The sequence below is a fragment of the Lithobates pipiens genome, unplaced genomic scaffold, assembly GCF_037356315.1.
Source record: "Lithobates pipiens isolate NorthernLeopardFrog02 unplaced genomic scaffold, aLitPip1_a1.2 Scaffold_1, whole genome shotgun sequence".
NCBI lineage: Eukaryota > Metazoa > Chordata > Amphibia > Anura > Ranidae > Lithobates > Lithobates pipiens.
This window is the reverse complement of record NW_027507685.1, coordinates 132,594,654-132,738,832: the sequence shown is the minus strand read 5'-3', so window position 1 is coordinate 132,738,832 and position 144,179 is coordinate 132,594,654. Positions and strand designations below refer to the sequence as shown.

General features: G+C 45.3%; 1 protein-coding gene across 2 annotated transcripts; it reads right to left on the bottom strand.

The window, feature by feature from the left end:
- Positions 1-39,376: 39,376 nt before the first annotated feature.
- On the bottom strand, positions 39,377-123,090 carry RABL6 (RAB, member RAS oncogene family like 6). Of its 2 annotated transcripts, XM_077477001.1 has the most exons (17): positions 122,969-123,090; positions 120,586-121,058; positions 104,908-105,042; positions 102,083-102,130; positions 89,560-89,615; positions 89,133-89,224; positions 86,816-86,956; positions 83,063-83,168; positions 77,648-77,751; positions 73,456-73,781; positions 70,304-70,457; positions 67,706-67,756; positions 55,751-55,948; positions 50,858-51,077; positions 48,327-48,492; positions 44,384-44,439; positions 39,377-43,011 (listed from the first exon to the last, which is right to left on the bottom strand). In XM_077477001.1, the coding sequence occupies exons 2-17, from the start codon at positions 120,713-120,715 to the stop codon at positions 42,817-42,819; spliced, it is 2,178 nt and encodes a 725-aa protein (XP_077333127.1). In that variant the 5' UTR covers positions 120,716-121,058; positions 122,969-123,090; the 3' UTR covers positions 39,377-42,816. The 2 variants fall into 2 exon arrangements, with proteins under 2 accessions (XP_077333127.1, XP_077333136.1); XM_077477010.1 differs by lacking the exon at positions 67,706-67,756.
- Positions 123,091-144,179: the final 21,089 nt, after the last annotated feature.

The following is a 144,179-nucleotide window of genomic DNA, read 5'->3' as shown; positions in this document are numbered from 1 at the left end:
GTCCAGCATATTTGCTCATTAGTGCCCTGCAGGTGCCACAGCTGACTGATAATTATGAAACCACTCCCATTAGACCCAGTCAGAACAGAGGCACAGGCAAACACACAGGGATTTCTTCTGAATAACAAAAGGTAGGAATCTGCAACAAAGGTTGTTATAGTCCTTGCAATGTATATAGATCACCCAATGTACAGTTATGCAAAGAAACTCATCTTCTGTACTTTAGTCAGAGTGAAACATGATTGCTGATTGGCTCTTATGGATTACTGCACTTTGCACATTTCTTTATGCCTCATTAATGTCTCCACATGAACCACTCTTGAACAAATTCAAGGCAAGCTCCGGTCTAGAAGTAAACACACAAACATCAGGTTATGTTGGGCTGAACAAACACCAACAGCTTGGTAGTCATGACTCAATGTACCTAAACACCACCGATGATTTACATTAATGGTTACAGATGATCTATTTTCCTGCCTCCTTTAAATAGCTTGCAGGCTTCTAGGCATGACCTAATGGCTCTAGGATTTCATGTAACCTCCTCCACTCCTGCATTATGTGTATTTGCAATTTCTTTCTGTACCAAACCACTCAAATTCTCACTAGTCTCCTGAGCCGTATGCCCAAAAAATAAATCTTAGGTTCCAGCTGCAAATTAAGCTGCTTCGGAAGAGCCAACATCATGTTGCAATGGAAGGGAAAGGGGAGCAATTTTACTGGCAGTGACATTGAACTCATTCAACACTTCTGCTCTACAATTAGCTATGTAGAGAACTAGCCTTGGAAATGCCCATCTTTTTCTGGTGCAGCCCAGTCTGAGATCCATTACTCTTCAGTGGGTTGCCATGGATGAACTGCCTCTATGTGGTGCAGCTGGTAAGCTCAGATTGATTTTGTCCAAAAGATCTAAATGGCAGGATCAAGACTACCCCATATTTGTGGCCACAATACATAAGCTGTAAATCCTGGTACACACAATGAGAATATTGGACGAATGATTGCCTGTTTTTTTTTTTTTTTGCATGCTAGTCTCATACGTAAAATTAAGAGGTTACTCAACGTACAAAAATTCTCGTATGACAGAATACAACTTTACAAGCGTAGTTGTGCTTTTCCGATATTTTGTGGATGAAAAGTGTACTGATTAAATGAAAATCGTACGATCGGGAATCGTATGAAAATTTTTTGTGTTTGTCCCTTTGGATAATATCGGATAAACTGTAGTGATTGTCTCTTAAAAGATGTGTACTAACGTTCAGATTATCATATGATCGCTTCAAAATTTTCATCTAATTTTCTGATTGTGTGTACTAGGCTTAAGGGTCAACCACTTTAACGCTCAAGTAGAATCTAGTTGTCCTACACATGCAAACAAAATCAAAATGCTAAGAGTATTATGTGGCCACTCTTCCCTCCCCACCAGGGCTGGACTGGGACAAAAATTTGGCCCTGGACTTCATCCAGACCGGCCCACTTTAATTTTGCAAACACGCAAAAAACAGTATATAAACTGTATGCAATTGCGCAAAAAAGCCCCTAGAGAGCCCCCCTTACATCAGGGTCCCCAGAGAGCCCCTCCTTACATTTGGGTCCCCAGAGAGTCCCCCACTTACATCGGGGTCCCCAGAGAGCCTCCCCTTACATCAGGGTCCCCATATAGCCTTCCCCTTACATCAGGGTCCCCAGAGAGCCCCTCTTACATCAGAGTCCCCAGACATCATCCGCCTTACATCAGGGTCCCTAGACAGCCAACCCCTTACATCCGGGTCCCCACAGAGCCCCCCCTTACATCCGGGGTCCACAGAGAGCTTCTCTCTTATATCAGGTTCCCCAGAGAGCCCCTGGCTTACATCAGGGTCCCCAGAGAGCCCCTCCTTACATCAGGGTCACCAGAAAGAGGGCAAGTAGTGGGCCGAGACCCTGTGGTTGGGGACTCCTGGACTGACTTGGGGCTATGGGCCCCAGATTCGGGGCTATAGCCCCAAAAGTCCCCCCCCAGCAATGCCACTGGCTGTCACTGAAACCGGCCCACTGAGCCATCGGCCCACCAAGAAACTCCCTATAGTCCCTATGGCCAGTACATGCCTGCTCCCCACAGCTTTTAATAGTCACCATAGCTGTCAACAGCGGGGTGGCCATAGGCATCCTTTAAGTGTGCAATGGCAGATCATAGCATGTGTTCAGTGGTCAGTGTCTAAAAAGTGTCACATGGCAAGGCTGGGATGAGACATAGGAAGAAAAGACACCCGCCTCAGGCATCATACTAAAGAAAGGTGTCCTCTCCTCCCTGCCCTGCCTGGCTATCTCCTACACTGTGCAGGCCGGAGCTGTCAAACTGACAGGACAGACTGGAAGGCATGGGATGGCTTACTACATATGGTGAACTTGTCTAAAAGCCTGGAGATTCTGGATTAGAATAAACAATTTTACATATTCTCTTACCCAGATGAACCTTACCAAGCCTCCATCTGAATGATAAACACATGTAGCAGAACAATGTCCGGGCACTCTGGAAGGCTGATATAATTTATTTTTATAGCAGCCAGAATTGGCAGATCATTGAAGACACCTTCTATCGCTTTCGAATTAGTAAAAGCTAAACTTTTCTGGATAATGACTAATTAAAAATGACCTGCAATACTAAATTATAGGCTGGAGACCTTCAGGGGTGTCTTGGAACTCTGGATACAATATGTTTTAGGTGCACAGGAGAATGAGTAAGCAGTTGACCCTTCAGGATGGAAACCCCTTTCCTGACCCTTAACCAACTCTCTCCTTGACTCCACACCCATCTTTCTCTCCAACCCCTCCCTTATCTTTACATATAATGCGGTCAACAACAATAGAAATCATTGAAAACAAAAATGCTAATACCAATGAAGGGCATTCAAATGTCCTCATAAAAGAGCAAAATTGCAGAATTAAGTTTGAGCTACTACAGTTCCCAGATGGAAGAACACATTTTGGGGATGGCAGTATTAATAGAACCTGGTTGTGTTTTATCATACTATGACTAAACTGTGCTGTAAGACCTGCCCAACATCACTAGTGGTTTGCCATAGGCCGAATGGTGGCAACCCCAGGCTTGGTGTAAAGTGACTGTCATTAGTATCCTTTGCACCAGCCTGTCCAGCATATGTCCAGTTGTGGAAGCTCCATACCTCTTGGCTCAGAGGAGAGCACACGTTGGCATCACCTTGGGGACCAGAGGACTTTGTCCTGGCACGACTCACAGTAATTTCATTGCGATAAATGCTTGTTTTTTTGTCTTCAACAGACAATAAGAAGGTTCCTGTATTAGTAAAGGCGTGCACAGACACTGCCAGACTGCCAGGCTGCAAATCTGCATGTTACTACACAGATTTCTGAACATGACAAGGTGCAAAAACACTGAATAAATTTCAATGACAGCATCTTACATAAAAAAAAGAAAAGAAGTACTAAAAAAAAAAAAAAAATCTTTGCACTAAACTATAAAGGGGGGCTTGGCTGAAAAAAAAAGGAGTATTGTGGAAGGATAATGAGGAGCCAAAGGTTAGGCATCTCCATCTTACCGCTCTCCATATGTTCTGTTCTCCTTCCAAATTTGGCTTTTAAACCATCAGACAGCCCACAACTTGGTCCCTATCCAAGGGGAGGATTCGGGTTGCCTAGGTTTTGGCTGGCAATTTGTGACAGAAGAAATTTAGAGAGGTGCACAACACAATGTCACCCTCCTTTTAATTGTTCCTTGATCTGTGTCTAGCACTGGCTATCTATGAAAGTGGAATAAGAACCCCAGAGATCTTTGGTATAACCCACAAAATATTGGGGCTCCACTTGTATAACATTTGCAGATATATGTGTGAGCCACGCACTACTCTTTGCTACATGCATATTTCCGTGGTTAGAAATTGATCAAGTAACTTAAAGCATACCTAAACATAAAACAAAACTAATATACTGTATATTGCAGTTGACAGGCCCAAGGGTATAGATAGATATTTTGGGATGTCCATCCAATCACCTGTGTTTAGATGGTAAAAACAGGACTGCATTATGGGTCACCGGCCCTTTGTTTTCTGTTAAAAATCTGAATGTATAACCTACATAATCATAATAAATAAGATTAGAATAACAGAAGTGTGTACATTTTGCTGTGAAAAGGTAAATGTAGCACCCCTTTAGTGCCTGTCATGTGATCATCACATGGTCTTTGCCAGAGATTCTTGAAGGACTGATGTCAAGGTAGAGTTGATCAGGCAGTGGCTCTGTTTGGAAAGTAATCCTTCCTTTTAAGAATGCCCAGGCCATGGTCACATTACTGTACTGGTCCCAAATATATCTTGTTACATCAAAATTATTCACGTTACTGGATGCCAAGTGTAACAAACCCAGTGTTTATTTATTCTTCCTTTATTCCTAATTAATAAGTAATCACAATCAGCTATACAGGCAGTCCCTTGCAAACATCCAACTTACATTCGACTCATACTTAAGAATGGAGGCAGCGCAACGTCACACTGGTCCCAGAGACTGCCGGGTGGCCATCTTACTGCTCACCGCATGCTGCCACCTACTGCCTGACGGACCTGTCAGCAATCCCACATCACTGCATGGCCAGTTAACCCTTCCCTATTCTATCCAAAACTTAGTGGTTGTAAATGCACAAGGTTTTTTATCTTCATGCATTCTATTCATGAAGGTGAAAAAACCTTCTGTGTACAGCAGCCCCCCTAATAGTTACCTAAGCCCCCTCTTGATCCAGTGATGTCCACAAGGTATTTGCCTCTCGCACTCTTGATTGGCTTTTGGCCATTGGCTCCCACTGCTGTCTATCACAGCCAGTGAGCCAATCAGGTGACAGAGGGGGTGGGGCTGAGCTATGGCTCTGTGTCTGAATGGACACACAGAGCCATGGCTCGGGAGCGCACCTGCTTGGGTGCCCCTAGAGCAAGCTGCAGAAGGGAGGAGCCAGGAGCGCCGGCATGGGATCCGAGAAGGTCTGCTCTGCTGCTCTGTGCAAAACCAAAAAAGCAGAGCAGGTAAGTATAACATGTTTGTATTTTTAGAAAAACAAATAACCAACCATGCTTTAATATCACTTTAAAAATATATTTTTTGGGCTAGAATTACAGAAATGTACCCATTCTAACTTACATAAAAATTAAGCTTAAAACGGAAGTCAGCCCAGGAAAAAAAAAATAATTCAAATAATTAAAAGCCAGCAGCTACACATACTCCAGCGTCTGGCTTTTAATAATAGGACACTTACCTGTCCTGGAGTCCAGTGATGCCGGCACCGCAGCTGATGTTCCCATCAGCTGTCGGGTGCTGCCGCCGCCATTGCAGGTGAGGGAACTCGGCAGTGTAGCCTTACAGCTTCACACCGGAAACCCTACTGTGCATGTGTGAAGCCTCGCTCCTCTCTCCTACTGGCCCAGCGATAGGAGGAGGAGGAAGCCCCGCGGTAACGTCATGGGCCGAATCGCGGACTCACGTAAGTGGGAACAGGATACCTGTCAAAGATAGGTATCCTGTCCCCCCTCCCCCCCCCCCAAAAAAAAGGTGCCAATTGTGGCACCCGAGGAGGAGTGGAGACAAATCAGCGGAAGTTCCACTTTTGGGGGGAACTCCGCTTTAAGAACAAACCTACAGAACCTATCTTGTTCATAACCTGGGGACTGCCTGTATAGAAGTCTGCTAAAGTAGATCTGAATCATATGAAGCAAAGTAACCATGTTGTAGAGTTGAAGGAAACAATGTAGACATCTTGATCCTAAGTTGTTACCGCTGGTGAGAATTTAGAACATTGGCAGCTATGGCACTTTCTATTTAAATCTCAAGCAGCATTGGGCTCAGAGATAAAGGCACTTCTCTGTGCCTGAACACTGCGTATAGCTATTCAAAATAGGTGCAACAGGGAAGGGCTGGGCTGGGGGGGCATGTGCCCCCAGGGCCAGTAGTAAAAACATATGTTGGGATGATAGCCTAGTGCAGGGTCTCTCTTGTGTGTGTGTGTGTGTGTGTGTGTGTGTGTGTGTGTGTGTGTGTGTATAATATACGAGTGCACACCCCGCGGCGGCTCGCTCCCTCTGTGATTCTACACAGCGGGAGCTGATCAGTGGGCACCGCGGCCCATTGTCTGCTGGCACCCGCTGCTGATCGTTCATGTAAACAAGGCATATCGCCGTTCTGTCAGTAGGGAAGGCATTGATTCTGTTTTCCTGCAGAGCAGGAACAAGGATCAATGCCTTCGCCTAGTAAAAGCACCTTCCACACAGTTAGAAAAGTGTCAATAATACAATAACAGTGCATATTTTTAGCAATGATCACTGTATTAGTGCCACTGGTCCCCAAAAAGTGTCCGGACTGTCCGCCACAATATTGCTGTTTCGCTATAAGTCGCTGATCACCGCTATTACTAGTAAAGAAATAAAAATAAAATAAATAAAAATATCCCATAGTTTTTAGGTGCTATAACGTTTGCGCAAACCAATCAATATACGCTTATTGGGATTATTTTACCAAAAATATGTAGCAGAATATAAATTGGCCTAAACTGATGAAAAAATTTGCTTTTTTCATTTTTTTATTTGGCATGTTTTATAGCAGTAGCAGAAAGTAAAAAAAAAATATTCAAAATTGGAGGTATTTTTTTTTGTTTATTACGCAAAAGTAGTGATTAAACACCCCCAAAAGAAAGCTCTATTTGTGGGGGAAAAAAAAGGACATAAATTTAATTTGGGTACAGTGTCACACGACCGCGCTATTGTCAGTTAAAATAACGCAGTGACATACAGAAAAAAATGGCCTGGTCATGATAGGGTGTAAATCTCCCGGAGGGCAAGTGGTTAAATCCATATAACTGAATGAAAAAATGTAAATGATTAAAAAAGTTTTTTTTTTTTTTTTTTTTTTTTTTTATAATTAGCATGATATGATTTAGAACAGGGGTGTTCAACCTTCTGACCTTCCTGAGCCACATTGGAAGAAGAGGAATGGTCTTGGGCCACACATAAAACACACTAAAGCCCCATACACACTATCAGATTTTCTGCTGATTTTTTTTCCTTCAGATTTACCAAAACCATATAATATCAGGAGCTTCAATGTGTTTGCAATCAGGCAGGCCCTTGCACTACATGGTTTTGGTAAATCTGAATATATAAATCAGCAGAAAATCTGATAGTGTGTATGGGGCCTTACAGTAGGGATGAGCAGAAAAAGTTGGGCAGATCACAAGTTAACGTTCAATGATGTACCTATCTGCCGCATGCCCCTGATTAAGAAAATCTGAGAAAAAAAAACAGTAAATCAAAGCAAAGACATTTCAAATAAACTTGAGCCCATCAGAGTCTCCTTCTGGGTCACCCCTGACCTCAAAGTCCCCATCAGAGTTCCCCCTTACATCTGAGTCCCCTTAAATGAGAGTCCCCATCAGAGTCCATCTTACATCAGAGGGCCAGATAAGATCTAGCAGGGGGCCGGATTTAGCGGGGGGGGGGGCAGCAACTTGGTGACCCCTGGCCATTGACGCATATCGGCCATTTTATAGCTACACGTTCCCCATTCAGATCTGCAATCACTGCATCTGATAGAGGGGAATCTTTCAACACCAACTGCTTTTGCTGCTCTGGATATCATGTGAATGAATGTTGAGAGCTGTAAAGGAAGATGTTCTCGGGTCCCAAGGTCATGACCACCCAGCTTTTACCCTATGGCAATTACCCTAAGGCCATGACCACTCAGCTTTTACTCTAGGACCATGAGCGCTCAGCTTTTATCCTAAGCCCATGAACGCTCAGCTTTTACCCTAAGTTCATGACCGCCCAGCTTTTACCCCAAGCTCATGACCGCCCAGCTTTTACCCCAAGGTCATGACCACCCAGCTTTTACCCTAAGGCCACGACCACCCAGCTTTTACCCTAACTCCTGGCAAACCTCTGATGTTGCAACTTAGAGGCAAGGGCTCCTCCTTGACTCCGACGTATTATAGGACACAGTCACAGGAAGCATAGAAAGACATCCCAGGGCTCTCTGCTGCACTGTATCCAAAATGAGGTCTGGTAAGCTGGACTGCATTTTTGCTGAAAGGAGGGTTTTCTTTCCAGGTGGAAGGGGTGCTCATATTTTCCAGGAGGTTGCTTTGGAGTGGGGGGGGGGGGGGGTATTGGTTATTGATTTGGGGAGATAGGTTGCTTTAGATAATGGAGAAGTAGGGGTTTGTTTGTGGGAAGGGGGGGGGGTTTGCTTTGGAGGGAAATCATTTTGCTGTTTGTGGGAGGAGAAGGTGTAGATTTTTTCTTCTGAGGGGATATTACATTTTTGTTTGGTGGGGGAGATTTGTGCTTGCTGGGGGGGGGGGGGGGGCAGAAGAGCATGCAACATACAGCACAGTTTACAGAGCTTAGAGGTCAAAAGAATGCAATGACCCCTGACTGCCTTACTATGCAAGCTGTGCTGTATGGTAAATAACCCTTATTGTTATATGTTTAATGGCCACTCCATTAGGCTGCATGCGATCTATGAATGGAGACAAAAATTCCATTCATCTGCCTGTCATCCATTCACACATTCACAGAACACTTTCATACAGGGAAGCTATAGTACAGCTTCTATGAATGGAGGAAGGGGGCAGAAAGGGCGAGTATAGGCGGCACACTTGATGAGTTCATATGACAGTTCACTCTGGAATATTACTGCTGTGGGAAGAGGGGAGGGGATTACAAAAACTGGAGATTTCAACTAAGACCTCAGCCAACAGCACAAGGGTCACTTCTCATTGACTGTAAGCATGATCCCTTGTGCTGATTTTTTTTAAAAAAAGCTTCTTGGCTAAACTTAGGTTTACAGCCTCTCTCTTGGCTGCACCAACATTACTATGCATACTGCATCATGTTTCTCCTTGCACAGCCCAAGATGCTCCAGGTCTCCCACACTCCTAACAACATTCCTGGATCTGTCTCTACCATAAAACAATTCTTGTGTTTGCCCCCAGGCCAAAGGCGGACTACATGTAAAAACACCAGTGATGAAGCAAAATGTCCCTGGAAATAATGTAAACAGTTGTCAAGGGTTCCACTACACTACTAAATCAATGAAGCCTCATGTACTGTTCTGTCCAGTCATCCTGATACGAGCAGTGCTCAGGGCTCTGTTAAAGAGTACCTGTCATGTAGCAAATCACAACTAACTACTGACATTTTAGAACTGAAGGACGATGAGAGCTTTGAACCTTAGAAAGACAATTCTATATCATATGTATATTATCAATTTTCAAACTGTCTACTCAATTTGTCACCTAATCTATCATATACAGTTGTGCTCATAAGTTTACATACCCTGGCAGAATTTATGATTTTTTTGGCCATTTTTCAGAGAATATGAATAACACAAAAACTTTTCTTTCACTCATGGTTAGTGTTTGGCTGAAGCCATTTATTATCAATCATCTGTGTTTACTCTTTTTAAATCATAATGACAACAGAAACTACCCAAATGACCCTGATCAAAAGTTAACATACCCCAGTTCTTAATGCCATGTATTGCCCCCTTTAATATCAATGACAGCTTGTAGTCTTTTGTGGTATTTGTGGATGAGGCTCTTTATCTTCTCAGATGGTAAAGCTGCCCATTCCTCTTGGCAAAAAGCCTCCAGTTCCTGTAAATTCTTGGGCTGTCTTGCATGAACTGCACATTTGAAATCTCCCCAGAGTGGCCCAATGATATTGAGGTCAGGAGACTGAGATGGCCACTCCGGAACCTTCACTTTATTTTGCTGTAGCCAATGACAGGTCAACTTGGTCTTGTGTTTTGGATCATTTTCATGTTGGAATGTCCAAGTACGTCCCACGTGCAGCTTCCTGGCTGATGAATGCAAATGTTCCTCCAGTATTTTTTGATAACATACTGCATTCATCTTACCATAAATTTTGACCAAATTTCCTATGCCTTTATAGCTCACACTTCCCCAAAACATCAGTGATCCACCTCCGTGTTTCATAGTAGGAATTGTGTATCTTTCATCATAGGCCTTGTTGACTCCTCTCCAAATGTAGCATTTATGGTTGTGGCCAAAAAGCTCCATTTTGGTCTCTTCACTCCAAATGACTTTGTGTCAGAAGGTTCGAGGCTTGTCTCTGGGCTGTTTGGCATAGTGTAAGTGGGATAATTTGTGGTATTTGTGTAGTAATGGCTTTCTTCTGGTGACTCAACCATGCAGCCCATCTTTCTTCAAGTGCATCCTTATCGTGCATCTTGAAACAGCCACAGGACTAAATACAGGACTCTCTGAAAATACCACATGTTTTCAGAGAGTCCTGTATTTCATCTGAAGTTATTTGTGGGTTTTTCTTTGCATCCCAAACAATTTTCCTTGCAGTCGTGACTGCACTGGATGAAAGATGCAAGGGTCTGTCAGAAGTCCAGAAACAAATTGACTTTTTATACACACACACACCAATTACAAGCAAACAGATCACAGGTGAGGATGGTTACCTTTGTAAAAGCAAATCAAACCCCTTTGTGTCAACTTTTGTGCATGTTATCAGGCCAAAATCACCAGGGTATGTAAACTTTTCATCATGGTCATTTGGGTAGTTTCTGTTTTCATTATGATTCAAAAAGAGTAAACACAGTTGATTGATAATAAATGGCTTTTGCCAAACACTAACCATGAGTGAAAGAAATGTTTTTGTGTTATCATTCATATTCTCTGAAAAATGGCCAAGAAATCATAAATTCTGCCAGGGTATGTAAACTTATGAGCACAACTGTAGATATTAGCTCCATATGGTAACAATAGCCAATGTCAACCTACAGCAAAACTCAATCTAGACAGACATACAGTTTATGTAAGTACTCAAATTATGTCTTTTTTTTTTACCTTCCTTTTACTTCCTACATGGCAGCACAAAGACTGGAAGGGAAGGGTCACCACTATGAGCCAAAAAGGACTCCATATCTTTAATTTCTTTATACAGACCTGTCAGTCTAACACAGAGGGCATACTCACAGGAGAAAAGAGCACAGGTTGACTTTATCAATGTGCTGCTTCCATCCATCATTCAATCATCAGCTGGGGGCAGGTCAGTGACCAAGCTGTAATGCTTACATGCAAGTTGTCACCAGAACTGGCTAAATAGGATTACAAATAGGGATTAGAAACAACTGACATATGTATTTCAGCTTTAAATCTTCCAATAGACCTAAAGCTGGTCATCCACCATACAATTTTCTTATTAAATTTTCTATAGATTTACCTTCAACTATGTAGGGCAAGAACCTGCCTGCATACAAAGTGTTTAGGTTTGACCTCCTATTATATGTTTTTAGTAAATCTAAAGAAGAGTTGTACAAGAAAATTTTATAATGTATGGCCAGCCTAAGATCCCATAGATACTATACAGCTTTTGTTGTCTGATTTCCTTTAGATTTACCAAAATCATGCAAGGGCCTGCCTGATTGCATACAAATTTAAACGCTTAAGGTTTGACCTCATATTATATGGTTTTGGTAAAAATTAAGGAAAAAAAATGTACATAAAATTGTATAGTGTGTATCCAGCTTAAGCCCTTGTACACACGGTCGGACATTCTGACGGAAAATCTCCGATCGGACTGTGTTGTCGGATAATCCGACCATGTGTGGGCTTCATCTAACTTTTTCCATCGGAATGTCCGACCAACAAAGTTTTAAGGCTGGATATAAACATTTTCCGACAACATGATCTGATCGAACTTTGTCCGATCGTTTGTAGTGAATTTCCGATCGGACAAAGTGCCACGCATGCTCAGATCAAATTCCTAGACCAAAGCTATTGGCTACTAGCCTGAACGTATTCCCCTCGTAACTAAATAACGTCATCACGTTACAAACAATCGGATTTTCCGACAACTTTGTCCGACCGTGTGTATGCAACACCAGTTTAGGACAAAATCTGACGGATTTTGTTGTCGGAATGTCTGACCGTGTGTACAAGGGCTTAGACTTCGCTTACCAAATATGTGGCCAATTCCTCAGTCCTACAGAGACTGCTATGCAGGGGCAGACTGAACAGTATGTAAAAATCTGTGTTTTTAAAAAAAAAACAAGATAATAGCTGCCTCGCCTCTCCAGTACCTTTTCAGTGTGTGTATGTGTATTCTGTGTGTGTATACCGTGTGTGTATATTGTGTGTCTGTGTGTCTGTGTGTGTATAATCTATTGCCTGGGGGCCCCATAATCTCCTATTGCCCGAGGTCCCCATAATCTTCTCCTATTGCCTGGGGGCCCCATGAGTTGTCAGTCTGCCTCTGCTGCTATGCATTATGACCCCTCTACCATAAAAATAGTATGTCTGCAAAACGGACATGAATGAGTACCGCATTCGGATAATGGGATTACTGCATGTCATCCAATTACTGGAAGATAGGGATTACATACAAAAATTGTACAATGGAAAAAGTTTGGAAAATTCCAAGAGAAGTGGTTCTGGCCAGTCTGTTGGAAGTTTAATGATTTTTTTTTTTTTTACAAATGATCAACTCAGCATTGTGTGTTTCTTAAAACCATAATCTCATATTATCCAATACTTCTGAAGTGCCACTTTGCAAAAGTAACTATAAATATATACGATTAGCATCCTGGGTATATAATAATAATTAAAAAAAAAACTAATTATGAAGAATATGTCTTCCTCATTTGAATGAATCCCTACACTTTCCTTTCCCTTTTTTTCATATTTTTTGAAAGAATACATTAAAAGATTTCTTGATATTGTACTTTGAGACAAATTTTCAAAGGAAACATTTAAAAAGCATAATACTGCATAATCCAGTAAATAAATGTGCCTTGTTTCATAGCTTTCCTGTCAATAATCGTAAAATACTGGCATTTTTGGTTGATGGTAGTGATATCTAGAATTACTACAGGAGGTTAAAAATTTATATGCAACTGGTCCAATAAAAATAAATAAATCAAAAATTATATATATATATATATATATATATATATATATATATATATATATTTATATATTTATATATATATGTATATTAAAAATACTCAATTTTATCAGAGAACTGTAAACAAAATGTATATATATATCTGACTTTACCGAAAAAAATGATTGGTGAGGGGCACTTTGTTGCATCGATCTGTAGCAATGTCTCAGAAATACAGTGATCCCCTACATCATCCATCGTACCATATGCTTTAGGTCAGTTTGTAAAAACGCTCCTAGAAATTGACCTGACAGCTTGAGTCTACCACATACAAGAAGAAGCCTCTTGCATCCAGTCCAAGGTAAAAGCCAGGGACATTTCCAGGGACAGATCTTTAAAGCCTCGGCTTGTCCTCCAGCTCTCAGCTGACAGCTGGCAACTATGCCATCGCCTTGCCGCAGCAGTTTGCCGAAGGATGAAAGCCGGGGACAGATGAAGTCATTAAACATGGCTGCACACACCTCAGGAAAGGATATGACATGGATCCCGGTGTTTCCCTCATGTGATCAGTCTGATCTCCGGCTCCTGATCTGCAGCAGCTAATAAGCTCCTTATCCTACGAGATCATTAGTCAGGGTTAATCCTCATGTGAGTTCACCCCTCCTCCCCCCCTGCAGCATGGATGGGGAGAGGGATGGTGTGGTACCCAGGATGTAGGATGCTGGATGCTGAGCTGTCCTAGAGCCTGGACCAAGGATGCACAATTCACCAAGAGCCTGCAGAATCCTACAAGGCTGCATGCACAATGTGGTGTGACTCTGCAGCTTGATTGCAGATCTGTAGCTGGATTTCAGGATGCTGGATCACCCCCCACCCTGGACTCAGGATGCTGGATCACCCCCCACCCTGGATGCAGGATGTTGCATTAGCCTGGACTCAGGATGCTGGATCACCCCCCACCCTGGACTCAGGATGCTGGATCACCCCCCACCCTGGACTCAGGATGCTGGATCACCCCCCACCCTGGACTCAGGATGCTGGATCACCCCCCACCCTGGACCCAGGATGCTGGATCACCCCCCACCCTGGATGCAGGATGTTGCATTAGCCTGGACTCAGGATGCTGGATCACCCCCCACCCTGGACTCAGGATGCTGGATCACCCCCCACCCTGGACCCAGGATGCTGGATCAACCCCAATCCTGGACCAAGGATGTAGCATTAGCCTGGACTCAGGATGCTGGATCACCCCCGAGATGCTGCACTAGCCCCTCTGCAGGATGCTATTACCTCTCTCCAGTGTAGGTGACACTGGTGCAGCAGACAATTCCCTCCATCTGCCCCCTTATCTCCCCACCCTCATCTACACCTCTCCATCCACAGCCCCCCCCCCCCCCCCCAAGCATTACACTGATGGTGTTCCCCGCTATGTTGCATTCCCCTGGCCCAGGAGCCCCCCCAGGTACCTGTTATACTCACTGATGTCTTCTTAGAAGAAGATTCGACTTTCAGCCTCCGCAGCGCCCCTAGTGGCCGCCGAGCGCACAGCTTTTTTTTAAAGGGCCAGCCAGGAACATCAAGGCAAGGACGATGTGATTAGGAGCTGGCAATGAGGGATTTATGAGGCTGAACAGAGGTGGGGGCAGGGCACAGGCTCCTTAGATTTGCTGCCCTCAGTTGCCCCCTGTAGAAAACATCCAGGGATATAAGGGTGGCCCTTACAATCTGATGGAACCATCCTTCCCAGAATCAGATCTATGAATTATCAAAGAGACACACAATGGGGGGATTTACTAAAATCGCAGAGTGCAAAATCTGGTGCAGCATAGAAACCAATCAACTTCCAAGTTTTAGCCACCGTTCACACCGGTGCGGCTTGTCATGCGATTTACAGGCCCAAATAGCATTAAAAATCGCACCCTATTGTTGGTGATGGAACTGTTCAAATTGGTGCAACGCCGACTTTGCGGTGCCGCACTGATTTGAAAAAAGTTCCTGGGCTATTTCTTGCAATTTGAGGTGCTACTTGCACAGAAATCTGTGCATGAATTTGCTCTAGTGGTGGCCCGTAATGCAGGATGCAGGGGTGCTGCCCTCCCCTATCCAATGCATTTGGCCCCCTAATCTACATGCAGGGAAGCGAACTTGTGGATTTATTTTTATTTTTTAACCACTTCAGCCCCGGACCATTTTGCTGGCCAAAGACCAGACCACTTTTTGCGATTCGGCACTGCGTCGCTTTAACTGACAATTGCGCGGTCATGCGACGTAGCTCCCAAACAAAATTGACGTCCTTTTTTCCCACAAATAGAGCTTTCTTTTGGTGGTATTTGATCACCCCTGCGGTTTTTATTTTTTTGCGCTATAAACAAAAATAGAGCGCCAATTTTGCAAAAAAAGCATTATTTTTTACTTTTTGTTATAATAAATATCCCCCAAAAATATATAAAAAAGCATTTTTTTCCCCTCAGTTTAGGCCGATACGTACTCTTCTACATATTTTTGGTAAAAAAAATCGCAATAAGCGATTTATTGATTGGTTTGCGCAAAAGTTATAACGTTTACAACATAGGGGATCGTTTTATGGCATTTTTATTAATAATTTTTTTTTTTACTAGTAATGGCGGTGATCAGCGATTTTTTTATTGTGACTGCGACATTATGGCGGACACATCGGACATTTTTGACACATTTTTGGGACCATTGACATTTATACAGCAGTCACTGCTATATAAATGCAGTGATCCCTGTGTAAATGGTGTTCCTAGGGGTGTGTTACTAACTGTTGGGGGCTGGGCTTTCATTTAGTGAACACTGATCTCTACTCCAATCACATGTAGCAGAGATCAGCGTCACTAGTTACTAAAAAAAAACAGGGAGATGCTGCTTACAACGGCATCTCTCCGTTCAGCCACCCCCGTGAGACGATCGCGGGTACGCCAGCGACGATCGAGTCAGCGGGACCCGCGACCGGACTCACAGAGGTCCCGACCAGCACGCAAGCGTGCCGCCGGCGGCACGCTCGCAATGGCAGGGCGGCATTAAAGATTGGACGTACCTGTACGCCAATATGCCTGCCCGTGCCATTCTGCCGACATACATCAGCGTGCGCTGGTCGTGAACTGGTTAAGCAGGTGATTAGAGCCAGAGGCTTTAATAGGCTTCAAAAAAGAGTGGGCTTAATATCTGCTACTGTCTTCCTGATTCTCCTCCCAGCCAACCAGGAAGTGGGTCCTGAGACCCGTCACCAATTGGCTAATAGGAGAAGCAATCCTATTGGCCGCCTAGGAGAAGGAGGGAGGAGGAAGGGGGAAGCCGCTGCCTAGAGGAAACGCTGCCCACGACCTACATGGGGTAAGTGGTGACCTACCGGGGGGGTTCTTGCGGGTGACCCGACCGACTGGAGGGGAGGGGGTGGACGTGGGTGCATTGTTTTCCACCCCCCAGAAAATATGCCAACACTGAATCACACTGGTCTGTGGCTTAAAAATCGTGCAATTTCAAGTGAATTTGCACAATTTCAATGCCACATTCAGTGTGAACTTATTGTCAAAGCTTAATGCCCCAGTTTCAGTAAACCTCCCCAAATAAAACCAATCAATTTCTGATCTGGACAGAAAATATGATAAATAAAATAAGTAAATATGATCATTAAAGCTGAACTTTTGGTATGGCTATAATTGCATAAATACATTGGGCCAGCTTGAATCAATGTAAGTAAACACATTCCATATGTGTGGGACCGCTGTGGAAGCAGAGAATCACTGTAGTAGTCGGATGTTTCCTGATATCCCCACTCGTCATTCTGGTAGTAGTAGATGTAATACCCCCCTCCCCCCAAGCTGACAATGCTGCTGTCCAAAAGAGCCCCTTTATCCAATGTGGAGACACCCTAAAACAGGAGGTGAGTTACTGGCAGGATCACCAGGAGAAATCGGAGAGAAAAACGCCTAAAGAAAACTAATGCAGCCACCATATCTAATGATTGGTAAACTGAAATATATTCAATTTTTGGCCTCAGACCCTGTTTTTTTTTCTTTTTTTTTAAAACTAGTTGCGGCCCTCCGTCTGGGGTGCACAGCGTGGCAATCGCAGCCGCAACGTTTTGCTAGGATTCTACGCAACCCCGATCTCTGTAAAGAGTTGCTCATGGCTCTTTAACCATGTGATCGGCTGTGTCCAATCACACACGGAGATGCCAGTAGTCGGCGCTCCCTGCCTCACACTGACAGAGTGTGTGGCGAGGAGAGTTGATCAGCGGCATCTCCTCACAGAAGACATCTACATATGTAATCAGGGCACTGATCATCAGTGCCCTGATTAAAATAGCGACACCAGTGCCACAAATCGTGTGCCAGTGATGAGTGCCCACCACCAGTGCCAGCAATCAGTGTCCACCACTGCCCACAAGTGCCACCAATCAGTCTGTGCTGGCTATCAGTCCCGCCTATCAGTGCTGCCCATCACTGCTCATCAGTGTCGCCCATCAATGCCCATCAGTGCGACATATTGGTGCCTCATCAGTGCCACCTAATCAGTGCCCATAAGTGCCGCCTCATCAGTGCCCATAAGTGCCACCTCATCAATGCCCACCAGTTCAGCCTATCAGTGCAGATCAGTGAGGGAGAAAAATTACTTAATTACAAAAATTACTGACAGAAACTAAGTAAAAAAAAGTTTTTTTAAAATTTTTTGGTCTTTTATGTTTTTTTACTTTAGCATGACTGCACAATTTTCATTCAAAGTGCGACAGCGCTGAAAGCTGAAAAATGGCCTGGGCAGGAAGGGGGTGTAAGTGCCCTGTAGGCAATTGGTTAAAGCGATTGTAAGGTGTTTTTTTTTTTTTTTTCAAATAACAAACATGTCATATTTTCCTCCACTGTGCAGCTCGTTTTGCATTGTGGCCCCGTTTCTCGTCTTCTGGGGTCCTCCCCACATCAGATAACCCTCTAGGAGAAGCGCTCTCCCGAGGGGGGTTACCTTGCAGGTGCGCTCCTAAGTACAGCATTCGGCATCCGTAGCCGCTGAATGTATGACTCGGCCCTGCCCCCTGGCACCCGCGTCATTGGATTTGATTGACTGCAGCATGATCCAATGGCTGCGCTGCTATCAATCTATCCAATCAAGAGCCGAGAACCCTGAGCAGAGAGACAGTGAATCCCCGCCGGGTCAAGTTCCAGGGCTTGAGTAAGTTAAACAGGGGGGGGGGGGGTCTGGGGGGCTGGTCACTTCCAGGTGTTTTTTCCCCTTAATGCATAGGATACATTGAGGTGAAAAAACACAAAGGTTTACAACCCCTTTATATAGAAATCAAAAAACATGTCTTTACCTACTGTACATTTTGCACAGAGCAGCCCTGATCCTCTTTTTCTGGGGTGCCCCGCTGGCGCTCCCCTTTATCGGGTGCCCCCACCGAAAAACTCTTTTCCTGGGGGCACCCGTGCGGGTTCGCTCCGAAGTCCCGCTGCTGTGGTCACTCACACTAACTTGGTCCCACACCCTGCTCCCTTGTCACTTGATTTGATTGACAGCAGTGGGAGCAAATGACTCCTGCTGCTATCAATCTGTCCAATGAGGAGAGAACCAGCAGCTGGAGCCACTGGACTCATGCACATCGCTGGATCGAATCAGGCTCAGGTAAGAAAAAGGGGGGAGCCTGGGGGGAGCTGCAGCACAGAAGGTTTGTCATCTTGAGGCTTTACAACCACTTTAATATCACTTTAGGTAATTATTGTAATACTAGAAGATATCCTATACTCAGTGGCAGCTGGTGTTTTTTTTTTTTTTGAGGGGGGGGGGACGGCAAACAACCTTCCCCCCGGGCAGCCGACGGTACTTAACCAGCCCCTCCCCCAGGTCAGTTAGTGAGTGATGGGTGGCGAGTTGTGGGTCAGGCAGCGCATGACAAGTGGCGAGCTGTAGGTCAAGCAGTGGCTCCTGTGTCCTCTCCTAGATCACAGCGGCTTCTGCCATGCATCTCTTCTCTCCTCCTGCTAAGCGTCCAATAGGATTGCCTGTCCTTTCCGTCAATCAGGTGACGGGTCTCAGACCCGCTTCCTAATTGGCCAGGAAGAGGATCAGTGTGGCGATAATGAATATTAATTCGCTATTGTCACATAACTGGGTGGGCTTTGGGTGCAGTGCTCTGGAGAACAAATGCAGTCACCCTCGAACAGGAAGTCCGATCGCAGCAACAGAAAAAAAGGATTTGGAGGAGGCTGGGAGCAATAGAATGGACTTACTCGAATACATTTTCTTTAATCTCGACTTAAGTATCACTTTAAGGGAAAGTGGTTGGACTGCGTCTGAATAAAAATATAAAGCGGTATTCCCGTGCTAACCCAATAAATGCTGCAAACACAGAAATGGCGTATCCAAAGCCAAAAAAAAATAAAAAATAAAAATGGGGATGGTGCTGCACTGTTATAAGACTAAATAGGTGATGCCAACATCACTTCCAAATTTCCTGATGAAGTTACATGGGCGCGACGCTACACATTGGGACAGACAGGCACACCGGAAGTGATGTCGGCGTACAAGCTCGAAGCAAGCAGATTATATGTTTTTTACCCTGCATGTTTATGTGAGTACAACAGCGTTTGAAAAACGTACCATTTGTTTTTACAATATTACACTATCTGGGACCCTTTTTCTTCTATAGATCATACGGGTAAGCCCAGGAGGGACATCCAGAACATACACTTGTGCCAAAGAAGCTTCTCTAATATATTTACCCCATGGGAATCATCTACCAGGAAAATAAAGTGCCCTAGAGGAAATTATTGGCATCCATTTACAGAAGCCCATAGCCAGATTGATTTTATTGCCCAGGATCTGCAATATTATCTTCTTATACTGTTACCATACAGCTGTAAGTTGAGAGGCCACCCTGCATTGGTTTTATTCTGCAGAGTGATAAAGGAAACACATCACTTCACTCACTCCCTTTTTAGGGTTGAAAATGTGTTTATTGTCAATTTTACAAATATCACAAAGAACAACATAAAAGTTACAACTTAGTGACAACCATTAGTAAACTTAGGTAATGAGTCAACCTGATGGCTATCACCCATAGCTTGACTCCCACTAACAAACAATGCATTATAAGGGTTGACAACTGTCATCTGTGGCGAGGAGTAGTTATGGCCGGAGAGCCTTGTTGCTCAAGATAAAACTATATGGGGGAATAGTTAGAAAAAAGAAAGGGGAAACCAAATCAAAGGGTGCAGTAACCCAAGTAAGGGCGTAGATAGAGTGAGAGAGGGAAGTAAAGAAGGGGGAAAAGGATCATTGAGGAGAAAGAGAGCCGCTGGGGTAGGGTTGCCACCTTTTCTTCAAGTCAAACCCAAACACTTTTGCGGCGCACAGAAATTTATTTTTATAGTATAAACTATACATATATTTTGCTACTAAATAATATTTCTAATCATATGAAGTTAATAACAAGAGTCCCCCTTTACATCAGAGTCCACAGAGTTCCCCTTTTACATCTGAACTCAGAGTTCCGTTTCACTGTAAGGGGGGACTCTGCAGACTCTGATGTAAGGGAGAACTCTGGAGACTCTTAAGATAAGGGATGCTCTGGGAATACTGAGGGTGTACACTGAGAACCCTGTAAAGGGGAACTCTGATGTAAGGGGTGCTCTGAGAACCCTGATTTACCTTAGTGTACTCACAGGCAAGAGAGAGAAGGGGAAGACTTCAGTCACAGACGGATGGATGGATGGATGGATGGTGAGCTCACTCACCCCTTGGCAGTCAACACCTCTCATCCAGATGGATCTGAGGCTGCTGGACTTCACATTTCTGAGGCACAGTGCCAGGGATTGGAGTGTGGGCAGACAAAGAAAGGTGGGAGGAAGAGGTGCAGTTCGAGCCCTCTCTCCTCTGCCCTCTGTATGTGTTGGGGGGGTGGGGGTTGTTAGTGTTGGCTTTGGGCAGTGTGAAAGAATGTAACAGACACTCTCAGCTTAGACGACTGCAGTCAGTAACCCTAGTCATAGTCCAGTCTAAATAATGTGTCTGGGTTTCAGACAGTCCAAAACCTGGACACATGATTCCAAACCCGAACTGTCCGGGTGAATCCTGGACAGGTGGCAACCCTACGCTAGGGATACACTCGTAGAGAGAGGTAGATAGTCAACAGAGGGTGGGACACCAGTGGATAGACACCTCAACACTCCCTATGGTTACACTCACTCCCTTTTTAATATTGTCAGCACTGTCACCCAGGACTCTATTTGTATGACCAACTACACCATTGTCACTTTATACAGTATCTCAGAAAAGTGAGTACACCCCTCACATTTTTGTAAATATTTTATTCTATCTTTTCATGTGACAACACTGAAGAAATGACACTTTGCCACAATGTAAAGTAGTGAGTGTACAGCTTGTATAACAGTGTCAGTTTGCTGTCCCCTCAAATTAACTCAACACAGTTTAAAGGGGTTGTAAATGTTTTTTCACCTTAATGCATTCTATGCATTAAGGTGAAAAAACATCTGACAGTCCCGGCGCCCCCAGCCCCCCCGTTTTACTTACCTCACCCCTCGAAAGTCCCGCGCTCGCCCCCGACGTCCTTTCCACCGTTCAGCCTGGCCGCTAATTGGCTGGAGTGGATGGATGGAAAGCAGTGCAGCCATTGGCTCGCGCTGCTGTCAATCACATCCACTGACGCGGAGCGCACGGGGGGCGGGGCCGTGTGATACAGTGAGCGGCTATAGCCGCCGGCTGTATCACGGGAGCGCGCCCACAGATGCTTCTTACCATGCGAGGGAGCTCGCATGAACGTGAGAAGCATCTGAGGGAGGAAGCCGAGACAGCCGCCAAGGGACCCCAGAAGAGCAGGTTCGGGGCCACTATGTGCCAAACGAGCTGCACAGTGGAGGGAAGTATAACATGTTTGTTATTTTTTTTTTTTTTTTAATTCTCTTTACAATGCCTTTAATGTCTAAACCGCTGGCAACAAAAGTGAGTATACCCCTAAGTGAAAATGTCTAAATTGGGCCCAATTAGCCATTTTCCCTCCTCTGTGTCATGTGACTCGCTAGTGTTACACAATCTCAGGTGTGAATGGGGAGCAGGTGTGTTAAATTTGGTGTTATCGCTCTCACTCTCTCATACTGGTCTCTGGAAGTTCAACGTTGCACCTCATGGCAAAGACGTCTCTGAGGATCCGAAATAGAAATAGACATATGAGTGCTGCCAACATTGCTGCAGAGGTTAAAGGGGTGGGGAGTCAGCCTGTCAGTGCTCAGACCATACGCCACACACTGCATCAAATTGGTCTGCATTGCTGTTGTCCCAGAAGGAAGCCTCTTGTAGATGATTCACAAGAAAGCCTGCAAACAGTTTGTTGAAGACAAGCAGACTAAGGACCATATCATGTGGTCTGATGAGATCAAGATGAACTTATTTGGTTCAGATGGTGTCAAGCGTTTGTAGTAGCAACCAGGTGAGGCGTACAAAGAAAAAAGTGACTTGTCTACAGTCAAGCATGGTGGTGGGAGTGTTATGGTCTGGGGCTGCATGAGTGCTGCTGTCACTGGAGAGCTACAGTTCATTGAGGGAACCATGAATGCCAACATATACTGTGACATACTGAAGCAGAGCATGATCCCCTCGCTTCAGAGACTGGGCCGAAGGGCAGTATTCTAACATGATAACGATCTCAAACACACCTCCAAGACGACCACTGCCTTGCTAAAGAAGCTGAGGGTAAAGGTGATGGACTGGCCAAGCATGTCTCCAGACCTAAACAATATTGAGCATCTGTGGGGCATCCTCAAAAGGAAGGTGGAGGAGAGCAAGGTCTCCAACATCCACCAGCTCCATGATGTCGTCATTGAGGAGTGGAAGAGGACTCCACTGGCAACCTGTGAAGCTCTGGTGAACTCCAGTAACCCCGTTGGCAGTGCCGGAAAATAATGGTGGCCACACAAAATATTTACACTTTGGGCCCAATTTGGACATTTTCACTTAGGGGTGTACTCACTTTTGTTTCCAGTGGTTCTGACATTAATGGCTGTGTGTTGAGTTATTTTGAGGGGACAGCAAATTTACACTGTTATACAAGTTGTACACTCACTACTTTACATTGTAGTAAAGTGTAATTTCTTCAGTGTCGTCACATGAAAAGATATAATAAAATATTTACAAAAATGTGAGGGATGTACTCACTTTTGTCAGATACTGTTTGAATTCTTTATTGATTCACTTGATTTGATTTAATATGATTTGTTTTACACTATGAACAATTACTTATTTATCTACTAATTGGATCACCTATTTACTCTTATAACAGCGCAGCACCATCCCCATTTTACACTGCATCTGAATAGATTATATGCACTTGTGTTGCTTTGACTATGCTTGCACCTTTGGTATTATGGAAGCAGGTGCATTGCCCAGAATGTGTTATTTAGCTGCGATTTGCATGCTATTGTGCTTCTGGATCAATACATTGACATGTGATGTGTAAGTGACATCTAGTTATACGGATACCCCCATACAGCCGGAGCTTGCCTTTGACACTCTCCAGACCCAGGCTGTGGGGGATCGGGTCTCTGCTAATGTGTGACAGCTCAAGATTGTGTAATGACTTGCTGGCACTGTATTGTGTTTACCGGGAGTCCAGGCAACGGCAGGCCTGGGCTTGTAAGCTGGAGCTGTATGGCTCACACTGTACATGGCCACTGCGGGCAGTTTTCATATACCATCCAGTACAAATATTTGATAAATGTGACAACATTCTGGCAGTTTCCCTTCATCCGCCGCAGATTTATACTTAAAGCTGGACTCCGGGCAAACAGAAATACACAGATGATACTCAGGAAAAATAAATATTGTTGCGCTGCCAAACCACATGAGTGCATCCCATATTTTCAATTTTTTTAATAAAATACGGTTTTACACTATAGGTGCCCCCCTTCTGTCATTTTTTTTCTCCCCATTCATGGAGGATCTGCCTAAAGGCAGCTGACTTTGGAATAAACCATTTAGGGGCCTTTATTCCCCACAAAGCGCAAGTGACCGCTTCATGTGGGGCACCTCTGTCTGAACACTGAGTATTGGAGCACAGTTTATTTATCAGTAAGACCGACTTTTTTTTCTTGATATTTTACCGTAAAGGTCGAGGAAACGCAACATTTCAGTAAAAGATACACTAAAGTGAATTTTAGGGCAAACAACACAATAAACTACCCAAATGTTTGGTAAAAAATGAAAGACGAGGTTGCACAGAGTAAATAGATTCCCAATATGTCAAATCTTAAATTTGTGTACGCCCATGAAATGGCAACATATTTCTGTACCCCATATTTTATATAGGCAATGCTTCAAAAGCCCCTATAGGTCATTAGTTTGGTATTACGGAGGATATCTTATTCTAGAATTACTGCTCTCAATGCGGTATGTGCGGCAAAATGTAACATGTGTATCGCAATCAACGTTTTCAGACATGTAGGCACCCCCCCGCCCCATGTACGTTAGTACATGCATATATGTGGGGGCCCTCAAAAACCTTTTGGGGGGATTTAATGTGCTTGGGTGTAACTTTTTATTTATTTTTTCATCGCATAGGGGTATGCGATACATAGAGCATAGTCCCCTATGAAATGAATTTTTGTTGACAGGTTCTGTTTAATGAGACATGCAGGATCTAAAAGACCCTGCATGATCTCCCAATGCTCCACTGAATGTATTGCAAAGCAGATGGCATTGCAAATCATCCCTTCCTGACTATGCTAGCCGGTGTTCTGGCAGATAGTGTCCTGCCATCATATAGTGTCCGTCCTGTACTGCGCATGCGCAGTACGGGGCAGAAGAAGCTTCGGAAAATCTCCGAAGCTGAACGGCGTGAGTGGAGGTGGTAGCCCCACCATCCAAGCGGACATAGGGTTGGGAAAATTAGAGGGCCCCTAGCGGGCGAGCTTCGCTCGCCACGCTTCGGGCTCGGCCTCACTGCGCTCGGCTCTTTTTTATTCCTACTCTATGTCCACTTGGATGGTGAAGCTAGAACCTGGACGGCGCCGTTCATCCTCGGCTATTTTCAGAATCTGTGTTGCTGTGTACTGCGCATGCGCAGTACACAGCGGACACTATCTGATGGGGGACCTTATATGATGGGACACCGGCTAAAATGACAGGGTGACCCGGACGTGACATCGTACACGTCGCTTTCCAGGTCACAGCAAGAAGGGGAGGATGTGTGTCTGCTGTTCTCCCTCCTCTGCCATGTCAGCCCCGGGCCCACAGATGGGCAAGCAGAGCCCGGAAAACATAGCGGGAGTGCTGGTACCAGGGAGTGTGTAAGCAATCGGGTGGCAGTACAGTGCCCAAATGCTTCCACCTGACCCGACCTGCCTGTCGGTGTTACACACAATTCGGTGGCTGCAGCCCCTGGATTGTGTGTAAACCCTCCACACCCCCCTGGTGTTAGGTCCATACAACATATGGACCTGGCAGGGAAAGGGTTGAAAAAAACCTCATACAGAGGAGGAGCACAGCTATTCTGCTCAAAGGACATGCAGGGAGAGAGGTGAGCTGAGGGAGGAACATCAGTTTGGGGTGGTAAGCTGAGCACAATACCTGGCAAAGTTTAATGCCAGGAGGAAAGTTTATGTGGAAATATGTGAAGGGTTGGAATAGCAGCGAGTGTGTGTTGGAGCCCCTGCAGAGTTTGCAGCCCCCCAAGCTAACATACATCTCCTAAGCAGGAACATATCACTATCTCCCCAAGTATTCTGTCCAGATAATGTGCAGGTAATTTATGACCTTTCCGTTTAAACCTGTGTTATCCAAACTCTGTTCAATGAAAAGTGTAAACTCACCACATAAACACTCTATATACAAAATAAATTCCTCAAAAAAGTTCAGAATGTAATGTTCACATTTGCATGGAAGCACAATTGAATGAATGCTGATTATTGAGAGAATCACCATATTTATGTTTATTGAGGATTGTTTTTTTTTATGTACTAACAGTTAAGCTTCATACACACAATACGAAAATTGGATGAAAAATACCACTTTTGAAGCATTCGTGCAATGAGCGTATAATTTTTTATTTTTTTTTGGTGGGCGAGTGGATCTTGGGTGCGGAGTTCCCACACTTTTTTCCCCAGGACTTGACCCCTGCACGTAATGCATACGTGCGGCGGCAAAAGGGATGGGCCTTACCGCCTGCAAACCGCATACGTGTCCATGGAACACTGGAGTTCTAGTGGTAAGAGCACCACTCACTGCATGCTCGCAGCATCGAGCAGTCATGGCTCCTTGTCTCTAGAATGATTGAGAGTTGGTGAGACCGGTTCCTGATCAAGCAACCACTGTGACAGCCCAATACAGTCCCCCCCCCAGCCTATAGACCCTGTTAAAGGGAATTCCCGGGAAAGGGGTTGGAGGTGCAGGCTCTGGAACAGTATCTCGCTCTCCTTTTCAGAAATGCCCCATACAAGCGTGGGCTCATGGGGTGTCCTAACATCTGCTATAGACTCTGTAGATGTAGGGTCAGTGACAGGTTTGTGTGACGACCATAGCAGCAATTATATAGGTTACATCATTATTTAATAGGAAACCGATGTGTCTAATTACACCACGCACAGCCCCCGGCTAATTAGACACTTCCAGAAACTCTCATCTTGTTCCTGGCCCTAGAGTGAAGCCGCTCAGAGCTATTGAATCAGCCCTTGTCGGGGGCTCAGTGGAATTGTCGATATTGTATAAAAACTAGTATTTTCCTGCAAAACTAAATTTAGAGCCAGTGGAAGGAGGGGTGTTCCCAGACCGAGAGAGAATCCAATGTTTCCATAGCAACAGGTTCCTCCAGGCTGCCGCACAAATACATGAAGCAAACCATGCCTATTTATGAGGACAATCCTAGAGCATGGGGTCCCGACCAAGAGCGCCAAGGTGTCACCAGGCGGTAGAGAGACTCCATTTTAGTTCAGGGCAGAGCTACGGAGCAAAGGATGCTGGGACACGTCCTTCACACCTGCATTTTGTAACATGGTTAATTAGGAGTAATGCTGTGTAAAAAAATCTTTTAGATGACTCACTATAGTTAATAAGCAGAACAACCCATAAAGATAATCGGTTTTCTGCCATGTTATACATTAGGTGGATATGTTTTTTTTTTTTTTTTTCCAAATATAGTTTTATTAATTTTATCGGTACACAGAACAGAAAAGAAAAAACAAACAATCTGGTGTCCATATCAGATAGGTAACAGAGATTGGTGAAAACAGGTGCGCAGCACCGGTGGAAGACAAAATCCAGTTCAGATCGAAGATCAATGGTTGCCCGAGGGCGCGGTGAAATGCACGGATGTATATTAAAAGTAGCCACTTTGATAACCATCCTCCATACATATATAAGTGACCACAACCATATATCACCACTGCGCAATGTAAAATACGTGAACTGGAATCACCAGAGAGAACAAAGAGTATGGATAGTCTGAAAATAAAGAAGGAGAAGCAATAAGTAGAGACAGGGATTGGGGGATGGAGGGGGGAAGAGGGAAAGGGAGGGGAGGAAGGGGTAACGGGCAGACAAATCTGTAGAGGCAGGTCGCAGGGTCTCTAGGCTTAATAGTAGAGCCCCCGGGTAACGTACACTATTTAACATGTCAGGCGTCAAATAAGGGTCTCCCTGCATCTGAATACTTGAATAGGTTCCAACGGGTCCATATCTGAAGATACGTCTCACGTTTATCCGCTGCTGTCAAAATCAAGTCCTCCATTTTATTGATTTCTTCAACTTTTCTCAGCCATAATGCCACCGTAGGTGGGTTTTGCTGTTTCCACATGAGGGGAACGCAGGCCTTGGCCGCGTTCACCAAATGTCGTAGAATAGATTTTTTATAGGTCTTGAGCGACATGGTAGAGACATGTAGCAGGAAGAAGGCGGGATCGTCAGGTATCACGAATTCCGTGAAGTCCTGAGATATAGTGCGTACCGAGTGCCAAAATGTTAGCAGCTTGGGGCAGTTCCAAAAAATATGGAGCAATGTCCCCTTATCCGTGCCACATCGCCAGCACCGATCTGAGGTCTCCGGGAACATGGCACGGAGTCTGCTGGGAGTCAAGTACCATCTCATCAAAACCTTATAATTCGTTTCTTGTGTCTTTGAACAAATGGAAGACTTGAGAGACAGGTGTATCATCCTGTGGACCTGCCCTGCGTCAAAAGTACGTTGGAGGTCTACGCCCCATTTCTCAATGCAAGTCAGTTCAGGTTGGACCGGGGGTGTATTAAGAAGGGTATATGCCCCAGATAAGATCCGGGGAAGTGGTTCCCTGCCCGAGCAGTAATCCTCAAATGTAGTAAGGGGTCTACAGTATTGATGTGGGTCATGTAAAGAGTGTAGGAAGTGATGCAGTTGTGCCGCCGGCCAGAAGGGCACGCGGAAGGGACCTGCAGAATCTGTCAACTCTGTAATAGATGGCCATCTATTTCCTAGGACAAAATTAGATGCGGCTGTGATGTCGGACTCCCGTAGGTTCCGGAAGTGTATGGATGACATGCCCGGAGGGAATTTAGGGTTGCCTAGAATGGGCGTTAGGGGCGAGGTCGTGGACGTCTGCCGTACACTCAACACTGCCTGTCTGCTTTTTCTCAGTGAGTTTCCTATTAAAGGGTGTGATTTTAAGGACTGTGGCAAGTCTTCCCAACACCATAGTGCTCTATTCAAGGGGACAGGGGATTGTTCCTGTTCGATCTGCGCCCACAGTTTTAGATTACCATGACGCTGCCAGTCAATGACTCTTCCCAGATGTACTGCCAGGTAATACCTCCTCACATCTGGGATCGCAAGCCCGCCGTAGTGCTTCGGTAACGTTAACTGTGACCGTGGTATACGGGTTTTCTTGCCGGCCCAGACAAAGCGCATGAACAGTGCCTGTACCCGCTGAAAAAATACCGTCGGTATATTGACCGGCAGCGCCTGGAATAAGTAGAGATATTTCGGGAGGATGCACATCTTTAACAAGTTGCACCTCCCAAACCAGGAGTGCAAGTTCGTTTGCCATTTGTTCAACAAGATCTTAGTTTCCGCGAGTAGAGGGGGGAAATTTAAGTCATAGAGATGGGATAAATCAGGTGATAGTTTAGTGCCCAAATAGGTTAACGCTACTGATGTCCACCTAAAGCGGAAGTTCGTTCGGAGCACCTGTATCATGTTAGATGGGAGGGCTATTCCCATTGCTTCCGACTTCTGAAAATGAATCTTCATGTTAGATAGGCGGCCAAATATCTCAAATTGTTTAAGTAGATTAAGGAGGGAAACCGACGGATTTACCAGAGAAAAGAGGAGATCATCCGCATATGCGGAGATCTTATGTTGTAGGTGGATATGGTTTGAGTTTCGAGTGATCCTGTGCTTTATCCATGTAGCTATCCAATAAAGCTGAACGCCAGGAATTACACGAAAAACACCCTGCACTGTGAGGTTTAAAGATCCATTAAGATTAGGGCAGCATTTCTAACCCTTTTTTCAGTCACAAAACCCTTTAAGGCAGTGATTGTCAATTTATAAGCTAAAGGGGGCCTCAAATGCGGGCTCTGACATCACCAAAGGGCCACACACATGGGCGTCCGCAGAACTTTTTCCAAGGGGGGGCATCATTTCAAGGCCACTCATGCTCCGCCCCTTTTCGACAATCTCATGAAAAACTTTACACTGGTAATACATATGTGTTATATAACAGATAATTAATCTTCACTTTGTATTGGAAGTGACTCTGGCGGCTGTGTTCCATGCCCATATAGCCTAGAGAATGTACATCTTTTTACATTGCAATACATCTGTTGTGGCCATATTTTGATCTCATACTGTCACTGTATAGACTGTTTTCATCAAGATAAAAATATGGCAACAACAGATGTATTGCAATGTAAAAAGATGTACATTCTCTAGGCTATATGTGCATGGTACGCAGCCACCTGAGTAACCTTGCGGACGCCCATGCTTTCAAAAACCAGCCCTGGAAAAAATTTCATACCAGCCTCACAGCATTATTATACCAGCCCAACAGCATTATTATACCAGCCCAACAGCATAACGTCATTATTTTCTGGTTCACGAAAGGGAAAAACCATACATTTTAAAGCACCTTTGATGAAGAGAGTATTAGATATAGATATGAAATCACATAGGGCTTATATATATATATATATATATATATATATATATATATATTCAAATTCCAGTTAATAGTGGTAAGTGATCAATCATCAAGGGGGACCCCAGAAACTCAGAACGTGGGGGGGAACCACCTTCTTCAGAAAGAATACTCTAAGGTAAGGGGGGTGGGTTACTAATATAAGGAGGAAACCCTTTATGTCAGTGCCCCTTACATTATCGTATTCACTCCCCCCTTACATCAGTGACCCTCGACTGGCCTGGCGGTGCTTTCACTGACCTCCTCTCAGGTGCACTGTGCAGGGCTCAGTCAGTCGGCTCCAGCTTGGAGGTTTTATCCTATAGTCTCCTATCCACAGTCCACACAAGTCTGACTTCTCCCATGACCCCCATCCCAGCGGTGCTCCCACTTTTGACTCCTCTCCAGACTCCCTCAGAGACTTCAGACATGCTACAGGAGATGGACAGAGACTGCAGACTTGATGCAAGAGCTCAATGCAGCCTCACCAGGGCCCATCAAATTCAGCCTCACTGTGCCAACCAAATGCAGCCTCACTGTGCCCATCAAATGCAGCCTCACTGTGCCCACCAAATGCAGCCTCACTGTGCCCTTCAAATGCAGCCTCACTGTGCCCTTCAAATGCAGCCTCACTGTGTCCATCAAATGCAACTTTACTGTGCCGTGAATGCAGTCTCACTGTGCACATCATTGCAGCCCCTCCTGTGCCCCATGTCCCAGTCTGCAGTCCCTGTCTGTGGGAAGGTGTGTTGTTTATGCTCGGTACAGTACCTTGCATGCCAGCAGGATATCCATGACGGCCAGCAGCAGGCAGGGTCTGTTCTCGTTTTGGATGGGGACGGTGCTCCTTCCAGAGGATTTGTCTGCTGTGAGATGGAGTGGTCCCTGGCCACCTGCACCTTCAGCCGTCCTCATTTTCTGGCCCCAGTCAGCCTGCCCTCTGGTCCTGGGGAAGTGTAGAGCACTGAGTGGGAGTTGGAGAGAAGGGGGAGCAAAGAGTACTGGCGGGGTTGGAGAACACATGGGTGGGGGCAAAGAGTGAGGGGGAGTGGAGATCACAGGGGTGGGGAGCGGAGAGCACTTGGGGGGAACTTGAGAGCACTGGGGGGGGCAACAAGAACAGGGGTAGAGAGCACGGTAGGCTGAGAGCACTGGGGGGGCTAAGAGTGTGGGGTGGTGAAGAGCACTGGGGGGGGGGGGGCACAAAGAGCAGGGGTGAGTGGAGAGCAATGGGGGGGGGGAGCTTGAGAGCACCAGTGGGGGCCAGAAAGAACAGGGGTGGAAAGCACGGGGGACTGGAGAGCACTATGGGGGGTGGAGAGCACATGGGTGGGCGCAAAATGCAGGGGGAGAGGAGAGTACAGGGGTGGGGAGTGGAGGGTGCTAAGGGGGAGCCAAAAAGAACAGGGGTGGAGAGCACGGAGGGTAGAGAGCACTGGGGGGGGGGGGCTGGAGAGCACGGAGGGTAGAGAGCACTGGGGGGGGGGCTGGAGAGTGCGGTGGTGGAGGAGAGCACTGGGGGGGCAGGAGAGTGCGGTGGTGGAGGAGAGCACTGGGGGGGGTAGGAGAGTGCGGTGGTGGAGGAGAGGAGCACTGGGGGGGGCAGGAGAGTGCGGTGGTGGAGGAGAGCACTGGGGGGGGCAGGAGAGTGCAGTGGTGGAAGAGAGCACTGGGGGGGGGCAGGAGAGTGCGGTGGTGGAAGAGAGCACGGGGGGGGGCAGGAGAGTGCGGTGGTGGAAGAGAGCACGGGGGGGGGGGGGGGCAGGAGAGTGCGGTGGTGGAAGAGAGCACGGGGGGGGCAGGAGAGTGCGGTGGTGGAGGAGAGCACTAGGGGGGCAGGAGAGTGCGGTGGTGGAGGAGAGCACTGGGGGGGGCAGGAGAGTGCGGTGGTGGAGGAGAGCACTAGGGGGGGCAGGAGAGTGCGGTGGTGGAGGAGAGCACTAGGGGGGGCAGGAGAGTGCGGTGGTGGAGGAGAGCACTAGGGGGGGCAGGAGAGTGCGGTGGTGGAAGAGAGCACGGGGGGGGGGCAGGAGAGTGCGGTGGTGGAGGAGAGCACTGGGGGGGCAGGAGAGTGCGGTGGTGGAGGAGAGCACTGGGGGGGGCAGGAGAGTGCGGTGGTGGAAGAGAGCACGGGGGGGCAGGAGAGTGCGGTGGTGGAAGAGAGCACGGGGGGGCAGGAGAGTGCGGTGGTGGAAGAGAGCACGGGGGGGCAGGAGAGTGCGGTGGTGGAAGAGAGCACGGGGGGGGGGGCAGGAGAGTGCGGTGGTGGAGGAGAGCACTGGGGGGGGGGGGGGCAGGAGAGTGCGGTGGTGGAGGAGAGCACTGGGGGGGGCAGGAGAGTGCGGTGGTGGAGGAGAGCACTGGGGGGGGGCAGGAGAGTGCGGTGGTGGAGGAGAGCACTAGGGGGGGCAGGAGAGTGCGGTGGTGGAGGAGAGCACTAGGGGGGGCAGGAGAGTGCGGTGGTGGAAGAGAGCACGGGGGGGGGCAGGAGAGTGCGGTGGTGGAAGAGAGCACGGGGGGGGGCAGGAGAGTGCGGTGGTGGAGGAGAGCACTGGGGGGGCAGGAGAGTGCGGTGGTGGAGGAGAGCACTGGGGGGGGCAGGAGAGTGCGGTGGTGGAGGAGAGCACTGGGGGGGGGGGGGGGGCAGGAGAGTGCGGTGGTGGAGGAGAGCACTGGGGGGGGCAGGAGAGTGCGGTGGTGGAGGAGAGCACTGGGGGGGGGGCAGGAGAGTGCGGTGGTGGAGGAGAGCACTAGGGGGGGCAGGAGAGTGCAGTGGTGGAGGAGAGCACTAGGGGGGGCAGGAGAGTGCGGTGGTGGAAGAGAGCACGGGGGGGGGCAGGAGACTGCGGTGGTGGAGGAGAGCACTGGGGGGGCAGGAGAGTGCGGTGGTGGAGGAGAGCACTGGGGGGGGCAGGAGAGTGCGGTGGTGGAGGAGAGCACTAGGGCGGGCAGGAGAGTGCAGTGGTGGAAGAGAGCAGGGGGGGGCAGGAGAGTGCGGTGGTGGAAGAGAGCACGGGGGGGCAGGAGAGTGCGGTGGTGGAGGAGAGCACTGGGGGGGGGGCAGGAGAGTGCGGTGGTGGAGGAGAGCACTGGGGGAGGCAGGAGAGTGCGGTGGTGGAGGAGAGCACTGGGGGGGGGGTCAGGAGAGTGTGGTGGTGGAGGAGAGCACGGGGGTCAGGAGAGTGCGGTGGTGGAAGAGAAGAGCAGGGGGGGGGGTCAGGAGAGTGCGGTGGTGGAAGAGAAGAGCGGGGGGGGGGGGCAGGAGAGTGCGGTGGTGGAGGAGAGCACTGCAGCCCCCCTCCCCCCCTCGATCCTCCTATCCAGGCACTGTAGCATGGATGGGCATCTACTCCTGTGTATCACAGCGCTGGATGGCTGTGTTCGGCGGCCGCTCTGTAACACAGTCCCGCCCCCCCCAGACCGGCTCATGTGATAGGCGGAGCGTTGATTCTCTCTACTATCACACGAGATGGTCTGGGGGGGGGCGGGACTGTGTTACAGAGCGGCCGCCGAACACAGCCATCCAGCGCTGTGATACACAGGAGAGAGCGGACTCAGAAAAAAAAAATAGTGCAGCATGGCGGCGGCGGCGGCAGTGGCAACACCTTGGGGATTCCGGGGGGGGGCACTTGACCCCCCTTGCCCCCTGCTGCGGACGCCCATGGCCACACATAAAATTCAATATTTGTACTTGACAGAACTGATGGAAACAGCAGACCTAATAGAGAAATTGAGGGTCAGAGAATGTGGACATGCTAAATTTTTTTTGCTAAGAAATAAAACACGCCAACTCAACCACGGCCCTCCACCAATTGGCAAATCTATAATCAACTGCAAAAAACACACAAGAGGACACAATGCCTTGCGCATTACCACCATAAAATGTATTCAATTCTACTGTAAATAACAAACACAAAAGATCAGCTCGGAGGAAGGGGACTTGACCCCTGAAATGCGTTAGCTTTTCCCATCTGATGTTTTTGCACTGGGACTTACCGCCCAAGGCTGGAGCACATGACTTACAAGGTTGATGATCTTTTGTGTTTGTGAGTATCCATTTATTTGGAATTTAGTAAATTTTATGGTGATAATGCACAAGGAGTTGTACCCTCCTGTGAGTATTTTATGCTACATTTTTGGCTGGGGATATGCTACAGCAGTCAATATGAAATGGGGAACCGGTTACCTGACGCTAGTACAGTTACAGTTCCAGTTCCAGTTCGGTTAATGCTATTAACCGAATTAATGTTCCTACTACAGGCTGCCGAGGTCTGGGGGCTGCACAACATATACTGAATGCAGCCCCTAGGCCACAGGTTGTGCCTCAGGGCTTTAAGGGATAATTTACACTGGTGGCCATCATTACCACCCCCTCAAAAAAATAAAAATAAAAAAATTATCAGGGGTAGATGACTTTTCAGAAGCATTTGGGGTTTGGAGGTAATATGTCGTCTCCTGGATGCCCGGGTTTAACCCATTGAGAACATGAATTACACATGCTTTGCAGAGGGGGGGGGGGGGGTGGGGCGGGTAGAGGTACAGTCCTGTTCACTTGAATGTATCACAACTGGCAGTGGTGGTGCCAAACACAACCTATGCTATAACGTTTACTGCGCCAAACCAAAATTGCAGTGGTGTATACAAAACCGGTAAAAGTATGCAAAAGCTTGAAGCACCCCGACCTAAAACATATGAATTGTAACTGTATTGTCTGCCCTCATGTGGTAAAGCGTTGCGCAAACTGTTGGCGCTATATAAACCCTGCATTATACTATTAATAATGCTCCATCAGCGAGAAACCTGCTCCTTGTATGATGCACACAACCACTTTATTTTGTCAGGCACACCCATTAGGAAACCATGGGGGTTATTTACGAAAGGCAAATCCACTTTGCACTACAAGTGCAAAGTGAACTTGAAATTACACTGAAAGTGCAGTCGCTATAAATCTGAGTGGTAGAGCTGAAATGAGGGGAAGCTCTGCTGATTTTATCATCCAATCACGTGCAAGCCAAAATGCTGTTTTTTATTTTCCTTGCATGTCCCCCTCAGATCTACAGTGACTGCACTTCCAAGTGCAATTTTAAGTGCACTTTGCCTTTCATAAATTACCCCCCCATATGTTGAAACCAATTAGCTATTAAGGTGGACATAAAGGCAAAACTTAATTAACTCTAAACCTACATTATACGTCTGATTTATCCAGCCCTGTAAAAAAAAAAAAAAAAAAATCACTATACTTATCTGTTCTGCAGCTGCTCTGATCCAGTCCCAGTCTGAGCTGTCAGTGTGCAGGGGAGGCAGCCGACAACGAAAGCCCCCTAGTAAGTCTATGGGTGATATCACTTCCCAGCTGTTGTCGGCTTTCTCCTGCACACAGCATCCACCGCTTGAGACTGGACCGGAGCAGCTGCAAAACAAGGAAGTATAGATTATTTTTTTACAGGGGTAGATAGATAAGGCTCAGGATGTGGGTGAGAGTAGGTTTAGCGTTGGGTTTTGCCTTTACTTCCACTTTAAACGTGTAGCTAGACTGAGCTACTAAGAACTGGCATGCAGCAGCTGTAGCCTCAGTTACCTCAATATTTTACCTGAAGCCCATTTTTGAAAAGACCAAAATTTTTGTTTTCTGCCCCATGCTTGGACTACTGGCCTTGGATTCACTACCTGGAGAATCACTGATCTGGAAAAAGGATGTAGGGCTGGACTGCAAACATCACTAGGTTCATGCATGTTCCAGGGCAATAGATTCTTGGGTAGGGCAGTCAGGATCATGATGAGCAGCACTTATAAGTCTATCTTCAAAGGCTCACTTTACTGTATAATTCTTTCCTGAAAGAAATATGGGGGCATCTTCTGAAAATATTTGCAAATAGGTGTTATGAAGAACCTCTGGCTTCCATACTTCTCTGACCCTGCAGGAAAGGCGGTAGTCATTATCTGTTTATTTGTTCAGGCTCAAAGCATTGAAGCCAGAGGATCAGCATTAAATCTGGACTGCTAGCATTTACAGAAAATGATGTTGACAATAGCACTCTCCTTCAAGAACACAAATTCTGTAGTTCGTGTAAAGCGTGTTGATTTGATGTTCACATTTTTACTTTTTTGTTCTTCCAAATTTGAATTATTGCATTTAATTATCATATTTACCCATCTTAGAAATGCTGCTCAAGGCTCTCTCCAGTGCTAGATGAAGGCCTAGGCCAGTGATGGCAAACCCTGGCACCCTAGATATTTGGAACTATATTGCCAAGTGCATGAGCATCATGGGAAATGTAGTACCAAAACATCTGGAGTGCCAACGTTCACCATCACTGGCCTAGGCTGTTGGTCATATAATCTCTGGTGGGAGGGTTCCTAATCATAGGCATGCACAGGGCTTTCCTCTCCCCCTGGCTGCTGTGGGGGAAGGGGCTAATCAATATGACATTTACCAGCCCCTCCCTTTTCTAAATTAACACACTTACTGTGTTCAGTCATAACTGAAGTATAGGAAACTGTTTCCTATGCTTCAGTTTGTGAGTGAACAAGAAGCCGCTCTGCACAGAGCACTTCCCATTCATTTATTGTCCAGTGCAGCCGAGACTGCAAAGAAAGGCATGTGTGTTTGAGCTTTGTGGGTGCATACCCTAATGCAATAGACTGTGGTCAATAGTAGGCGTAGTGCCCCTATTAGTAGGAGGAATAGTATCCAATCATAGTTATCGGTGGAAGAAATGGTGCCCTACTTTTGGCGTCAGTAGGAGGAATAGTGCCCTAAGGGCCGGATAAAGGTTAGAAAAGGGCCACATCTGGCCCCCAGGCTGCAGTTTGGAGACCCCTGCTTTAAAGCATTTCTGAGAGGTATCTTCATTACTGAAGGCACAGGTATTAAATCTAAAATAAGTGCACTAAAGGAGCAGGTGGAGCAAATGGTGAGCCAGCTCGAGGCACGGTTTATTGATAGTCCTAGCGATCTAACAGGTAGACCTGGCTGGCCGCACACAAGGCAGTTGATCGTATTACCAGAGCAGTAGCTGATATAGAATTTTCAATAGACTTGCTTTTTACGATGAGGGGGAACAGACAGGCCAATTACTTGCAAAAAATTTGTGAAGTCTTCTCAGATCTCCCCCTATATTGGTTCTCTACGCACAAACAGGGAAGGATGGTGAACACTCCTAGTGAAATCATGCAGGAGCTGGTGGAATATTATTTAGATCTCGAACAGTCTCATGTGGGCTACTCAGAGGTGGAATTGCAGACCTACCTACAGGCCGCTGAGCTGCCCCGCCTCTCCGCACCCCCATTAAAATAGAGGAATTGCAAGAGGCGATTGGCCTCTCCCCTAATTCCAAGGCCCCAGGGTATGATGGCCTCCCGATAGAAATTTATAAACAATAAGGGGGATCCATTCTATCCCATCTCCTTAGAGTACTTAATTCAGCTAGAGAAAGTCAGTGCCTGCCAGTATTTATGACTAGATCCAATATTGTGCTTATACTGAAACCATAGGAAAGGACCCGCTGGACCCGGGTTCGTATAGACCAATATCCCTTTTACAAAGTGATAATAAAATCCTAGCCAAGGTTCTAGCCTTGAGACCCAATAAAGTTATCTCCTCCATTATTCACCCAGACCAGTCTGATTTCATCCCCCAAAAATCAACTGCCATAAATCTCCACAGACTTTTTCTTAACATGCAAGCCCAACCAGATAATGTGGGGGATAGGGCCCTGTTGTCATTGGATGCCCTTAAGGCTTTCGACAGCAATGCCTCTGGACAGTTATGGGCAAGTTCAGATTTAGGGGCATGTTTTTGTCCTGGGTCTGGCTGCTTTATGACTCCCCACAGGCAGTTACCCCTTCGGTCTTCACAGGGGTACCAGGACAGGGCTGCCCACTGTCCCCATTACTATTTGCCATCGCGGAAAAAGCAGTGGTTTTATACATGGGGACTTCATGAAAAACTCATGCTCTATGCCAGTGATGGCAAACCTTGGCACCCCAGATGTTTTGAAACTACATTTCCCATGATGCGCATGCACTCTGCAGTGTAGTTGAGCATCATGGGAAATGTTCCAAAATATCTGGAGTGCCGAGGTTCGCCATCACTGCTCTATGCCGTGATAATAGATGCAGGACCCGATAGCCAGGACCCTGCGCTACACAAAGTGCCAGTGACCTAGACCTTTAAATATCTGGGGGTATACATTACCCTGAGACACAAGATTATATACCCCTCAATCTATCACCCTTATTAGGTTGCATTCACGATAGAATTCAAGTTTGATCAAGATTAAAAAATGGCCCTGGTAGGTTAATTAAACCTTCACATCTTCTCTATATATTGCATAATACCCCAATAGAGGTCCCCTTTTAATATTTTGCATGATCAACTCCATCTTTAGGTCCTTCCTATGGCATGACAACCCCCCAAGACTTAAGCTGGAGCAATTACAGCAACCCAAAGACGCGGGAGGCCTGGCCCTACCTAACCCGTGGATTTACTACGTAGCAGCCCAACTACAACATATTGCTCAGGCCATGTCTCTGCCGCAAGGAGAGGTGGGGGCAAACTCCAAAACAGATCCCATCAAGGCCCTTATGTGCCAAGTAAGGAGGGTTAATGATGTAGCAGAGGGACTGGAGGCCTTAGCCTATGTGAAATCCAATAAGAAGTTCCCTAAATTTACTCTGCTCCAAAAGATATGGAACAAAGCCAGACACCTGCAGTCTGGTCAAAGGCTTTGCCAAATACAGCCCAATTTGGGACAATGGTTACTATCCGGAATTTCAATCCTTCACATGTGGGGCTCAGTGGAGGAAACACGGAGTCACACACCTGAACCTTTTTGTGGCAGGCAAATTGAGCTCTTTTTCTGACATGCGGGACCGATTTAGACTCCCACAGACTATGTACTTCTACCATATGCAGCTACAAAATGCTGTTAGGGCTCAATCCAGTGAGACTCCATGGGTGCTATCCCCAACCCCCATATTCTACTATATGGAGGAGGTGTTCTGTTTTAAGGGCTTTAACTCTAGCTGTTATTCAATGTTGTTGTCGGTATTCCTGGCGGGATTCCCTTTGGGGCGGTGAACAAGTGGGCCCTGTAGGGTAACGTGTTGAAGGTGCATAATGAAGCTACCATGTTGAGTGCTTATGTAAAGTGATAAGAATACCGACTGTACACTGTAAATTGTTGAATCTGGAATCTATGGCATGTTTGTAATTTAATTTCTTTAATAACAAATTTTTAGAGTAAAAACAAAAACAAAAAAACAGATCATAGAATAGTAAGAAGAAAGACACCAGACATTACACACAATGTATTTCATTTATTTTGCACATTGCTCAATGACATACAGTTGCTTTGACACCCAGGACAGCTCTAGACTGTGGATGCCAAAGCTATCAAAAGATGAACAAAATGGCTACCTTGACTCGATCCATAATTGCACCATGCCAAATCGCAACCACGGATCAACCCCTGGGACCAAACAAACTTAACTTTTTATGAAAATAGAACTCTCCTTTTCCACTGAGATCAATGTTATGTTCGAAATTCTGCATCAAGAACATTGTGAAAGAGAATACACACTTATACAGTCACCTGCCACCAACACCAGGGCCTGAAACTTGTCTGAAGGAGAACAGTCTGTGCTGCCAAAAGTGATCCATCACAGGAAGGATCCAGTTGCTAGGGACAACACAGACATTTTCCTACCAGACCCTCCGACATAGGTTGCCCACTGTGCATTGCCAAGAGGTTTTGTTTCTCATGCTGGGTCAATAAGACAGCATCAACTTCAATTGATAAAAAGCCTGTAAACACAGCAGTATGATAGGGGAACAACTGTCCAAAATGAACATAAAGAAGTGTAAAGAAGTCTCTAAAAAAGGCAGAAGATATAGGAAAACTCTAGCCAGCTACAATAGGAAAAACATTTAGGAATTGTTTAAAGAATGTGTAATACAGGTACACCTGTCCCCTCCTCCCCCATTGTAGAACATAAAGAAGGTTTCAACACTTTCAAAGCCCGCCGTTCTGCCGACTCCATTTCACTACCCCACCTTCTGCTTGCTTTTTGCACAACTAAGGTATGCCCAACCCAAAGTCTGTCTTGTCTTTGCCCGTTTAAGTGCCCTTTCTTCCTGCCCATCAGCTTAAGAGCCACGTACACACGTGGCTCTTACATGGGAGCCACATGGGAGCTCCTTTTCTCCTTGTACATGTCAACAGTAATGCAAAAGCAGTTTAGGAGTTAAAACTCAGGGAATAAGCTCCTATGAAGGAACTCTAGTTAAACACAGGGGTTGATTTATTAAAACCGGCTTTTAAGCAGAGCTGCACCAGATTTTGCACTCTCCAGTTTTAGCAAATTAACCACTAAGAATATTCCCAATGTAAGCAGAATCACTTGAAATCCTGCTGCATTCGCCTAAGCCTTCACAAAGTGGCCACTCCCACTGCAAGACCAACTTTAACTTTCAGTTGGTGTGCAACATTTCAGACTAATTGTTATATGTCCCTGGAAGAGTTTGAGCAGGGACGTGATAATGGCCTGCATTACCTACAGTAAAACAAAATTAAGGTGCTTCCTGCACACAAGTCATTGCTCGAGAAGCTGAAAAAGACTTCTAGTAGCTGAAGGCAAAACAAAGAGAAGTAGTAATGTGTGCCTCATACCTCTGTGATGGTGCCATAACGAGCGTGAAATCTATTTAAAAAAATGAGCTATAGTCCATCCCCTAATTCTGATATCCACAAGTGAGCAGTTTGGTCATTCTTCACATATCTCCTGAATAGTAAGGGATGTAAAACCACAGACTGGCTGCAGCTTTTACAGATGGGCAGTGGCTACTATAACTGGCTGAAAATACTTAATTTTCACAGCTCTTTAACAGAGGATGTGACAGCAAAGACAAATATGGAAAATTCTATTAACTAAGGAATACCAGACTTCAGCAGTTTTGGAATGTTGGCCATTCTCCATAGACTCAAGCTGAAACGTGGATTACGGCTGAGTGGATTATGCCTTTAAATAGACTAATCTAATTTAAGTGGTTAAAAAGTCTCTAGTTTCTTTACCTTCATGCATTGTATACATGAAGGTAAAAAACTTCTGTGTGCAGCAGCACCCCCCCCCAGCCCCCCTAATACTTACCTGAGCCCCACCCTGATCCAGCGATGTGCACGAGAGCGGCGGCTCACCTTAATCTCTCCTCCCCATTGGCTGCCACTACTGTCAATCACAGCCAGCGAGCCAATGAGAAGAGAGATGGGGTGTTAATGACCACACAGAGAAGCGGCACAGGAGGTTACTATGGGCGCAGGAGAGCCAGCGTCAGACCTGAGAAGAAGATCAGTGCTACTCTGTGCAAAACCACTGCACAGAGCAGGTAAGTATGACATGTTTGTTTTTAAACCAAGCCTTTAATATCACTTTAAGGCCAGGAGGATGCCCTGCTTGTGGGCCAATAAGGGGCTATCATCTACTATGAGCTGGGTTAAGAACAAGCAATGGTGGTAGTTTTAGATGGGAGAAAGACAATACCAAAAGGCTAAGGGAACTGGAATGAGCTTACAAATTTCAGACAACCGTAATGAACTTAAAAATTCTGGAAATGTTGTGGTTCTAAAAATTTAAATTTGGTCACCAGTAAAAGTATCACTTCAAACGCACATGAGGTGAAAACAGTCAAATGTAACAAGGGACAAACAACCACAGGACTGCACCACAAAAACAAAAATCGAGAGAAGGAAAAAAAAAAACAAAAAAAAAAAACACAAACACAAAACCTTATAATTCAATGGCTATCCCACTCCATTGTGAATTAAAACAAAAAAAAAAAAACAAACACCAATAACTCTCTGCCTCCCCCCCTTGAAATCTTCATCCAACTGGGAAGAGTCTGGAAATATTGGTGGCAGATAAAAATGTCTGCCCTTGATGTCAAGAAGAGTTAACGAGTACCGTCTGCAGAATGATTCAGTCTCCGGATTTAAATGCACTTCCCTGGTGAAAAGAACAAAAATAAAATAAAAAAGTAACACCTAAATTAGGGAACGTAGGAGAACTGAGGCCTTTAAAAGAAAGGAGTGACCTACAGAAGCAAACTTGTTGCAATAAAAACTAATGTCAATTGTGGATATGCTGTGGTCAGACACATGCTGGTAAAAGTGACTTCGGCCCTTCCGAGGACCACCAAAGCTTAGAACTATTCAGAACCAGGCAAGTTCACTAGTGAGACCGCAGTGTTACATGGAAGTGCAAAGAGTTTTCAAGCAGCATGTAGTATAGTGCAGAACGGCCAATGTTGTGTTTTTGGTTTTTAAAAGTATATGATCACGGACAACCAACCATTGAATCCCATTAATAATCTCTGCTCCCACTGGTGCCAACCATTACAGATCCAGTTCTCATTGGTTTTGTCCATGAGAAGAAAGAATAAGGTCTTTTTGAGTGGGCAATAAAAATTGGTTCCTCCTGAGTGTGACTGCCACTCGAGCGTACACGGTCTCCTCATTAGCCGAGCTCTAGGTGAGGTGATATGATCCATGGAAGAGGAAGATGAGGAGAAGATGAAGCAGTCTGGTTGATAAAATGGTTTTTCTCCACCTATTAACGCTCATACTCCCCACTGGGGGTGCCATCATACAAAAGAACAAGGTTGTGCTTGCTCTAGAATAAGTATGTGGTGAGGGAGGCAGAGGATCAGGATCCATGAAGGAGCATGAGCACACATCTTGATGGACCACCTAGAGCTCCTCGTATTCCCCACCTGAGCGTGGCAGACTTGGAGCTGCTCCACCAAGAAAGGCCTCCAGTTCATCAAAGTCATCTTTTTCCTTTGTCTTCTTAGATTTTTTCTTTTTCTCCTCTTTCCCCTCTTCTTTGTCTTTGCTTTTCTTGTGTTTACTCTTTTTCTTGCCAGATTTTTCCTCTTCTGGAGCCTGGTAGTAAAAAAATAAATACATAAATAAAAAAAAATGTTTTATTAGCAAAAGACTTGCTCCCCATGGTAATAAGTATAAAGAGCAATTTCAATCATCATCAAAAAAAAAAAAAAAAAAAAAAAAAAAAGAGAATCCATAGATAAATGAATTGCAATTAGCCAATTATACATTTGAAACACAAAACTGAATCTGTTTAAATTCTGCTCCAAATAGTTGTAGTTCAAAAAAACTGTACCAGACACCGCAGCCAAGTCCTGCACTGCACAAGACCACTGCAGTTGAACATAACCTGGTCTAGGACCCATTCCGGCCTTTGATTGGGTAAGCCATTCAAAGCAGCAGCACAGCGATAAGATTACCACTCTGTGCTCTTCTCTAGCAGACAGAGTTGTGTCTTCATGTAGCACAGGAGTCTCCAAACTTTCAGAACAAAGGGACTTTGAGGTGGCCAGACTGTGGCCAGTGGGAATAGAAAATGCCCCAGTCTCAATGGGGTTAAAGAATACCCCATCACTGGTATCTATGTGAGCAATATTGCTCATCATTGGGAGGAATCAATCATTAGTCCAATCATTAGTGTAAAAAAAAAAAAAAGGCCCTGAAGTTGGTGTCAGTGGGAAGAAGTGTCCCCATCATTGGTGTCAGTGGCAAGAATAGTGCCCCACTGTTGGTGTCACTTTTAGTAATAGTGCCCTGTTCGTATCAGTGACAGGAATTATGCCCCATTGTTGGTGTAGAAGGAATAATGCCCTGTATCAGTGGGAGGAATAATGTCCCAAGGGCCTGATAAATGCAAACAAAGGGCCACAGTTTGGAGACCACTGCTGTACAGTCCTAATTAGCTCACCCCTGCTCTTATATATTTTGTACAAATATATATATATATATATATATATATATATATATGGTAGCAGTCTGAGACTTGGCCAAAAGTGGGTCCGAAACTGTGGGCCCATTCTACCCAACAGCTTAGCCCAAATATTCACTCTCCTCGAAATGTTATATGTCCAAATCTATTTCTGTACAGCCTAACTAAATAAACCACAGACATTTTTCCACCAGACTATGATTTACACGACTTTCAATAATGTTATGCTAAACAAGCACACAGGGATACATCCTGCCACTATATTTCTGAAAATGGAGGGCTACATTTGGATGCAATTTATAGAATGAAATCTGCTTAGTCTAAATCAGAGTGGCAGGTCAGTAGAAGTTGATGACAGGTCTCAGTGATGGCAGCTTGTTAACTGTCTGCAGTCTTCCATAACAGTGACAAGAATCCCAGTAAGTGAAGGCAGCAAGCTGCTCCAGAGACATCATGATTTAATCAGAATGAATGCTCTATTTCATTATCAGGTTATATCACCTCTTTGCTCTTCTTCTTCTTTTTCTTTTTCTCTTTGCTTGTCTTACTTTCTTTATCTAGGAGAGAAGATTCAGACATGGATCAGCTCTCCACTATATATTTACTGTACATATACACACACAAAATCTTTGTCATTTATTAAAATGTTCACTTGTACAACCATTTTTTTCCAAAGCTCTATGTCATGGATATGCAATATTATGCATGCAGTGGACCTCCAGCTGTTGCAGAACTACAAGTCCCACGAGGCACAGCAAGACTGACAGCCACGAGCATGACACTCAGAGGCAGAGGCATGATAGGACTTTTAGTTTTGCAACAGCTGGAGGACTGCTAATTGCACATTCCTGCTCTATGTGATCGCTAGATTGCAGCACCCTTTGTCTTATTGAAACGGTTTGAGCTTTCTGATAAAGGATGAGTCACAGCTGCGGTGACTCACTGTCACAGAGTATTGTAAACCTCCTAAAGCAGGGGTCGGCAACTCCCGTCACGTGTGCCAGACATGGCATGCAGCTGTCTTTATGATGGCACGCAAGCCAAGTATTGCTGTCTGCCGTGGCATGCAATCCCTGCCTCCACCATGGATTCCTGGTTAAGCCACCCCCACTGGCTTTGCCCGAGTCCCAGGATGAAAGCACGTGTGCAATTGCCGATTCCAATCCCCACCTCCCCATTGATTCCCTGGGCAGCCGCACTCATTGGCTGTGCCAGAGTCCTAGGGTAGCAGCGTGTGTGCAGTTGCCAGACACCTGCAGTAGCTGGTTCCAATCCTCGTCTCCTCAATTGATGCCCAGCTGGGTCCGTGAAAATAGCACCTGTGGCTCTACTCGCCCCAGGTATCGGCAGGACTACTATAAGGGAGAGGCAATTACTGAAGTCCTGTGGCACCTGGAAGCTGGGACAAACTGTGAAGGAGGGGCAACTGCCCTCTCCAGTAGCTGGCGTGTGTAAGCCTTTTGTCTGCTGTCATTTTTTGGATTTGGTACTAGCTGGCTTGGCTTTTTGCTTATGTTTTTTTTCCAATCTTTTCAGTCTGAATCCATGAGGTTTGGTTTGTTTTCTTTTGATGTCTGTTGGTTTTGGGTATGTGGCTAAGAATGCAGGTGGACAGGGTTGGCTGGCACTATATTGTTTCATAAATGGGGTGTTTTGACTTTGCAAGTTTGGTGGCTGGGGTGTGGGCAAATATGTTGCGGGGTGTGTATGTATGTACAAAAATGTTGTACGTGCAAGTGCATGTTTTATGTGTTGGTGTATATGTGGTTGCAGTGTGTGCAGGGGTGGGTTTGTATACACAAACAAATGTGTCGATATGGATGGTGGTGTGGGTGTTGTGTGATAGTGCAGACGGTCATGGATGGGGTTATGTGTATGTGGATGTTTTTGCGTTGGTGATTGGGTGTGGGTTTGTATGTGAGGGATGCATGTGCGCGCATGCATGTATGTATGTATGTATGTATGTATGTATGTATGTATGTATGGGTGGGTGGGTGGTTTGGACATGGTCGGGATTATGTGGTTATTATGGGTGGTGGAGGATGGGGCATTTGAGATACTGCTGGGTTGGATAGAAGGTAGGATATGCATGGTAAAGTTATAGTTTGATGAGTGAGATTATTTGGGGGGGGGGTTATGGTTGCATGCGGTACATGGTCCAAGTATAATGGAGTTTTAGGGGGACATTGGGGAACCTGATGTAATGCAGGCAACTCTGGCTACCCCGATGTAACGTGGAGATACTCTGGGGGACCTCAATTTAATGGGGGGCTCTGGGGACCCTGATGTGTGATGGGGAGACTCTGGGAAACATGTTATGGGGGAAATTCTTGGGACCCTGATGCAAGGTGGAGGGGACACTTAGGTCCCTGGTGTGGGGGAGGGGACTCTTGGGACCCTGATGTAAAGAGGGGACCCTGTTATAAGGGAGAAAAACAAGATATTTGGGGGGCACACCGTAAAAGATGCATTAAAGATGGTGCAGCCATAAGACCACACAACAGAACAAAATATAGTGCACACATGCAAAAAAGACATTTACCTCCTGCAAGGCTATTAAAAACATGATCAAAAAATATGGGGATTTGGTCACACCATATTGCTATATGGTGCTTAAGCCCACGTACTGCGACAAAGTACACCATGATTAGTGGGTCCTACGCAATCTATAGACTAGGAGATCCTGCTTCTCTGAACCATGGGAGCTATACTCCTCTATATGGGAGAACATGAGGTCTCCACCTATGACACAGGTGGACACTAATGAGAGGCACTGATGAGGGAGTGGGGTGCTTTTGTCACAGTAAGTGGGCTTAAGCACCATATAGCAATATGGTGTGACCAAATCCCCATATTTTTTGATAATTTTTTTTTTTGGAAATGTCTAGGTGTTTCAAATAGCCTTGCAGGAGGTAAATGTCTTTATTGCATGTGTGCGCTGTAATATTTTGTTTTGTTGTGTGGTCTTATGGCTGCACCATCTTTAATGCATCTTTTAAGGTGTGCCCCCCAAATATCTTGTTTGTCTATTGTATGGATTCTGACCAAATCCTTTTGGATAGCAATATGGTGTGATCAAATCCCCATAATGTTTTTTTGAAAATGTCTAGGTTTTTAATAGCCTTGCAGGAGGTAAATGTATTTTTTGCATGTGTGCGCTGCAATATATTGTTTTCTCTGGGGATTCTGATGTAAAGGGAAGAACTCTAGGGACCCTGATGTACGAAGGAGAGGACATCTGATGCGGGGGGGGATAATTTTGGAAACCCCGATATAAAAGCTTAGTCTGTGTTTTCTAAAAGTAGTAGTTCGTGAAGATGCAGGAATAGGGATGATCTGAGGATGGAAGGTCCAGGAATAGGGGTGGATCTAAGATGTGAAAGTCTGGAAATTTGGGTGATTTGAGGTGTGGAGGTGCAGGAATTGGGGTGATCTCAGGTGTGAATGTTCAAGAAATTGGGACTGATCTAATGTGTATAGGTGCAGGAATTGGGGTGATCTGCAGAAGTCCTTGGCTGGCATATTTATTTCAACCTTATAGTACATGCCTTGCAGCACACATCTTTTGAAGCAAGGGTAAGTTATCATTAATCTTTGGAATTGCAATGTTAATTTTTTACTATTATTCAAGTAATTGTTTCTTTTTGGTCATTGAGAGTGTGAAGTTGACTTATTTTTTTGTTTATTTTTTAACCGGCACTCTCAATTTTCATAAAAAAAAAAAAAAAAAGTTTGACATACTATGCTAAAAAGGTTGCCTTCCCCTGGCCTAAAGCCTGGTACACAAGCTGAATGTCAGCGGATTCAATAGAAACTAGCCGACATTTGGCCTGTGATTATGGCAACCAGGTCAGCTTCTGTCAAAGGCTCATGACCAAAAAAGGTCTGCCAAGGGCTAAGATCGCTGTCCCCGTCAGAACACAATAGGTGAGATTGGTGTACCAACATCAGATTGTTAGTACAGCAGCTCTGATCTGAGCTATCAGGTTTGTTTTTTTCAACCCAATGTGGTGTGTACCAGGCTTAAAGGCTAAGTTCACCTTTCACGACACATTACACCCATATTCAGAGTAACATGTAGCATGTTACAAATGGACCGGCCCCTGCACCTGCCTGATCTGACAGCTATAGGGGATCATCTATGAGCATTGTGGTAAGTCATTGAAGAGTCCTGTCACAATGTATCAGCTTGCTCATACGAGGTACGAGCAAGCGATACACTGACAGATTTGCAATAGATCTGCTGATCTCTGGTGTAATGCTTTACATGCTCCTGCAACAAAATAATGAATGCACTTTTTTTACATGCAAAATAAAGTGCACTTATTATTTTTTTTTGACTTAACTTCTTTAGGCCAAATGAAATGTTTGTGGCACTTTATGCGGTCAGTAAGAATAAATGAAGGGCATGCATAATGCAAGAAGCATGCAGCTTCCATCTCACCTTCCTCGCTGTCCTTAGGCTCTTTGTCCTCAAACCCTAAACCAAACAGATCATCTTCTCTCAGTTTAAAAGCGACTGTTGGAGGCTTTACTGGCTCAGGAGGACGAGAGGACACGGTCTCTTCATTGGAGCTGTCTGACATGTTATTCAGCACTGGGAATGAATCCTGAAGAAATACACAAAATGCCAATAATCAAACCTCTTTCTTTTCAATATCAAAGCTGAACAGAGATATACGAGATGCAAATTTACCTTACATCTGTATTTATTTAGTCACAAATATATAGATTTTTTTTTTCCTGTTGTAAAACTAGTGCAAGTATCTCGATTTCACATGATATCAGCCTCTTGCAATTCACTGTATTTATTTTATTACAGGTACTTAGAGCGCCATCAATTTATGCAGCGCTTTACATATTATACATTCAACATCAGTCCCTGCCCTCAAGGAGCTTACAATCTAAGGTCCCTTACTCACATTCATATACACATACTAGAGCCAATTTACACATTGCGACAGACTGGGAGAGAGAGACACAAGATTGGAAGCCAATCATATGTGCTGCATACAAATGTAATTGACAAGGTAGTTGTTACCTTTTGTATCACTTGCCCCTCTCTTTATTTGTGATGGAGCTGTTCCATTTCCCTTTATATTGTAACGCATTGCACAAATTGTTGGGCACTATATAAGCGCCTGTTCACAGATAAACGTGCATTAAAATGCTCAAAAAACAGATGTGCATTGCCTGCTACTGATGTGTGTTGACGTGCATGTTTACGCACAATAAATTGCTATGTATTTTGCAGGTTACTTCCTCTGACATCACACCCGTTTCCAATTTGTGGAATGAGAGGAGTAGGGAGGGAGGGAAAAATAAAGAGGAAGATGAAGACATTTTTATTTTGGAGAGGCATTGGCAAACAGGATGTTCAGCACTTACAATTTTATTGAACCGATTGTTCAAGCATATACCAAACGTCGCATGATGTAGCATTCCATGATTTTCTATCGCACTCACAAGCGAACGCCCTTCATCAGATCAGAAGGATACATCATGTGACGGTTTGCATAGGCTTGAACAATCGGTTCAATAAAATTTTATGTGAAAAGTGAAATAGTGCCAAACTATGGTGCTTAAAATTCTCCACAGGTAACGCTTTAAATGCCTTAAAGAGGAAGTAAACCCTGGTGGGTTTTTCTTCCCTGCAAAGTAAAGGCATAATGTGCTAGTATGCATTGCATACTACACTAACCGGCAAATGAAGCATGTGTCCTCCCCGCTGCAGGTGGGGCTTGTTATGAGGGCACCCGAGCCAAGTCACAGCTCTGTATGTCCATTCAGACACCGAGTCCCGACCCCTCTCTCCCCTTAATGGCTAACTGACCTTGATTGATAGCCGCAGGAGCCAATGGCGCCGCTGCTGTCCCAGGCAATCAGGAGGAGAGTCCCAGATTGCCAAGACACTCATGGACAGAGAGGGACCTCAAGTTAGTAATAAAGGGGTGCTGGGAGGGCTGCTACACACAAGGTTTATTATCGCAATGCATAGAATGCATTAAGATAAAACAAACCTTCTGTCTTTACAACTCCTTTAAGTTAACGCTGAAAATCTTTTCACAATGGCATCTGAAAATCAGTGGGATATATTAGGCAGCAAGTAAACATGTTGTCCCTGAAGCTGATGTGTTAAAAGCAGCAAAAACAGGCATTGCAGTTTGTTGGTTATGGGGCCGCGTAGCTGCAGGCCGGTCAGGGTGCCCATACTGACCTGTGTCCACATCCGCAAGTGTCTACAGTAGTCATCAGAACTGGACCACTGAGCAATAGAAGAAGGTGACCCGGTCTGATGAAACTTTTTTTTATGGTATCATGGGATATGTAGTCCTTGGCAACCAAAAGTAAACCAAATGAATAAGCAAAGAAGAAGCTTCAAAGCATGCAGGGAATACAGAAAATTGTGGAAAGAGACAAGCAGACAGGCAGCACTCACAATATAAAAGGAGATTTTTCAAGTAAGATTATAATGGTATGTCAAATAAAACTATTGTTTGTATTGCTATTACAATGCTGATAAAATTAGAATGTACGCTGTGACAGATCTTGTTTAAAGCTGAAAGCTAAACCAACAGAAATATGAAGGCTGCCTACCATACTGGGGGAAAATTATGCTAGAAGCCTCAACATTCCACATTTGTAACTACCTCCTGAATGTGACGGCGATCTTCTGACTTCAAATGTACAACCCAGCCCAAGTATGCAGCCTGTAAAGTCTAAACATTTGGTCTGCATACTTCTGTGCCAGTCACTCAGTAAGAACTAAACCTACTGAATCTGTGGCAACCAATCATTTTCAGACCAAATCACCAATGCCCCCTCCCCCCGCCCTGCCCCCCTCAATACATTGCAATAAAACAAAAGGGTGTTTAAATTATTACAGTTAGTTTGCTTAAGAAAGCAAAGATGGATGATGAAAAGCAGAGATGGACCCTTGGAAGCAGTGGTTTAGCCATTCTGGCTCCATCTCACCTGAGACTTGGGCACATGGTTTGAATCTTCACTATCAAAATCTGGGTCATCCATAACAAAGGAAAGCATTTGTGTAGCGATCGGACCCTCTTGGTCACTGTCCGAATCCTCTTGGACCTTGACTTTTGCTTTCTTGGATTTGCTAGATGCTGGTATAAGGGTGGGGCCTGGGACTGGTTTCTCGGGGTGAGTCTGAGGTGCTGAGACTTTAGAGGGTTTCCTGAAATATAAAAGAATTGCATAATGACCAAGTGGCATAACAATGGAGCTGAATTATTTTAGACAAAAAGAAAAAAAAAAAAGTTGCGGAGATGGACAAAAATCGCCCCCCAAGGATATGGAATGCGGACTCCCCCATTGGAGATTTTCGGGCTCTCATCTCATTGTACCCTTGGCCCCTTTTGGACTTTGTGCATATGGGGGGTAATGAACTGGATTAAGATGGCCGTTTGCTGTTTTTGGGAGAATTAGAGACCTAAATACTAGCTCGTTTGTACTCTGCTCCTGTGGTTTTCAAACCTATAGGTCTGCTTGTGTACTGGTTATTGAAGTATGTACCTCCAACTTACTTGATAGCATTTGTCACAGATCTTCGTTTTTTTTTCTCCTTGTTTGGTGACTTTATTTAATCAACCCCACTACCGTATAGGAACAGTTACTGTTGCATTTTAGATTTCTTTGTGAAGTGGTACTATATTTGGAATTTCTCCATTGTGCACACATTGTGTATGCATACATACACACACATACATACAGAGAGACATTTTTAGGACGTTGATTCCAAGCCATTATAGTTTCCCTTTAATATAAATGGTTGTCCAGCTAATGTGCATGTGGAATAAATGTAGAATTCTGGATTGCTTTAAGAGATCATTACTGCCATTTCCTGTGTCCAGTGAAGATTTAAGAGCTGACAAGATGTTGGTGCAGTAGTACAAGATATTACCAGCTGGCAGGACAAAATGCAGCAATAAATTCTGTTAGTGAATTACTATGATCAATACTGTACTACAATAAAGAATGCAGCTCAAAAGGTTGCCCTAAAGAGACCTGCAGTCAATGCAGTAGGTTATGCTCTCTGTATCCTGAGAGTTATTACTCCTCGATAGTGGCTGTGGATAGGAAGGGATGTACAGATGCCTTTCACTGCAGAAGAGAAGGAAAAGCCATTCTGCAGAATAACACTACAACAAATCAATGAAACGTCAAAAGTATACTGTACAATATTTTGAAGGAGTTTCTCCATAGCGGAAAACCTTTACTGTTTACAGATAAGTTGTTTCCTGAAGCATGAACAAGCTGTCTCTTAAAATGACAATAATTGCCTTCCACTTCCAGTTCAACATACATTCCCAGAATATGCAAGTTGCAGAAAATGAAGCTGGGTAACAAGATGATACAGTGAAGGAAAAAAGTATTTGATCCCCTGCTGATTTTGTATGTTTGCTATTGACAAAGAAACAATCAGTCTATCATGTTAATGGTAATGGTATTTTATCAGTGAGAGACAGAACAACAAAAATGTCAGGAAAAAAAATAAATTAAAAAAAAAGTTAGAAATTGATTTGCATTTTAATGAGTGAAATAAGTATTTGAACCCTTTGCAAAACATCACTTTGTACTTGGTGCCAAAACCCTTGTTGGGGGGTCACAGAGGTCAGACGTTTCTTGTCGTTGGCCACCAGGTTTGCACACATCTCAGGAGGGATTTTATCACACTCCTCGTTGCAGATCCTCTCCAAGTCATTACGGTTTCAAGGCAGGCGTTTGGTAACTCGAACCTTCAAATCCCTCCATATATTTTGTAAGGGTTTAAGGTCTGGAGACCGGCTAGGCCTCTCCAGGACCGTAATGTGCTTCTTTTTGAGCCACACCTTTGTTCATGGCTGTGTGTTTGGGGTCATTGTCATGCTGGAATACCCATCCACGATCTATTTTCAATGCCCTCGCTGAAGGAAGGAGGTTCTCATCCAAGATTTGACAGTACAATGCCCTGTCCATCGTCCCTTTGATACAGTGCAGTTGTCCTGTCCCCTTAGCAGAAAAATGCATCCAAAGCATAATGTTTCCACCTCCATGTTTGACGGTGGAATGGTGTTCGGGTCATAGGCAGTATTCCTCCTCCTCCAAACACATTGCGTTGATGCCAAAGAGCTTGAATTTGATTTCATCTGACCACAACACTTTCACCCAGTTCGCCTCTGAATCAGATGTTAAATAGCAAACTTCGGACGGGCCTGTACATGTGATTACTTGAGCAGGGGGACCATGTGAGCGCTGCAGGATTTCAGTCCTTCACTGTGTAGTGTTACCAATTGTTTTCTTGGTGACTATGGTCCCAGCTGTCTTGAGATCATTGACAAGATTCTCCAGTGTAGTTCTGAGTCGATGCCTCACTGTTCTCATGATCAATGAAACTCCACAAGGCAAGATCTTGCATGGACCCACAGATCGATGGCAAGATTGACAGTTTTGTGTTTCTTCCATTTGCACCAACTGTTGTCACCCTCTCACCAAGCTGCTTGGCGATCGTCTTGTAGCCCATTCCAGCTTTGTGTAGGTCTACAATCTTCTCACTGACATCCTTGGACAGCTCTTTGGTCTTGGCCATGATAGAGAAATTGGAATCTGATTATGTGGACAAGTGTCTTTTATACAGGTAACAAGCTGAGATTAGGAGCACCCCTAATCTCAGCCAGTTACCTGTATAGGAGACACCTGGGAGCCAGAATCTTGCTGATTGATAGGGTATCAAATACTTATTTCATTCATTAAAATGCAAATCAACTTATAACTTTTTTGAAATGCGTTTTTCTGGATATTTGTTATTTTGTCGCTCACTGTTAAAATAAACCTACCATTAAAATTATAGACTGATCATTTCTTTGTCAGTGGGCAAATGTACAAAATCAGAAGGGGATCAAATACTTTCTTCCCTTCACTGTATAATTCCAGGGTGCATTTGTAGGAGTCAACATTATTAGAAGCCATCTGAAGACCAAGAAAGAAGTCTCTGAACTCAGAATTGCCAGAGAGGATGGCAACAATTGAGAGAGGGAATGTTGACCTGACAGTGCTGGAGGAAAGCAGCCTAAATTTTGCTGTAAAGCCCCAATCCACCTTTGCCCATCTACCTTTAAAATATTCTCTATGTATACCTTAAAGTGGTTGTAAACCTCAGACATGAAACATGAACAAAGCATATCCTTAGATTCAGAACACTAAGTGTAATTTCTGTTTGCGGCCTCGTTCCTCTGCTATCTGCATGAGTCACTTCTGACAAGTTTTCCTGACACCAAGAGGAAAAAAAAAAAGCTGTGTGAAGGGGGGTGTGTCCCTTCCCTCCAATCGGAGATCTGCAGTGGGCAACTTCAGATTCCCACCCACCCACCCACCCCCCTTCAGAGCTTTGAATGGCTGTAGAAAAGAGAAGGCTATAGATAAACAAGTACAACTTATGTAGGAAAATTTGTTATGTCTGTGTATCACCTGAGGCCAGTCACGTCAGTGGGTTTATGTAAGGGTTTACAACCACTTTAAACCCAGTAGTCTTCTGGTTGGTATTGTGACATCACCGTTGTCTTCCTCACCTGTGGTGGTCCTTACCCTTGAAGAGAACTTGCAGCAGAACTGCAAGCTTGGTTTCTCGGGGCTGCTTTTTCCAGTGACATGATTCTCAAAATAGAAGACTAATGTGGAGATGTAGCAAAAGATGACCAGCCAGTGCACATATATTTGCAACACTGGATTGCCAATCCCTTGCACCTGGAAACAGCACGTACCATATACCTGAACTTGGAGTACAACATTGCTCCAGAAGGTAGTTAAATAAATAAAAATTTGCCTTGACTTGCACTGTAATCCAAGTCCCCAGAGCTGCAATTTAACAGTTTGCCGACCAGCTGCCGTCATTATACTGCAGCAGGTCGGCACGTTCCCACAAACTGTCGTAGCTATATGTTGGCCCTATCAGGCAGGCGCCCGCTGAACTGCGCGTGGCCGGCGGTCGCGATGACCACCAGCCACGTGTGATAGCGGGCACGAGAGCCAGAATAGGGACATATGTGTGTGTGTGTAAACACACACATCCCTGTTCTGTGAGGAGACACAGATCGTGTGTTCCTACTAGCTAGGAACAAGGATCCGTCATCTCCTCTAGTCAGTCCCATCCCTCTACAGTTAGAACATCGCTAGTGTTAACCCATTCCCCCTGCCAGTGACATTCACACAGCAATCAGTGCATTTTTATAGCACTGATGGCTGTATAATTGTCTATGGTCCCAAAAATGTGTCAAAAGTGTCCGATCTGTCTGCCATAATGTTGCAGTCCTGATATAAAAAAAAAAAAAAAAAAAAAAAAAACGCTGATCATAGCCATTACTAGTAAAACAAAAAAAATAAATAATGATAAAAATGCCATAAATATTTCCCCTATTTTGTAAACGCTATAACTTTTGCGCAAACCAATCAATATACATTTATTGCGATTTTTATTACCAAAAATATGTAGAAGAATACATATCGGCCTAAACTGAGGAAAAAAAAAAAAAAAAAAAAGCAAAAAAGAGAAGGGGATATTTACTATAGCAAAAAGTACAAAATATTGTGTTTTTTTTCCAAATTGGCATTTTTTTTGTTTATAGCGCAAAAAATAAAAAAAACGCAGAGATCAAATACCACCAAAAGAAAGCTCGATTTGTGGGGGAAAAAAAAAAAAAGGACATCAATTTTGTTTGGGTACAGCGTTGCACAACTGCGCAATTGTCAGTTAAAGTGACGCAGTTCCGTATCACAAAAAATGGCCTGGTCATTGAGCAGACAAATCTTCCAGGGCTGAAGTGGTTAACATTTCCAATTAGCCACCATGCAATGAGATCTCACACAACAACTCACCAAGAAGGGAGCTCAGAGTCTATGTCTTCATCTCCAGCAATTTGCACAGAGGGAATGGATCCTTCCTCATCGCTGGACAGAGTGATGGTCTTGCTGGGGATGACAGGTAAAGTAGATTTCGGGGCTACTTTATCATCAGGATCCAAATCATCCTGAAAGCCAGCCACCATGGGATTTGAGCCCGGTACATCCGCATCACTGTACAAAGATAAAGAATTTCAGGAGCAGGGAAAGACACTTGGTAAAATGTGGAACATGACAGTCACCCACCATGGTGGGGTAAAGGGGGTGACATGACAAGGGACAAATATCACATGACCTAAAAGACCAAATGCATGTTCTTGCAACAAGTATTCACATTTTTGCTATCAACCGATATATTCAGCAATAGCTTCGACATTATTTATGTGAAATATGAATGGGTTTTGCACTATATTTTTTGTGGCACAAAAGAAATAGGGGAGAAAGGAGTCAATAAGGGAGACGGTAACAAAATGTAAACGTGAAGGCCCTTTGTTATTCGCATTGATCCAATAGGTAGCTCAAAGTGTGAAAAACGGGACAATCAATGATTGAACACAGCTGCAAAATCTAGAGTGTTCACAATACACATAATAGTAAATAAATGAAAATTAATCTCACACAGTAATAAACTGTCACAGACAATGAAATAAGTACAATGGTCAAGCATCACCATTGTACTTACCGTATATACTCGAGTATAAGCCGAGATTTTCAGCCTCTTTTTTGAGGCTGAAAGTGCCCCCCTCGGCTTATACTCGAGTCACCGCCGTCTGTCTACCCGATCAGCGTGTCGAGCAGACAGACGGCAGCCATTTAACTATTCAAAAGCCGCGCCTCCCTGTCTGTGATAGGCGGAACACTCAATTTCCCAGCAGTCAGTGGTCCGCCTATCACGGACATCCGCTCATCCTCATACTACGGACGAGGATGAGAGGATGTCCGTGATAGGCGGAACACAGACTGCTGGGAAATTGAGTGTTCCGCCTATCACAGATGGAGGCGCGGCTTTTGAACAGTGGAATGGCCGCCGTCTGTCAGACGAGAAGAGGTGCGGCGACCCTGGCATGGCCGCCGTATGTGCAGAAGCACACAGGCTCGGGACGCAGGCAGGCTGGACAGACACACAGGGCTGGACGGACACACAGGGCTGGACGGACACACAGGGCTGGACGGACACACAGGGCTGGACGGACACACAGGGCTGGACGGACACACAGGGCTGGACGGACACACAGGGCTGGACGGACACACAGGGCTGGACGGACACACAGGGCTGGACAGGCATGTCTCACCCTCGGCTTATACACGAGTCAATACGTTTTCCCATTTTTTTGTGGTAAATTAGGGGCCTCGGCTTATATTCAGATCGACCTATACTCGAGTATATACGGTATTTCATTGTCTGTGACAGTTTATTACTGTGTGAGATCACTTTTTATTTATTTATAAAATAAGGGAGAAGGGTTATAGTTTACTACGAGTTGTAAAAAAGGATATAGATATAGATATATATATATATATATATATATATATATATATATATATGATTTCACTTTGTAGCACATCACATGTCACAGGCATAAGAGCTTGCAATTACAGTATCTACAATATAGTATCTATTGCATCAATGAGATTAATATAGCAAGCTAAAACAGTTGCTATTGACAAAGTACAGACATAGACCTTAGCTATCAAACAGGAACACGTGGAAGAGACTGCAGAAGTGGAGATACTGCAGGATGTGTGGCCTGTGGTCTCAAAGTGGATCTATGGCTTACCATTAGTGATGGACGAACTTCCGACGGGACGTTTCGCGAACGCGAAACGCGAACGGACACAAACGTTCGCGAAAACGACCGTTCGCCGCGGGCTCCATTGACTTCAATGGGAGGCGAATTTCGCAAACCTTTAGGTCGAATTTGCGGCCACGGGGTAATTATTAGGGGGTAGCACGTAGTCCCACCACCTGGACAATAGCATAATACATGTATGAGGTGAATTTGGGATCGATAACTACAAGCATTTTTTTTTTATTTGGGAAATTGTTCTGACAATTCAGGACTATGGAGCTAATGAAGGCAATGGAGGAGAGGGAAGGTCAGGGACCAGGGTAGGCAAACAAGAGGGTGCAGGAGATACAGAGCACTGACAGCAGCACCGTAATACAGAGCACTGACATCAGCACCGTGACATACAGCGCTGACAGCAGCTCCGTGACATACAGCGCTGACAGCAGCTCCGTGACATACAGCGCTGACAGCATCTCCGTGACATACAGCGCTGACAGCAGCTCCGTGACATACAGCGCTGACAGCAGCTCCGTGACATACAGCGCTGACAGCAGCACCGTGACATACAGCGCTGACAGCAGCTCCGTGACATACAGCGCTGACAGCAGCTCCGTGACATACAGCACTGACAGCAGCTCCGTGACATACAGCGCTGACAGCAGCTCCGTGACATACAGCGCTGACAGCAGCTCCGTGACATACAGCGCTGACAGCAGCTCCGTGACATACAGCGCTGACAGCAGCTCCGTGACATACAGCACTGACAGCAGCTCCGTGACATACAGCACTGACAGCAGCTCCGTGACATACAGCGCTGACAGCAGCTCCGTGACATACAGCGCTGACAGCAGCACCGTGACATACAGCGCTGACAGCAGCTCCGTGACATACAGCGCTGACAGCAGCTCCGTGACATACAGCGCTGACAGCAGCTCCGTGACATACAGCGCTGACAGCAGCTCCGTGACATACAGCGCTGACAGCAGCTCCGTGACATACAGCGCTGACAGCAGCTCCGTGACATACAGCGCTGACAGCAGCTCCGTGACATACAGCGCTGACAGCAGCACCGTGACATACAGCGCTGACAGCAGCTCCGTGACATACAGCGCTGACAGCAGCTCCGTGACATACAGCGCTGACAGCAGCACCGTGACATACAGCGCTGACAGCAGCTCCGTGACATACAGCGCTGACAGCAGCTCCGTGACATACAGCGCTGACAGCAGCTCCGTGACATACAGCGCTGACAGCAGCTCCGTGACATACAGCGCTGACAGCAGCTCCGTGACATACAGCGCTGACAGCAGCTCCGTGACATACAGCGCTGACAGCAGCTCCGTGACATACAGCGCTGACAGCAGCTCCGTGACATACAGCGCTGACAGCAGCTCCGTGACATACAGCGCTGACAGCAGCTCCGTGACATACAGCGCTGACAGCAGCTCCGTGACATACAGCGCTGACAGCAGCTCCGTGACATACAGCGCTGACAGCAGCTCCGTGACATACAGCGCTGACAGCAGCTCCGTGACATACAGCGCTGACAGCAGCACCGTAAGCAGCCCCAGGAGGAAGTCAGCACAGCACAGGGATGGTGTGATCCCCTCATAATAAGAACCCCCAGGAGGAAGTCAGCACAGCACAGGGATGGTGGGAGCCCCTCATAATAAGAACACCCAGGAGGAAGTCAGCACAGCACAGGGATGGTGGGAACCCCTCATAATAAGCAGCCCCAGTAGAAATATGACACCGCTCAACCTCTTCAAAGAGGAGGGTAGGGGCATATAGTACGGTGTGCTTTTTTGGGTCAGGGAAGTGAGCCAAATGAATTAAGAAGGTCTGTGTGCTTGATTCCAAAAATTGTTTATAGACATATACATGGTCTACTGATCACATGTGTTGAATTCCTCCGAGATCCATGCCTCATTCATTTTTAGAAATGTGAGGTAGTTAACACTGTGGTGAGCTAGGCGAGTACGCTTATCGGTCACAATCCCCCCTGCTGCGCTGAACGTCCTTTCGGACAGGACACTGGATGAGGGGCAAGCCAACAGTTCGATTGCAAATTGGGCAAGCTCTGGCCAGAGGTCAAGCCTGCCCACCCAGTAGTCTAGGGGTTCATCACTCCTCAGAGCGTCCACATCGGCCGTTAACCCAATGTAGTCGGACACCTGACGGTCTAGGCGTTCCCTGATGCTGGATCCGGATGACACCTGTCGATGGGTCGGCTGAAAGAATGACCTCATATCCGAAGTCACCAACACATCTTCAAACCGGCCTCTTCTTGCAGGCGCTGTTGGATTGGTACCCGCAAATCCTTCTCTGGGAGTGGGAATTGCTCCTCTGCCAGCGCACGCAAAAGCAGAATGCAGCATTTCTCGAAGCAAGGCCTGGAAGTGCTGCATTCTGACAGCCCTCTGCGACGGCGGTAACATTTCCGCCATTTTGTGTTTGTACCGGGGGTCTAAGTACGTTGCCACCCAGTACTGGTCCTTGACCCTCATGCTTTTTATACGGGGGTCCCTATTAAAACACTGGAGCATGAAGGCCCCCATTTGCACTAAAGTGGAAGCGGTGTGGTGGCCTGGCTCCTGCTCATCATCCAGGATAATGTCGTCCTCTTCATTCTCCTCTCCCCATCCTCGCACAACAGGGATCCCAGAAAGGTTTAAAGCATGCTCTTCTTGCTCCTGCTCATCCGCCCCGGCACCATCCTCCTCTGACTCCTCATCAGACTCCTGTTGTTGACTTGTCTCAGATAGAGTAGCCCCCCCTGGGAATTCATCCAGCATTGCGACTTCCTCATCTTCCCGCTCCTGCTCCTCCACAGCCTGATCAATGACACGACGCAATGCACGCTCCAGAAAGAAGGCATAAGGTACCATGTCACTGATGGCGCCATGGCTGCGACTGACCAGTTTGGTGATCTCCTCAAATGGCCGCAGAAGTCTGCATGTGTCGCGCATGAGCAGCCACTGGCGCGGTGAAAAAAAACCCAGCTCCCCAGAACCGTTTCTTTCGCAGAGTTCATACAGGTAGACGTTAACTGCACGTTTCTGCTGGAGCAGCCTATCAAGCATATAGAAGGTTGAGTTCCATCGCGTCGGGCAATCGCAAATAAGACGTCTGACCGGCAGATGGTGTCGCCGCTGAATGTCAGCAAGGCGAGCCATGGCCGTGTAAGATCTTCTGAAATGGGCCGAGATTTTCCTTGCCTGCCGCAAGATGTCCTGGACCCCAGGGTATTTGACAAGGAATCGCTGCACGACCAAGTTTAAGACGTGTGCCATGCACGGCACGTGCGTGATTTTGCCCTGTTTCAATGCGCTAAGCAGATTGGCACCGTTGTCACACACCACTTTACCAACTGTCAAATTGAGCGGTGTTAGCCACTCATCTGCCTGTGAACGCAAAGCTGAAAGGAGTGCCGGGCCAGTGTGGCTCTTTGCTTCCAGGCACAACAGACGCAGCACGGCATGGCAACGTCTCACCTGGCATGTGGAATAGGTTCTGGGGAGCTTGGGCGGTGCAGTGGAAGAGACGCTAGCAGCGGAAAAGGAGGAGGCAGCTGAGGAGGAGAGGGAGGAGGATGGAGTAGGAGGAGGAGAAGAAGAGTCAGGCCTGCATGCAATCCGTGGCGGTAAAACCAAATCTACACGGGTGCCACGGGTTACATGCTTGACGGCCGTCAGAAGGTTCACCCAGTGGGCAGTAAAACTGATATACCTTCCCTGCCCGTGTTTGCTAGACCACGTGTCTGTGGTCAGATGTATCTTGGCACCGACACTGTGTGCCAGAGATACATTCACTTGCCGCTGAACATGGCCATATAGCTCTGGGATGCCCTTCTCTGAGAAATACTTCCTTCCTGGGACCTTCCATTGTGGTGTTCCAATGGCCACAAATTTGCGAAAGGCCTCCGAGTCCACCAGTTTATATGGCAGTAGTTGGCGGGCTATGAGTTCTGACAAGCCAGCCGCCAACCGTTGGGCAAGAGGGTTATCCGGCGTCATCATTTTTTTACGCTCAAACATTAGGCCCACGGAAGCCTGCCTTTTTGCAGAAAAATGTGAGCTTGGCGTGATGGAAGGTGGAGTGGAGGACAATTGTGAGGAGAGAGGAGAAGGAGAAGTAGAAGACGAGGCTGGACGGTGAGAGCCTGCAGTGTGGCTTTGTGTGTTCCGTTGCTCCCACTGGGCTCGGTGATGGCTGCTCATGTGCCTTCTTAAGGCGGTCGTCCCTAGGTGAGTATTGGGCTTACCGCGACTAACGCGTTGACTGCAAAGATTGCAGATGGCAACGCTATTGTCAGCAGCGGACACGTTAAAAAAAGCCCACACTGCGGAGCCATGTGCCGGTGTCCTGGGAGCGCCAGATGTGACCGTACATGGTCGATGACTCGCTCCTGATACATTTGCAGTCTGCTTTGTCCCTGCTGTGCAATGTAAGTCATTGCTGCTTCTCCTCCCTATCTGCTGGTCCATATCTCCCTCTGAACTCCCCTCCTCTTCCTCTCTTGTGGGCACCCACGTGACATCACTAGACACGTCATCATCAACGTCACCTTCCCCACCGCTATAAGTAGAGTAGGCAGCAACACCGGGGACCAACCTCCTCCTTGGGCTGATCTGGGTACTGGCGTCAGACTGCTGAGTAGCGCTTGTTGCTACCTCCTCTTCCTGATCCAATACCAAGAGTGGCTGCGCATCAGAAATGTCCTCTTGATATGGATCGGAAAATAATTCCAGTGACTCAAGCGGAAGGTATGTGGTGGTGGTGGTGGTGGTCGTGTTGTTGGTGGTAGTGTCTTTGGGGGTGCACATAGCAGAGAGTGAAGAAGAGGGTGCAGATCGAGAGGATGAGGAGGGTGCAGAAGAGTAAGGCTGAGCGAGCCACTCAACCAAGTCTGGTGCATCCTTTAAAGTAATTGAACGCACCTTCTGCAACTTCCCACTTTGGCTCAAGCCTGTTGCTCCTGCCCTACCCCTACCACCCCTGCGGAAGGGCCTGCCTCTTCCTCTGCATGTCATTTTTTAAATGACCCTGTGACAAAACTCTTAGTCCCTATACCGCTGAAGGACTGCTGCAGTATAGGTGAGCGGTCAGCAGTGGTGCACGTCAACCCTATCTATTGTGGACCTATAGCGGTCCTTACAGAACAGCAGACTGTACCGCACTCAAGCCTATGTACCGTAGCACCCTATACCAAGTTACCAGTCCTTATAAGAACTTTTGTGGACCAAGCAGGTTGTGTATTAGTGTTTAGCAGACTGTACGTCAGTCCCTATACCGCTGAAGGACTGCTGCAGTATAGGGCAGCGGTCAGCAGTGGTGCACGTCAACCCTATCTATTGTGGACCGATAGCGGTCCTTACAGAACAGCAGACTGTACCGCACTCAAGCCTATGTACCGTAGCACCCTATACCAAGTTACCAGTCCTTATAAGAACTTTTGTGGACCAAGCAGGTTGTGTATTAGTGTTTAGCAGACTGTACGTCAGTCCCTATACCGCTGAAGGACTGCTGCAGTATAGGGCAGCGGTCAGCAGTGGTGCACGTCAACCCTATCTATTGTGGACCGATAGCGGTCCTTACAGAACAGCAGACTGTACCGCACTCAAGCCTATGTACCGTAGCACCCTATACCAAGTTACCAGTCCTTATAAGAACTTTTGTGGAACAAGCAGGTTGTGTGTTAGTGATTAGCAGACTGTACGTCAGTCCCTATACCAATGAAGGACTGCTGCAGTATAGGGCAGCGGTCAGCAGTAGTGCACGGCAACCCTATGTATTGTGGACCGATAGCGGTCCTTACAGAACAGCAGACTGTACCGCACTCAAGCCTATGTACCGTAGCACCCTATACCAAGTTACCAGTCCTTATAAGAACTTTTGTGGACCAAGCAGGTTGTGTATTAGTGTTTAGCAGACTGTACGTCAGTCCCTATACCGCTGAAGGACTGCTGCAGTATAGGGCAGCGGTCAGCAGTGGTGCACGTCAACCCTATGTATTGTGGACCGATAGCGGTCCTTACAGAACAGCAGACTGTAACGCACTCAGGCCTATGTACCGTAGCACCCTATACCAAGTTACCAGTCCTTATAAGAACTTTTGTGGACCAAGCAGGTTGTGTGTTAGTGATTAGCAGACTGTACGTCAGTCCCTATACCAATGAAGGACTGCTGCAGTATAGGGCAGCGGTCAGCAGTAGTGCACGGCAACCCTATGTATTGTGGACCGATAGCGGTCCTTACAGAACAGCAGACTGTAACGCACTCAGGCCTATGTACCGTAGCACCCTATACCAAGTTACCAGTCCTTATAAAAACTTTTGTGGACCAAGCAGGTTGTGTGTTAGTGTTTAGCAGACTGTGCGTCAGTCCCTATACCGCTGAAGGACTGCTGCAGTATAGGTGAGCGGTCAGCAGTGGTGCACGTCAACCCTATCTATTGTGGACCTATAGCGGTCCTTACAGAACAGCAGACTGTACCGCACTCAAGCCTATGTACCGTAGCACCCTATACCAAGTTACCAGTCCTTATAAGAACTTTTGTGGACCAAGCAGGTTGTGTATTAGTGTTTAGCAGACTGTACGTCAGTCCCTATACCGCTGAAGGACTGCTGCAGTATAGGGCAGCGGTCAGCAGTAGTGCACGGCAACCCTATGTATTGTGGACCGATAGCGGTCCTTACAGAACAGCAGACTGTAACGCACTCAGGCCTATGTACCGTAGCACCCTATACCAAGTTACCAGTCCTTATAAGAACTTTTGTGGACCAAGCAGGTTGTGTGTTAGTGATTAGCAGACTGTACGTCAGTCCCTATACCAATGAAGGACTGCTGCAGTATAGGGCAGCGGTCAGCAGTAGTGCACGGCAACCCTATGTATTGTGGACCGATAGCGGTCCTTACAGAACAGCAGACTGTACCGCACTCAAGCCTATGTACCGTAGCACCCTATACCAAGTTACCAGTCCTTATAAGAACTTTTGTGGACCAAGCAGGTTGTGTATTAGTGTTTAGCAGACTGTACGTCAGTCCCTATACCGCTGAAGGACTGCTGCAGTATAGGGCAGCGGTCAGCAGTGGTGCACGTCAACCCTATGTATTGTGGACCGATAGCGGTCCTTACAGAACAGCAGACTGTAACGCACTCAGGCCTATGTACCGTAGCACCCTATACCAAGTTACCAGTCCTTATAAGAACTTTTGTGGACCAAGCAGGTTGTGTGTTAGTGATTAGCAGACTGTACGTCAGTCCCTATACCAATGAAGGACTGCTGCAGTATAGGGCAGCGGTCAGCAGTAGTGCACGGCAACCCTATGTATTGTGGACCGATAGCGGTCCTTACAGAACAGCAGACTGTAACGCACTCAGGCCTATGTACCGTAGCACCCTATACCAAGTTACCAGTCCTTATAAAAACTTTTGTGGACCAAGCAGGTTGTGTGTTAGTGTTTAGCAGACTGTGCGTCAGTCCCTATACCGCTGAAGGACTGCTGCAGTATAGGTGAGCGGTCAGCAGTGGTGCACGTCAACCCTATCTATTGTGGACCTATAGCGGTCCTTACAGAACAGCAGACTGTACCGCACTCAAGCCTATGTACCGTAGCACCCTATACCAAGTTACCAGTCCTTATAAGAACTTTTGTGGACCAAGCAGGTTGTGTATTAGTGTTTAGCAGACTGTACGTCAGTCCCTATACCGCTGAAGGACTGCTGCAGTATAGGGCAGCGGTCAGCAGTAGTGCACGGCAACCCTATGTATTGTGGACCGATAGCGGTCCTTACAGAACAGCAGACTGTAACGCACTCAGGCCTATGTACCGTAGCACCCTATACCAAGTTACCAGTCCTTATAAGAACTTTTGTGGACCAAGCAGGTTGTGTGTTAGTGATTAGCAGACTGTACGTCAGTCCCTATACCAATGAAGGACTGCTGCAGTATAGGGCAGCGGTCAGCAGTAGTGCACGGCAACCCTATGTATTGTGGACCGATAGCGGTCCTTACAGAACAGCAGACTGTACCGCACCCAAGCCTATGTACCGTAGCACCCTAGACAGACCAAGTTACCAGTCCTGATAAAGAGCTTTGTGGAACAAGTGAGTTGTGAATGATTAGCAGACTGCAGCAGAAGGGCAGCAGTCAAGTATAATATTCTTTCTATATTTGGAAGAAAGAATATTATACGTGTACAAGCCTATTACCGTACCACTGATACCAGTCCTGAAAAGAACCTTTGTGGAACTAATAGTAACAGCAAGTCTTTAAAATTATCCTCACTGCCTGACACACTGCTTCCTGCCTGTCCCTATACAAATTGGCAAAAAAGAGTAGGCTGGAACGATTAGCTGGAACAGCTCTTTTGTGGACCTGATAGTAACAGCTAATGATGATGATGATGATGATGATGAAGAAAGACTAATCTGGCTGAGCTGTCCCTAAAATAGCAGCATACAGCGCTCTGTCCCTTTATCTAAACTGACAAAAGAAACTCAGGCTGCTGACCTAACACCTATACCAGTCCTGAAAAGAACTTTTGTGTACCAAATAGCTAGCGTTTTCTCTGTCCCTACTCCACACAGGATCCTTTCCCTACAGTGACAGAAGAAAGAATGTAAAATGGCCACCGGATCGGGTGTATTTATAGGTTAGGGGGAATGTCCAAGTGTCCATGAGCTGTCATGTCTCAATTGGTTGTCCTGTAACACATGATAAACGTGTCACGAAAGGTTAAAGTTCTTGTATACATTAAACACGTAAGTCCGCCGGGGCGAACGACGGAAAAAGGCGTTCGAACCCGCGGACGGCGAAAGTCGGAAATTCGCCGCGAAACGACCGCCGGGCGAACCGTTCGGCCATCACTACTTACCATTAAAAAAATAAAAAATAAGTGTGCTCTGCACTTTTCCTTAAGTGCACCTGCAAAATAACTGTTGATCTGGCCAGTAAAGTCCATCTAAGGTTGGCCATAGATTATATAGTTTTTATGTACAATTTTGCTTTAGATTTACCAAAACCATATAATACAAAGTCAAACCTAAACATTTTCAATGTGTATGCAATCAGGCAGGCCCTTGCACTACATAGTTGAGGGCAAATCTAAAGGAAATTGAATAAGAAAATTGTATGTATTGCCACCCTTACACAGCTTCTTGTGATGGTGTAACAATGCTGCGGCATTGCTCCCAAATTCAAAGCAGTGTAGTCACTAATGTAGGCTGTGCCTGCTTGCACTAGAGGAATGAGAGGTTGTTACAAGGATGTTATGACTGCCGATTCTCAAACACGTGGCTTGTCAATCAGCATCTGGCCACACCTAGTCCTGCCCACTGTTTTCAGGACTGACAGACTTGCCTCTGCAGCTCAAACCCTCCCTCTGTGAGCTGCAGTGTCAGAGTGGAAGTGTAGGAGACACAAATGAAGAATTAAACTCAAGGAAGGTAAGTGATTAATTATATTGCTTTGTGGAGGCTTCCACATTAGAAAGAAATTGGAGTTTGGACCTATTTTGACTGTCAGAAAGGAGCCTTGAGATATACTTTTTCAACTGAAGCCCTAGTACACTCATAGTACAGTCGTCGTAAATAAACACCTCCCCCAGATTAAATGAATACATTAAGACAATGACAGACCAATAACCCTATGCAAATGGTGAAAAGTTGGCAAAATACATTCTCCCTAGTCGGCACCTTCTTTGCATATTTTACTCTGCATTAACACAATCTGCTTCTCTTATTGATGCAGATAACATTCATCTGTCTGTCAATGTTGACCAGAAACAGCTGATATTCTCCAAGCCATTTTGCAATTCAGTGGTGACTCACAAAGCCATCACCTGATATCTATCCACACCAATCTGTGTCTTACCACTGAGGTCTCCGAAATGTTACCGAATCCCTCATTCTGCACTTTGAGACCAATTAAAATATCAATTTCTGGTTCTATCCCTGAGTATTTCCTTTTCACTGTGCAATGTCTAACACACAACACATAAATCACATGTTATATCTACCAATGTTGCTAAAGGAAAGATCTATTTCTAAAGCCATGAATCAAAAGGGGTGAACATTTAATCGCTACTCTCATAATTAAGATTATTGAGGTGAACTAAAGAGGAGCAACTAACAAACCCTCTGAGAAAAGTGGGTGGAAGGCTGATCTGCGGTCTTGCCACATGTAATCTGTGTGAAAAAAAACAAAACATTTAATACATGGTGCTTCTATGACATCATGTTTGCACTGCCTGCAACCTTTATGACTGCCTTGGTTGAAAAGGGTTAGTGAGCTGATACAGAGGTCTGAGGATTTGAAATGCCTCATCTTCTCCCTTCTGTTTCTGGAGCGCTTCTGGGACAGATCAGAGCGATCCTCAATGGTCAGTGTCAGCACAGAGCATCGCTGAGATCATTCGAGGAAGCACTGCAGAATAGCAGGGTTTCAAATGCCAGGACCGCTGCACCAGCTATGTGGGTACTGACAGCTCATGACCCACAGAGGTAAATACAGTCACACACAGGAGGTAGGACGGATGTAGCATTTTTGTTTACCTTTTTTTATAAAACAGGGAACCCTTTAAATTATATATCCTTGATGCATATTTTATATATAAAAACAAGCACAAACAAACATTTTGAGGTTTGGCAAGCCATAATACTTTACCAACCTCAACAAGACAGAACTAAGCTAAATGCTTCAGTATATAGCCAGTGGTATATACTGTAAGTGACCCACTTAGTCGCATACAAAAATACAACTAGAGGTCTACAGGAACCTCATACCCCAGACCTAATGTCTTTCCCCTGCAGATTCCCACAGATTTCTATTAGGCCAGGCTATGAAAACAGTGGGTACAGTGCGCTGCAGAGAAGCCCCAGACGGGCAGTGTGAAAGCGCCCTTACTCTACAAAAGTCACATCTGACTTCAATATTCCGACTGAAGATAACCGAGACACACATGGACAATAAGAAATTCAGATTTTGAGTGTTGCTGCCATAGAACCCAATTTTAAAAAAGTACCATTCTACTGTTATCTGGTCCCTGACAGAATAGCCAAATTTGTTCCTGGATAAACCCCTACTGATTCAAAGGATGCAATGAACTAGACATTCCCACACGTATATGGTGGAAAGGCTTAATTCTGAACCAAGGTTTTACACATTCAGAAATCAGAGGAGGTGCTACCCCTACAGGGCCCTGCAAAATACTCAAATAAAAAAGGTATGCCGGACATTCAGGCATTTTTTTATATGTCCGCTCAGCAGCTAAACAATCGCTGGGCATGGAAAAAAGTGACAACCACGAAAAGATTGAAGCCACACTGGCGGATAGAATACCCAAGTACACACAAAAGTGTAGCAACCTTGGGTGAAAATAGCTTCCAACTGGCAAGCTTTGAGAGTATTCTCCTAGAGCCCTAAGGTAGAATTCCAGCCTAAAGCTGGCTACACATCAGCCCTGCAGGCTGTACAAAAACAAACAACTGACAGATTGCTGTACTAACACAAGCTATGTCCCCTGCTGTGCTATTGTGTTATGACACGCGCGCCCCCAACAGGACACACTGATTAGCGCTCACAGCCATTGGCCCTTCGGGCCTGGTCAGAATAATGGTTTTCCCAGCAGGCCCACTTGAAAGAAGCCAGTCGTGGGCCTGGCTTCTTCCGGACAGGGAGCTGTGCACACAGGCTGAAAGTGGCCCAGTTCCTGACAAACTGACCATTTTCAGCCAATGTGTACTTGGAATGACACTGGACTATCTTAAAGTACTTTGCAAATGTGCTTATTTTTACCATTGCATATTGAATGCATACTACTAACGTTCCTTAATAAACGTTTTTTCTTTTCTTCCTCATCTCTTTCGCTACTGGAACACCCTTTCTTCTTCTAACCTCTCCTCTCTTTTCTGTTGGATTTGATTCTTCCTGGTGGACATTGAGTGTGCATTGGTGCCTCAGGAGCACTTTCTTTTTGAGGCTAGGGGTACCTATACCTTTATTATCATAAACATGGCCTCAATAAGTTCTAGTTCATACCTTGCACATGCTTTATGATGGGTGCTCTTATTATTGTGATATTTGACCTGCTCGCAGGGTGGGCATTATAGGACTTAAAAATTGCCACTGATAATTACGTAAAGCACCTTTCACTACTTATAGGATGATATGTTCTTTCTGTAACATTTATAGCACATATGCTTTGTACTGTTTGAAAAAACAAATTTAAACTGATTAAAATAAAAAACTTGCAATACATTCAAGGACAAAAATTTATTTTTGGTGTTGGACAAAAATTAACAATTCTGAAGGGGTTTTTTCTCCCCGTGATCCAATTGGAGAGATCTTACTTACTTACTTTCTGTCTCTGCGACAGCCATACAAGAACTGGGGGTAGCGACTGTCACCAGGATAGGAAGTCATAGACAGCAATAATAATAATAATAATAATAATAATAATAATAATAATAAAAATAAAAAAATAAAAACTGTCAGATGTTCTAACCCCTTCCTACAATATTAAAAATGGGTTTTGGTCTGTGGCCTTGCTAGCTAGAGAAAATTTCCTATCATTTCCAGTGTCATCGACACACAAACAGAAATACCTACCTAACAGAGCCTCTAAAGCTTTAAATTGCCTAAAACATTCTAAATCATTTAGCTGGAATTGAGCTTTAAAATACAAATTTTCTGATGCAAGCAAAAATGTGGGTTAGTATGGCATAGCCACCTACCTATCGCTGTCTCTCCTGTCTCGAGGAGGGGGTCTTTCTGGTGGATTTGGAGTTGCGCTGTCCTCCAGGAAGCTGCGATCTAAGCTCTCATCAGGAATGAAGTCCTCCACACTCTGGACTTTCACTAGCTGCTCAGCATGCGTTGGAGTGTCCGCTGGCATAGGGGAGCAAAATATTAAGGGTAATGAAACAAAGCACAATAATAAAGCTTCAAAAATACCTTTCTTCTTTACATCTAGGATTTTTAAGTAATTCATAGGAGATATTTCCATGAGTGGCAACCTCTGTAAAATGCTAACTCAAGAATCCCACCAGTTCCTAATTAATCATTAGATCTCACTTAGCAAAATGGCTACTTAACATTACTAGTTCCTCAAAAACGTACAGGCTGCTTTCTCCCCACAAAACCGCTATCACAGAAAAGCTTCTAATGACTTCAAGATCTGCCTTTTCTTTTAGTTGTCTGAAGGATGTCACTAAAACTTAACAGCGATACATGCTTTAGATCAGCCTTTTTCAACCAGGGTGCCTTCAGGTTTCTTCAGGGGTGCCTTGACAAAATGCCTAAAAATGATCCAAAAAGTCAGCAGGTGGATCAAGCCTACCGTTACACAAAGTCACAGGTTCTCATTATGCACCCATACAACTTTCCACCCGCTGGTCCTAACAACCAATGACATCATCAGTTGATAAGGAGGATGTCGGACCCCTACACAGTATGCTTGTTTGGCCCTCGCCATCAGCACTGGAGTCACATTAGCTGAGAGAAACATTGCAATACTAGTCAATATCAGCGTGCAAAGGTGTATTGGAAGAATAAATCACGGATGACCTATGTGTGTGATGTTGCTGTGTTATGTAAATATATTATTTTTTGTTTTTTACATTTTAGAATGTGGGGCCTGAGATTATGCATCATTTTAAAGAGTGCCTTGACTGAGAAAAACGGCTTTAGATTTATCACACAAAAGCCCTCCCTAAAATACCTTCCTTCTATACGTCCAGCTAAGTACCTCCCCTTTGTGGCTCGAGGCCTAAAGTGCAGTCTCTCCCCTCGCAAGCATGATTTTAGCAGATGAATTGCAAATCCAGGAAAAAAAAAAAAAAAAGAGTTTTGAAAATACATGCAAATGCCATATCTTGGAGTTCAGCGCAAGACATGGGCAAATTATTCATAGACTCTGGGTTATATAAATCTGTATCTCCTAGGACTGGCATAGCAGGGTTTGACACTGGTTCAGAAACAGGAGTAGGAGAAGAGTCAGGTAGGCTGCTTGTTGCACCCCTGAAATGGCGCTAGAATCGGATACTGAGGCTGGAGTTGAAACCAGTTCTTGCTTCAATGCAAGAGACGATGAAAGGTTGAGTGTTGTACAGACCTTCGGCAGAGCAATGTTCGCCTGCTGATTTGAATTGGGTCAGTCTCCACCATAGTTACAATTGAGGGTATATCCCTGTGGTGTAGTTACCAATTAGCACCAAAAGGAATGAAGTGCCTGAGTACCTTATAGGGGCACTAGGCAGAATTGTCTTTGAAGTGTGCGACCAGTGGCACGATGTAACGCCTAACAAATTCATTTTAGCGTCAAGTTTGAAAGGTTTGTATTGTGAAGCAAATACATTCCAAACATGGCCCCATTTTAAATGCAATGGTCAGAGATACAGGGTCTCCCTGTCTTAATGTCCATGAGGCAGCACTGTAAGGATATTTAGGTGTCCAGTCATTACCAGGCATTAAATTCAATTCACATAAGGAAATAATTAAATGCATGCGGTAATTAAGTAATGATCCAAGCATGCTTCATCTAAGGAACGTGTACAATTTACTTGGTTGTTAAGAAGCAGGCAGCCATCATGTCCCTAACAACCAGTAAAGTCAACCACTGATTGTAAAGAAAAGAATTGCCAGCATTGAGAAAAAAATAAAATAAAACCACACATGGGAAAAAAATAAAGTGCCAGCGTCGGGGGCAGACTCCTTTGTTGTTGCAGGCGGGGTTCATCATGACCTGCCTGGCTGTATGCTTGGATAAAAATCGGGTAAGGATTTTGGGGTGAACCCTACAACTTTTTTTTTTTTTGGCGTAGGGCTCCCCTCAAAACCCATACCATACCGGAAGGGTCATGTATGGATTGAGGGGATGCCCCATGCTCTTTCTTCACAATTTTTAATTGCTGGCAAATCTTTTGGTTACATTCAGCTTTCAGTGGGGAACCCCGCTGACAGCTGATGACTCATTGGTTGTTAAAGACGTGCTCTTTATCAACCAGCAATTGACTAATGGTTCAATTACCACAAGTTTTCACTACTAAAATACTGCATCACCTCATAAAATAGTGCATGTGGTACTTTAGTAGCTTTTCGTGAATGGCAAAAGATTTTTTGAAAAACGCCAAGTATATTTTAGCACTTTGTGAATGGAGCCCTATAGTCTTTGCCAGTCATGCAAAAACACACAATGTTAGCTCCAAAAAGATATGAAAAACACCTAATAATACAAATATGTATTCATAAAAAATATATATTTAAATTTAGCTAATGTACTTGTTATTCGGTCTCTCAAGCCTTCATAAAGCAGCACTCAGAACCAGATTGCTGCATGCACATCTGCTGACCAGAAATATGGCAACATGATGAAAGATCGAAGGAAGGGGGTCTTTACCATGCAAATGAACTTTCCCTTTCCAATCACAGGCTGGAGGAAGGGAAGTGATCAGGTTTTAATGCTTAAACTGAATCTAGAAAAATCTGGTCACAACCCTATCACTCTGCACAGCCAAGTTTGTGTACATCTCAGGCCTGAAAGGACCGAAATACAAATTCTTTGGCATGTTAAACTTTAATATATGACATTCAATTGTGCATTTAGCTACTTGTCTAGCGTTTTAAATATACCTGTCATGAGAGAAGTACAAGGGCTGAAATTGCTTGAAATGTGAATTTTCTCCTCTTTGTCTTGCCTCAACTATGACAGTCACAAACCCAGAATATTTTATTAGATTTGTTCCAGATCAGTAAGTTTTTGCACCCGCATGATAGTCAGGCAACTATGATTTTTGGAAAGGAAGGTCAGGAATGACTGTCTACATACTTGCATGACGGTTTTTCTTTTACCAGAGACATTGGGTTTCCTGCTGGTCTAGGGACCCACCTGGTTTAGCTGGTGTACTCTCTGCTGTGGAAGATCCAAAGAGCCTTGACATGAAGCCACGCTTCTGCTGAGACTGCTGGGACAGCGGCGGAGAGGACACTGTAGATGGAGATGTTCCAGGCGTCTCAGAAACCTCAGCTGCTGGAGGTGTTGGAGAAGCAACCAGGGTAGGAGTGGGCATCTGAAGTGGAGTGGCAGCGCCAGAACTGTCAGGAGACCCAGAGGTGATGGGAACCACAGGAGACTGTGAGCCCGAAGACGGACTCTGCCCATTGGTTGCTACTGGAGATGCTAGACGCTTATTATTCTCTAACATCTCTAGAAATCTGTGGGAACATGCAGAAAATATTGAACATTTATCTGACAGATTGTGCAAATCTCAAAGACGTCATCAGACTCAATAACTAAACGGAACTGATGGAGAGAGAAGATCATCTCACTAATGAGACCGGTGTGAGTGGGAGGACGTGGCGCATGCCTGAAGGTGCCAGATTGTCTAAAAACACGCAGAAAAGTAGAACAAATGCAGAACATTTACACACATCTATAATAATTAATCCCCATACACACAGGCGTCAAAAGGTTACCACATGCTACCAAATGCTTAGAATTCGAAGAGGACAGAGCTGCATGACTAACGTTAAAGGAAACCTCATTTTTATATTTTAAAGGGATGAGCAAATATTTTAAGTTATTGCTGCAGTTGTAAAGAGGAAGTGCTGCCTTTTTTTCCCCTGGCCTGCAAAGTAAAGGCATAATGTGCTAGTATGTATCCCATACTAGCACATTATGTGAAACTTGCCTGCAAATGAAGCCCTTGTGGTCACTGTTGAAGGCCTCATCCAACTTCGCCCGTCTTCCTTCCGGGTCTGTGGACTCGGACTGTGTGTCTGGCCGAAGCCCCAATGAGGTCACTTCCGTGCATGTGTGCTGGAGCCACCAGTCATGGTACAGCGCTCTGAAGAAACTGCACGGGTGAGTTTCTTCAGAGCGCATACGCCAATGACGTCATCAGCTGCATATGCAGTAAATATCTCCTAAACGGTGCACGTTAAGGAGATATTTACAGTACCTATAGTAAGCCTTATTATAGGCTTACCTTTAGGTACAATTGATAGAAGTTTACTTACACTTTAACCATACACTCGTTCATTTTTTACTTTTGACAATTACTATTATATTACATGAAAACATTTGTATGTTACTCACATATTAGCTACTACTCTCTGATCAACAACAGCTTAGATAATAAAGACGTTCAAGATTAGAAAAAAAAAAAAAAAAAAAAAATGTACTCACCTAGGTGGATGCAGCATCAGTCTGATGCTGCATCTCTTCCGCGCCACCTCTAGACTGAGAAATTAGCAATAAGAGACCAGTGATCGCTCACTTCTCTGTCTTTAGTGAGCATAGAGCTGGTGACTGTCAATCACTCTCTGCTCTGCCCTGCCCTGCCCCCCAGCACTCACTGGAGCACTGGGCTGTGCAGGGGGTGGGAGCCGCTTGCTTGAGCTCTCAGTGGTGTGCTAAGAAGCGGAGCCAGCTGCCGGTCCAGGCATCTGGGTGGATCCCAACAATAAAGTCGTGACCTCTCCAGAGTCAGCTGAGTGATGTCAGCTGGAAGCATGTTTTAGCCAACGTTTGACTGAATACAGGTCACAGGAGCGCAGAACAAAGTGTAGTTCTGTGACCCCTAGGAGAAGAAGGGCTGAAAGAGCTCTGGTCCTATTTCTCCTTTAACCACATGGGTAGCGCATTGTTTTCAGTGACATATTACTAGGCTTGTATTGCGAGAAGGTGATCTGCTCTCCTGCAGTTCTGTTTGTAGGAGCTTTTGGTAATATCCAGTGATTCCAGTTATGGAGGAGCATATGGCCTTCTTTCCTTTCTACCACGTAGCAGTGATGGGGTCTAAGAATGGGGTAAAAGGTAAACCACCCTGTGTTAGTTCAGACACAGACCAATACAGAGCTTACAACAGGGATTACATGTAGGGATCCAGCAGGTGAACGGGGGGGGGGGGGGGGGGGTGTTCTGTGTGCTTGTTGGCAGCATGGTTACAACTAAATCCAGCCATAGGCTGAATTTAAAGAAAATCTCCCCCAACCACACTAAACAGGGTGGATGGATAAATCTCCCACTGAGGTTATTGAACCGTGGGAGCTGTAGAACAGTAAATGTAGCTGAATGGCTACTGTCAGTGTTCAAACAAACTTAATCTGCCTGGTTTCGTCAATTGATGGATGGATGTTGGGCATTAGGGCACAATCAGGGCCACCCACTAATACATTTTCAAACAATTCATCAGAAACCAGAGAAAATAGAATCAGTGATGCAATCTCTGCTCAATAAAGACAGGATGCATTCCCTCTTCTGTTGCTCACGGTAGTCTTTTTAACCTGATCTCTATCAGGTCCATTTCTACACGCAGGTGCAAATCAGCCTTCCAAAGGCTGCTGTTGCTGCCAGGAGCCCACTACCTGCTGAATGCAAGTGGTAAAAAATAAACAGGCTCATATGTATTATTTTAGATTCAGTTGACTGAGAAAAAAATTTATAAAAAAAAGATTTCATTTCATCAATTAAAAACAGAAAATGTATACTGTAAATACAAAAAACTAAAAACTATACAATGTTGCCATTTTTAGAGTATCTAATAAGCAAAACCAGCATCTGGTAACCTTGCTTTATAAATGTAAAAAAAAAAAAAAAAAGCGAAAAGGCTTTACGCAAAGAAAACTATTACTTGTCCCACTGTCCGCATTCTGCAACATTGAAGACACTTGCAGAAAGTTCTTTAACATCTTGCTTCCGGTTGTATAGGATGCTGGCTATACGTTGCCACTGTGCTCTGCCACAAAGGTACTGGCAGAAAGAAACAGTAGTATGGAAAGCCAGGATCTGAAATGTTGAATGCTGAACATTCAGAAAGCTTAGAGCTTCAATGCAATAGAGTTTGGTAGCATGGGCAGCGGGATGGATAAGGAATGACTGCGTTGTTTGTAGCATGCCTTTAGTTAGTTCAAGAGAAAAGGGTTACATGCCATAAACTTACAAAATAGAAAAATTTGCATGAAAGTAAATGAACATATTTTATCAGAAGACAAAAAGGTTTAAGTGCCACGCATCAAACCCAGCTAGTGTGAAACACAGTAAAATACAGCTCTATCTCCTCTTGGCCACACCCCCCTCTAACATGTTTTACCTTGCTCACTGAGCTTAAGCGTAGAGGTCCTCTATGATCAAGACCCGTAGGTGGGGGCGAAACGTGTTAGAGGTGTGAACAGGAGGAGCTAGGTTGAAGCTGTAATCTACACTGCATTGCACACCAGCTGGGTTGGGTGTGCGCATTCTCTACCTTTTCTCTGCTGTGTCTCCGAACAGCTTAGATGAGCTTTTCTCAATGCTGGCACCCGACAGCGCTATGGATCACAGGGGAAAGTTTGTAGTACTTTTTTTGAGTGGCACTCTAAGCTCTTTTGCATGGAGGTCACAGGTAACAGGTTTAATGTTTAGGTTGCAAATGTTGTCAGCACATTATCCAGTGTCTTAAAAGCTTTGTTATCATGGTCAAAATGCAAACAACTCAATCCGCCACATGAGGGACACAAACTCATCTCTTTTGCAACACCCCATCAAGGACCTGTCCTGACGTTGTCAGGGACCACAAATAGCTCCAAAACACTCCTTGTTTTTGGACAACATTTGAAGAGTTAACAAAAATTTCTGAAAATCTTGGACAAACATGCTAGCAACCTTTGCTCAGTATTCTGTTGGTTCAGACAGGCTCAGGTACAAAAAAAAGTCAAGGAAATTCTTTGCTAGCAATAAGAAACAAGCTAAAATATAACACAGTATCCATCATTTTCCAAAAAGTGAGGTTGATTTACTAATACTGGAGAGTGCAAAATCTGGTGCAGCTCAGCATAGAAACCAATCAGCTTTCAGGTTATGCTTGCCAAAGCTTAATTGAACAAGCTGAAATTAGAAGCGGATTGGCTACAATGCACAGGTGCACCAGATTTTGCACTCTCCAGATTTAGTAAATCAACCCCACTGTGTCCAAGGAAGGAAACAGGGAATGCCCCCATTGCATCATGGGCAGTCCTCCCCCCTTCCTCTAATGTTCGGTGTTATTCAAATCCAACATAAGGCAGAAAACCCATGAATCAGTCCATGAAAGTTAACCTACATTTCGTAATTCTGATCCTCCGTTTCTTGTTGCACATTCAGCTCTTCCAGGGTAGCATCAATATCCAGCTGATTTGTCTCTAACTGTCGTAACAAGGTTTCTCTCTGCAAGATGCAAGTCAAATGTTCAGAATCAAGATGCCTGTAGAGCTTACCGCCAGTAACCCTTCCTGAATAATACAAGCGCACAATGCTATACCACAGCAACACAGCTGTTTTGTCATATAACTGGAATTAGACCCCCTCCCTACATTAACATTATGAATGAGGACACCTTTGACCCCTTCCTGTCCAGAAGGGCAAGAGATGGAATTCTACAACATTTTGCTACAGAATTCCAGCCACACAAGGGTTAAGAGTGTCGGATTGCAACCACATATTAATAAGTAAGCTAGAGCATGTATCACTTCTTTAGAGGACGATCGTTTTACAAAGCCACTTACAGCCACTGCACAAGTAACCAGCTAGGTAACTCCATACAAGGAGAAGATCTCAGGTGTACACAGTATAAACACCAGTCACCTGTCTATCTGCAAAGTCGATCCATGTGGGCTTAACTGTAAAACCCAGCATAGAGAAACATAAGTATGCTGCCCCAATGTCTGCCACTGTTTAAATAAAAGCAAACATCTGTAATTACACAGTCAAATGGGAATAAAAGGTGGAGGAGTAAAGGGGAAGAAAGAGTAGAAGGAAGGAAGGAAAGGATATGGAGAAAGAGAAAACGCGAGACAAGTTAAAGAGCAGCTCCATCTTTCCACCACTTGGGCCAAGCTGGCCCAACCGAGTTATGTCCCTCAGTAACATGAGGCTGCTGGATGTGCAGTATAAACTGTATGTAGCTAAGGCTGCATACAGCATACCGCACTGTGTTTTCTGGGTGCGAGCCAAGACTTCCTTTCTCATACCCGAAACACAGAAGAGTCTACCGCAGCAGCACTGAATGTATTCTAGCAATGAATACAAAGCTTCACCTGATTGCCTGAGTCAGAGGTGGGCTGATGTGACAACCTCTGACTCAGCCAATCAGAGGGAGCTTTGTATTCATTGCTAGAAGACATTGCTTGCTCTGAGCGGCTGAGCGCCACTGCGGTAGACTCTTCTGTATTCCAGGTATGAGACAAAGTTTTGTCTCGCACCTGAAACACAGTACGGTATACTGTATGCAGTAGACAGTTTATACCGCACATCCATCGGCCTCAGAGGGTAGTGAAGGGACATAGTTGGCACAAACTATTATACAGAAATATTTACACTCTCATCTCAAGCAGTTACTTTATAGTGCCTGTATGCACCTTTAATTCTTAGAATTCCTTCATCCCAGGGGTGTTAAGCTGCAGTTATCTGCTGTGATCAACACAGGCTCAACATAAGGGCACATAGAAAACAACTGTGTTATATGTGCCCTGTTCATAGCATACATATGCGTTGTGGAATAATGGAGTGCGTCTGCATTTTTAGACATGGCAACACAAGTTTTTGCACGTCAACTTACCACACTGTCACAACATGCCAAGCTGCATTAGGCTGAATGGAGTGTTTGTTAAAGGTCAATACAATTAAAGCAGTTGTAAAGGCAGAAGGATTTTTTTTTTTTTATCCTAATGCATTATCCTTATTAAGATAAAAAGCCTTCTGTGTGCAGAAGCCCTCCTAATACTTTCCTGAGCCCCATCTAGAACCAGCAATGTTGCAGGAGTGCCTCGGCTGCCCCGGAACGCCCCTCCTCATTTGCTGAGACAGCAGTGCGGTGCCATTGGCTCCCGCTGCTGTCAAAGTCAGTCACCCAGTGAGGAGAGAAAGGGGGTGGGGCCAGGCCACATCTCATCTGAATGGACACAAGAAGCTGTGGCTTGGCTCAGGTGCCCCCATAGCAAGCTACTTGCTGTGGGGACACACAACAGGAGGGAGGGGCCAGGAGCACCAAAGAGGGACCCAAGAAGAGGATCTGGGCTGCTTTGTGCAAAACCACTACACAGGGCAGGCAAGTATAACAGGTTTGTTATTTTTGAAGATAAAAAAAAAAACAAGACTTTAGTATCACTTTAAAAAGGAGTAAACACTACAATGTTGCAGCTAACTAAGAGAGTAAACACTACAACAGTGCTAGTGTGTTAGAATGAAACACAGTGCAAAGGCATAGCGCACACCAGCAGGCGTGAACAAGCCTTTAGGCAAAGCCTCTTTTGCACACACTTGGGTGCACATGTAAGCCTACCCTCCATAATTTAGCTCTAAGTTGAAACTCTGGTATCCAGAAACACAATGGGGGTGACAATTTACTAAGGGCCAATTCACATTAAATGTGGTGACAGATGTTTCACTGCATGGTAAAATGCCTTTCACCGCAAGGACACAGAGGAAACAGTTGTTTCCTCTGTGTCCCATCCACACTACAACATGCTGCCTTTTATCACAGCGCACTGGCCGGAATCACGCTGCAACATCAGGCAGCATATCACTCCGCTCGACAACGAAGTGTATGTTTTGTACCCTTCAAATAAAGATTGTACAATTATGCTAAATGATGCACCACCCTGCTCCCTAACCAGCCGGGAATGCAGAGCGAGGAATTGCTCTTGCTGCTCTGTGATTTGGATCCACTACTTTCCAAAACTCACTGCAACAAGCATTGCATGGTAGTTCAGTAACATGCAATCTGGTGCAGGCAAAACGCATTGCATTTGGGGTGTGATTAACGTAATATAGACACCAACGCCAGATTGCAACCGCAGTGCATTCTGAATACGATGCGGAATGGAGTACGTTCTGGTGTGAACTGGCCCTTAAAGTGTTTTGTTATATCTCTTTGATAAGAGCAAAGAAAAACCTGCCTATTCTCCCAGAAATCCAGGGAACTGAAGACTTCTTTGCCTGTGTTACTTCAAACAACTTTATCATTCCTGCTCAGATAACCTCTGTGAACTACAGAACACCCCTTACAATATTATGTAGATAAGGAGAGTGGGAGGTGTTCTGAAGCTGTAACACTTTGTCCTTGTACGACAACACTGTCCCTCCAAAGATGAAATACAGTGAGTGAGTGCAGCCACCACAGGACAGAAAGTGTACTAATGGATGGATCACTGGGTGAAAATTATCAAAAAAAAAAGTCTGAAAACAGAAAAATGAACACAGCCACCACATCTAGGGCAGTAGTCTCCAAACTGCAGGCACCAGGGGACAGATGTGGCCCTTTGCCTGCCTTTGTCTGGCCCTTGGGGCACTATGTCACCAACTGACACCAATGATGGAGCTCCGACCCCCCTGCTAACATCGATGGGGCAATAGTCTTTTGATATCAAAAACGGGGCACTATTCCTCCCATTAAAGTCAACGATGGAGCTTTGATGCCGAGGCATTTTCTACCCCCCACTGGCCACAGTCTGGCCCCCCTAAAGCCTGAAGGACAGTAAACTGGCCCTTTGCTTACAAAGTTTGGAGACCCCTGATCTAGGGAATTGTAAACTGCAAATTACTACATTTTTGCCCTTTAGATACACCAAGGGCCGGTTCACACTGCAGGCGCGGCGAGGCGTCTCCGACTTGCCTCGCCGCGACCTGCGGCGACCTCAGCGGCGACTTGCAGATGACTTCTGTATAGAAGTCAATGCAAGTCGCCCCCGAAGTCGCCCAGAAGTAGTACAGGAACCTTTTTTCTGAGTCGGAGCGACTCGAGTCGCTCCTCTCAGAACGGTTCCATTGTACAGAACGGGGGCGACTTGCGGGAGCGAGGCGAGGCGAGTCGTGTCGCCTCGCATCGCCCGCTGTGTGAACCGGCCCTAAGAAAATGAAGGAACAGAAAATAGGAAAGAAGGCACAGGTATTAAAGCGGTAGTAAACCCGCTGAAATTTTTTCCCCCCATACCTGGAAGGGAAAAGGCATAATGAGCTAGTATGCACCGCATACTAGCTCATTATGAAATACTTACCTTAGAACGAGGCCCCAACATCTCACCCGATACACACTGAGGGAGCTGACATGCACCCTCGGCGTGTCTTCCGGGTATCGCGGCTCCAGCGCTGTGAGTGGCCGGAGCAGCAATATTGTCAGATTTCTTTCCGTTAGGGTCCGGCATCTGCCGGGCTTCCAGCCAAGAAACCCCTGTGCGCTGCTGCAGTCAGCGGCTCATTGCCAGGGCAATATCTCCTAAACCATACAGGTTTAGGAGATTTTTTTTTTTATCTACAGGTAAGCCTTATTATAGGCTTACCTGTAGGTAAAAGTAAAAAAATAGACTATACAACCGCTTTAAAAATAAATAAAATAAAACAAAACAACAAAATACAAGAAACGCAAGTAAAAAAAAAAAAAAAAAAAAAAAAAAAGCTTAATAAAAAGGAAGGAAATCACGAAAATAAAATAAACAAAACATGATATGGAAAAGTATGATAAACTCAAAAAATGGATAGTTTGCCCAGGGGGTTTTTTACGCAGCAAACCATTTAAATATTGATATAAGTTTATGGAGTAGATCAGAAATAAAAGATAGGTTTATTATAAAATACAAACTCTGGTTCACGTTTAACAAACAACAACTTAAAACATCACTCATGGCAAAAAGGTCCCCTGGAGAACATAATTTGCCAATTGCGTTTACAACATTAATATCCACATGACTACCCCAATGCATTTTGACCCATTCTGGTCTTCTTCAGGGGGATTTAGATGCATTAAGTAGATGATAAAGTGAGGATGCATGTTCCCTCCGTGCTCTCCAGGTGGATCCGCAGTCCATTGGGCTTGCAAAGGCCACACGATTGGACCAGGAGGGGAGGACAAGGCACCTTGTGCTAACTTCCTATATGTAATGGTGGCATCGCCGCCATTAGTTAGCACTAGGTGCTTTGCCCCGCCCCCCTCCTTCCCTTTAGGTCCAAGCGTGTGGCCCCTTGCAAGTCCGATGGACTGTGGATCCACCTGGAGAGCGTGGAGGGAACATGCACGGTCATTAGGATCTTTGAACTCAAATGTTTTTAACAATCTGGTTTGTACGATGCAGTCTCACTTTATCATCTACTTAATGAATCTAAATCCCCCTGAAGAAGACCAGAATGGGTCGAAATGCATTGGGGTAGTCATGTGGATATAAATGTTGTAAACACAAATCGGCAAATTATGTTCTCCTGGGGGCCTCTTTGCCATGAGTGCTCTAGAGTTTGTATTTTATAATAAACCTATTGCATATTTGAATCCATCTTGTTTTTCTGATCTACTCCATAATCTTAAACCATAATTAAATGTTTTGATGCTTTTCCCCCTGGGGAAACTTTAAATTTTTTAAACTTTTTTGGGGTTGTGCAGCCCCGGGTACTCTCACACATGTGTTTCTCTATTTTTAAGTATGATGAACTATGATAAAGTATTTCTAAAGTCAAACGTATTTTAGGTTTATTAGGTATAAGAGGGTCTCACCTGGAGCTGGAGGAAAGGAATATTAAAGAATTTGTGCAAATATTTCAGCCCAAAGCTGTTCTTCAGGGAAGACTCAGCATAGCGAATGTAGGAAGAGCCAGGCCGTCTGTACAGAAAAGGAGAGGACAAGGGAGAGGATGGTCATCCAATGCAGCAATCTTTAATGGCAGGATAATCAAGAAATAAAACTTAGTACCTGATAACATAGCAGACAGTAAACAAGATCAGACAAAGGAAAAGAATAACTTAAAGCGGGAGTCCACCGGGACTCCGCGTTTTTTTTTTTTTTTTTTTAAAGCCAGCAGCTACAAATACTGCAGCTGCTGACTTTTAAAATAGTGACACTTACCTGTCCAGCGCGCCCGCGATGTCGGCACCCGAAGCCGATCGCTAGGTCGTCTGTCGGGTCCTGCCGCCGCCATCTTGGGTATGGGAATCAGGAAATGGAGCCTTTCGGCTTCATTTCCCGGTTCCCTACTGCGCATGCGCGAGCCGCGCGGCGCAATCCGGACGGTCCCCGCTGCCTCTGGGAACTGTGTGTTTCCCAGCAGGCAGCGGGGCACTTGCGCAAAGGGGCGGGCAGTTGCGGAAAGGGGCGTAGTCTACGCCCCTTTCCGCAGACAGCTATCCCGGAAGTGGGTGCAGTTACCTGGATTATCCAGGTAACTGCACCCCCCTCCCCCCTGAAAGGTGCCAATTGTGGCGCCGGAGGGGGGGGGGATTCCGATGAGCGGAGGTCCATTTTAGGGTGGACCTCCGCTTTAAAAACAGGAATTACACGAGGCAGTCATGTTAGAGACCCAACCTGGAATTCTTGAGCTCAAAGCACATGACAGTGGGGCTGGGAAGGGCTTGTACATGCTTCTATTCAACAATAAGGCTTTGGAATCGTTCTGAAAGGGAACCTGTCTAGCAGGAATATGGATGTGCTGATCCTTTTGGAAGGTTCAATCTTCGGGGCAGCCATCATTTCCTCTTTCACTGCCTGAGTGTAACTGATCTAGAAAAAGCCTGTGCATATCAGGGTAGCAACATTTGTGACTCACAAGTGACCCAAGAATAAAGATGAAAGCTTAGGTGCTCACAGATGCAAAAAAGTCAACTGTCATATTTCTTGACAGGTTGTTAAGCCCGTAGTTGCAAAGGAAAAAGAAAGACAATGGGCAACCCTAGAGAGTGAAATCGATCTATGAATAGCTAATGCCATCCAGAGAAAACTGCGAATGCACTTAATTCTAGCACAAAGAAAAATAAATATATGCTGCAGCTTTTAGTCCCTACACTATATGGAAATTGTGTGTCGTTCTTTCTCGGTAGTGTCAAAGTTTGCCCGAACCGCTACACCATATTGCTACTGGCCTGTGACTTTAAAAGGATAAATTCATCTTTTGTAACGTTACATGTTCCACCCATATTTAGGGTGGAACATGCAATATGTTCCAAAAGATGAAAAAGGACTAATATATTTATTGCCACTAATCCTCAACTTGTTAGCACTATAAAATTGCTATCGTTGTTATACAAATTGTTAAGATATTAGGGTCCATACCCTTTTGCAGGGACCTCCTGCTGACAAAAATGTATATGTGTATATATAAAATAGTGATGATTAAACAGCCCTGAATCAGTGTTTGGAAAAAAGTGAAATTACATATAAAGTTGTGATACTACTGAAAAATTCTTAAATGTCTTAAGATGTTTTGAGGTACGAGCTGCCTCTACTTGGTGTACCCCCCCCAAAAACGGGTGAGGCTTATTAGCATGTGAAAAAAAAGTCAGGAAGAATTGGCGCTATACCCTTAAATAAAACGTGTGTCAATGTGTGGAACTCTATTAATTAATAAAATTATTCCTAATCTGTGCAATTGGTTAAACAGTTATACATCCATACCAATAAAGGTTGTGAATCAATAAAAAAAAAAAAAAAAATTGGCAATATACACCTAGTGAAAAATACCGAAATAAATAAATGCAATATTATCCTATAAACATAAAATGCCAACAAATCCTTTGTGATATATTAAACAGTTGTCGGCATTTTATGTTTATAGGATAATAATATTGCATTTATTTAATTCAGTATTTTTCACTAGGTGTATATTACTTTTTTTTTTTTTTATTGATTCACAACCTTTATTGGTATGGATGTATAACTGTTTAACCAATTGCACGGATTAGGAATAATTTTATTAAATTAATAGAGTTCCACAGATTGACACACATTTTATTTAAGGGTATAGCGCCAATTCTACTTGACTTTTTTTCACATGTTCCAAAAGACGCAGTCTCCCCCCCCCCCCCCCCCCAAATCTTCTCCGGGCAACCGCTATCACGGTTTGAAAATAACATTGGTAATGCAGGGCCCTGGTCATCTGGCCACATCACTGATTCACAGTCCTCTATGAATGGGAAGCTACAAATCACAACAGCCTTTACAGCTGTCAGGCTTGTAGTTTCAACAAACTACCATGCCGCTGTTAAATGCTGTGGTAGTTCATTGTCTCTTCCTGTCAGTGTGCATCTGTCTGCCCGTATGAGGTATGAGCAGACAGCTACAATAAGAAATCTGCAGGAGTCCTGCATGGCACCTGAGATCTGCTGATCGTGGGTGCAATGCTTTCCAGGCTCCGAGTAAAAAAAATAAAAATAAAATGCACATTTTTATTACCTACAAATTGCGCTGTGTATTTATTTTTAAAAACGTGAACTTATCCTTTGAAAAAGGGCTCCGCTTACAGATTTTCAGTGCTACACAAAGATACTGCACTTTATCAAGTCTGAGCAGTCATCCGACTCACTGAAAAAAATGCATTGCTTGTGTGAAAACTAAAAAGAAAGAAAAGATGTAGTGGGATAAATGCATGGGATGCCAATGTTGGTCTTTTCTTGAAAATACTAGATGTTGGATTTTTGACTTGGTACTCGGGAGTCAATGCCCTATATAGCATGCATACTCATTCTGAGGCAGAAGAAAATACTTTAGCCACACATACCGTACCTCTAAATTGTGTATGCACTATTTGTTTTTTCATTCAACCCAGCAGGTTGAACAAAAACCGAAAAGCTCAGGAGGAGCCGTTATACTAAATATGCAATGTTAGTACAGCGATCTCCCCCACTGAGCTATTTTGTTCCGACAGGGGGGTGCCCAGTTCTCCCCCTGCCAGAACACACTGGTCAGAGCTCTCAGCCATTAGCTCAGAGCGTTGATTGGATAACAAATCTGCAGATTTTTTGGGCATACCTCTTCAACAGAAGATGGTCCAACGGCTGGCTTCTGTTGAACCGGCTGCCACACATACAGGCCGAACATTGGCAGGTTTCCATTGAACAGCCGATGCCGCCCGATATTCGGCCCATGCATACAGCCCTTTAAATGTGTGTGCTACTTATCTTACTAGATCTTTATTAAGGTTATACTCTAATATGTACCAATGCTGTTTTACTGCTTAGAACTGGTATCCCATGCCTGATTATTCTTTTGTTCTAATAAAGTACTAAACCATTTGTAAAAGTAAACACTATACAACAGGCAGGGAACCAGTTTGAGAGATTAAAGTAGTGAGGAAGCCTTGATGATGACATTGTTAATTAGAGAGGCAGAGTACATGCACCGAGCAACAAAGTTGCTTTTAGTGGTTAATCAACAAAAATCAGTATTTATAATGCAGTAACAAAAACATAGAAACACCTACAAAGAAAAGCATAAATATATTAAAACAATTTTTGGCAACATCAGACAACTCCTCTCACCTGTTAAGGCCCTGGATACAATCCCGCACATCATCGGGCAAGATTACGCGGTGTTCCCCCATGTCACGATAATTGCCAAGAACACACACTGGCACATGGCTTGGTACCTTGGGGAGCTCCCTCAGAATGTAGTTAAATGTCCTGAAAACCCAACAGGGCAGAGAATCAGGTCTGAGAAAGAATAAGTGTTATCCACAATGTTCCTCTATGGTAGAACCCAATGAGGTGGAGCATCTTTACAGCAACAAACCACTGATGGGATTCCAATCACAAGTCAGTGGGGACCCCACACCTACCTGATACATCAATTCTAAGGCCAACTGGTCATATGGAAGCTGAATAATTAATTTGTGACATTTGGTTTCTCTACTTCTGTATTAAATCGCTGTACTAAGCTAGTCTTAGCATCATTTTCACTCACACAATAAGGCCCATATGGGACTATTACGGGTGCTAGGTCCTTGAAAAGCAGTGGAATTTTAAAGCAGAGCTCTAGTCAAATGTTACCAAAAAACACCCCCAAAAACTGCCTATGCAGATAAAGGATGTCTGAAGATGAAAACAAGCTGTGTAGTTTTGACCAAAATTGAATGATGCCCTTGCAATAGGTGTAGGCCATTTGTGTACCTATTTGTGTAGGCAATTTGTGTTTTCTGAAAACTCCCAGAAGGTTAGGATTTTAGCGATTACAGTTCATCTTCACAGTAATGCAGTAGTCTGAGCTCAGAGCTTATACCCGTGATTGTCAAATGGGCCCCCCAACAAAAGACAGTATTGTAGTGGCAGGAGTCAGCGCAGTTGCTTTGCAACCTACTAGAATGTTATGTGTACAGAGCTTGTACATTCTCCCCATGTTTATGGATGCCCTCCAGATACTCTAATTTCCTCCTATGATCTAAAACAGGGGTAGGCAACCTTTGAGAGGTGGAGGATCTACCTGAGCAAAAAAGGAAGAGATCAAAGGTCACCAGGATGTAACAAGCCTTAACCCCCCCTCCCTTTAACTAGCAAGACCACAATAAAAACAATGGCACGAAGAAAACATATAAACAAACGTCACTGTAAATCAGTGTTTCTCAATTCCAGTCCTCATGGCCCACTAACAGGTCATGTTTTCAGGCTTTCCATTATTTTGCACAGGTGATTTGATCAGTTTCACTGCCTTAGTAATTACCCCAGGTGTTTCATCTGAGGGAAATCCTGAAAACATGACCTGTTAGTGGGCCATAAGGACTGGAATTGAGAAACACTGCTGTAAATAAAAAGAGATGTATATACTTGCGTATTTTCAGCCTGTCCCGGTCTGGTCATGTGATCTTCCCTGCATCAGCCAGTGGTGGCTGCAGAAGAGAGAGCGCTTGAAAAGGGCTAAAACCTGGAGGGGTGACATCACACATAGGTTCCCATGTCCCAGCCATTGTTGGTGCTCCTTCCTCTCCCCAGCATACACCACTGAGTCACACAGGTGAAAGAACATCACCAGATTGGAGCAGCCTGAAAACAGGTTAGTTAGCATAGGTGTTAGAAGGCGAATTTTAAAGGTTAGTTAGGTTGAAGCTGGAATTCTACTTTAACCACTTTAAGGCTCTGTTCAGAAACTTGTTGTATCGGGTGACTATCGTGGTAAAATCAGGCAAATAGAACCGCGGGATGCCTGTCCCCCAAAAGAAGCTCTTGTACTTCCTTTGAGCGACAGCCCCCCCCCCCCAACATAACAAACATTACCCCTTGTTATTACTTGCAATCATGACATTTCCTCACGGTGCTGGCTCCACTCTCCGAATGACAGCAAGTCAGAGGCTGGAACTAGAAATCATCGGGTGGAGATTACTCCACCTAACAGAATGTGTTCCTTCTGTACAAGTACCACATGCAAGAGCGCACTCGGCACCCCGCTATAGCATGTGTGCTGCATAATCTGATCTGGGTAGCGGCTCAGCTGTTTTTGTAGATTGCCATTCTGATGTGACAGGTGGCAAACTCAATCAGAAACTAGGAGCATGTCAGGTCACGATCTACCCGTCAGATGGCCGTGATTGACAAGTGGCCGACTCCTGATCTAAAACATATTGAAAGGTTCTTAGACTGTAAATGTGTGTAACTTCTTGGCTGTAATTGAGACATAAATGAGATATAAAACACTAAGTTGTTCTAGAGCAGACAGACATTAAAAGATTCCCATTCTCTGTATAGTGCTACACAGTAAGTTGACATTAGAAAATTAGAAAAGTAATAAACTACAATGACCCAGCAAATACATGCAAAAGGGATGAGGGTAAAGGATAAAGCATAGAGCATTTCTTATTGATATACATACCATTGCTTGGTAATGTCAAACATCATGATCACCCCATTGCAGTTTTTGTAAACATCCAAAAACTCTGCATCCAGCGCCAGGTCAGCATCCCCCTGGATAGAGAAAAGCACAAACCATTGACCTTCAGATACACACTCCTCCTTCACATGTACAACACATGACTGTAGTCCAAGTCAAGTGACTTCTATTCTACCAAGCATTGTTAAAAAAAGGTCCTGTTACCTCTTTTATATCAGAAACGTAATAACACCAGGACAGCAGGCTGCAATAAACAGTTACACAAGCCCTGGATATCTCATGATCTGCACAGGTGTGTACCTTGATGGTCAGATTTGTAAAAATTATCAGCTGCTCTTTAACAAAATATATTTTTTCATCTCCAGTGGATGTAAACTGAAAACAGAAACCTTGACCACTGAGTCCTCACCTCTTGAGGCTCATTTTCCAACTTCAGTCCACCTTCTCCTCGCTTCTTGCCTTTCCCTGGACAATAAAAACAAAATATATAAACCCTTACACAGATACAGAAGAAAATCGATATCATCCTGTTTTTCTATATAGCTCAAAAATGTTTTTGAAAAATCGATTCCTTGTGTAACAAATCCCCTGCCAGTCTTGTACCCTCACACGATTGAATGGAGATGGCAGCATACATGGCCGGACCTGGAAGTGAAGATTCTGACTAGAGGGGTTTGGAGTGCAGAACAGGCTGCAAAGTTAAAAGAGAAATACGCATTTCTGTTTTTTTCACTCAGTTCTCACAGCTCCGTGAGCAGAGAGCTACTGTCAGTCACAGCTCTGTTTTGTCTCCTCCTCGCTCATTGGAGTGCTGGGCTGTAACTTTTGCACAAAGCAATTAACCACTTCGCGCCCGCGCTATAGCAAAGAGACATCCCTGGACGTCTTTCCTGTTTACTTGCCCTCTGTGCGCCACCGCGGGCGCGCATCGGGGAAGTTCTGTGTGGGCAGTGTCCCTTCGGTCACAGACAATCACAGATCGTGCTAAATAGCCAATTACAGCGGCCATTTAGCACTCGATCGCAGTGTCCAATGAAAGGTGATCTCATATGTAAACATATGAGATCATCTCTCATCGCCAGTGTTCTGGCATATAGCGTCCATCCATCGGATAGTGTATGCCCCGTACTGCGCAGGCGCAACGCTTGCGCAGTACGGAGCAGAAGGAGATTTGGAAAATCTCTGAAAATGAACGGTGCCTGCGCCGAGAGTGGAGGTGCTAGCCCCACCATCCAAGTGGACATAGGGCTGCAAATATTAGAGGGCCCCTCGCGGGCTTGCTTCGCTCGCCACGCTTCGGCCTCTCTTTTTATTCCAACTCTACGTCCACTTGGATGGTGGGGCTAGAACCTGGACTCACAGTGCAGGCGCCGTTCATCTTCGGCTATTTTCGGAATCTGTGTGTCCTATCCGATGGGGGACACAATGTGATAGGACACTGGCTCTCCCTCCTTACAAAGACAGCGTGTGAGGAGGGAGAGATGAACGGCTGCAGCTGCAGCCAGTGAGTAAGAAGACACACACACACACACCTGTCCCCAGTGCCACCTATCAATTCCACCTGTCCCCAGTGCCACGTATCAGTGTCATCTGTCATCAGTGCCACGTATTAGTGCCATCTGTCATCAGTGCCACGCGTCATTGTCCTGGTGCTCCAGGGCCTTCAAAAGTGTAATAGGTAGTCAACAAGTTAGATGTGTAATTTATGCTCCTAGAACATGTGACAGTGCTCCCTGCATGTTGGGCCTGTCTAAGTGGTCAGGCTGTGAAAAAGTCCCACACATGTGGTATCGTAATACTCAGGAGTAGCAGAATGTATTTTGGGGCGTTATTTGTGGTATACACATGCCATTTTACAGAAACAACCTATTACAATGACAATTTTGTGGGGAAATTTTTTTTTTTTTTTTTAAATCTTCATTTTGCAAAGAATTGTGGGAAAAAATAATACCAAAAACCTCACTATGCCTCTTATTAAATACCTTGGAATGTCTACTTTGCAAAAAAGGGGTCATTTGGGGGTATTTGTACTTTCCTGGCTTGTTCGGGTCGCAAGAAATAATAGGCCACCAGTGCATCAGATGTGATCAATTTTTTTTATAAATTGCACCACAGATTGTAGACTCTCTAACTTTCACAAAGATCAAATAATATCCACTAATTTGTGTTATGTTTACCAAAGATATGTAGCAGTATAAACTGTGGTCAAAATTCATGAACATTTTTTATTTTTTTTATAATTTGCAAAATTTTATCACAGAAACAAAGAAAAATGTGTCTTTTTTTCAAAATGTTCGGTCTTTTTTCATTTATAGCGCAAACAATAAAAAACCCAGGAGGTGATCAAATACCACCAAAAGAAAGCTCTATTTGTGTGAAAAAAAAAAGGACAAAAAATTAGTAATTGTCAAAGTGTGAGCAACGAAAGCTGAAAATTGGTCTGGGCGGGGGGGTGGGGGGTTGGTTTAAGTGCCCAGTAGGCAAGTGGTTAATATACGCTTATTGCGATTTTTTTTTACCTAAAATATGTAGAAGTACCTAGGTATATATATCCCATCTGACCTTTCATGTGCATACAATCTCAACTTCCCACCTCTATTAGCTAAAACCTGTATTCTTCTTGAAAACTGGCATAAAGGCATACACTCCTGGTTTGGCAGATGCAACCTGGTGAAAATATGCATCCTGACAAAATACCTCTATCTGCTCCAGGCCCTGTGCATATAGATACCACTCTTTTCTCAAGCGAGTAAAAGCCATCTTCACCTGCTTTGTCTGGGCACACAAAAAACCCTGCCTTCTTCTGACCCAAATGTACCTACTAAAACAAAATGGGAGGCTGGCATTACCAGATATTGGGACGTATTACCAGGCTACCCATCTGGGCAGAGTACTTGATTGGCGGTGCCATGCAATATCCAAACTCTGGGTGCACCTTGAACAATCTCAATCCAAAAATACACTTGAAGAGTGCTCTACGGTGCTATGACTCTACCTCAAGAGATGAAATCTCATCCACTGATATGGGCCACATTAAGGCAAAGCTCTCAAGTCGCCCTGCAAGATTCTCTTACAACGAAACAATCATCACTACCCCCGATTCTCCAAGAAATCCCACCAGGCCTTCATCCTGCAAAATTGGGTGATGTAGGGCAACGTAGGACGTGACCATGCCTCTAAGTTCGTTACTGCGGGGAGGTGGTCCTCCACCCCAGAGTTAGTCAACTCTGCAGGCCCCTACCAACTTTTATTTTGGAAAGCGGGGCAATTACACCATTCCCTACACTCTATTCCTGACCCTCAGAATTTCTCTCGTCAACTGACGACCTTTTAAAAATATTGTTCTGGGACTGAGCCTTTACCCCGACTTGTTCATGCCCCAACTTAGTTGGGGTAGGCGGAACACTTTGGTGGGGGTGGGTCAGCCCGACCTTTGACCTCTGGGGGACACGCCTGCTAACCTTTGGGTGAGATCCCTAACCTTGTTGGTCCAGGGGAAACCCTAACCCCTAACCCTTATGATCCCTGGAACAACCACATCTACCCTGTCTGGAGAGATGGGAGACGGATCTCAACCGCAGTTCTCTGCGACACAAAAGCAGTGCATCATCAGATTTGCACTTAAATCATCCCTGTGCACCAAAATTCAGGAAACAAATTTCAAACTATTGACCAGATGGTACCTCACGCCCTCCAGATTACACAGGTGCTTCCCTGCCACTTCGGATCGATGTTGGCGAAAAAGTCAGACGGAAGCTTTTTAGAATATATTCCAATTATGTGTATGCCTCATCGGACTTTTTACGTCAAAAAACCTGACGGACCTAGAAATGGAACAAGTTCTAAATACTTCCGATGGAACCAATTCCTATCTTGAAAACGACTCGTCTGTATGCTGTTCCGACGGACCAAAAACGACGCGCGCTCTGAAGTACGAGACGAAAGCTATTGGCTACTGGCTATTGAACTTCCCTTTTCTAGTCCCGTCATATGTGTTGTACATCATCCCGTTCTTGACAGTCGGACTTTGGTGTGATTGTGTGTACGCAAGACAGTTTCAGCGAAATTTCGTCAGAAAAACCTTCAGTTTATTCCGACAGGGCATTACTTGCTTCCCTTCCCCTCTCCCCCTTCTTCCTCTCTACTCTGCTTTCTCCCTTGCTCCCTTTTTATTTCTACCTTGCTGTTATTATAATAAAAAAAAGAGTGAAAAGAGATTGGGGAGACTCTGTTACCCCCTTGTACTTAAAGAGTGCCATGTCATGCTTGTTTTTTACGAGCAAACTACAAATCTTGCTCTGTACCAATAAGTATTATGTTCATTGATTTATGTGATCAAACTTCCATGTTTACAACCTTAAGGTCCCTTTCACACTGGGGCGGGAGCGGCCGTAACACGGCACTATTCTTAGCGCCATTTTAGCGGCGATATTTGTCCGCTAGCGGGGGGGGGCGGTTTTACCCCCCTAGCGGCCGAGAAAGGGTCAAAACCACCGCAAAGCATTGCTGCAGAGGCGCTTTGCTGGCAGTATAGCTGCGCTGCCCCATTGATTTCAATGGGCAGGAGTGGTGTATACACTGCTCCTTCACCGCTCCAAAGATGCTGCTAGCAGGGCTTTTTTTTTAATGTCCTGCTAGCGCACCGCTCCAGTGTGAAAGCCCTCAGGCTTTCACATTGGAGAGACCACAGTGACTGTTTCAGGTTGGTTTGTAGGCACTATTTTTAGCGCAATAGCGCCTGCAAAATGACCCAGTGTGAAAGGGGTCTAATTATCTTTTTACCACTGTTGTATCAACTCGCCCTTGTTTAATAAAATAAAATTTATATTTGAAAAAAATAAAATAAAAAAATATGTAGAAGAATACATATCAGAGTAAACTGAGGAAGCATGTTCCTTTATATATTTTTTGGGAATATTTATTATAGCAAAAAGTAAAAAAAATGCCGTCCTGAGCCTTGCAAATTCACATCAGAACCACATCAAAGACGCAACTGAATCAATGAACAAATGCTTTATTTATTAAATTTGAAAACTGACGTACGATTTGCACTGGACATGTATGAACTCAACCTAATGGTTTTTGGTTTTCAACCTTTTGGCTTTTCCACCCCACCCACGGGTAGTCCTGGCTCCCCCGCTACCGAGTACCCCCAAATAGCAAGCCTCTTGTTATGAGGGCACCCAAACAGGCTAGCTCCCAAGCCACACACCTGTGTGCCCATTCACACACAAAGCATGGCTGCTCTCTCCTCATTGGCTATTATTGACAGCAGCAGGAGCCAAATGGTGCTGTGCGAGCCAATGAGGAGATAGAGACCTGGTAGAGCCGTTGCTCTTGGGCACATCGCTGGATCGAGATAGGGCTCAGGTAAGTAGAAGGGGGTGGTGGTAGTGGTGGAGGGTTCACATTAATGCATGTAATGCATTAAGGTAAATGCCTCACTATCTGCCCAACCCCCCTGTTATCTGACTGCTCCAGCGCTGTCCCACGGCAGCACCACTCTGCTCATGTCTTGGTCCCCAATGGAGACACTGAGAGCAGCAGGAGCCATAGGTTCCTGCAGCTGTCAAATACATGTGAGGGAGAGCAGGAGATTGACTTACCATTGCTGTGTTTATGGCTTGGCAGCACGCGTGCACAGGTGCCCGAAGGAGGAAGGAGTGTCAGAAGGGGACTACCCAAAAGAAGGCAAGACTGCTCGCTCTGTGCAATATCATTGCACAGAGCAGGTAAGTAGAACATCTTTTTTATTTTAACACAAAAATTGTTTAAAATAACTTTTAAAAAAAAATAAAATACATGTTTTCATAGTAGGCAACATAATAGGTTCACACTGAAGCAGGCAGAAGAATATTGCAAGTGTCCCCTGGCAGAGCCTCAAGGCTATGCATGCCCCCCCCACCGCCCTCACTGCATACCATACTAATGGTTCACATTTTCCCATACCCCATTGCCAGACTGTGTCATCAAGAGAATATGAGCAAGGTGCTCTTTAATCAGCCTGCTCTGCTATAAAGTCAACCTGTTACTTTGCCTAGTGTGGGCAACTCCACTTTTGTCGTGAAAGAAAAAAAAAAAAAAAACACCCTCCTTTGGTTGATCAATATACATTTCAGGGATTTTAACAAACTTTGTTGCAGATTCCTCCTCCTCCCCATGTGCCCAGTGAATCTAATGGGAGCGTTTTTATAATTATCAGTAAGTTTCTGCACCTGCAGGGCTCAGAGGAACGTGTCAGGGTTTGCATCCCTTTATAAGTGATTTTTTTTCCTTAGGCAGTATCTCGCCAAAAGACTCAGTTAGACTTACCGGTGACGGTATTTCTAAGAGCCTTTCAGGACAACCCCGGAGAGAGTAGCTCCACCTTGCAATCAGGAAACACATGCCCACTTTAAAAACACCTCCTCCTCCTCCATGGCTTCAGTTATTGTGGCCTTCCGACGCTGGAAAACAAAGCACAGAAAGCACAACCCCATGGTAGAACTTAATACATTTACTAAGCATAACCTAGGGAGGGAAGTAACGGTTGTCCTGAAAGGCTCTTAGAAATACCGTCACCGGTAAGTCTAACTGAGTCTTTCTCAAATCGCCTTTCAGGACAACCCCGGAGAGGATAACCGAGAAACTTACCCTAGGGCGGGACTACTGCCTGCAGTACCTTCCTGCCGAAGGCCTGATCTGCTGCAGACAGTAGATCTAACCGGTAATGCCGGAGAAATGTCGAATAACTGGACCAAGTGGCAGCCTTGCAGATTTGTTCAGGCGTGGCACCGGCCCTTTCAGCCCAGGAAACTGCCATGGATCTAGTAGAGTGGGCAGCAATACCTGAGGGAGGTATTTCTCCTTTTGCTTTATAGGCTTCTGTTATAGCCAACTTAAGCCACCTACCCAGCGTACTTTTAGAAGCTTTCTCCCCCTTGCGTGATCCAGAAAATATCACAAAGAGGGCGTTTGATTTTCTAAATTCTTTAGTAACTTTCAGAAACTGTAAAAGACATCTTCTCACATCCAATGTGTGAAAAACTTCCTCTCCTGCATTTGCTGGGCTTGCAGAGAATGTAGGTAACACTATTTCCTGTGATCGATGGAAAGTTGAGGATACTTTCGGTAGGAATGCTGGATCCGTCCTCAGTACCACCCTGTCCTGATAAATTCTAAGGAAGGGTTCTGTAATAGCTAGAGCTTGGAGCTCGCTGACTCTCCTGGCCGAGGTGATGGCCACCAAAAAGATTGTTTTTAAAACCACCTTCTGCAAAGAAGCTTCCTGTAAGGGTTCAAACGGTGCTCCCGAGAGACCTTGTAAAACTGTAGACAAATCCCAACTGGGAAAGTCTTTAAGGGCTACTGGTCTATTTCGAGCAAGAGCCCTAAAAAATCTAGAAATTAAAGTTTCTTTAGATAAAGTCTTTTCAAAGAAAACTGATAAGGCAGCCACCTGAGTCTTCAGGGTACTGGCTGCGAGACCCTTCTCCATTCCTTCATGGAGAAACTCCAAGACTGACACCGTGCTCTTGACCTTGAGTTCTCTAGAACTGCACCAGGAGTTGAACTTTTTCCAGACCTTCATGTAAATTGCCTGTGTAACTGCCTTCCTACTGGACAGCAGGGTCTTTACTACTTTATCTGAGAGACCTTTAGCCTTTAACAGGTCCTCCTCAGAAACCAGGCGGTTAGCTGCAGGAGTTCCACTTCTGGATGACTTACTGTCCCCTGGGATAACAGATCTTTTCTGAGTGGTAACCTCCATGGGGGCTTCGAGGCTAGGTTTCGAAGACCCGCGAACCAGGGTCTTTTTGGCCAAAAAGGAGTGACTAGTATTAAGTCTGTCCTTTCTTCCCTGAATTTCCTCAGTACTAGTGGAATTAGAGGAAAGGGGGGAAAGGCATAGCACAGCTGGTAATGCCAGGGGTGAGCGAATGCATCCAACCCTATTGCTGCATCTCCTCGGTGAAGAGAAAAGAATCTGTCCACCTTTGAGTTCTGCTGGCTGGCAAAAAGGTCTACCTGAGGAACCCCCCAGGCCTCGGAGATCATCAGGAACACTTCCTGATTCAGACTCCATTCTGCCTCTAGCAATTTGCGCCTGCTTAGGAGGTCCGCAAACAAATTCTGAGAGCCCTTCAGATGCACTGCCGATAGTGAGGCTGTGTTCTGTTCTGCCCAGGCTAACAACAGATTGGCCAGCTCCATCAAGCTCCTGCTTCTGGTTCCCCCTTGCTTCATAATGTAGGTAACCGCTGTTGTGTTGTCTGACAACACCTGAACATGGTGGCCTCTCAAACTCTGCTGAAATGCCACTAAACCCAGAAAGATCGCCTTCAACTCCCTCCAGTTGGATGATCTTTGAGCTTCCTGTTTGGACCAGACCCCCTGAGATGTCTGACCATCCAGATGGGCTCCCCAGCCCCAGGCACTTGCGTCTGTAGTAAGGCGCTTGTCCACAGGAAAGGTCCACACCAGGCCCCTTGAGAGGTTTGCCTGGTCTCTCCACCACCAAAGAGCCCTTTTCGTCTTTGACGAAATTTTTAGCTGTTTTTCCAAAGGATCCTGATGGGACCAGCTTGACAGAACCTCCCTCTGAAGGGGTCTGGAATGGAACCTGGCCCACTGAACAGCCGGGATTGCTGCCGTAAGCAGGCCCAGAACTGCCATAGCCATCCTGACTGAGACTGTCTGGTTGCTCTGTATCCGCTGTACAGCTAGCTGTAACTTTTCCTGTTTTTCCAACGGCAGGAAAACTTTCTGGAGAATCGAATTTAATGTATACCCCAGAAATTTCATTTCCTGTGAGGGGGTCAGGATTGACTTCTCTAGGTTTAGAAGCCATCCCAGGCCCTCGAGGTGAGACTGGGCCCCCTGGAGATTGACTAGGACCTGCTCCCTGGAGTCTGCAAAAAACAAAAGGTCGTCCAGATAAGGAACGACTGGAATCCCCTTCAATTTCAGGGGTTCCAAAGCCTCTGCCATAATCTTCGTAAAGACCCTGGGAGAGGACGAGAGTCCGAACGGCAGAGCCCTGAATTGGAGGTGCCATACCGAACTCCCTACCTTCAATGCCAGGCGCAGGAACTGCTGCGATGCCTGATGAATTGGTATATGAAGGTAGGCATCCCTTAGGTCCAGGGATGCCATGAAGCATTCTGGGGTCAACAGCTTTGTGATGGAGAAAATTGTATCCATCCTGAAATGTTTGTACCGAATGAACCTGTTCAGGAATTTCAGATTCAGGATTAGACGGTACTTCCCTGAGGGTTTTTTCACCAGAAAAATATGTGAATAAAAACCCCCGCCCTGCTGGCTTACTGGGACTTGAATCAGAACCTCTTGCTGTATCAGCTCCTGTAACAACAGCTTCATTGCAGAGGCCTTCTCCTGATCCCTTGGCAATGTTGTCACATAAAACCTGCTCGGGGGTAGTTCTGAAAACTCCAACCTGTACCCCTGATCGACAACGCTCTTCACGAACAGATTTGGAGACAGCCTGTCCCATTGTTCGCAAAAAGCTGACAGTCTCCCCCCCACTGGGGAGATATTGTCACTTGTTCTTAGGGGACTGCTCTGGGGGAGATCTAAAGAGGACTCCACCCCTGCCTTTGCCCTTCTGTGAACCCCATCTGCTCTTGTGCTCCTGGTCTTTTTTATGGGACTGCTGAAAAGCACGAAAATTCTTTTTAGCCATCTGCTTTTTCTTAACTGGAAAAGCCTTCTTTTTATCGGCTGTTCTATCCAGCACAGACTCTAAATCAGGACCAAAGAGCAAGTCACCCGAGAAGGGAAGACCACACAGCTTGACCTTAGAGGCAGTGTCCCCAGACCATGTTTTCAGCCAAACTGCTCTCCTGGCTGAATTTACAAGAGCCGAAGACCTAGCGGCCAGTTTAACTGATTCTGCTGATGCATCCGCCATGTATTTGACTGCATTCAGGATCAGTGGAAAGGACTCTAAGAGATCCTTACGGGGTGTCCCCGCCTCAATATGGCTCTTCAGCTTCTCTACCCAACATTCCAGATTCCTGGCCACCACCGTAGCTGCCATTGCTGGTTTTAGACTGACTGACGCAGCATCCCAAGCTTTTTTAAGGATGGAGTCAGCTTTTTTGTCCATTGGGTCTTTAAGGATCCCCATATCTTCAAAGGCTAGATCCGTTCGTCTGGATACCTGCGAGAAAGCTGCATCGACTCTGGGTTTCTTGTTCCAAACCTCTGAGTCCTTATCTTCGAAGGGAAACCTTCTTTTGAGAGCTTTAGAGAAGAAAGGGGCTTTTTCTGGGTCCTTCCACTCCTTTCTCACTGAGTCTGAGAGGACCCTGTGGACAGGAAAAACTCGCCGTTTTGTTTCGTCCAACCCCTGGTACATTTTGTCATGAACTGACAGTTGTACTCTTTCTTCCTGAATTTCTAGAGTAGTGTAGATTGCTTTTAAAATATCATCTACTTCCTCTAGTGATAGCTTGAATTTGGAGCCCCTGCTATCTTCTTCCTCTTCCTCCTCCTCAGAATCCCTGAAGGAGATGAGAGTACTACCCCCTTCGTCTCCAGACTCTTCAGTTTCCACCTGTCTGGATGACGACGCCCTGGGGCTGGGCGGTAAGTTCTGAGGCTCGGTCTGTGCGGGAGGGTTTTGTATCAGGATGGACTTGACTGAACTCAAAGAGTTTGTCAGCTCTTTAACCGAAGAAAACAAATCCTTATATTGTTGAGATGTTTCCTCTTCCACCAATTCTCTGATACAATTTCTGCACATTGCCTTCTGCCATGAATCTCTGAGGGGGGTTTTGCAGGAAGGACATTTTCTCTGACCTGGTCTAGCTTTTCCTAGTGATTTTTCCTGAAACGACATACAGGTTTAATTCACTAAAAGCTCTCAACAACCAGTTGCTTAACACCAAGCCAGTGCAGAGACCCACCACCAAACAGACCTACTAGTGAGACCCCAGAACTAGGCTGCAAAAGGTCAGAGCGAAGTCCACCTCTGACCTGCAGCGACAGGCCCCCAAGAGGGGGGAACAAACAAAGACATACCCACAGTAAAGCAGAGGGTGCCAGTGCACCTTACGTACCTGGGCTGGACCGGTGCTGGGGGCGCCTGTCTCCGCCATAGCTGGCTTGCACTCTTCCATCGTTTGAGTGAGGCAGCTATTTTACAAACAGCTCTCATTTTAAATTTTCCCGGCCGCCGCGTCATCAAGGCCGGCCGGAAGCGGAAGCACACGGTCACCTGACCCGCCCCATGACCCCTGCGTTCCAGGCGCTGAACCACGGCGCCACGCCCCCTCAGAGCGCCCGCGCGTCACCGTGAACGACGCCGTCGCCGCCCGGGACCCGGCGCCGAAAACGGAGCCATGCAGCTGACCTGCAGCGGCCTCCGCCAGCAACAGAGCCCTCCCTGCGCTAACAAGCGGACACCGGGCACCCGACGCCGGCACTCCGAGGGTCCTTACTCCCGTGAGATGGCGGGACCAGGAGCTCCAGGAGTCCTCTCCCCGTGGAGATGCTGCTGGGGGTCAAAGAGAAACAACCTGCAACAAAAGGTAAGCCTTACTCCCCTGCAGAGAGTGTAGCTCTCCCTGGTTCAGGCACATGCTTCCTCCAAGGAGGAAACACAATAACTGAAGCCATGGAGGAGGTGTTTTTAAAGTGGGCATGTGTTTCCTGATTGCAAGGTGGAGCTACTCTCTCCGGGGTTGTCCTGAAAGGCGATTTGAGAAAATTACATTTCTGTTGGAGGGGATGCCCAAAATCTGACAAGTATCTTCGTGCAAACATCTGATAAACTCAGTGAGCTAATCACATAAGCAGGAAATGTTTCTGGGGGGCGTTCTGTACACCATCTGTGTTCAGAACGCCTCCAGGTAGCCATATTGCATTGTATTTTACATAGAATTACAGTGTTGCAGATTGAAAAGGAAAGGTAATTTTTAATAACGTGCAAATACAATACAGTTGTGTCACAATTGTTTATGCTTTTATTTTATTTTTTTCGCAATTTTTGCACCCAAAAAAAAAAAAACATTTGGAAAATATTTTTTTTTTTACTCATCTCTAAATGGCTGTTGCTATGGGTACCCTCGTAGTCTGCCTCCTTCAGTGCCTGGGCTCGTGACATCTCTTCCCCCTTGGCACAGGAAGGGCTCAGCTCTGCCCTCTCCATCTTGTCAACCATCTGGAACACGCGATAGGTCCCAGATTATTGAGCAGCCAATCACAGCACGTGGCACCGCTCACGCATGCGCAGTGGGTGCCGCTTGTGAAGCCACAGCCGGGCGCTCACAGTTACAAGGCTTCGATCCCCCGCATTGCTGGACCCTGGGATAGGTAAGTGTCCGATTATTTCGCATTTGTAGCTGCTGACTTTTTTTTTTAAATGGCAACACCACTTTAAAGCGGAGGTCCACCCTAAAGTGGACCTTCCGCTCATTGGAACCCTCCCCCCCTCCGGCGCCACAATTGGCACCTTTCAGGGGGGAGGGGGGTGCAGGTACCTGTACAGTACAGGTATCTGCACCCACTTCTGGGATGGCTCTCTGCGGAAAGGGGCGTAGATTACGCCCCTTTCCGAAAGTCCCCCGCTGCCTGCTGGGAAACACACAGATCCCAGAGGCAGCGGGTCCATCCTTATTGCGCAGCGCGATTCGCGCATGCGCAGTAGGGAACTGGGAAATGAAGCCGAAAGGCTCCACTTCCCGATTCCCATACCCAAGATGGCGTCGGCAGCACCCGAGAGATGATCGAGAGATCGGCTTCGGGTGCCGACATCGCGGGCGCGCTGGGCGGGTAAGTGTACTTATTTTAAAAGTCAGCAGCTGCAGTATTTGTAGCTGCTGGCTTTTAAAAAAAAAAAAAAACGGCGGAACTCCGGGCAGACTCCCGCTTTAAGATGAACTTCATTGCCTAAAATAAACATGTTACCTAGTAAAAGATAAACTCACCTTTATCGACCACATCCCAAACCTCTACTTTCACTATGTCATCAGTGGCTGCAAAAAATAAAAATAAAAATGCAGAGTATGAGAAAACAAAGTAAACCCAAGCACTAAAACCTTATAAAGTGTTGAACATGTTAATGTAATTTTAAAAGTTGTGCTTAATCCAGTCTTTCTGCAGCTTTAAAAAAAAAAAAAAAAAAAATATCTGGTGATCCTCCTTGTTTAGGTACTTCCAGATTCTGGGTGAAATCATTCTGTTCCCATTTCCCAACTGTGGTTCTGGGTTGTCACTCTGTCACATGCACATCTGGTGGAGACTACAAGCAGCTGTTCCAACACATAGTGATAACAGTTGGCTGTGCTTGCACAATCAGGACACCGGGCCAGAGATTTTCCATAGAGCAGGCATTACTAAATAATGGACTATGGTCCAAATCTGGACCTGAAACTTTGTCCCATCTGGACTACGGTCAAAACTAAGGAGCCGGGTCTCTTTACCCCAGCCTCTGCCACTAATTTTCACAGTAGAGCGTAGGGCGGGAGCTGGCAATGTTAACTTTTAAAAGTTAATCATAGATGACTGGTTGCTAAGACAGGGTGTTCCCGGCACCCAATCAACAGCTTGTTAATATCTAGTGCTGCTAGGCCTCCCAACCTCTGTTCTGCTGTGTGAGGTAAGAGAATGAAAAAGCTAGGACACGGCTGTGATAGATGGGGGGGGGGTTGTGGTAACAGGAGGGCATGACTGTGGGGAAGGGGGTAAAGGAGGGTAATGGAAAACACTACTGTGGTGGGGGTTGATAGAGAGCAGAATAGGAGGAGAAGGGAGGCAAAGGTAGATCACTCTTATGGGGGGGGGGGGGAGCATGGGGGCAGAGGAGGACACTACTGTGGGGGGGTTGGGATGATGTGAACAGGGGCAGAAGGGGCCTTTATGTGAAGGGAGTTTAAGACAAAGCATAGAGTGCCCACCTGCCTTGCTACATTTTACCCATCAGTCTCTGAGTTGCGTTGGAGCGGGTGAGGGCAGAGGAGAACACTCCTCCATATTTGGTGGGACTGTCCGTTGGTTTCACACTTTTGGTCTGCTGTCCGCAGACGCATATTGGATAGTCTAGGTATAGATGTGCCTTTTTCACCGAGGCACTTTTTGCTTCATATCCCAAACCCCCCCCATCCTTCTCACTATAAAACGCACTGCTCTCCCTCATCTCCTCAATGCCATGAAGCGCCTTATACCAATTCAATGGAAGAGTCCGCGAGTCTCGAGTGAGTTGGACTGGCTTGGGAAGGTGATGAAGATCATGGAAGCAGAGGAATGGGTGGCCACGTGCAAGGGAACTTGTGAGCGCTTCGACTCAATTTGAGGTTCATGGCGGAGTCATACCTTTGCATAGGCCCCAGTCTCCTCTAGTCTAGATGCTGCCCTGTTAACTTTGGTGGATCCAGCCTTTGGGCAACTTGTCCAGGTGAACCGGACCCTGAATTAGGTCCAGAACCAGATGCAGAATTAGCATTGAAGTTCCTAGTGTAGATATAACCCATCAGCCGACGAGCCAGGTGTGTTTGCCGATTTATAAAAGGTCTTAGCGGTACTTAACTTTTTTTTCCCATATATATTTTTTCCATATCTTATATGTTCCTATTTTACTTTATGCAAGCCTAAAATGCTGTAAGGTATCTGTAAGGTCCCTACCCCCCCCCCCCCCCCCCCCAAGTGTGAGAGGAATGTCCACTTAGATCAGAAATCTAGAACAGGGAGGGGCTAGTACTAGTAATAATTATACTCATGGTGTAATGTATTATGACACTACCGATATCAGTATTTGCCCTCTCTTTCCCCTTACCTTTTTGCCTGTACACGTTTTTATATGGCTTAAAATAATTATATATATCCATCGCTATATATATATATATATATATATATATATATATATATATATATATATATATATATATATATATATATATATATATATATATAGATATAGATAGATAAATCAACATTAATCCATGCAACAATTATATTTTGTTGGTAAAGTCACAAAAAAATAAAAATAAAAAACCCTAGAAACATGAAGACAGTGGCCTTTCTGATTTTTTTACACTGTTACGACCGTGGTCTTTATAAAAATGATGATTATCCAAGGACATGATAGCATTACAAACACATCCATTATAGAAAAATGAGCACCCTGTACCATCTCCAGTCACTGCAGACTGTGTGGATCTGTAGCACTGTGATCAGGCATGCTTGAATAAGCCTTGTCACATCATTCAGTCAGTGTGTGGGAGGACGAGCCATAGGGGCTCGGTGTAAGGGTGAAGGCATCATGGGAGATGCTAGTGAAGAGCTAGGAGTACAGGACACAGAGAGAAATGCATAACGGGAGGGGGTGTAAAACAATACCAAGCTAAGCAATCCAACTGTAAATTATATGGAGACAATGAGGACAGAGAATGGGAAAGACAAGTTCTAGCCTGTGGCCAGGGGAGATAAACAAGACAGAGAAAAAAAGACCGTGGGAGGACAAAAGATGCCAAAAGTCAGAAGAAATACAAGAGACAAGAAAGAAAAAAAAAAAACAAAAAAAAAAAACTGTGGAATAAAAGAAAAACAGAGGAAAAAATAAATAAAAAGAACATAGAGCAAGTGTGTGCGCTGAAGAGCGATAGAAAGAAAAACGAAAAACTGCAAAAATATCCAAATGGAGAAAAGGAGGTGATGAAAGAGTTATCAAGTTATCGCAACCGATACTAGTGAAATGCAAGAGTCCTTCAAAGAAGCACATGACAGAGGCACAAGACAGGCAGGACACAGCACTTACTCTTGTAGTTCCAATGTATGCTGGTGACCTGGATCTCCTGAGTGGGAATATACTCTTCTACAAACTTCTTTCCTTGCAGTCGATGCCATAGAGTGGTCTTTCCAGTGTTCCTGTCCCCCCGAATGACTATCTTCACTAGAAGACAAGAGAAGCAAATTATACACCCAACACTCCAATAAGAGTTAAGTGCTCAGCCACACATTATATCTTTTTGTGCATTTTCAAAGCAGTCACTTGTCCTCATTAGGTGGTTAGGTGCAATTACAGATCTGTTCTGCGGATGAAGGGAGAACCAGCCATTGAAAGAAACCTGGTGACTTGATTCATACGGCTTTCTTTCCACAGCTGAGCCCCTCCCTTACACTTCAACAGGAGAACTCGTAATGCTGCAATGGCAACACAACAATGCGATTCTATAGGACTAGAGCAGGCCTCAACATGGCATATAATTTAAAAAAGGAGCAGTATAGCCAAAGCTTTTTTGGCTTCAGTTCCCCTGTGTGTCACAGGAGTTGATGCTGCACGCCTATGACCCGGTTTCAGCCAACAGTGGACTAAAGCCCGCTGTCAGCTGACATTACAGACCCAGTCCAGGTTCTGAAAAATCCCATCCATATGCCTGGACCGGCACCTGGCTCAGCCTCTCAGTGAGCCACCGAGAGCCTAAAGCAAGTTGCTCCTGCCCCCTGCACAGCCCAGCGCTCCAGTGAACGCTGGGAGGGCAAAGCAGAGAGCCACTGAGTCACCAGCTCTGTGGAGGCTGAAAATTGAGAACTGAGCAATCAGTGGTATTTGATCTCGGCCTTAAAGATGGCGGTGGACAGTTGCAGCTGGGACCAGTGCTGCAGCCATCTAGGCAAGTATGGCGTTTTTTTTTTTTTTTTTTTTTTTTTTTTTTTTTTTAAGATTCCTAAACTTTTAATTTGAAAATACAAAATCACCAGCCACTTTATTAGGTACACCTTGCTGGCATTGACCCCTTTCACATTGGGGCATTTTCACGCGCTTTAGCGTTATAAAAAGTCTAAAGAGCCTACAAGAAGCCTCATCTGCAATTCCAATGTGAAAGCCCGAGTGCTTTCACGCCGAGACCCCTTGCACACTGGGGCATTTTTCAGGTGCTTTAGCGTTAAAAAAAATAAAAATAAAGAGCCTGTAAAGCACCCGAAAGAAGCCTAATCTGCAATCCCAATATAAAAGCCCGAGTGCTTTCACATTGAGGCGCTGCACTGGCAGGGCATCGAAAAAGTCCTGCAAGCAGCTTCTTTGCAGCCCTTTTGGAGCGGTGAATACACTGCTCCTAAAGCGCCCCCTTCCCACTGAAATCAAAAGGAAGCGCCTGCAAAGCGCTTTTGGCAGCGGCGCTTTTAACCCTTTATTTGGCCACTAGCAAAGGTTAAAAGCACCCGCTGTCGCTCGAAAAACGCTGGTTAAGCAGTGCTTTAACAGCGTTTTTCGTGTGCTGGCAGTGTGAAAGGGCTCTTAAAGCACTCGGGCTTTCACATTGGGTTTGCAGATGAGGCTTCTTTTCAAGCGCTTTACTTTTTTTTTTTTTTACACTAAAGCACCTGAAAAACGCCCCAGTGTGAAAGGGGCCATAGATTCAACAAGGTGTTGGAAACATTCCTCAGAGATTGTGGTCCATATGGACATGATAGCATCACTCAGTTGCTGCAGATTTGTTTGCTGCATACTGCAAACCTCACGTTCCACCACATCCCAAAAATGCTCTATTGGATTGAGATCTGGTGACTGTGGTGGCCATTGGAGTACAGTGAACTTGTCATATTCAAGAAACCAGTGGTGAGATGATTTGAGCTTTGCCACATGGTGCATTATCCTGCTGGAAGGAGCCATCAGAAGATGGGTACACTGTAGTCATAAAGGGACATACATGGTCAGCAACAATACTCAGGTAGGCCGTGCCATTTAAACAATGCTCAATTGGTACCAAGGGGCCCAAAGTGTGTCAAGAAAATATTCCCACACACCATTACACCACCACCAGCCCTGAACCGTGGATACAAGGCAGGATGGATCCATACTTTCATGTTGTTTGCGCCAAATTCTGACCCTACAATCTGATGTCACAGCTGAAATCGAGACTCATTAGACCAAGCAATGTTTTTCCAACCTATTGTCCAATAGAGATGGTATTTTGCATACCTTTGTTGTAACGAGTGGTTGTTTGAGTTACTGTTGCCATTCTATCATCTTAAACCAGTCTGCCCGTTCTCCTCTGATATCAACAAGGCATTTTCGTCCACACACCTACTGCTCACGGGATATCTTCTCTTAATGACCATTCTCCGTAAACCCTAGAGATGGTTGTATGTGAAATTCCCACATGATCAGAAGTTTTGGGAATACCAACAGCAATGCAACATTTAAAGTCACTTAAATCAGGTTCACCACGTCTAGATGCCTACATGAATTAAGTAGCTGCCATGTGATTGGCCGATTAGCAATTTGTGTTACCAAGCAATTGAACAGGTGTACCTAATAAAGCAGTAGAATATAATATAATATAAATATAAATATATATATACACATACATATAAAAACACACACACATATATATATATATATATATATATATATATATATATATATATATATATATACATACACACACACACACACACACACACACACACACACACACACATACATACACACACACACACACACACATACACATACATATACACACACATACACACACACACACACACGTATCTCTTTAGGAGAAAGGGAGAAGACATTCAGAGAACCTATAGATTTATTGTGGGGACTCTGGGAATGCAGGTAATTGTCCCAACAAAGTTAAAAAAAAAAAAAAAAAAAAAAATTGTTTTGACTGAATGATGCAGTGTCTGAACAGAACTTCATTACTCAAGTTGTGTCACTATTTATTCATGAAGAAAATGTTTATCCTCGCTTATCCCATTACACTTCTCACCAAGGGCTGTGAAATTCCTTGCTCTGCTAAACTCTTCAGCCAGAGGGAAACTTTATGGACATAGAAATTTTCCCAACTAATATTATCCAAACGAGAAAAACTTGCCAGTATTGATGTGCGACTGTTAATGGTTCACCTTTATCGTTGGGATTCACAAGTAGAGATGGGCCGGACACTCCCCTGTTCAGTTCGCACCAGAACTCCAGAACAGAGAAAAGGTTCTGACCCGAAAAAGTGAACCCTAATAAAGTCTATGGAATCCAAATTTGAAAAATCAAAAGTCCCAATTTTGAAGGCTTATATGCAAGTAATTGGCCATAAAAAGGGTATGGGGGTCCGGATACTGCCCTAGGGGACATCTATGAATGCAAAAATATTTTTTTTTTTTAAATAAAGATAATTTTTTCCAAAGCAATGAATTTAATGATGCTTAAAGTGCAACAATAAAAATGACAAATTTCTTTAAATATAGTGCCTGGGGGGCCCTTATTCTGGCGCATCTGTAGCATGTATAAAACATGCTGCAGCAAAAATTACATTACAAAAAAAGATTTCCCTGGTCTGGAGGCTAGCTACAAAGAGACTACCGATACCGCAAAAACTGAAGCAAAACAGCTGATACAGGACAACAGGCTTTTTTCACGTATGCTACAGTGGCTCATACTGTGAAGGTGAAATACCTCCTTGTGGGGTGAATAATAATAGCGGTGAGTGCTTTTCCTATGAGGCGCCTTCTAAAGAAACATGGAATAATAGTTTTTGAAGAGCACTTTATTTGCCGAGTCCAACACAATATATTATCATTATAATATTGGTTTCATTTGTGAGTATTGCACAGGAAACTAGCTACATATTTTTCAATGCACCATCAAGGTTTTTTGATCCATGTTTTTCATGCCATTGGACTATTTATTTTAGATTGTGGTTCTCTGCATAGGAGGCTTACATTATTGCATGGGCACTTAATTTCTACCTAGGATTAGCATATGAGAGCATGGGCATAACAAATTGTTGTGTTTTTATGTTCTTTGCACTTTTGTGTTTTTGCACTCATGTTTAGTTGTTAGTTATGAGCACATTAGTCTGCCACAATCATTCAGATATTTCCATTGACAGCACTTTTTGCATATTTGCACTTGATATGCATTTTGTTATAGCATTTATTTGCACAGGATCTACGCTAGAAATCCATAACATCATTAGGGGGTTTTTGAGCACCCCAAATTCAGAACAGTGCCATTTCTATCCCTATTCACTTACGTTGTTTTTTTTATATAGAGGAATTGTCAAAACCGGTCTGTGTTTTTGACACTTATTGATACTATGTATACTCATTCACATAGGGGGGCAGGATTTGGGGGCCCCCACAATAACAGCCCAGGGTTGTGGGGATCCTTGTCTCCATCAACATGGGGACTAGGTGCTCTGGGGTGGGGGTGGGGGGGCAGAGCCCATGTTGAGAGCATGTGGCATGCTATGGTTCAGGAGTAGGGGGGCACTGGCTCGTTCCCCTACCCCCTTTCTCGGGCCTGCGTGCTCGGTAAGGGTCTGGATTTTGAGGGGGACCGCACAGCGTTTTATATTAATATTGATGTGGTGTTCCCCTTAAAATTTGCACTTTACAAGAATTTTCCCAACATCCTCCACTTATTGAGGTGCAAAGTGAGGAAGAATTTGTAGTTGAGAAAACTCTTAATTCCAGGATCTTTAGGAACAAATTACGATGTCTGATTCAATGGGAAGGATATGGGCCAGAACAAATATCTTAGGAATCCGAGAACATTCATGCCCCTAGATTGACAAGAGAATTTCATCAGAGTTTTCCCTCAAAACCTGGTACTAAATTGTCCAGGGACCATTCTGGAAGGAGGGGAAAATGGTCAGGATCTGGATCTGAACCCAGGATCTCTATTGCGTCTGGCAATAGCTCTTTTTACTGTTCCACTTGAAATGCTGGACAGCTCCCTGCCTGATCCCTTAGAAAACCTTACTTTAACCACTTGCCGACCAGCGTATGCTGATGTACGTCATATATTTTTGGGGGATATCATAGTAAAAAATGTTATGTTTTTTTTCAAAATTGTCACTTTTTTGTTTATAGCGCAAAAAATAAAAACTGCAGAGGCGATCAAATACCCCCAAGAGAAAGCTCTATTTGTGGGGGGAGGACATAAATTTTCTTTGGGTTCCATGTCGCACGACCAAGCAATTGTCCGTTAAAGCGACGCAGGGCTGAATCGCAAAAAGTGCTCTGGTCAGGAAGGGGATAAAAGCCTACGGAGCTGAAGTGGTTAAATCTTATATCTGATGAACCTTGAACTCCTTGCTCCTTACACGAACCTCCTACTTAATCCATGCCTCTACAATTGCGGTTTGCCAAAAATTTTTTTTGCTCTGTTCCAGCAAATATCTTACTCCTTGAGTTCCTGCTGTTGTCTTTATCTCCACTACCAAGCATTGCCAACCTTTGGCTTAACTACGCTTTCAATTGACCCCAACTTGCAACTTACAAACTTTTGGCTTGCTTCTGCCTGATCCCAACCTGCTACATCTGTTACAGGACTACAAGACCCAAGCTTTTTCATCTCCTGAGGACAGAAGCCTGGCTCCTGCATGCTCCTGAATACATCAGAAGCTTTACCACTTGGTGCTTAGATTCTGTTCTTTGGGTTGGTGGCTATCACTTGCCGGGGGACCTACTTCTATACACCCCATTAGGGATCGACCGTTTATTGGGGTGGCCGATATTCACTTTTTTTTTTAGAAGTATCGTATCAGTCAAAAAACTGACCAATATTACAGTTTCGTTACGATGGGACTACATTCAGGCTAGTAGCCAATAGCTTTGATGTAGGAATTTGATCTGAGCATGCGTGGCACTTGGTCCGATCAAAATGCTCTACACATGATCGGATTAGGTCCGTCCAGCCCAGTTGGTCGGGAAATATTTCCAACATGTTGGAAAATTGGGTCGGGCGGAGATTCGGACGGAATCAGTCCGATGTATACCACACACAGTCGGATTATCTGACGACACGGTCCGATAAGACTCATTCCGACAGATTCTCCGACCGTGTGTACAAGGGCTTAAAGGGGCCAGATTGGGATGTCTTTGTACTTTCCTTTCCAATAATGTTTATTATTAGTTTTAACAGATAAACTGTACGTTAAACATTTAGACAATGCAAAGAGAGAGAAAAACAAATGTATCTAGGCCTTCACGGCCTACGAAGCTTTAAGAAAACATTTTATCTGCTCCAGAGTCTTCCTCTTTTCCCTTTAATTATTTTTCCCTTTTCTCTTCTCCCTCCCTCTCCCTTCTCTGTTAAATCATATAAAGAAACAAACTAAGAGCACATCACACAAAAGGAAAGGAGATACAAGAGATCAACTTTTATCTGTTCAGGCTCATATTGCCCCTGGGATTGCCCATACTATCCTTATTTTTGTATGGGAGGGGAGAGGACGGACGAGAGCCCCACCCGCCACCCCACATGGGTTCACACTGTGGGCGGAGGGACCCCAGCCCCCCCCCCCATCCGGATTAAAGGACCCTGGGGGCCTTCTGCTCCCTACAGGTCTGTCATGTAGGATTCCAAGGGAAATATCTTACAGAGAAGAAGGAAGGAAATGGGGGAGGGGAAGGAGGAGGAGAGATGAAAACAAAAGACAGGAGGGGGGTGGGGGAGAGAGTGCACCCCTGTTATTCTCTGTTAAGTTATACCAGCAGCTTATAAATCTTCGGACAGATATTTCAACCACGGTTCCCAAATCTGATCAAAAACTGATTGTTTATCTATTAAGATTGCTGAGAGGCGTTCATTGATCATGATCCATGACAGCTTCGCTTTCACCAAGTTGAAGGGGACGACAGGCACCCTTCAGGATCTAGCTACCACTATCCTGGCTGCCGTAAAGATAAATGATATAAATCTTTTCGTGTGCCTTGGCACTCCTTCTATTTGGTCCCCCAACAGCGCCTGTGTGGTGATTTAGTTAGATTTACCTGTGTTATTGTACAAATAAAGTTATAAACACGTATCCAAAAACGCCTAACTTTAGGACATGTCCACCATATATGGCATACCGTGCCTTCCATACCACAGCCCCTAAAACATAAAGACGAGAGGTTTGGGGCATAAGTGGCCACTCTCGCAGGTACCATATACCAGCGCATTAATACCTTATAATTTGCCTCTATCAGTGAGGTATTGATAAATGCTTTTGAGGCGGATTGCGCCATTTTAACCCATTTATCAAGTTCCAGTGTTGTCCCTATATCCTGTTCCCACTTACTCATGTAAAATCGTTTTTCTGGCTTTGAGGACAAGATACTATATATTTTCGAGATGTGGCATGTATGCTCATCGATGGACCTGCCCAGGTATTCCATAGAGGTGGAGGTGGTGATATCATTCGCCTGCTGTAAAGCCTTCATATAATGCACGATCTGCAGGTAGCGGTATACCTCCGTATCCGGAAGTTGATATTTTTCTGTTAGGGTTTGTTTCGATAAGATACCTTTGTGGTCACACATATCAAGCCCTTATTAGTCCACCAGGCAAACTCCTGAGGATTAAGACCCGGGGTGAAATCAGGGTTTGTCTTTGTACTTTCATTCTTTTACCTCTGCCAGTCATCTCAGTGTTCCCAGTTACCACAGAGAATCCACCTAGGCTAATATACTCTACTATTACCAGTTACCTTGTGAGAGAGTTCCAGCATCTGTGGGCGTTACCCAGCGTTCGCTTGAATGATTAGCCTTGGTGCTATGCCCTTAGCAATTCATATAAATGCAAGTGCCTTTTTTTTATCCAGCATACTCCGTTTCCACTTTTCCTAGTAAAGGATATTAATAGTATGTGGAGAAAGGGGGCAGCAATGGTTAATATGCTGTAACCCTTTAACCTTTATTGCATGCACTCGTGGAATGGCAACAAACTACAGTACCTAAAAATCTCCACAGGCGGCCCTTCAAGGTTAAAGTTACAGAGGTCGTCTAGTGCTAGAATTATTGCTCTCACTCTGACAATCACGGCGATACCTCAGCTGCGGGCATTATCCCGGTATAACCTCAAAAGCCGAGTATGCACATTTACGTACGGCGTAAGAGAAGTCCAGCCTGAGCTCATTTGGCTGGGATTCTCCTAAGGGTAACAGGAGTGCACTTCCTTTTGTACTTCTGTAACCCGTTTTCAGAGAGCAGTCTGAAGTCCGCTCTCTGCTGACATCACACAGATCAGTCCAGGCACAGAGTTAACCCGACTTTGGGAGTCTGGATCCGCCAGGCGCCTGGACTGATGGCCGTCTCTGCGAACCACCGAGAAGGCCGCTCACCACCCTTCCACAGCTTAGTTCTCCAATGAGCGTGGAGGAGCTGAACATGGCACCTCATGGCAAAGAACTCTGACGATATGAAAAAAAAATAAAAAATAAGATTGCAAAGACCCTAAAACTGAGCTGCAGCACGGTGGACAGGACCATACAGCAGTTTAACAGGACAGGTTCCACTCAGAACAGACCTCGCCATGGTCGACCAAAGAAGTTGAGTGCATGTGCTCAGCTTCTTTGGAAAATAAACGTATGAGTGTTGCCAGCAGGGGGGAGGGGGTGTCAGCCCGTCAGTGTTCAGACCATAAGCCACACACTGCATCAAATTGGTCTGCATGGGTGTCACCCCAGAAGGAAGCCTCTTCTAAAGATGATGCACAAGAAAGCCCACAGTTTGCGGAAGATAAGCAGACTAAAGACATGGATTACTGGAACCATGTCCTGTGGTCTGATGAGACCAAAAGAAAATGATTCGGTTCAGATGGTGTCAAGCGTGTCTGGTGGTAACCAGGTGAGTAAAAAAGTGTCTTGCCTACAGTCAAGCATGGTGGTGGAAGTGTCATGGTCTGGGGCAGCATAAGTGATGCCGCCACTGGGGAGCTACAGTTCATTGAGGGAACCATGAATGCCAACATGTACTGTGACATACTGAAGCAGAGCATGATCCCCTCCCTTCAGAGACTGGGCCACAGGGCAGTATTCCAACATGATAATGATGACCTCAAACACACCTCCAAGACGAAAACTGCCTTGCTAAAGAAGCTGAGGGTAAAGGTGATGGACTGGCCAAGCATGTCTCCAGACCTAAACCCTATTGAGCATCTGCGGGGCAGCCTCAAATAGAAGGTGGAGGAGCACAAGGTCTCTAACATCCACCAGCTCTGTGATTTTGTCATGTAGAAGTGGAAAAAGACTTCAGTGGCAACCCGTGAAGCTCTGGTGAACTCCATACCCAAGAGGGTTAAGGCAGTGCTGGAAAATAATGGCGACTACACAAAATATTGACACTTTGGGCCCAATTTGGACATTTAGGGGTGTACTCACTTTTGTTGCCAGCAGTTTAGACATTAATGGCTGTCTAAAGTGTGTAATAACAATCAGCGCCAAAAAAAATAAAAAAATAAATAAAACTTTCTAAAGTGCAATCTGCAAAAACTATTATGGAATATATTTAAAAAAAAATAAAAATAAAAACCACATAGCTGCTGTAACACTCACAGTGATTCACCACACAAATTTAAACAATTATATTCTTATAGTGCAGCGTGGTATAACCTATAAATCATTCTATGAAACACCAATAAAATTAAAACTAAATGAAATATTCCCTACAATATATTCTTATAGAAGTGATTAAAACCACAGTGCAGCCAGTCCATATATATATACATACAAATTGCCTGTTTACCTCACAGCTGAGTTTACAAAACTAAAATAATGGTCACTTTTTTGCCCCTTCGCAAGCTCTCTCATCTAGGGGTGCAATGATTAATCGATGATAATCGATAATGAAAATCGATTCCCACGATTTTCATTATCGATTAGTTGGTCCCTTTCTCCCTGCCAGGCCTCCGTCCCAGTGAATCGTGCCCCATCACTGGCGTTCCAAGCGGAGGAATAGTGCCCCATAACTGGCATTCCAAGCGGAGGAATAGTGCCCCATCATTAGATTTCCTCAAAGGGGGAATGGTAGTGCTCCATCATTGGTTTTCTATGGGGGATGATTGCCCCATGATTGGTGTTCCTGGGGGGGGGGTTTTTGTACTATAAACCCCATGACGACAGGATACTTGTATGACCTGTGTAACATTCAGTTTTTTGTTTTGTTTTTTTAAGAGTACTTTTTGCAGCTTTAAAAAAAATCCTCTCAATACCCACCAGTTTTGGGGTTTTTACAGCCAGAAAACACTCCTGACAAAAACTATGCATGGACACATAGCATAACATGCTGGGGAGTTTACTGGCTGCAGAAAAAAAATTCTTAAGTCAAAAACAGCAGCTGGAAAAATGTCCAGTGTGCATGAGGCCTAAGACATGGACTATGTTTGTTCTTTAAGGTGGAGTATCTGGAACTAGAGACGTCATTCATTTCATCCTTGCACAGACAGGTCAGAGATTTCCATCTCTAATCTCACGCTGGGTGCGCTATCTTTATTTACTTGCAAGGGCGAAGAGCATTCTGAACCTCAAATCAATTTAAATAAACTGTAGTAAAAAAGTATGGCAGCAGCCATTGCTAACCTCACCTGAAAATGCTGGATGCCTGGCTTTCATGCTATTCCAATAGCTTCAGTACTTTGGCATACTGACCAACAAGTATGCAGACAGGGAAGTTCTAACTTCAGTCTGAGCTTCAAATCTGAATGCCTTTGGATCAGTGACTCAAAGCATTAAAGCCAGAGCCTCCAGAAATGCAGATATTCTTTTTTGCAGAATGGGATCGAGTGAAAATGCCTGCTAGATATTTTTTTTTTTTTTGACCCAAATAGAGAAATTTTCCTTCACATCCTGACCCAGTGATCAGTCAAGAAACGGGCGGAATGGTTGGAGAACATAGTGTTCATTGCAAGGTTTTCATTTTTTGTTTTCCCATTATTCGCATTAATTACTGTCCTGACAAGAAGCGAGGCGACACTTTCCCAGTAGAAATACAAACAGCAATATAAATCTGACAAATGCCAATTCTTTTTATCAAAGAAAAAAAAGTTTGCCACAAGTTGATCGAAAAAGCCCCCCCCCCCCCCCACAAAAAAAAAAATTATATTATTTTTTTATATTGTAAACATAAAATCAGGGTGGAGATTTAAAAAAAAAAAAAAATCATATTTTTTGATTTTTATCAAATTTGTTTTAATAAGATGCTTTTCTATTCAAGATACATTAATGCGTTTGTTTTTTCAGCATGAGATGGAGCTTAGTTATGGAGCATGAGGCTGTATATTCGGCAATATTTACATTTTTGGTAAACTCATTCAATGAATGCAAGCGGAGATAACATGCACTGCATTGATGTATTCAAACAATTTCACAGTAACCATGAGATAAGCCAAGGTTAAGGAATATTCCTTTATCCCATTGTTTTGCAAATATATATACACTACAAACTGTATGATTGAATCCGGTTCTGATATCGCTGTTTTACTAACCTGACAGATTATTATTCTAAATAGGAAGCCTCATTTTGTTTACAAATATTAACGATTCTAGCTACCAACAAGAATAAGTCCTTACATTTAAAGAGCACCCGTCATTTCAGATCCATCATGGCAGCGCCTGTAAGCGGGAATCCACTCAGCTGCTGCCGCCACGTCCCTCACCTTGCGTCACTGTCACATCACCAGCTGTCCCATTAAAGTGAATGGAACTGTTGGTGAGTCAACAGAGGGTCAGAGGAGGAGCCAGAGATGACAGTTGCTCTTTAAAAATGATGATTTAAATGAAATCCACCCTGGGCAGCAGTGCTTTATGACCTCACACTGCAGGAATATATCTACTAGGCTGTAGGCACAGAAGTTTTCCATTTTGCCGAAGGAATTCAAGACGCAAAATGTAAATCGTTTCAATTACTGCTTAGGCACAATGAACATTCCTAAGATGTTCCCTATAAAATATCAAATCTTCACTGTTTGAGTTCAGGTCCAATTTACCAGGGGGCCTGACGCTTTATTGTGATGAGCTGCACACAAAAAAAGAAGAAGAAGAATTTGAGATTTTAGCTGGCAAAACTGAATAGAGGAAATTTAAGAGCCCTGGGAGAGAACAGATTGTACTGTGCTTTAAAAGGAATCCTGTAATACAGACATAACCATTGCAGACTTCCTTCTGAAAATACCAGTCGCCTCAGTCATGTTTTTCCCAATAGCTTCAGTACTGGGCTGGAACAAACAAGCAGATGAGGAAAATGTAGAATCCTGATCTACACACTTTTACTGGACTGGTGACTAAGGCCCCTTTCACATGGGCAGACCGTTCAGGTCCACCTGTCAGTTTTTTCGGCGGACCTGAACGGGTGCTCCATGCAAGTCTATGGAGTGATGGATGTCAGCGATGATCATGTTCGCTGACATCTGATCCGCTAAAATCAGACGGATGGCCCTACGTTTGCATCCATCCCTAGCGGGTTGGATCGGGCGAGATCTGATGAAAACGGACATGTTGTCTTTTTTTGTCAAAGCTCTCCATAGCATGCAGTGGCGCTCGACAAGCCCCTTCCCTCTCGGTGAGCAGACGGACCCGTCATCTGCCGGCTCAGTGGAGATCAATGGAGAGATTTTCCGCTGAGCTGGCGGATTCTATGGCAGCGGATCCGCCTCCCATGAATGAGGCCTTATAGGGGGAGATTTACTAAAACCGGTGCACACAGAATCTGATGCAGCTGTGCACAGGAACCAATCAGCTTCTAGGTTTTATTGTTAAAACTTAAAGTATAAGTTCAGCCTAAAACTAACTCCTAGGCCAAGTCCACACTTATGCGAATTGGATGTGGGTTTCACTGCATCCAATTCACATATCAGGAGAGTATGACCGGTTCTCAATGGAGCCAGTTCACACATCTCCAGGGTGGCCGTGGAGCGCATAGCAGAAGAGTTCTGCAAGTCATTGGCTGCGTTTCAGGTCTCAATTCAGGCAAAAAATTTGAACCTGAAATGGTGAACAGGGACACACCAGAGCCCCCGCTGTGCCCCACACCGCACATAGTGCGATAGTGTGAACCCAGCCTAAATCTACTGGCAGCCACATTCTAAGACTAATCTATCTAGCCCGTAAAGCAAAGATCGCTATACATATCTTTTCTGCAGCAGGAGGCAGCCTACAATGAAAGCCCCGTAATAAGTCTATGGATGATACTTCCTAGGCATCTCCCAGCCGTTCTTGGCTGTCTCTTCCACACAGTATCCACCGCTGGAGACCGAACCAAATCGGCTGCAGAAAAGGTATGTATAGCAATTTTGCCTTTACAGGGATGGATTAGTTATAGAATGTGGCAGTAGAGTTAGAGTTAGGCCCCTTTCACACTGACGTTCCGTTCAGGCCCGCCTGTCAGTTTTTCAGGCGGACCTGAACGGATGCTCCATTGAGCTCTATGGAGCGTCGGATGTCAGCGGTGATATGTCCGCTGACATCCGACCCGCTCCGATCCGAAAAAGTGTAACGGAGGAAAAAGCTATTTTTCCATCCGTCTGCGGATCGGATCGGGTGACGAGGGGCACTGCGGTCCGTCGTCATCCGATCTCCCATAGGGGAGAGCGGCGCTGTGACAGGTCTGTCCCTGCGCAGTGTGCAGAGACGGACCTGTCATTTCCCTGTTCAGCGGGGATCGACGGAGTGATCCACGCTGAGCAAACAGATATCCACGGGGCGGATCAGAACTGATCCGCCCCGTGTGAAAGGACCCTTAGTTTTAGGCTGAACTTTTACTTTAACTGAGCAAGCTGAAGTTAGAAGCTGATTGGTTACTATGCACAGCTGCACCAGATTCGGTATACCAGTTTTGGAAAATCTCCCCTATATATTCTCAGGAAGGCACTGGATTAGTATGACAGGCAGGGAACCTGTATTTTCAATATGAAAGGTGAGCAAAAATGAACTGTAGAACCTGTGTTGATTCCATTATCACTTTTCACAAGTGCAGGTAAAAAAAAATAAACTATATAACTGTGTTTATGGACAACACCCCATTTTGCCTGCTGTTTAAGCCTTTTATAATGACTGTAGGGAAGATTCATAATCAGGACATACTTTGTGCACTGTTAAAAGAATTCCATTGCTGCACACAGTCACATGCAGCTCATAAGACATCCATAGCCAATGCTTCCTTTCAAAAACAATCATGGTATTTTTTTGTCCCAAGCTCCGTAAATTACCAGAACACTGGGTGAGAAGTTCACTGCATTTGTTATTGTGCCCGACTATCACAGAGACCTTCTAGTATGACTTTGAGTCCTTAATTCAGAATTAATTCAGAAGCATGCATATAAGGAAAGGCCAAGGTACCACTCTATTCTGGGTCACTCAGTAGCCAGGAAATTAGCATTTGGTAATGGATGAAGCTAGATAGAGTGGGTAACTGGTAAAGTTAAAAGATCTTAAAAGGATAAGTTTTTAAAAAAAATAAATAAAGCAAAACAAATTATAAACGCATTTGCAGGTAAAAAAAAAAAAAAAAAAAAAAAAGTGCACTTATGTGGTTTTTTTGGAGCTTGTAAAGCATTGCACCAACGATCAACAGATAGTTGGTGCCATGCAGGTCTCCTGCAGATCTTACATCCTGTACGGGCAAATAGTCACACTGACAGGAAGAATCAATTAACTACCACTGCGCTCCACAGCACCGTGTGAGTTCATTGAGAACTACAATCTGACAGCAGCTAAGGAGCTGTGTGAATGAATGATGAGGACGTGTGAGTGGAGCCCCGCATGGCTGTGCTTTCAAAAAGTGACAGCTAGCACGGGGAATTTCTCCCTGTACTGCTGTCGGGGGGGGGGAATCAGGCAGCTGTTGCAGCAGTAGAAACATGTTACATGCTCCACCCAAAAAAAAAAATGGTGGAACATGTAACATGTTCCCCAAAGTTGAACTTATCCTTTAACTCCAGGAGAACAGCGACCAACTTAAGAATCTATAAACTTAGGTAATTCAGACTTCTTATTATTCAGATATGAATGGAGAAAAATGCAGCTGAATCACTGCAATGCAGATTTATCAAAACCAGACACCCTGCCTTCTAACTGGACAATGAAGGAGCAGAATTAAACCCTCCTAGTCACCCTCTGCTCTCTACTCTTGTCTGTGTGTTCACTCTCAGCCTGTTCATTATAGCAGAGTCTGAACAGCTTCAAGTGTTGCCCCTCCCCTGCTCAGTCTGAGTGCTGCTACACATGAGATTATGGGCTCATTCACACTTGCAAATGGAGCCAATAGAAATTACATGCCGTAGACGCAACAGGGGTTCCCGGCGAGCCCCATTGGGAGCGCTGGGAGCTCCCGCAGCTAATAACGCTTGCTTGCATGTAATCGCTCAAGCACCTATAACTAATCAGCCCTGGACATAGTCTGCATCCAGTGCAAATCACTCGCAGGTAACCACTCAATGAGCATTACATGTGAGTGGCCACGATTAGCTACAGGAGCCATCAGATTACCAGTGCTTTTAGTAGGGCTTCCATCCGCAGCTGATCAACTGGATCCCCCATTGGGTCTTCATCATGTAAACGCTAATAGTCCCAATTTGCAAGTGCAAATGGGGCTTATATGAGGCTGATACTAAGACACATTCAGGTACCTGCACTAGTTAATTTCTGTTGAGTAAAATGTTCATATCTGCCTGGAGTTAAACTTTAAAAACAAAAGAAATATGGTTCAGAAAATAGTATAGGCCTCTTACTATTATATTGTACTCCTTTGGCGAACCGCCTCTGTAGCACCTGGTTCATGGACTGAAGTCCAGCGGGGATATTCTTATCTTTAATGCCCGTTACATCCGATCCCACAAGTTTCTTTAAAGCCGAAAACATCTTCTCGTTTGTCGATGGGGCAAGCCCGCAAGATCAATGCTAGATTTTGTTGGATTACTGCGAAACGTATGTTGGATTACTGCGAAACGTATGAAGAGATCTCACTCCAAAAAGTCAAATACTCAAAAATCCGCTGGAAGGAAATAGCAGAAGAAAACCTAACAGCAGATACCAGATATTACAAGATGTGGGTAGCCATGGTTTAAGGATGCTTTATATTTTTTCTTTGCTCACAGGTTAAATATGTTCAAGTTGCCAAGCAGCTGAAAAGTGTAACAGTCAGCAGGAAGGAGATGATGGCCGCAGGATTCCCAGGTCACCGCTCATATTTGACCCATAACTCCTAAAATTGTGAACAGAAAATAAAAATTAGTGAATGTTATAGATAATATGAAGGAATGAGAAGCTATTAGGACTCATTCACATAGACAGCAGCCCTTGCTGCCCCTCTGAAAAGCAATCCATGGTGGATCGCTTTCTAGAAGGCGAGAGAATGCAGCTGCCAGGCATTCAGGAAGCGATCCTGAATGTGTATTTTTTTTTTTAACAGCCAAAAGGGGGTTTTATATATAAACACCACCACTGCGAGCCAAGTGTTTGACTTGTGGCTGCAGCGCCGCCTCATTCACTTGAAAGGGTCTCGTTTGGCAGCACTATCATTTTTGGCAGTCTGTACGGACCTGAGCTGCTGTATGTCCTCCTACAGGCTGTTTTTAGGAACCCCAGAGGACGCACACAGCAAACCTGACATGTTCTAACCCTTCAACGTCGTATCCAAAAGCTGTAAGAAAAAAAAGTGTTGGCTTTACATAAAAACTTTGAGGGCCTATTATTCCAGTTTCTTATGCCATGTGGTAGAGCCTTGGTACACAGTTACAATATGTGAGGAGGACCAGGAAAGGGGGGCACGCACTGATACACAGATCTGGAATGGGGGGGGGGGGACACAGAGGATTAGGCATGGAGGAGGAGTGAGGGACATACAGAAGATGCAGTATGGTAGGAGGGGGCACAGGAGATAAGATATGGGTGAAGGAGGGTGAGTAAACACACAGGAGGTCAGGTATGGGAGAAGGTGACACACAGGAGATCAGACACGGGTGGAGGAGGTAATACACCAGGGATCAAGTATGGATGGAGGGAGTGGGGGGTGATACACTGGGAACAAGGTATTGAAGGGGAAGGATCCAAGGATCGGGTACGGATGGAGGGGGTGGGATAGAAACACAGTGGTTCAGGAATGGATGGAGGAGGAGATAACATGCAGAGAATCAGGTATGGAAGGGGGGACAACACACAGGGGGATTATATATGAAAGGGGGGATAACACGCAGGGGCATCAGGTATGGAAGGGGGGATAACACGCAGGGGCATCAGGTATGGAAGGGGGGATAACACGCAGGGGCATCAGGTATGGAAGGGGGGATAACACGCAGGGGCATCAGGTATGGAAGGGGGGGAATAACACGCAGGGGGATCAGGTATGGAAGGGGGGGAATAACACGCAGGGGGATCAGGTATGGAAGGGGGGGAATAACACGCAGGGGGATCAGGTATGGAAGGGGGATAACACGCAGGGGGATCAGGTATGGAAGGGGGATAACACGCAGGGGGATTAGGTATGGAAGGGGGGGATAACACGCAGGGGGATCAGGTATGGAAGGGGGATAACACGCAGGGGGATCAGGTATGGAAGGGGGGGATAACACGCAGGGGGATCAGGTATGGAAGGGGGGGATAACACGCAGGGGGATCAGGTATGGAAGGGGGGGATAACACGCAGGGGGATCAGGTATGGAAGGGGGATAACACGCAGGGGGATCAGGTATGGAAGGGGGGGATAACACGCAGGGGGATCAGGTAAGGAAGGGGGATAACATGCAGGAGGGGTCAGGTACAGAAAGGGGGGGGGGGTGTTATACACAGGGGGGGTCAGATGTAGATTGGGGGTGTTATACACAGGGGACCAGTTACTAGAGAAGAAGGGGTGACACATATAATACACAGAGTATCAGGTATGGGGTGTATATACACAGGGGATGAGGTGTGGTTGGTGATGTGTACATGTGGGGGGAGGGGGGACACCTATATTGTGGAATGTGACAGCTGGGTGGTCACGTGGTACAGCTGGTGATGCTGGCAGTGATGGTCGCCGCTCTCAGCTCTCCCTTTCTGTGTCCTCCTTACACCCGGACAACGTGTCCTTACCGACCCGCCACCCCCTCACCCTTCTCCCCCGAGCGGCTCTCTTACTCTGTGCTTTCCTCTGCCAGCCCAAGCCGCCGCTCCGCCATCTTTCTTCCTCCTCTCCGGAGCATCGGCGGGGCGGAGTCACTGCAGCTGCTACAGAGGCCGGGGAGGTCACAGCTCCGCAGAAAGCGAAGCCAGATGTGCTCAGTGCGCCTGCGCAGTCGTGCCGCAAAGCTCTCATAAGTACAATTCTTCATCTGCAGAATGCAGAGATATGCAGAGGTGTCTGAGGACGGGTTGTGATTCCCACCTCAGCATGTCCTACTTCCTGGGACACCAGGCCAATGAGCCAGGGAATAATGAACCACTGGCAGAGCTCGTGTGTGTGTGGGGCTTGGTCTGGACGTTTAGCTTTACATTAGGAATACAATCATTATAGGCCGGTCACTCCTGAACTAATCCCAGACTGATACATAAAGAGGACATATAGTCACATTTCTGCTGGTCTGGGCCTTCTAATGTCTCCACTTTGCTGCTTCCCAGCCTCTGTCTGTGTTCTATGGGCAGTACACCCCCCCCCCCCCCCAACACACCATCTGACACACCAGGAAGTGTCAGACTTCTCAGCTCACCACACCAGTGTTCTGCCAATTTAGCCAACTCATCACAGCCTCCAACCAGGTCATTTCCGGTTTCTTTAACCACTTAGAGGGCTTTCACACCCAGCCGCCTAGGGCGTCAGCGGTAAAGCAGCGCTATTTTTAGCACCACTTTACTGTCGTTTTAGCAGCACTATTCGACCACTAGCGGGGCTTTTTTAACCCCTCGCTGGTGGCCGAAAAGGGGTTAAATGGGGTTTTCACACTGGAGTGAATGGAGCCTCTTTTTTCAAGCGCTATTTTTAGCGCTGTAGCGCCTGAAAAACGCTAGCAGTGTGAAAACGGTCTTAAAGAGGACGTAAACCGTGATGGTTTTTACTTCCTCTGTTGTTCCCTGCAAAGTAAAAACATAAAACAACCTGCAAAAACTAATTTCAGGGAGGTGGGCGTGGCTTAAATTGCACTACATATTTTACGTGGCTTAAAGGGGGTGTGGCATAGCTCCCAACCGTCCGCTGCCTTTCCAGCTTAAAGTATTACTAAACCCACAACAGTAAAACATAGCTCCCAACTGTCCCTGATTTGAAACAATGTCCCTCTTTCCTCCTCATTTGTCCCTCAGTTTGGTCTAATCTATATAGTTGTATATAAAATTCACTTTTTATCTTTCAAAAAGTGTTTCCCAGCGCTAAAACTTTCATCCAATTTCTAAATTGCTGCATTTGTACATTTTAAAAGCCAATATAAAGGAATAGTAGTGGTAAAAAAAAAAGCCCTTGTGGATTTAAAGCGGGAGTCCGCCGGGACTCCGCGTTTTTTTTTTTTTAAAAGCCAGCAGCTACAAATACTGCAGCTGCTGACTTTTAAAATAGTGACACTTACCTGTCCAGCGCGCCCGCGATGTCGGCACCCGAAGCCGATCTGTAGATCGTTTCTCGGGTGCTGCCGCCGCCATCTTGGGTATGGGAATCAGGAAATGGAGCCTTTCGGCTTCATTTCCCGGTTCCCTACTGCACATGCGCGAGCCGCGCTGCGCAATAAGGACGGTCCCCGCTGCCTCTGGGATCTGTGTGTTTTCCCAGCAGGCAGCGGGGCACTTGCGGAAAGGGGCGGGCACTTGCGGAAAGGGGCGTAACATACGCCCCTTTCCGCAGAGAGCTATCCCGGAAGTGGGTGCAGAAGAGGATTCCGATGAGCGGAAGGTCCATTTTAGGGTGGACCTCCACTTTAATTAACCTTTTTTTTGGTTAATTCTCCTTTAAGAAGGTGTGACAGGGGGCGTGTCCTATGCCTACATATGTTTGTTAGTAGGTGTCCCTCATTCCCATCTCAAAATGTTGGGAGGTATGGCGTGGTTTTGTAGAGTCTGAGATGACTTTCTGCACTATACAGTATGTAGTAATGTTAAATCAGGAATGTACAGTGAAGAGTTGTATGGAGGAGCGGAGTGTTTGTAGGTGGGTATAATATGCATGTGTGGAGTGTACAGCGGTGAGTAGTATGTGCAGGATGGTGTCAGTAGTTCTTTATTTTTATTATTTTTTTTTTTACAATTAAATTTTTTAAATTACTTTTTACAATTTTTTTTCCACAATGATTGGGGGTGGGCGTAGCGGACAGTGTCAGTAGAGCAGTGTGTTGGTAGTTTTTTGTTTTTATTATTTTAGCTATTATTTTTTACAATTTTGTTGTTTATTATTTTCTTTAAATAATATTTTGTTAATATTTTATTCACAGTGCTTCTGGGTAAGGGTTGGGGAGTATGTGGCGGTGATGGTGTCAGTAGGGCAGTGGATGGTGTTTTTATTTTTAGATATTGTTTTTTTACACTTAAATTATTTCTTAAATGCTTTTTAGGGGGTTGGGGTAGTGGACAGTGTTGCTAGGACAGGGGGATGGTGTCATTAGTTTTTTATTTTATAATTATTATATAATTGAATTTTTTTATATTTTTTGCATTTTTTAAATCAACCCTGTTGGGGGGGCTTTGGTGAGATGTCAAGGGTCTAAACAGGCCCCTTGTCATGGTTATGCAGTAATCTTCCTCTGTTTGCTAACCTTTCCTCATGTGTTCAGATTAAGAGGCCAGCCACTTCCACCTGGTGGTTTTTATAACCTCCCCTCTAAGCATGGCTCCACCCCAGGCCCTATCGGTGGAACCCTATATTAACCTGGGCACTGCAAGCCAGCGGTGCTGATCAACCATTGTGTATTCACTATGTGTTTGGCTTCCTGTTTCCTGCTTACCATGTGCTCTACGTTTGTCTCCGTTACCAACCTTGGCGTGTTCTCAACTATTTCTGTCTGCTTGTGACCCTGACCTTTTGGCATGTCCCCGACTATCCCTGTCTGCCTGTGACACTGAACCTTTGGCGTGTAATCTATTGTTTCTGTCTACTAGTTGTCCTGACCTCTGCCTTATCCCTTTACTATCCTTGCTGTTCCAGCCTGCTGTTTGCTTCTCCTGTAGTCTACCGTGAGCGTGAGCTGTGAGACCCTAGGGTCTGCGACCTGGAGCCAGACTGCAGCGAAGTCCATCCTCACCACTAGAGGCTCTGGGGAACAGCTGATGGCTCTTAGACTCTGCACTCTGGGGAATCTATGCTCTAGTTCCAACTGGGATCTGTGTTAATGATCAAGTAGACCTGCTTCCTGAACCTCCCTGGGTACAATCCGCAGCAGTCAGTCCTAGGGTCCACTATCTTAGCGATGCACTTTTGATTCCTACGGAGTGCATCTGTCACCTGGTCTCAGGTGACCTGACACCCCTGACATCTCCCCTTCGAGACAGAGAAAGGCTGAGGACAGAGATTCCCCAGTCCCCTGATCAGCATTGAAGATGAATAGACAGGAGACAGTCTCTCCTGTCCATTCATAAACTGAGCATAGTAATACACAGGTTACTCTGCTCAGGTTTCACAGGACACAGGAGAGATCTTGCTCACTGTGTCCAATTCAGAAAAGAAAGGGGCCGGTAAATGACCAGTCCCTTCCTCCACTCTCCATCCTGACAGATCCCCACAGCTGGTGGGAAAGGAGAGGAGGGAAGCCAGCTGTAGAAGACGAGGAAGGGCAGAGGAGGACATGGGAGATGGACATGGGGGGGGAGGGGGGCAGTGGGGTAGAAGGACATGGAGGGGGGTTGGAAGAGGAGGATACAGGGAACAGTCTGGGATGAATGGTGCAGCAGGAGGTACAGCTGTAATCACCGATCTCCCTGTATAGCTTTTTAGCCAACAGCCGTGGGAGTGAGAGAAGAAGTGGATGTCAGCTATACAGAGAGATCGGTGTTCACAGCTGTCCCTCCTTCTACACCCATCGTCCCTGACTGTGAACCAGGGGACAATCCAGGATCAGCCCCACAGCCGGGATATCAAGCAGCACTTGCAGGTGTCTGGGAGCTGCCCCCAAAATGCGGGAGGCTCCCGCACCTCGCGGAAGACTTGGGATGTCTGGCATACTAGCCTATTATGTGCCACTTACCTGCAATTGAAGCCGGCTCTGTCCCCGCTGGTGGAAGCATCCATCTTCTGCCCTCTCCTACCGGAGCCGTGTGCCGTGACTGGCCGGAGCCACATGCCATCAGTCTCGGCACATACAAGTGAAGGAACAGCACGGAGGTTGGTTTCTTCACAGCGCATGCACCAATGACATCATCGGTGCACTAAATATCTTCTAAACGGTGCATGTTTAGGAGATATTTTCTCTACCTATAGGTAAGCCTTATGAGACAGCAGAATTTAACCACTTGCGGACCTGCCGTCGCAGTTTTACTGCGGCAGGTTGGCTCTGCTGCGCAAAATCGCTTTATTGTACATGATCTTGCGAGGCTTGCATAGCAGGCACGCGCCATGAGCCCCGTGAGTCCCACCGCGGTTGTCTCATGGAGAAATGCTGATGTAAAGAAGCATTTCCACATTCTGCTAGTGAAACTGTCACTGATCACAGCTCCATGTGATCGGGAGCGGTGGTCAGTGTAGTGTCACACACAGTCCCTCCCCCTCACAGTTAAAATCACTCCCTAGGACACACTTAACCCCTACAGCGCCATCTAGTGGTTAACCCCCATCACTGCCAGTCACATTTACACAGTAATCAATGCATTTTTAATCGCACTGCTCGCTGTATAAATGTGAATGGTCCCAAAATAGTATCAAAAGCGTCTAAAGTGTCCGCCATAATGTCGCAGTCATGATAAAAATTGCTGATTATTAGTAGTAAAAAAAAATATTAATATTAATAAAAATGCCATAAAACTATCCCTATTTGTAGACGCTATAACTTTTGCGCAAACCAATTAATAATCACTTATTGCGATTTTTTTTTTTTTTTTTTTACCAAAAATATGTAGAACAATAGGTATATGCCTAAACTGAGGAAAAAACTTTTTATATATATTTTTTGGGGATATTTTATTATAGCAAAAAGTAAAAAATGTGTTTTTTTCAAAATTGTCGCTATTTTTTTGTTTATAGCACAAAAAATAAAAACCGCAGAGGTGATCAAATACCACCAAAATAAAGCTCTAACACCCCTTTCACACCAGGGCGTTTTGCAGGCGCTACAGTGTTAGAAATAGCGCCTGCAATCCGCCCTAAAGAAGCTGCACCATTGTGTGTAGTGTGAAAGCCCGAGGGCTTTCACACTACAGCGGTGCGCTGGCAGGACATCAGAAAAAAGTCCTGTCAGCAGCTTCTTTGGAGCGGTGAAGGAGCGGTGTGTTTACCGCTCCTCCACCGCTGCTCCCCATTGAAATCAATGGGGCAGCGCTGTAATACCGCCGGCAAAATGCCGCTATTGCGGCGTATTGCCGGCGGTTTTAACTCTTTCGCGGCCGCTAGCGGGGGTAAAAGCGTCACGCTAGAGGCCAAAATGCGCCGCAAATCCGGCGGTAAAACGTCGCTAAAAAAAGCGGTGTTTTACCGCCGACGCAATAGGTGGTGTGGTGTGAAAGGGGTCTATTTGTGGGGAAAAAAGGACTTCAATTTTGTTTTGGAGCTACACCGCATGCCCGCGCAATTGTCAGTTAAAGTGACACAGTGCCGAATCCCAAAAAGTGCTCTGGTCTTTGGCCAGCCAAATGCTCCAGGGCTGAAGTAGTTAACACAGAAAGGAAAACAGCACACACCTTTTATTGTTGGATAAGTATGGCCGTTGCCTTTATTATTATTGGCTTTAACAATAAATGAATAAATAGCTGTAAAATGTATTTTAAACACCTGACATTAGCTCAGCCACTACGGCTCGAGCTGGAATACATATCAATGGGGGTAAAATCACCCATAACATCAAAACATTCTTCAAATGAAAATCACTCAGATAATATAAACTTTAAGAGACCTAGTCAATAAAAAAAGCTAGGCTTGAAAAACTGTCCCCTTAAAGAGGAGTACCACCTGAAAAATAGGATTTTGTACTCACCGTAAATTCCTTTACTCTGTAATTCACCGACCGACACAGCTCCTCTCTGTAACAAAATGGGTTGTTAGCCCTATCACTGGAGATTACTAGGCAAAGTTGTAATACAACACTTCAGAACTTTTAGTTCTGCCCAGGGGGCGGTCCCTAGGCTACAATCCCCACAGTCTGCCCTAGCGGCCTCAGTACGTCAACAAGCAGTATAACGTAAAGAGAAAAAGAAAGGAGGAAAGGGTGCTGTGTCGGTCGGTGAATATAAGAGAAAAGGGTTTTACAGTGAGTACAAAAATCCTATTTTCTCTTATATTCACCGACCGACACAGCTCCTCTCTGTAACAAAATGGGACGTCCCCAAACAGTGCTAAACAAGGGGTGGGAAAAACAGCATAAAAACTTCATCCACCATGGCAGGTGGGAACTAGTGAAACTAAACCCACAAAAAAACGGCAGTGCATGGAAAACCACCACAAAACCACAAGGTATCCTCAAGACCCCCAAGACCGCAGCCAACTGTGGAAGTAATGCAACAGTGAATTAACATAACAGTACTGCATTTTTTTGAAAAACCAGGAAAAAATATTGGTTGCATATTCATTTGCAACTACACGGCCGCCTGCAAAACTTTGCAGCCAAAACAGGCTTCAGCCCATGCACTGACGTCTACCTTGTAAAACTTGGTAAACGTATGGACAGACGACCAGGTTGCCGCCTTACACACCTGAGTGACAGATGCTTGGTGTCGGAAGGCCCAAGACGTTCCGATTGCCCTTGTAGAGTGGGCCATGACCGGAAAGGGGGGCACCTGCCCCTTCAAGGCGTAGGCTTGTACTACAATCTGTCTAATCCACCTGGAAATGGTGGCCGACGAGACCGCCATGCCTTTCTTGGGACCAGCTACCAAAACAAACAGTGAGTCTGACTTCCGAAAGGGAGCCGTGGCAGAAAAATACACCTTCAGAGCCCTAACTACGTCCAAAGCGTGAAGGGCCACCTCTTTATGGTGCTTTGGCTTAGGACACAGCGATGGTAATACAATGTCCTCATTGATATGAAAAGCCGAGACCACCTTCGGTAGAAAGAACGGTTGCGGACGCAACACCACCTTATCCCTGTGGATAAGCAGATAGGGCGACTTGCAGGAAAACCCTCCGAAACCCTCCTGGCCGAGGTGATGGCCACTAGAAAGACCACTTTCTGGGAAAGAGTCAAAAGAGGAATCTCCCTGATATTCTCAAACGGCGGTTTTTGAAGCGCCGACAACACCAGGTTCAAATCCCATGGGGGTAACGGTGGACGCACCGGAGGGACTACATTTCGTACCCCCTGAATGAAGGTACTCACTAAGGAGTGCGATGCCAGGGGTCGTTGGAAAAAGACAGCTAAAGCTGAGATTTGCCCTTTGATGGTGCTTAATGCCAATCTCTGGTCCACTCCCTGCTGGAGAAACAGCAGGATCCTGGATATGGAAAAGGATCGTGGATGCCATCTTTTCTCCTCACACATGGAGATGTAGGACTTCCAGGTACGATGGTATATCTTCAAAGAAGATTTCTGTGTCCTGAACATAGTTGGAATTACCGAGTCTGACAGACCTCGTTTCCTCAACACCTGGCTCTCAATAGCCATGCCGTTAAAGCCAGCGATGGTAAAGCAGGATGGAAAATTGGACCTTGAGATAGGAGGTCCTCTCGCAACGGCAGTCGCCAGGGAGCATCTGCCACCAGACGCACCAGGTCTGCGTACCAAGGACGCGGAGGCCAATCTGGGGCAACCAGTATTACTGGGATCCCCTCGGCTTCCACTCTGCGAAGCAGACGTGGCAGCAGTTTCAGTGGAGGAAAGGTGTAAATCAGCTGGTACTGATCCCACGGAGCCACCAGCGCGTCTCACGTGTCTGCCCATGGATCTCATCCTGGACACGAATCTTGACACGTTCCGATTGAGATGGGAGGCCAGTAGATCCACATCTGGTGTTCCCCACTTCAGGCACAGCAGCTTGAATGTCTCCGGATGCAATGCCCATTCTCCTGGGTCCAGCATCGACTCAGATAGTTCGCCTGCCAGTTCTCCACCACCGGGATGTAAATGGCCGAAAGGGCCGGTATGTCTCGCTCTGCCCACCAAAGTATGTGAGCAACCTCCTGAGCAGCGGCTGAGCTTCTTGTTCCCCCTTGGTGATTTACGTATGCCACAGCCGTGGCGTTGTCTGACTGTATCCTGATCGGACGCCCTTGAAGACTCACTGACCATGTGTGGTCCCATTTTAACAAGATCTCCTTCAGCACTCTGGTGTGGAACTGGGCATAGGGTACTGCCTTGAAGGAGGTTACCATGAGTCCCAGTACTCGCATGCAAAACCGGAAAGACGACCACTTGCTGCTGCGGTTCATCAGTAGTTTGACCACGGATCTGAGAGTCTGAAATTTGTCTGAAGGGAGAAACTCTCGCTTCCCTGGAGTCCAACAGCAAACCTAGGTACTCCAGATGCTGGATCGGTACAATCACCGGACTTCTTTGGGTTCAACAGCCACCCAAATTCTTGCAGGGTCTGCATGGTGATCGCCACATCCTCCTCTAATTCTGAGGCGGAAGATGCTCTCAGGAGGAGATCATCTAGGTAGCCCACGATCGCGATCACACCTTGTCTCAGCAACGCCAATACTGGAGCCAGAACTTTGGTAAAGACTCGGGAGGCTGATGCCAGACCAAACGGAAGAGCCACAAATTGGTAATGGGCTTCCCCGACTGCAAAACGCAGAAACTTTTGATGCCGAAAGGCATATGGGTATGTGCAGGTATGCATCCTGGATGTCTAAGGATGCCAGGGAGTCCCCGTGATGGAGCGCAGCGACTACTGAGCGAACTGATTCCATTTTGAACCTCTGCACTTTTACAAAGTGATTTGAGGGCTTTCAAGTCCAAGATCAGACTTACCCTTTCCTTCTTGGGAACCACAAACAGATTTGTGTAGAATCCCTGGATGCGTTCGATTCTGGAACTGGTACAATCACCCCGCGATTCAGCAAATCCCTTACCACCCCCAACAGGGCCTCCCGGCGAACCGGGAATATGGGTATGCTGGAGGGGAAGAATCTGTTTGGCAGCCAAGAGAGAAACTCTATCTTGTAGCCTGTGGAAATCAGATAGCAGGCCCATTGGTCGGATAACCGGGAGGACCACCGGGCTGCAAACTCCCGAAGGTGACCACCACCCCGAGACATGGGTGGGGCAAACCTTCATGCAGTAGCACTTTTATTCGCAGGCTTGTTAGGCTTGCGGTTCCAGGGATGTTTTTGACCGACCGTGGGCATCCTGTCGGGGTGGGGACATTTCGTCGAGGCGCCGGTCAGACGAAAAAGCCGCTTGTGAGCGGAAAAAGAGGGCCCTTGTCTACGGCATGGGCATAGGACAGGGGGGCAGGGGCTGCTTTTTAGCACCTTTCTTCCCACGCACCGCCTCTATCTTGGCAAAAAACAAATTGAGGACCGCCATCAGGGTGTCCATAGGGACGGCTTAGTCCGCAGCTGACCCAGTTGCAATTGCCTGGATTTCTGGGGAAGAAACACCAGTTTCTGAAGCCATGCTGACCCTACCCTGTCTGCCACCCGAAGGGGACTTAGGACAGTGACAGTCCCACCCTCCTTGCTGCCGCTGACTGAGGGGATCTAACCCGCCGGACTCACCATCCTGAGGAGTTCTGCGCTGTTTTACAGCAGTGCCTGTGGATCCCTAGCGCTCCCAGATGCAGAGGGACCAAAGCTGTGTCGGTGGCAGTCCGTCAGCACGATCGTGAACGATCGCTGAGCGATCTGACACACGTGTCCAGATTACACAGAAAGCCCCCCAGCACTCTGTGATGACAAAACAGGAAGCTGAGGGCACAGGAGCTGCTGCTAGAGCACAAAAAAACGTGTCCGGCTTCAAGAAAATGTCCGCCAGTGTTCTGAATAGGGAATCACTGGGAAAATGGCCGCCTGAAGCATGCTGTCCCTTGCCCACACTGAAAATGGCTGCCATCCAGCGCCATGAGAGGCAGAAAGAAAACATATGGCAGACACAGCACTGCACCAACACAGGGGCAACCTCACAGGCACCCTCCGGGATTAAGGCACACATGACCCAGGCACCCCAGCACAGCCAGAACCCAGATGAGAGACCAGGGCACACACACACCACTCAGTACATGTACAGCCCCCCCGTGAGGGGGGAAAGGAGGGGAGTTAGGGACAGGGGAGAGAAGATAGGGGGTGAGGGAGGGCCCCCAAATCGACCTCCCAGGGAATGCCCAGCTACTCAACCCTGCCGAGACAGGGAGAGCTGTACTTACCAGTCCTGAAGAGCTGGGAGACATTCCATTGTAGCCAACTCCTGATCAGTACATGGAAGTCTACTGGCCCAGCATACTGTGACGCAGACATCAGTAGCCCGGTCATATGTATGCCCGGGAGCATAAAAGCTCACGACCACCTCTGGAGCTGAGGTATGTCGTGGCCTGCCGAGCCGTAGCTGCGACCTGCACACGCTAAATGGCCGGACTGTGTAGACTACAAGGATAAGTGAACCAGCCTGTCACCCAGCCGGCTGTTGATGGAAGATCACAGGATCTTGGGCAAAAAAACACGGACCTATGGGCCCGCAGGGTTGCTAAGTGTATCTCCTTCACTAGGCAAAATAAAAATGTGGGGATTGTAGCCTAGGGACCGCCCCCTGGGCGGAACTAAAATTTCTGAAGTGTTGTATTACAACTTTGCCTTGTAATCTCCAGTGATAGGGCTAACAACCCATCTTGTTACAGAGAGGAGCTGTGTCGGTCGGTGAATATAAGAGAAAAAGGCGGCTAGCTTTTCCCGGAAGTGGGTGCAGATACCTGAATTATACAGGTATCTGCACCCCCTTCCCTGAAGGGGGAGGGTTCAGATGAGCTAACTGCCACTTGAGGGTGGAGGACCGTTTTAACAAAGGTGACACTGCCACGTAATAATTAGCCGCGCCGGATAAGGATGGAGGGGACACCACAGCTCAGAACCCTCTTTTATTTAAAATTATTCCTGCTCTTTTTCCAGACTGCCTGGATACTAGATCACCTGACCTACCTAGGAAAAGGTGACCAATAGAGCACCTTCCCGCTCTTTTCTCAAACTGCCTGGATACTAGGTGACCTGACCTATACAAGGCAAGGTAACCAATACCATACCTTCCCGCAATTTCTAATTTAAGGGGATACTTGAAACTCCGCTGCTGCCATGACATGAGGGAGGGGGGGTTAGAAACTGTTTTCCCCATTTTCCCTTAAATAAATAGCTGTAGAATGTCTTTTAAACCCCTGCCATCAGCTCAGCCACTACGGTTTGAGCTGGAATACATACCAATGGAGGCAAAATCGAAACTAAATGCCTGTCATCCAGACCCCCACATCGTGGCCATTTCAATGCAAGTATGAAAACCTGCATTGAGAATATCCAGTTCAATACTGGATAAGTGGACCCCGTCAGGCTTATATAGCCCAGGGAGATCACCCTCCAATTCGGTGTGGCTGTATGAATTTCCACTGATCTATTTAACCTCCTTATAACCTTTTCGAGAGGGTGTAGAGAAGCAGGAGTTCTACAACTTCAGTCTAGGAATTATTTCTGAGAAGACTAAAATCGTATTAGGGGAGGACAAATGAAAGCTCACAATATCCCTATGCATAGAAAAAATTTAATCAAGAGATTTGACCTTTCCCAAATCATTACCAGATAAGTGTAAAAGCAAAATGTCTGGTGAAGGCCAACTCGGGTATAATTTACACAAAACTACAAATAGATCTGCCCAAATCATACTCCGCGTCCCATTCCAAAATACTTTAAAATCATCACGCTCTAAACCCAGGTTCTCAGTGTAGATTTGATGACCAGCTCTCTGATTGGCCCAAAGGATGTATGAGTGTCCGACAATCCACACTATTTTCTGTAAACCTGCAATAATTTAAATAAGTGCGTTAGGGGGAACATATAAGTGGAAACTGTCTGACTTCCATCTACCTATATTTTTTATTAAACTTTCAGAGAGACCTAATAATCTAGCTGCTTCCGTGGCAGCCCCTATTGTGAATGAATGTGAGATAATCTGTGCATTTGTTGAGAACACCAATGAACTGAAATTTACTCAGAGGTGTTCCATCAGAATGCAGAAAAAGATGTCCTGTACTATCCAGCCTCACCTTAATATAAGATTGTAACACTGCCACTGGCCATACTGACTTCTGTTTACAAGCTTTCAAGACAATCATAGTTACATAGTAGGTGAGGTTGAAAAAAGACACAGTCCATCAAGTCCAACCCATGCATGTGATTATATTGTATGTCAGTATTACATTGTATATCTCTGTATGTTGTGGTCGTTCAGGTGTTTATTTAATAGTTTCTTGAAACTATCGATGCTCCCCGCTGAGACCACCACCTGTGGGGGGGAATTCCATATCCTTGCTGCTCTTACAGTAAAGAACCCTCTACACAGTTTAAGGTTAAACCTCTTTTCTTCTAATTTTAATGAGTGGCCATGAGTCTTGTTAAACCCCCTTTTGCAATTTTTTTTTATCCCTATTGTGGGGTCACCATCACCAGTATGGTATTTGTATATTGAAATCATATCCCCTGTCAAGCATCTCTTCTCCAGAGAGAATAAGTTCAGTGCTCGCAACCTTTCCTCATAACTAATATCCTCCAGACCCTTTATTAGCTTTGTTGCCCTTCTTTGTACTGACTCCATTTCCAGTACATCCTTCCTGAGGACTGATGCCCAGAACTGGACAGCATACTCTAGGTGTGGCCGGACCAGAGTCTTGTAGAGCAGAATTATCGTTTTAATCTCTGGAGTTGATCCCCTTTTTAATGCATGACAATATTCTGTTTGCTTTGTTAGCAGCAGCTTGGCATTGCTCATCTACTAGGACCCCCAGGTACTTTTCCATCTTAGATTCTCCCAGAGGTTCTCCCCCCAGTGTATAGATTGCATTCATATTTTTGCCACCCAAATGCATTATTTTGCATTTTTCTACATTGAACCTCATTTGCCATGTAGTTGCCCACCCCATTAATTTATTCAGATCTTATTGCAAGGTTTCCACATCCTGCAGAGAAGTTATTGCCCTACTAAGCTTAGTATCGTCCACAAATACAGAAATTTAACTGTTTACCCCATCCTCTAGGTCATTTATGAACAAATTAAATAGGATTGGTCCCAGCACAGAACCCTGGGGGACCACACTACCCACCCTGACCATTCCGAGTACTCCCCATTTATCGCCACCCTCTGAACTCGCCCTTGTAGCCCGTTTTCAATCCATGTACTCACCCTATGGTTCATGCTAACAGACCTTATTTTGTACAGTAAATATTTATGGGGAACTGTGTCAAATGCTTGTGCAAAATACAGATACACCACATCCACGGGCCTTCCTTTATATAGATAGCAACTCACCTCCTCATAGAAGATTAATAGATTGGTTTGGCAAGAACGATTCTTCATGAATCCATGCTGATTACTGCTAATGATACCGTTCTCATAACTAAAATCTTGTATATAGTCCCTTGTCATCCCCTCCAAGAGTTTACATACTATTGATGTTAGGCTAACTGGTCTAATTCCCAGGGATGTATTTTGGGCCCTTTTTAAACAATCCAAGCACCTTCTTCCCTCTGGTCCGTTTTTGACTGTTTCAATAAAATCTTTACTTCCCCATCAATTACACGTACATCCAACATCTGAATGCCACGAGTTGTTTTTTTTGTGAGCGGAACTATTTCAGAGATTCTGAGGGCACCAAAAAAAGACCACTGAAAATGCTGCCTTGAACAACCTTGCCTCAAAATCTGACCAGCAGACAGATTCTGTAACCTTGCAAAGATTATCTAGAATTTCGAGAGTGATCGGAGTCCTGGTGTATTTAACCTTTTTCATTTTCTATACCCTTTTAATGCTTGTTTTACAATGAAAAAACTCAATATAGATGGGAGATTGTTTTATTTCATGAAGAATGAAATGCCTGAAACGATTTTATTAATGTGCACCCATGAATAACCTTTGCTAAACAATGAGTCTAGAAATAACAACACCAAGCCTTCAGAAACGAAATTGCAGTCAAAACCATAGGTATTTAGGAAAGAAGTCCAAAACCACCAGGCTGACTGATATCCCGCCATGGTGGAGGGGGCAAGTGAATTTTTTCAATTTATCGACATCTGTGTCAAATGAGCTTCAATAAACTTTTTGGGCAGGCTAAACCCACTGGATCCGCATTTGGTAAAAGGCAGTTGAAACAATCCATCTGAAAACGAGACAGTGTATCCATCAATTCATTTGCTTTGCCAGGTATATACATAGCCTTAACCCAAATGTTTAGACTCAGGCATTTGAAAATCAAGTATATTAGCAAAGCAATAACTGGTGGAGACCTTGAAGTTAGACAGTTCAAAGCCTACATTACACCTTTATTTTCCGTGCTGAACAGACTATGTTTGTTTTTAAAATTATACCCCCAAATTCCAATAGCAACCACTATTGGGAATAGTTCTAAAAGAACACCATTTTTTAAATAACCTTTATATTTCCATGCCAGGTCCCAGCGTTCCGCACACCAACCTATTCCATATGGCAGCGAAACTCAGGGACCCTGCCGCATCTGTCCGAAGGCAAAAATCCTGATCAGATATAAAGTCTTGCTGCCAAACTGCCCTCACATTAAAATATTCTATAAATCTCAGCCAAACCAATAAATCTTCCCTGCTATCGTGAGAAATGTGAATGTGTGAGTAAGGGGATTTCAGCCAATAGCTAAATAAGGTCTGCGAGAGAAAATTTTTCCAATGGGCATTATTCTGATGGCAAATGCTTACTGGCCTAAAAGCTATTGTACTTCTACAGTTTAACGATTTTTTTCCCTAGGCAACCTAAATTCCATGTTCAGAGTGTCTATTGTAATCCCCTGGAGTTCCAGAAGGTCAGATAGACCGTCTTTTCTTGAGCTAATGGTACACCAAATGGTTTACATGTATTAAAAAATGTATTTAAAAAATGTAAGCATGCGGGGGAACCGGCTGGGCCTAAAAACACAAAAATCACTTTGCAGGTTACCCATTCTAAAAATGAAGCAAAAGACTCAAAATAAAAACAAGATAATAAGCAGCCCATAGGCAGACACTTATCAAAATAATACTGACCTTTAGCCCCCGTTCACACCTATGCGAATTAGATGCGGCTTACACTGCATCCAATTCACAGGACATTTTAAAATGCATTAAAATGAATGTATCTTGTTCACATATGTGCGTTGCATTCGCATTGCGCATTGCACAAAAAAGTGTGCGTTTTCTGGGCATTGCGGTGCGAATTACAAGCACAGTATCCTCTATGGAAATACATCTGATTTGCAGATGCATTGTGTTCTGAACAAGAAATCTTTCCTTCTTCTCACAACACCTCCCCCTCCTCAGCTGATGCGCAGAGAGAACGGAGCAGCACCGCTGAACAGCTGTGTTTTCTCTTCACAGAGAAAATGCAGCTGGAATTCGCACTGCACTGGTGTGAACCCGGGCTAAAAGAAAAAAGCTAGAGAATTAAAAGATTCAGGGTTAACTGGTAATAGCCTAAAAACGGCTTTTATGTCTGCTTTAGCTAGTAAAGTGCCATGACCCAAACTTCTCAGAATTGCCAAAGTGTCCTCAAATGATGCATAGGACACTGAAGACAATTCTTCCAGAATTTGGTCATTGAGGGAGCTACCTGGTAGGTAAGATGGTGGATTAAACAAAAAGTATTTGGTTCTTTTTTGGGAACTATGCCCAATGGGGAAATCCTGAAGTCCTGAAATGGAGGGCCCCTAAAAAGTGCCCTCCACTCTGCCTAAGCTAAGTTCATGAAATATTTTTTTCTCAACAACCCTGTCCATTCCCACAGTTAATTAGATTTTTTTTTTGGGATAATACACCCTTTCCCAGTGAACCTGGGTAACATAAAACCTGACAATGAAACCCTTAATTAGTAGCAGGGCCTTCTGTTTATCTGGTAAAACCTGAAGCCAAGGTATTATTGTGTGTAGTCTCACTGGTGTTTCCACCTTTAGGAAAGAAATCCCTACCTGACTGGTTATTTTAGATGAAATCTTTTTGAAACATTTTGAGAAAGGGTGTGTTCCACTGCAAAATACACATTTGTGCCTATATTTGCATGTGTTAGGCCACCTACATTGTGTGTCATTAAAGTTAAAACCCACCCCTTTTTTGTAAGCTGAGGTGTGCGACAATTGATTTTGATGGTGCTGCTTGTCTGACAAATTGTGGTCGCTGGGGAAGAAAAAGATTTAAAGTGATTGTAAGGGTTAGTTTTTATTTTTTATTTTTTAAATAACAAACATATCATACTTACCTCCACTGTGCACCTCATTTTGCACAGAGTGGCCCGAACCTTGTCTTCTGGGGACCCCTGGTGGCTCTCGCGGCTCCTCCCTACATCAGAAAAACTTCTAGGAGAAGCGCGCTCCTGAGAGCCGGTTCACACAGGGGCAACTCAGATCCGACTTCAGGTCGCCCCTAGTCGGACATGTAAAAATCAATGTAAGTGAATGAGAGCCGTCTTAATGCACGCTACTGAAGTCGCTCCGACTTCAGAAAAGGTTCCTGTACTACTTCAATCCGACTTGTAGGCGACTGGTACCCATTGATTTCAATGAAGGTCGCCTCCAAGTCGGATCTCCGTCTATACTGAGGCGACTCTAACAGAATTATGAGCTCTCAAGAGGGAACTCCACGCCAAATTTATTAAAAAAATTTGGCATGGGGTCCCCCTCCGAGAGCATACCAGGCCCTTAGGTCTGGTATGGATTTTAAGGGGAACCCCCCACGCCGAAAAACTGGCGTGGGGGCCCCCCCAGATCAGTACCAGACCCTTATCCGAGCACGCTACCTGGCCGGCCAGGAAACAGGGTGGGGACGAGCGAGCGCCCCCCCCCCCCTCCTGAGCCCTAGCAGGCCGCGTGCCCTCAACATGTTTATGAGGACAAAGGCCTCTTCCCAACAACCCTTGCCGTTGGTTGTCGGGGTCTGCGGGCGGGGGGCTTATCGGAATCCGTGATCCCCCTTTAATAAGGGGGCCCCGGGATCCCGGTCCCCCACCCTATGGGAATGAATATGGGGTACAACGTACCCCTACCCATTCACCTGTGAAAAAAATGTAAATAAAAAAACACAACACACAAGGGTTAAAATAGTTTATTGCACAGCTCCGGGGGTCTTCTCGCTGGACTCCTCTGCTATCTTCTGCTAGCTCTTATTTATTTTATTTTTTTTTAACAGGTGAATGGGTAGGGGTACGTTGTACCCCATACTCATTCAGATAGGGTGGGGGACAGGATCCGGGGGCCCCCTTATTAAAGGGGGCTCACAGATTCCGATAAGCCCCCCGCCCGCAGACCCCGACAACCAACGGCCAGGATTGTCGGGAAGAGGCCCTTGTCCTCATCAACATGGGGACAAGGTGCTTTGGGGTGGGGGGGCCACGCAGCCCCTCCTTCCCCAAGGCACCCCCCATGTTGAGGGCACGCGGCCTGGTATGGCTCAGAAGGGGGGGGGGCGCTCGCTCGACCTCACCCCCTTTCCTGGCCGGCCGGGTAGCGTGCTCGGATAAGGGTCTGGTATGGATCTGGGGGGGGGCCCCACGCCGTTTTTTCGGTGTAGAGGGTTGCCCTTAGAATCCATACCAGACCTAAGGGCCTGGTATGCTCTCGGAGGGGGAACCCACGCCGTTTTTTTTTTGTTTTTTTTTATTTGGCGTGGAGTTCCCCCTCGAGAGCTCATTCTCTGATTGGCCACGGCAAGTCGCCTGGCCTGGGGCGACAAAGTCGTGTTTTAAGTTGCCCCAAGTCGTGTTCAAGTTGTGTCCAAGTTGCCTCCAAAAGTCATGTTGAAAGTCGTGTTGCCCCTGTGTGAACCGACCCTGAGGGGGTTACCTTGCGGGCACACTCCCGAGTCCAGCATTCGGCGTTCATAGCCGCCAAATGTAAGAATCGCCCCGCCCCACGAGTCATTGGATTTGATTGAGAGAAGTGGGAGCCAATAGGTGAGCTGATATCAATCTATCCAATCAAGATGCGAGAACCCTGGGCAGAGAGACAGTGCGCCCACGCCGGGTCAAGTTCCAGGGGTCAGATAAGTAAAACGAATGTCTAAATGTTGAAAAAGACCAGAACTTTTTTCTGGCTGTTTTTCACATAAAACACTAGCAAAGATGCAGAAAACTTGTAACTAATTGTTAAAAGACTTGGTTACAGGCCTTCTCCTATCTTTGTCCATTTTCTCATCCATACCACTAACCTTGTGTATGAATTCTTTGGATGAGGGGAGTAAGGACAATAAATCCAAAAATTCCCCCTGTCCAATTTTTTTATTTAATAGTGACAAAGGTGAAAACCTAATGGAGACAAAATGCATGGCAAAGATTATTTTTTGTATGTTTCTAATGCTTAGCCCAATTCTCATTGACAGAAGAAAAGACTTGTGTACATAATGCATTAGAATTTGTGCAATTAGCATTTTTGCCACTAGATGGAGTCCATGCTGAAGCCACAGAATCGTCTAATGTAAATGGAATAAAGCTGCTAGATTTCTCCACAGGCAAAGAAACATAGTTAGCTACACTATCTTTAACCATGCTAAGCTCTCTTACTGTCTTCACTAGAACAGAATAAAATAATTCCAGCAATTGAGGGGAGAATTCACCAACCTCAGAACAGAGGAATGTGTGCTTTATTTCTCCGGCGCCCCTTGTTTCCTTGACGGTGTCACCTTCAATGGGGCTTTCCTCCTGGATGGTGACCTGCCCTGCTGCCTGACATACCACGTTTAGCGGAGATAGTGCAGGGCGGTAAGGGGGAGTATCTTCTGCCTTTGCAGTGCCCGCTCTTCGCTGGCCCCCAGCCGGAAGGAAAGTGACACGCCAGTGTTCTGACAAAAAGTGTCTGCCTATCAAATAGTGTCCGGCCCGTACTGCGCAGACACAGCGCTTGCGCAGTACGGAGGACAAGGAGACTCCGAAAGTCTTTGAAGAACAATGGCGCCTGCGCACTGAGTATGGGTTGAAGCCCCACCATCCAAGTGAACGTACGGTTGCTCATAGTAACAGGGCCCCTCACGAGCTTGCCACGCTTCAGGCACGGCCTCGCTTGGCTATTTTATATTTTAACTCTATGTCCACTTGGATGGTGGGGCTTGAACCTGGACTCACTGCGTAGGCGCCATTCATCTTCAGAGATGTTTGGCTTCTCCTTATCCCCCGTACTGCACAAGCACAGTACAGGGTGGACACTATGTGATGGGATGCCACCTCTTCACTGAGAACCGAGCCACCGCACAACACCAATGGCTCAGTTCTCTCCCCTCGCTGAACAGAGAGAGATTGTCTATCAGTCAGCATCTCTCCTGCTCAACTCCTCCATGCTCATTGGGAATGCCATCAGTCAAGGCAGCTGGCAGATCCAGACTTTGGAAGTCGGGATGACATGCTGCCTCGACTGAACTTGGTGACGTCAGCAGAGAGCAGACTTCAGACCACTCTCCTCTGAAAATGGGTCACGGGGGTGCAAAACAAATTGCACTCCCTGTGACCCAGAGGAAAAGCCCAGCCTAAAAAGCTCAGGCTGGACTTCTCCTTTAAGGACTGAGCCTCTTTTTGACATTTGTTGTTTAAGTTAAAATGATTTTTCTTTGCTAGAAACTTACTTAGGACCCCCAAACATTTTATATATTTTTTTCAGAGAATAAAATGGTGGTCATTGCAATACTTATGTCTAGTCGTATTTCTGCAGCGGTCTTACAAGCGAATTTTTTTTGGGGGAAAAAAAAAATAGGATTTTTGTACTCACCGGAAATTCCTTTTCTCTGAAGTTCACTGACTGACACAGCTCCATTATTCTTGACCATAGGGTTGTTACGCCACCTTCAGGAGAGAACTAGGCAGAACATGTTATTCTTGTGAAAAAAAAAACACTAAAAAAACAGTAAAAATCCCTCAGCCTGCTTCCTGCAGCTTCAGTACGTCAACAAGCAGTATAAATCAATAGGAGTGGAGGGTGCTGTGTCAGTCAGTGAACTTCAGAGAAAAGGATTTTACGCGAGTACAAAAACCCTATTTTCTCTTTCGTTCACTGACTGAGTCAGCTCCATTAATCTTGACCATAGGGACGTCCACAAGCAGTGTCATAACGAGGGGTTGGAACAGCATTAAAAAAACAACAACCAGACGTGCTCCCTAAAAGGGGAATCACCACCTTATCTATCCGCATCAGAACTTGCGGTTAACAATGCAACAGTGCATTATACTCAAAAGTAACTGTATTTTAAGAAAAAAATTGAAAAAAGGAAGTACAATTGCAACATCACACGGCCGCCTGCAAAACTTTGCAAGCCAAAGCAAGCATCCGAAGATGCGCTGACGTCCACTTTACCAAATTCTACAAACGTGTGAACTGACGAGCAAGTTACCGCCTTACACACTTGAGCGACTGACGTTTGATGTCGTAAGGCCCAAGAGGTTCCAATTACCCTGGTGGAATGGGCCGTGACAGGAAAGGGGGGCACCTGTTCCTTCAAGGCGTAGGCCTATACCACAATCTGTCTGATCCACCTGGAAATGGTGGCCAACGAGACCGCCATACCTTTTTTCGGACCAGCTACCGAAACAAACAGAGTCTGACTTCCGAAATGGAGCCGTGGCAGACAAATACACCCTTAGAGCCCAGACCACGTCCGGGGAATGAAGGGCCACCTCCTTAGGATGTGTCAGTTTAGGACACAGAGATGGTAACACAATGTCTTCATTGATGTGAAATGCCAAAACCACCTTCGGCAGAAAAGAAGGTTGCGGACGCAACACCACCTTATCTTTATGGATAACCAGATAGGGCGACTTGCAAGAAAAGGCCGCCAGTTCCGAAACCCTCCTGGCCGATGTAATGGCCACTAGGAAGACCCCCTTTCTGGGAAAGAGTCAACAAGGGAATTTCTCTGATGTTTTCAAATGACGGTTTCTGAAGCGCCGATAACACCAGGTTCAGATCCCATGGAGGTAAAGGTGGACGCACCGGAGGAACTACATGTCAGACCCCCTGAATAAAAGTGCTCACTAGAGAATGAGCTGCCAGTGGTCGATGAAAAAAGACAGCAAAGGCTGATATTAGTCTTTTAATGGTGCTTAAAGCCAATTTCTTGTCTACTCCTCGCTGTAGA

Bases quoted from the DNA above. Each gene is read 5' to 3' on its own strand.
- RABL6 (XM_077477001.1), bottom strand. From the start codon at position 120,715: ATGTTTTCGGCTTTAAAGAAACTTGTGGGATCGGATGTAACGGGCATT. The intron at 102,131-104,907 runs GTAAGTGCTGTG...TATTTTTTGCAG, and splicing joins CATACATTGGAACTACAAGA to CCACTGATGACATAGTGAAA. The intron at 73,782-77,647 runs GTAGGTTAACTT...ATGTTCCCACAG, and splicing joins GAGGATCAGAATTACGAAAT to ATTTCTAGAGATGTTAGAGA.